We start from the raw sequence: 118,089 nt of genomic DNA on the forward strand, positions 1-118,089 counted from the left end.
GGGATTCGATTGTGGTTTAAGTGTTAGTCGTACTCATGACTTTTATTTTCAAAATCTCTCTCTCTCTCTCTCAAATTATGTGTCCAAAATTATTCTTGGCATTTAAAAATCCCTTGCTAAGAATTCTTACCATGTTGAGGGATTCAACCAGGTTTAAGTGTTAGTCATGCTCATGGCTTTTATTTTAAAAATAAAAATTATATTAAAAGTTCAGTTATGCTTAAAATTATTAATACCTAATAAACAAATTATTAAATTTATTTTGAGTGTTCAACATGAACATTATACAATCTAGTAATTTAAATTAATGAAGTTATGGGTATCCATTCAGACATCATACTAACCTTTTATTTAATTTTTTATAAAAATAAAATTTTTGAGGGCTTGCACGTTAATTTTATAAAAACAAAATTTATTTCATATGCTTATTTTTAACAAGTACTTCAAATATGCATTAATAAATAACTCTTTTTTTTTTTATTATTATTTTAACAATTCAAACATGTCCTAAATGTTCATTATTCCCGTTGAATACCTTAATAACCATGAAAAATATTCACTTTAAAAGGAATTATACTACCACAATATAAAATTTTAAACAAATTGTCTTCAATAATGTCTGGAAATGAAATTTTTGTGATTATTTTCAACCTTATTAGGCATCACATTTTAGTATAGTAGGAGTTTAAGTAGATTATTTTGTTACATTCATCTTAACTTGGAATTTTTTTTAGATTTATGTGTGAAGATTCAAAGTTGTTGCTTGATCAACCGGGATGATATGTGCAACAAATATAGAAAGGCTCAAGAAAAACTAATTGAGTTCAATTATGAGATGAAGTGAACAAAAGATTTTAAATTGAGAATAGATTGTTTTAAAATTGGTTTTTAAAACCCTAATAGCGCTCAAGAGCTATGAGCGGTGCTTGAGTGCTTTTTAGAGTGTTCAAAGCCAACCTTCAAATACTTGTACCAAAATTTCAAAATTATGGAATATTTCTTTTTCTCATATGTTTTTAAATTGATTTTATTTTGGAAAACTCTAGATTCTATCCACTTGATATTTTACCTTATAAATATTATATCAAAAATGATTTTGTTCTTTGATGCAAACTTGAAAAACCTATGTATTAGCCTTCCCACATTTCACACTCAAAAGCTCATAATTTCGTTCCTTGGATTCATGAATAGATTTGGGTCTCTTTAGGCATTGAGATGGTCCATTAAATGCGTCCGTGATATTGTGTTATGGACATGAAGATCAGTATAGATATTAGAGAGTAAGAATTAGAAATAACATTAGTCAAGTGAAAAATGTGTACTTTTTTTTATGGATTTGTGTTTGACGGTCTTTAACCTTGCAATTTTTACATCTACATAACCTTTAAGAGATTATATAGATTGTTTGTCACCTAAAAACTATGGTATTGTGTACAATTATTTTTTCCTTTTTACTTCCTAATGTTAAAAAAGGAACTAAAATAAAATAATTTTGAGTTAAAATAAATAAATACCTGTTCAACCCCATTCAAATGTGATATAATTTGACATCTCTAAACTTTCACACATAATTATGATCTACTTTTCAACAAGTGGTTGGTAATATCCTTAAATATCTTCCCATTTTTAGCTCAAGCAACACTTAACGCGAGAGAATAGTTTGACAAGTCAGAATTAGATGGTTCACATGCCATAACCTGTTTGGATTTTGACATGCTACCAAACAATCAGCTAAACTCCGGGGATAGAAAAGTCTCCATTTTTAATTTTATATATTTTTCTTTAACATTTGAATTTATGGCTCGTGAAAAAAAAACAAGGGAAATTTGTTGTTGACTCTCTTGTTTGATTTTAGAATTTTGTGGAATTATTGTAGAATTATATTTTGTTAAAATTAATTAATTTTAATATTTTTGGTTTTTTTAAGTAAGAATAATAAGAAAATTATAAATTTAATTTCTTTTGAGGATGGGTGAAAAAATGGTTTAAAAATAAATAAAATTTATGTCATTAGCAATTTATGATAAATTCATTTTTCAATTAAATATATGAAATTGAAGTAGTTTGATCCAATTTTGAATCTAAAACTATAATAAATTTTCGAAAGTAAAATTTATTAGATTTATGTCGATCCAACTTAGATACATGCCCGAGAAGTAGAATAAAGTCAGTATTGATCTCTTTTTAAAATTTTAACAAATTTAAATTAAGATGAATGCAAACAATAATTTAAACAATTATTTCACTATCATTATGGCTTTTTTAAGGTAAAACCTTCAAACTCTTATACTTGGATTATGTTTGGCTCTTAAAAAGAACGAAGGAAAAAAAAAAAGTGTTAAAGAAAATTATTTTCTCAATTGTGTCGTGAAAAACAACAAAGAAAATTTAATATAATTTAAATTAGTTAAAAACTTATACATTTTCAAATTATTTATTCTTTATATGAGAGTTAAAATAAGTGAATTATTGACTTCAAATCTTTTTTTTCCTTCATTTTTTTTTCTTTTCTTCTATTTTTTCCCTATTTTCTTTACCTTATATTTTCCCTCAAATTTTTCAGGAACCAAACATAGAGTTGGATTATGGTTCTCAAGAACTCTTTACAATTTCCTTCAAAAGATACTTCACTCTTAAAAATCCCTCGAGTGATATCTCACATTTGAGAATTTCTAAGTAATATCTCACACTTATATTTTTCCTCACAAAGATATCAATTTGTTGACATGAATTCCTAATTTAGGATTTTTCTCTAGGAATACAAATAAAACTAAGATTATAGTACACTGAATGGATATGCAAGTTTATAAGGTGTACTGAAAGACGCTCTTCCAATAAATGTTGGGTTGTTAGAATAACATAAATGAAAGCTAATAGACCTTTATATATGAATTGGATATGAACTAATCCTTACAAATATTTTCTTAAAGCTCCAATTGACCATCTCGCTAGTCATTAATGTTGATACCGGGTCAACTAAGGATGGATTCCTCCCTTAGATGTGGTAATGAAAGTTCTCATTCCAGTACCAGAATCTGGGGTTTCTACTTCCCTGCACAAAGATGTTTGGACGGGTTGTCCGGACACACCCTCCGAAGTCCAAGTCAGACTTTGGGGATGAATAGAAACCCTAAGAGAAAGAAAAAATAAAAGAAAGAAAGTCCGAGAACTCACAGTGTCCCCCTTTTTGTTCTATTTCAATAGGGTTTTTATAGTGTTCAAGGGTGGAGGAAGGCCCAGTAGTGCTAAGTTGTCCTTTGTAGTGATTATTGCGCAGTAGTGACAGGCCAATCATCACATCTGCAGGGCGGTTGGGGTTGTGTCAGATGGTTCCTCATGATACAACTTGTTGTCCTTTCAATCTTGTTGAAGGTTTGGGAGTGTACATGCCAGTCTACTGATGTAGATGTGAGGATGGGAAGAATCCCATCAGTCATTTTGATGTCAACTGGCTATGGTCTTGCATATCAAAAAAGATTTGAGGCTATCAGGGAGATGCGGGCCACTCAGTGTCTAAACAGATTTGAGTGGAACATGTCCGGGTTAAAGGTTGTCCAGTTAATGATGGGAGGAGTGACACGTGGTCCAGCTAGGATGACGCCATCTGGACAGGCAAGTGAGGGTACACGTGGGAGAAAACTCCCACAATGCCCCTCTCAGCACGTGCACTCATGTCTGGATAGGGGTGGACAGGCTGAAATTGTCCCTTGGAGTTCCTCAGTGTGAGTGAGACACGTGGCTGAAAACCGTCCCTTGACATCCCTCCATACAGGTGAAACAAGTGTCAATTGCTAAAAGGGGGGTTACTTCCATCGAGGTGTTTTGTCAGGCGGTGTGTCGTTTTGGGGTGTGTTACTGATGGTTGTCCTTTAGGATCCCTAGGGTTTTGGTCCCCTATAAATAAGGGACCCCAGACCCTTGAGATACATTTAGACGTTTCTTGCCTCCAAAGTCTGCTTTTCTCCTGCAAATCCTCTTTGTTCACAGCATCTTGCAACTACCATTACTACCTTCCTGTCATCACACCGTTCACCTTCTCGATGGATCCTGTATTCTGCCGCACTATGACTCCAACGGCCACCTATCTTTTTGGTGACCCCGCCATTCCTCCTAGTTTTGGCTTAGGAGGGCTTAGTTTCTACCAGCAGTGCTTCCTCTAAATTCTGGTAAGCCTTCATTCCCCACATTGGCATTTTATTTTTATTGCTTGTTTAGTTGTTATTGGGGATTATTTGGAGTTTCTAGCTTTCTGGGATATGATAAGGGTGTTGCGGAGTATAGAATGTAGGATACTTTAGTTCTTTTCTGGGTAAGGGGACCACTGCCTGTGGCGGGTTTTGTAAGGTCTTATCAGGACCAGGACTTTTGTGGTTTGGTTTATGTTAGGGTCAAGACCCATGTGGGGTATGGTTAAGAGGGAGGCCCTTGGTTGGGGTTTACCTTGCAAGTTGGGCCAACGCTCCGCTTAGTTATACTCCTTAAGCCTGTGTAGGCTGGTCCCTACACAGCTAAGATACTGCTTATGAGCAGGAAGGTCAGGTGACTGCTTTCTAATGTTCGATCATTGTGTCGTGCAGGTCTTACTAAGCCCACCACTTCAGCATGTCTGCACGAGGGGGTGTTGTTTCTACCAACGCGGCTAGTAAAGACAAGAAAGGTATCCGACCAAGAGAAAGTGTCGGACGCACGGATGCTATTCGCTTGATGGATGGTGGCCCAATGTCAACGAAAAATGAGCCCTTCAGTGCCACTATTTTTAGTAAGGAGCAATTCAACATTAGGCTCCGATTTCCTATTCCTTCCCTCGTCAAGCAGTTTCTTCACTTTACAAAGATTCTTTTAGCCTTCCTCCATCCGAATGTGGTTATGTTACTAATGGGGTGTAGCATTTTGAATATGCTACATCACTTGGATCTTTCCTTGTTAGAGATCCTGTTTATTTATACTATTAAGATGAGCGAAAAATATATTTTCAGCTTGTCCGCTCATAGTCCATCACTTCAGTTGGTGACCGAACTTCCAGATTCCACCAAGGGCACGACAAAGGGACACGTTGTTGTTTCGGGCCCTTGGTTGGCTCATATGAGCATCCGGTTCAAGAATTTGAACCATGTCGTTTGTTGGGGATTCCAAGTATAGCAAATTGTTGTTCTCTTATTTATAATTACGGGATTACTGTTGATGCACATTACTTGGTGTTTTACAAGGAATAAGAAGTAAGGTCGGTTGGTAGAGTGGGTAGAGAAGGCTTCTTTTGATCGGTTGAACAAGTTATTCGTGATTTATGCTAGTGAGCAGCATCATCAGACCCTGTTGACTTATCATAATTTGCTAGCAGTGGTCTAGGACTCCTAGATGTAAATTATCTCCATTCTTCCTCATCTTGTGCCCAGAGTGTTGGTGCCGATGAACACCACATGTTGAAGGATCTCCCCTTCTACGAGGAAGCCCGGGCTATGGACGCGAAGGCAAGGCAAGACCGGCTCGATCAAAGAGATAAAAAACGTCAGGAGGGGACCTTGAAACAAGCCCTAGCGTAGGTCGTCCGACCACCAGCTCCACCGTTCACCCTCCTACTAAGAAGAGACCCATTCTTTGGCCTACTAAGAGGGCCTTGAACTTATCTTTGTCCCCTTCTTCCCCTTCACTCTCTTCAGAGGTCGGAACCAAATAGGACTCAACTGGCTCGCCTTCCGTGATGGGCAGTCCAAATCGGAAGCTTGATCCAGTTGTGCCTTACATCATTCTTTATCCAGAAGAAGAAGAAGAAGAGATTGCTTCGAACCGAAGGGCTGTTTTCAAGGAGAGGCATTGTAAGCGTCTTTCTGAAGTACTTTCGGCTGCACCTTCACCTACTAAGAAGACTCGCCCGGAGGCTTCTCGCGATGTGCTAGTTCCGGACGCTTTTACGGCACAAGTGCCCCTTTTTGACACTATGAGGTCTAGGCAAGAATTGGTTGCGAGTTCTTCTGTTAAGAAGGACGCTTGCCCAATGAAAAATAGGGACCCCTGCATCCACTCTGGGTGGCAATATTAATGAGAGAGACACTTCAATCAGTTCTCCAAATTGGGAGGAGATAAAGACGTTGCTTAAGAAAGTGTCTTGTTTTACAACACTCGAGCCCCTTGTGCCAGGCCTAGATGCTCTTTTTCCGCTCACCCGTCGTCATTTTATTAACCTGCCTGGTGACTCTCCCATAACTATCGTGCCTCGCCTCCTTCATAGCACTCCAAAGTCTATACTTCGGTGTGTTGATCTGATGTAGCAGTACATTGCCAAGGATACGACGAAAGTGGTAAGATTTGCTTCCTTTTTGCCCAAGTATACTTAATTTCTGGCATCTGACATATGGTTTAATGTTGTTTTAGGGAGTAGGTGTTATCCGCAACTTGATGCAGCAGCAAAGCTCAATCTTCAAATGGTTGGAGGTTGTGGAGATCATGAGGACGTTTCTTACCCAAAAGTTAGACGGCAATGAAGAGCTCTGCACCCAACTTGCGTGAATAGAGAGTGATCTGGCTGCCGCGCAGAAAGCTATCTCAAATGAGAACAGGTTGCTAAATAAAACTGAGGAGTAAAGGGAGACGGCAAAAACTGAGGCTCATTGGATGGGAGAGGAGAAGGGGGTCATCGATGCTAAGTGCAAGGACTTGGAGCAAGAAAAATATCAATTGATGAAAGAGCTTAAGGAGCTCTGGGCGGCTTCTAATGTGCAGAAGAATGAGCTTGAAGAGCTCTGAGTGGGGTTTTCTACCAAGAAGAATGTGTTGACAAAGGATTATCAGAAGTAAGTAGACAATGTTCTTCTTCGGCTACCAGCCCTGCATGAGGAAGAATGGTATTACTCAAGATATCCCCAGTCACCCTTCTGAAAAAGTGGAGGATGCAACAGTCAATGCCCCCGCCCAATGAGACAAAGATCTGGATGTTGTTGGCCCCTCTGATGGGCAGTGATTTGTACTTTTGTACTTTTTCCTTCTTTCATATTGCTTTGTCTGAATGTAATGACACTTTTCAATTATCAATACATACTCGTTTCATTTTACTTGTGCCTTCTAACTGAAGCTTCTTTCTTTTCATTCAATTTGTTGATAGTATTGCTTCAAGTTAGATACATTCCACGGGTGGAGCAGGGGTGTTCCATCTAGTGTTTGCAAGTGGGGAAGCCCCTAAATCTCCAACCTTAGATACAACATAGGGACTTTCCCAATTTGCTTGGAGCTTCTTAGCTCTTATTTTCACTGTATTTTCAAAGACCCTTCTAAGACCAGGTTTCCAACTTTGAACATGTGTGGCCTAGCCTTTTTGTTTTAATGGGCAATGTCTCTCTGTTGGTAAAATGCCATCCAAATGACAGCATTTCCTCTTACTTTGTGCACCTAGTCCAAATGTCTTTCAAGTTCTTGTTTTTCATCTCTATGACCCTGGACGATTGTCCGAACTGTGGGCATGCCTATCTTGGTTGGGATAACTGCATCCATCCCATAGGCGAGAGCAAAGGGAGCAGTCCCTATTGGTCGTCCGGGTGTCGTTCGATAGGCCCATAGGACTCTGGGTAGTTTATCTACCCACTTCTTTTAGTTTTTTCGAGCCTTTTCTTTAGTGCAAAGAGTAGGGTTTTGTTATTTGTCTCTACTTGCCCATTATTTTGAGGGTAACGTGGAGTGGAGTACATATTTTTTATCTTTAGCTTTGAACAAAAGGTTCTAAAGGCAATGTTGTCAAATTGTTGTCCATTATCAGTTACAATCACTTGCGGGATTCCGAACCAACAAATGATGTTCTTCCAAACAAACTTGGAAACGTCTTTGTCTTTGCTGAAGTAGTCGGTGGCTACAAGCAGGAACTTTTTTTGAGTGGCAACGATGGGTAGAGGGCCAACTATGTCCATTCCCCATTGCGCAAATGGTCAAGGGCTTGTGACCGGATTGAGGGCTTCAGAGGACATGCAAGGAATGGGAGCATACCTTTGGCACCGATCACATATTTTGACATAATTCTCGGCGTCTTGTCTCATGGTAGGCCAATAATATCCCTATGAGTGAGCACGATGTGCCAAAGTGTGCCCGCCTATGTGGTTGCCGCATATACCTTCATGGAACTCAGCCAATACGTACTATGCTTCTGAATCGTTTAAGCATCTCAGGTATAACCCCCAAATGACCACCTATAGAGGTTGTCCCTAATCAAAGTGAAGCGAGCGACTTGTATCCAAACCTTGTGAGCTTGTTTGCTTTCTTCAGGCAGGTCTCCTGTCCAAAGGTACATCTCCATCTCGTGCATCCACCCAACGCCTATGTCACTGCTATTGCATATAGGTGTGGTGGCTATTGATGATGCAGCTTGGAGGTATACGAGCAGCAATATTGCTTCCTTTACAAGGAGGGTAGCAACTATTCTAGCTAAGGCGTCAGCTTGTACATTCTCTGTGCGAGGGATTTTCTTGATTGCCCACTTGCTTAATATGTCCAAGGTAGTTTGTACCTTTGAAAGGTACCAAGCCATGCACTCGTCCTTGGCTTCGTATTCCCCTTGAATCTGTTCAACAACTAGTTGGGAATCACTACATATTTCAAGCTTGGAAGCTAACAAAGTGAGAACAAGGTTTAGTCTGGCTAGGATTAACTCATACTCGGCTTCATTATTAGAGGCTAGGAACCTAAGTCGGATAGTCTGTTCCAGGTGCTTTCTGGTTGGTGATTGTAAAAGTAGACCCATTTCGAATCTTGAGACTCGGGAGGCCCCATCGACGTATAGCATCCACCACCCCTTCTTTAGAGAGCCTGTACACTATTGAAGTTTCTGAGGGGTTTCAACTATGAAGTTAGCCATGACCTGCCCCTTCATTGCCAACCTGGACTGATATTTAATCTTGTACTCACTAAGTTCAATGACCCATCTCATCATTCTCCTTGATAGGTCAGGTGTGCAGAATGCTTCTAAGTGGTTGATTCGTGAGTACAGTCACTTGATGGGCTTAAAAATAGGGGCAGAGCTTTCGCGCAATACTTCTTAAGGCTAAGACTATTTGCTCCATCTTTGAGTACTGAGTTTCCACATCAACCATTGCTTTGCTTACATAGTAAACGGGTCTTTGTTCCTTGTCTTTTACGCAGTGAAACAGAACGGCATTGACAACACAATCAGATACTACTAGGTACATGTAGAATTACTCACCAGGTTGAGGGCTGCTCAAGATGGGTGGCTATGTGAGGTAGCGTTTAATCTCATCAAATTCTATCTCGCAATCACTCGTCCACCTTGTCGCGTTAGCCCCTTTCAATGTGAGGAAGTAGGGCCTTAATTTGTCTGTAAATCGGGCTATGAAGCGCTCCGATGCGGCCAGACAGCTTGTGAGGCATTGCAGCTCTTTTTTGCAACTTGGGGCGAACGTTTCTATGACAGCTTTGATCTAATCCGGATTGACTTCTATGCCTCTTTATGTGACCATGAATCCCAAGAATCTGTCTGCACTAACTCCAAATGCACATTTGGCCGAATTAAGCTTCATATTGTATCCTCTTATTAAGTGAAAGATTTCTTCTAAATGCTGGGTATGCTCACTCCTTGTTATGCTCTTCACTACAATGTCATCAATATACATCTTTACTGTGCGTTCGATTAGAGGTTTGAAGATCTTTGTCATCAGCCTTTGGTAAGTGGCTCCGGCGTTCTTGAGTCCAAACAGCATGACTCTGTAGTAATATAGTCATGTGGTGTTACAAAGGTGGTTTTTTCTTCATCTAGTTGGTACATAAGAATTTGGTGGTACCCAAAAAAAAACATCTAGGAAGGAGAGCATTCCATGCCCAGTAGTGGAATCCACTATCTAATCTATCCAAGGTAAGGGAAAACTATCCTTTGGGTAGACATCATTCAAGTTAATGTAATCGACACAGACTTGCCATTTTCCTCCCTTTTTTAGGACCACAACCATGTTTGCCAACCAATCAAGATACTCAACTTCCCTGATAAATCCAGCTGCTAGCAACTTATCTACTTTAACCTAAATGATCTTTTGTCTATCCGGATGGAAGCGTCGGACTTTCTGTCGAATAGGTCGTGATAAGGGCATGACATTAAGCTAATACGAGGCTATGGATGGGTGGATCCCGAGCTTGTCAGAATGGGTCCATGCGAAGGCATCTTTGTTATGCTAAAGTACTCCTTCGAGGGCTTGCAACTCTTCTAGTGTTAGGAGGGAGTTGGCATACTTAAAGTGATCACTTTCTTCGGAGAGATGTAGGGTCTGTAGGGGGTCAACTACCAATGGATCTCTCTCTGTTAGGCTATGTAATCGTTATTGTTCCGACGCGCTCGTTGGTTCCGTGGGCAGTTCATTATCGCTAGTGGATCTGAACTCGCATGCTACCTGATAACATTGGCGTGTTGCCCACTGGCTTCCATAGAGGTTGATTTGTCCATCTTCGGTTAGGTAACTCACCATTTGGTGATATGTAGAAGGGATAACCTTCATGCTATGTAGCCATGTGCGCCCTAGGATGGCATTGAAAGGGGAAAAGTCTTCTACCACCGAAAATTGCACATTCAAGATAACTAGTTCGGCTTGGACAGGAAGCACGACATCTCCTAAATTAGTGGTTGAAACTCCATTAAATCCTAACAGTATCCGCTCGGGATTTTCTAGAGCGGATGGTGGGAACCCCATATATTTGAATGCGAACATTTGTAACAGGTCAGCTGAACTGCCCAGATCAACTAAAGTTTGTCTTACATCAAAATTGTTGATTCCTAGTTTCAAGATGAGGGCGTCTTGATGTGATTGTAACACCAGATTGGGATATACTAGGGGAAATGTGATAACCCCATCTATTTGGGCGCATGCCCCCATCAGCCAATCCGAGTTGGATGGAGTTAACTCGCTCTTGTACGAAGATAGCTTGAAGCAACCTTTGACTTTTCTGTTTAAAGTTGTATTTCTCATCAATGGACTCCCCATGAATGTAGTTGATTACGACTCTAGGAGTCGCTGAAGTTGTAGGGGTCGTGGTCACTGGATTACGGGCTACCTCCTCATGTTTTTCCTTTGAGCGAACGTACTATTTGAGATGCTCAACTCTTATTAACTTTTCCATCAAGTAGTGGAGGCTTCTACATTGCTCCGTGGTGTGACCATGGTCCTTATGATAGGCACACTTTCTGCTTTGGTCCCTCTTAGCCAGATCTGTCTTTATTGGCTCTAGCCATCTGAAATTAGATAGTTCGCTAATTGTTCGCCTTGCCCCCTACCCATCTACCTCCATTGGCTTGTGGTCTTGGAGTTCCTAGCTGAGTCATTTTTGGCAGGTCAAATGGTGACCAGATCCTACTAAGTAGTTGCACGGACGTCATTCTCGAGCATAGAGTATTTGTTTGCTCGCTTGAACAAATCATCCATAGTCGTTGGAAGCTTCTTGGCGAGATATTCAAAGAAGGGTGTACTCGAGCATATATTCCTTTTAAAGATTTGTAGGACGACATTCATGCTGTAAGATTCCACTTGGAGTACAGCTTGCCCGAATCGCTTCACAAATTCCCTCAACAATTCATTTTCTTGCATTTTTATGTTTTGTAGGGTATTTATGTTTTGCTTATGTCGTGTTGAGCACAAATATTGTCCCACAAAGGCCTTTAACAGATCTCGAAAGTTATTCACGAAGTTCATCAGGAGGTGGTGGAACCACGAAAGAGCTTGGCCTTGGAAGCTGGCTGGAAAGACCTTGCATAGTAGAGTGTCATTCCCTATGTCAAGGGTCATGAGACTTGCCTATAGTGCATGATATGGTCAAATGGATCGCTGGTTCCATCATATGTAGAGAATTTCGGGACCATGAACCCTCTTAGGGGATCATAGTTGATGATGTGAGGGTTGAAAGGCGTGGAGAGCATGTTGTCCAGTCGCCTACTGACGGAGCCGGGGGGACCCCTATTGACCAGATCCCCCATTGGTTGTTGTACTGGCGGATGAGGGAGCCAGTCGGTTATGGTCGGTGTAGTTGAGGGACTAGGGCATGCTTCCTGGGCCGTCACTACATGTGGTTTCCCTCCTATGCCAAGCATCTAAGGTCCTAGCCTTACACACATTGCATTCGATAGCTAAGACTTTCTATCACTTCTCATTTTTGCTGAGACACGAGTGGAGTCGAAGCTCTCATCCTACTACACGTGGCAGGCTGGCGAGGATCTTTCCTTAGGCTGCATTTCTTGTTCATTCCAAGGGAGCTCTGCATTCCCAGGATACATAGCCTTCTCGTTTTTCCTAGAGTTCATGCGCTAATTTCTAGGCTATCGGCTATGAGAAGGACCCAATGAGGACACTTGAATACGCAATACTTCGTTCTCCTCTCTGAGTTTCCTTGTTTTGCGAAGTAGGGCTTGCATCTATCTCTCGCTCTCGCGCTGGCGTCTTTCCATACTCTCACTCCAATTGAAGTAGTCTTCACTACCCATGGCCAACGATCAACTTCTAGAAGGTATTGACATCTTTATTAGTTCCCACAAACGGTGTCAATGTTGATACTGAGTCAATTGAGGATGGATTCCTCCCTTAGATGTGGCAGTGAAATTTCCCGTTCCAGTGCCGAAATATGGGGTTTCTACTTTCCTACACAAAAATGTCCGGACGGGTTGTCCAAACACACCCTCTGAAGTCTAAGTTAGACTTTGGGAATGAATAGAAACCTTAAGAGAGAGAAAGAAAGAAGAAAGAGAAAAAGTCTGAAAACTCGTAATGTCCCCCCCTTTTTGTTCTATTTTAGTAGGGTTTTTATAGTGTTCAAGGGTGGAGAAAGGCCCAGTAGTGCTGAGCTGGCCCTTGTAGTGATGATTACGCAGTAGTGACAAGGCAATCATCACATCTGCAAGGCGACTGGGGGTTGTGTCAGACGATGCGTCATGATACAATTTGTCGTCCTTTCAATCTCGTTGAAGGTCTAGGACTAGACATGCCAGTCTACTAATGTAGATGTGAGGATGGGGAGAATCCCATCAGTCATTTTGATGTCAGCTGGCTATGGTCTTGCATATCAGAGAAGATTTGAGGCTATCAAGGATATGCGGGCCGCTCAGTGTCCAAACAGATCCAGGTGGAACGTGTTCGAGTACCTCAAAGGTTGTCCGATCAATGATGGGAAGAGTGACATGTGGTCCATCTAGGATGATGCCATGTGGACAAGCACGTGAGGGTACACATGGGAGAAAGCTCCCACAATTAATGCATTGTTGGTAACGTTGGGGAGTTGAGCACACAATCAGTCAATCGCTCAATCAACCACTCTGTTGAGTTGTTTTAATCACTACAACCCGGTATTTAAGGATCAACTTTGGGAAACACCTAAGGGGCACTTTCAGTTGAGCCACATGGTTTTGATCCTTGCCTCCTTTATTGAGAATTTTTTGTAAACATGCTAAATGTAAGCTTGATAAACCTTCTTGACATAAGTATTAATCTTCTTTAATGTTGATGATTTCCTTTTGATGTATTTTCTTGATTGCCTCTTTGAAGATTCTTCTTACCTAAAACACTCAAATATAACCTTTAGATTTAAACCTAGTCTTATTATCATCAAAACATGGGTTTAACCACAATTTCGTCACTAACAAAATTAATTTTAATTTTTAGTGATGTATTACTTTATTTTCAATCATTCTTCATATTTGTATAATAATTTTTAAAATATCTCAAAAAATAAATGAACATAACTAAAAACAATTGAAATATTTTATAAAAACACAATATTTCAAAAATTAGTTTAAAAAAAACTATTTTCTATTAAAAAATTACCAAACATATTTTAGAGTTTGAATTTAAAAATTAAAAATTATTTCTAAAAACAGTCTCAACAAGCAATAAATATCTCACTTTAGTTAACAAAACTATTATTAAAACTTGAAAACAAATTCTTACATTTAAAGTATTAAACCAAACGGTAATGAAATTAAATGTCAAAATTAAATTAAAATTTATATTTAACTGTTTACCACTTAATTTGATAAAATTTACCACTAATATCATCATAAATTATCTAAAGTAAATTTATAGATCATCGCAAATTAAGTATATATTTTTATTACTCCAAAAAATAAATTAAATTAAATTATAAAAGCTTGTCAAATACTTCATTCATTCGAAGAAATACTTCAAAGTATCAAGAAGCGCTTTTCACTCATTTAAAATCACCCTCGATTGAGCTTTTAATCTATAATGCTTTTATTGATGATAATTTTATCCAAAGTACTTTTATTGAGAGCCGATTACTATTCGAATATAAAAAATATATATATATTTGGAAAGTGTTTTCGTAGCAAAATACGGTTGTTGGAAAAATAAATAAATAAAGCAACTATCAAATATTAATCTAAAACTTAATTTAATATCTTTAAAAGTGATTTTCAAAGCTCCACCACACAAGATTATCATAATTTTTTGTCCACTCTCAAACGCTGATTTTAAGCATGTAGATGTGTTAGGTGTTAGTGGTCCAAAACCCATTGTCGAAAATGACAAAATTGAAAGGACAATTTAAACATTCTTGTGGTTGCAAATAAGCAGAAAATTTCAAGATGGGAGTGCGAAGACTTTTTGGGTGACTTTTCAAGTAGGGGAAAATTCCAACTGATCTCTCTCTCTCTCTCTCTCAATGAAAACCCACTTCATATTTATATATATGAAATGATTTTCACTCATGTTTCATACCACACAGAAAGATGAATGTTAGAGTGACAAGAGCGTCTGCTTCACCCTCTCTTCCCCGCTGCCCTTCCATCATCATCCTCTTCTTGTTGTTGTGGCTATTCTTGTTATTTCAGGAATCAACTGCTCAAAATGCTACCCTGGACCCATCTGAAGGTATCTCGTTTTCTATCTCTCTCTCTCTCTCTCTTTTTTCTTTCTTCTCTGTAGACATGCATCTGTATAGAAAAATTATGACTTGTTTTTTGGGTTTGTGGGTTTGTGGTGGTGTGGGTACTTTTACTTCCAACGGTGGTTTCTTTTAGAGCTTTAGCTAGAAAGAAATTGAAGGGTGTGTTTTTGGAGAGCGTAGGCTTAGAGGGGAAGGAATTGAGCAGCTGTAGTTTGTGTTGCGTGGATGAGGGCCATGAGGCCTGACAGCCTTGCCGCTCAAGAGTCATACCAACTTTTAATTATTTACCCACCTACCTAATTCACTTAATTTTCCACATGGATCAGTTATCAACCTTTAAATATTATCACGGATTTTTTTTTTTTTTTTTTTATCAAGTAACGATTGAAGGAAGAAAAGGGTGAATAAATAAGTAAATAAAATATATTTTCTCCTTTTTTATATTATTAAAGTTAAAAATGGTTATAAAATTTTATATATATATATATATATATATATATATATATAAATTATTTTTTATTTTTTATAATTGATATTATTTAATTAAATCAAGAATAAGTATGGATGTATTAATATTTTAAATTCTATATATATATATATATATATATATATATATATAGATATATATATATATATACTATTTAAATATGAAAATATATATTAAAAATAAAAAGTATTATTTAATTCATAACATCGCTTACTCGGCAATTTTTTTTAAAAATGTATTTTTTAAATTTTTCCTTTTTATCGGTTGCAAGAAAAGTCTATCTTGAGCTCACGAGTCATTTCATCCCTCAATAATGTCTCTTCATCGTACTATCATGTAAATTAATAAAAATAAAATATTATGTAATTTGGTAATAATAATTTTTTTTTTTGAAATAATTATGAAAATATTAAAAAAAAAAGAAAAAAAAAAAAAGGAAACAAATAATATTATGGGTCACAAAATTCATATATGGACTAAAAAAGAGTAATTATTAACAATAAAAAATTATTGACTAGATATATTATATATCTATTTGCGAGCCTAGACATGATGCATAGTCAAAATTGGCATTGATAATTATCTAGAAAATAATTTTTTTAAGTCAAAATTAGAAGGTATTTGATAAAAGCTAATATTTATTATTTAATTATTAGAATTAATTTTTAAATTCAAAAAATTATTAAATTATTTATTTAAAAGTTATTATTTAATTTTTAAATCAAATATTAAGATTGCTTGATAAAATTAATTTAAAATTTATTACAAATCATAAAATTAAGTATATTTATCCTCGCTACTTTTAACATTCATATTTTAAGTATTATAAATATATAAAATAATTATATAAATATTTGCTATAAAAGATAATATGTGAATATAAAGGTATAATTGTAAAATATATTCTCACGAATAATACAGTAAAAGAAATTTAAGTTTAAGAATAAGTAAATTATTTTTTACTTTAAGTTAGAATATTAACTTATATTGCCAAATATCCTTCTTGTGTTGTTTATTTATTTATTTATTAACTTTTTAGCAAATCAACTTACTTTCAAGTTTTAGATTGTTTGTCTTTTTATTTTTATTTTTGTTAACTTTTTATTTATTTTTTAATTGAATAAAAAAAATTAATTAGGTGTTTAAAAAACAAACTTAATAACTTGTGATGACTTAATAACTTAATTTAAGTTATTAAATAAATTAAGTATGTTTAATAAAATAACTTAATGGTATAACTTATGTGTTGTTTATTTGTTTTTTTTTTTAACTTTTTAATAAAATAAACTTACTTTCAAGTTTTAGATTGTTTGTCTTTTTATTTTTTTTGTTAACTTTTTATTTATTTATTTTTATTTTTTAACTAAATAAAAAAAAATTAGTGGATGTTTAATAAACTAGCTTAATAATTTAAGATTATTTAATAATTTTATTTAAGTTATTAAGTAAATTAAGTATGTTTAGTAAAATAACTTAATGGTATAACTTAAAGTAAAAAATAATTTCAAGTAATAAATAAAAATAATTAATTTGTTTTTAAATTCATATCTTTATTCTCCCTTTTTACTTTCATTTATCCTAATTACCTTCAGGATCTCCTTTGCTATTTTATAACCTCCACCGTTACTCAATCTTCTTTACTCTAATTATAATTTATGAAGATAAATATATCAATTCAATAATTTAAAATAAATTTGAAGGTAATTTTATCAAATAATCTTAATATTTAAAACAATAATTAAGTAATAAATTTTAAGTTAACAACTTAAATATAATTTAACTTAAAGTCAATTTGAGTCATTAAGTAATAGATATTAAGTTTTACCAAATAACCCCTAAAATATCTAAATACTAAAAATAACATGTTAATTTTCTTTACTTCTCAATACTTAATAGAAATAAAATATTAAAAAAAATAAACAAGTTAATATTTAATACTATTAAATATTATTTAGTTTTAAATTTTATTTATAATTAAGTAAAAAATAAAAATAAAAATAAAAATCAACTTAATCTACTTAAATGATTAAGTTATATTAAGTCAATAATACTAACAATGTTCCTGAAAAGGAAAAATAATTAAATACAGTTGTATTTAATTTAAATATCTGAAAAGATGGGGATATGAATTTGGTGAGACAGCTGAAGCATTGAGCTCAATATTCCAACAATGGGATACACAGTCGGTGGCATTGTGGAACATCAGTGGGGAGCCATGCACCGGATCAGCCATTAACGGCACAGCATTTGAGAGCGAGGATAATAATCCAGCTATCACGTGTGATTGTTCTTACGACAATGGTACCACCTGCCACATTACTCAGCTGTAAGTAAATAATTTTTTTTTTCTTTCAATTTTTGAAAATTATTATTATTATTATTATTTTAAATTCTACCTCTCATTATTATCTTTTACATCAGCTCAAGAGAAGAATAGGAAATGCTAGAAGGGTTTGACCATTCTCTCTGCTCAAGTATTATAAATAATAATCACTTTCATATAATGTACAAAAATATTTTTAGAGATTTATATTGAAAAAAAGTAAGAATTTTAAAAATTACTTAAAAAACTAAGATATCAAAAAGTTTTATTACTTATAATTTTAAATTTTTATAATTGAAATTTGAAAAAAAAAATGTTTTTGATATTTTGTTTTAATTTCTATTTTAAATATTCGATATCAAAATTAAAAGAAATTTACATATTATATGCTTCTTTTCGGTTAGTCACCTCTTTTCTCTCTCTTGAATTAATGTAGGCATAGAAAAAGCATGAGCAATGCAAAAAAAATTTGAATATGGTGTTTTTAGATTTGTTTTATGTGGAATTTAGGAGAACATGATTTTTATTTATTTTTTTATTTTTTTATTTTTTGAGTTTGATGCATTTTTCACTTTCTTAGGAGTTTGATGATAGGCTCAACGTAAATCTTGTTTAAAACAGGTAATTGATCCAAAAACTCATTGATAACTAAAATCGAATTGTATCTTTTAACTTAAGGGGATTTATGTAAACATGCACCAATTAAAAAATATGGATGACACGAGAACCCAAAAAAGTTATTTTTATGGGGAGTGCATTTTGGGAAAAATAATTCTCGTTTCATGCGCTAGAACAATGTCTACCCTACATTACTCAAAAATGTCCTTATATGTGTACATGGATTGCCATCCATACCAGCCCAACTCACATGAAGATAGTAGATCATCATTCAATCAAGAAAGATACTTTAAGCCCAAAATAGTGTTACTTTAAGATAAAAAAAATATTACTTTAAGACCAAAACACATGTAAAGGCATTTTCGGATAACGTGAGGTAGACACTATTCCAGTGCATGAAATAAGAATTATTTTCCTTAAAATGCATTCCCATGAAAATGACTTTTTTGGATTCTCTTTTCATCCATATTTTGTAAACAGTACATGTATATATACATAATCCCCCCTTTACCTTATCAATCTTCAAAGCTATGTAATTAGTCATATAGAGATTGACATTCAATAAGTTTAAAATAAGGCCATGGATAGGTTGAAAAATCCCATAACATGGCAACAATTGAAGGTAGCCACAAAGTCCTTAATGGAACATCACATCCACGAACCCTCAATGGTAAAAGTTAGCACAAAATTGACGTCCTTAAATTTATACCCTCATAGGTTGATTTCTACATTTGGAAAATGTCTTTTAGCTAGTAGAAGTTTTTTAAGTACATCAATTGCTTGATCATTAATTGATGGAGTATGATTATGTTAGAATACCTTGGAAAAATCTAGTCTAAGCCTAAGATCTCAAACAAATGCATGCATTTAAGATCCTAGGTGTAGCAGAAAACTAGATATGCCTTTAAAACTTTTCTAGGGTAAAGATAACAAGAAATCATTTTGTGGATTTGGATGTTTTCAAATCTTTTTCTAGTCGATGGAGAACATGATCTCAAAGACCTAGAGATCTTCTTCCTATTAACTTTTTCTTGAATCTTAGTAGTGAAGAAGGATGGACTTCTCTCTAGAGGGATGGGGCCTAAGGTTTTTTTTTCTCTCTCTTTGGAAGACAATAATGAATGTGAGCATCTAAACTTAAACCCTAAGAGGGTTTATATAGACCTCCCTATGAGTTTAAATGACCTTAACCCATCTTAAGCTTAGGTCACTTAATATGACCCACTGGGTTTATTTATTAGCTTTATTGAACTCTAATTAATAATTAACCTAATTTAGAAAGATAATTCATAAGCTTTTGTGTAGCCTTATTCTTTTACCAAAACACCCTTATGCACACCTATGAATAAAACCCCAAATATCCTTTAAAAATAATATACAACCAAGGAGTGCAAGCTTGAGTGAGGACCATTAGGACTCATAGGAAAATTCTAGATCCCTTAAATCCTAATTATGAAATTTACTCAACATCCCACTATAGAGAGTCGACTATACTCCAACATCTTATGAAATTAAATCAAGAAATAGATTGATTAAATCTAATTTAATCAATTTCTCAAGTCCATAACCTATTAACCACTGCATGTAAGTTCCCCATGAACTAATGTTTATAATCTAACGAAATGGAAACTATCAACCTCTTAAGATCACCTTTATTATCACTGAGTTTGAAATATATCCTCTTATTTTGTGACCAACTAACATATTCTAACTCATTATAAACATATGTCAAATCCACTAAAAGAATTACCATGACATTGTAGGTTCTATGATCCCAACTCCTTAGGATCACTCAAAGGGACATATTTTCTCAATCTCATGAGATATCATGGTGCCAACCTCATGGATTCCTATTGTCACTTGTCTTAATTAATAATAACCAAATCTATAAAGAATATATGACCACCTCAGGGTCTCACTCATAAGTCAAAGTCACTGAAGACCACAGTATAACTTAATATTCTCTCAAGGTTGAGAACTCATAAAGTAAGTAGCTTAGTGAAATCATGACCACTCGATAACTGATGTCATGATTCACCATATGTCTTATTCAATACATCATAGTGCGCTTACCATGGGAAACTCATCCCAATGACAAAGGCAAGTCATTACTCCAATTAGGAGGTAGTGCACTACAACCTCATATAGGTTGCCTAAGTTCATGAACTAGTTGTGAATAACTCATCAACTTGCAAGGAAGTCATGAATTGAATCTTTTGTGCAATTCTAATACACTCTAGTCATGTATAATAATAGTTATGTAGACCTAAATGCTCAAATCAACCATAATGCATAAACATGATAGTGAAGTGAAATTGAAATCATAACATAAATATTAATGAAATCTTATATTGTTATATTATATCATGTTTTTAAGGGGCCCTATTCTAACAAATTCACTATTAATTGATTTTGTAGCACCTTTTGTTGTACCAAATATAAATCTAGCTCAATATATTTAGTCTTTAAATAAAGGAATGGATTTACAGACAATGCAACTATGCTAAGATTATCACACCACATTATTATAATTCTATGTTACTTCACCTTTAATTCAATAATGACTTAGCCACATTGCATTAGTAGAACTTCTATACCTTATCAATGTGCTTTACTTTTAGAAAGCATGTTGCTTTTCAGAACACTAGAACACCACATTACTCCTAAAATATATGCAAAACCTAGCAGTTAATCATTTTTTATAAGATCATTGCCCCACCTATATATGAGTATCCTATTAATTTTAGTGACTAGACTTCTTCAATGTTCTACAAAAATCAATAGCAACCTTAAGATACCTTAGTATCTTTTTCATAGATTTCCAATGTGTATCAAAGGAGTTTGCATAAATTGGCAAAGCTATTTAGACTATAATCTTTCTAGCTTGGTAATGGTTATATACTAGAGTGTACCACCTACACTCTTGTACTCTTGACTATTCATAACCGGAACACCTTCCTTAAAAGACAATTAGAGTCTACTAATCATTAATGTAAATAGAGGCTTAGCATTAGTCATCTTCATTTTCTATAAAAGGCCAGTGATATATTTCTTCTAAGAGCTTCTATCCTTGAGAAAAAACTCAATTACCCTAAATCTTTTAAGGAAAAAGCTCCATTCAAATGAGAAGTAACAAAAAATATTTAATAACATGCCTAATAAGTATGATATTGTCCACATAGAATAGGATGAACACACATGATTTTGCATGAAATCCAGTCTAATGACTTGCTCCCCCCTTGTGTACATATTGTTCGTTGTGGGCCTAATAGACTCTTATGACTTTAAAATACGTGTACATGGTTAAGAGGAATTCATACATATATGTCAGAAAAAATTTCGTATTCGATGTGAAATATCATAATCACTCACTATGCAGAAACAATGTCCTTATCGTTTCCCACAAAATTAAGAGGCTAAACAAACTCTCACAACATGGTTGAAAATTGGTTTTGATATCATTTGTTACTACCCACTCCCTCTCATGTACATATTGTATGTTTTAGGCTCAAAGAGGCCTCATGACTTTAAAACATATCTACATAGTTAAGAAGAGTCTATACATATATAATGCTAGGAATTTTTTTCCTTTATTCAATATGAGATTTCATAATCACCCCTTAGGCAGATAAGATATTATCATCGTGTACCATATGATTTGGGGTCAAATAGACAAACACTCCTTATGGGCCTAAAAAAAGTCCCACACTGAAGTCGAGGATCAACTATGATACTATCTACAGCAATCCACTTCCTCTCGTGTAGATATTGTTTGCTCACGACTTTGGAACATATCTATGTGATTAAGAGAAACTAATGCATACATAATGTTAAAAACTTTTTCCATTATCTGATGTGAGATATCATATCTAGTGAAAAGACAATGATCTACCTTAAAAAAAGAAAACCCTAAATGTTATAAAAAAATTCTTAGTTTGTTAATCTAGGCCCATGAAACTTGTTTACAAACCAAATTTTATTAGCCATTCCCTTGTTCAAACCCGAGTGGTTGCTTTATATAAACTTCCTCATGAAGAATGCCATTAAGAAAGACATCATTAGTATCAAGTTGTCATCTCTTAACCTCTTGTCAATGTAACTATTAACACAATTCTTATGGAAGTTGGTTTCACTATAGAACATAATGTCTCAATAAAGTCAAGACCCACTATCTGATGGTAGCACTTGGCTACTAATATGGAATTACACCTAAAAATAGACATCTCAAGATTTTTCTTAAGTTTAAACACCTATTTACACTTGGTTGACCTTCTATCTTAAGGTTAAGGCACTAAGGGTTAGGTCTAATTTTCATTAAAGCATTGTATTCATAAGCATTATCTCATGTCACTGATCGTGTAGAAGAGCTTCAGTGACATTAGATGGCTCCTACATGGTGATATCAAATAAAAATATTTTTTGTTTAAAATTACCAACCTTAGATCATGTGACCCTAGGTATGAATTAGCTGTTAAAGGAATAAGAGTACAATATAAAATAATAGAAATTAAGGTAAGAGAGGCATGAGATTGTAAAGAAAGAGAAGTTTGAATCCATAGAGTAAGATTTAATTTTGAAAAGAAAACATTTTCTACAAATAAGTGGTTTATGGAAGAGTGACTTATTGGTGGAATAGTAATAGGTTGGACAGTAGTGTCACCTATCGATTGATGATACATAATAAATGATAATGGAGCTGTATGAGAACAAGCTTGTGAGGGAGGAACAAAGCTAGAATAAAAAAAAAGTGAGGAAATTGTAGAACTTTGTTATTTTTGAGCAAATAGAAAACTATATTCATCAAATATAATATGTTTGGAAACATATACTTTAACATCAATAACAAGAAAATTTGAAAAAGGTATAAGTAAGAGATCTAAATTGATGCCTATGATTGTTATATGGGTGTAAATGAGGAAAACATAAGTAACTAGATATCTTTCTATGATGGAAGTTATATTTTACCTTAAATAATGGCTTTATAGAGTGTTTCTAATGAAAAACTATATTTGGAGGGATGTTGATAAGAAAAACAACACTAGAGAAGCCTCAGACTAAAATTTAAGTGGTAAAGAGGCTTGAGTTAATAAAGTAAGGTCTAATTAAGCAAATCACCTGTGCTTATGCTATATATAGTGTCATTTTGTTCATACATGTGAGAAAAGGAATTGATATGTGTGATGGCATAGGAATCAAGTAAGGATGTAAGTTATCAAAACTTACTTCACCAATCTATTTGAAAAAATTTGAGCTTACAGTTTAATGGCACATCAACTTAAGTTTCAAAATAAATGAAAGATTGATAAACCTCATATTTGGAGTTAAGAAAATTGATCCTTGTAAATCAAAAACATGCACTAATGGTAGAAAAGGTTGGAAAAACTCCATTTCTAACTATTTCCTATTTGGCAATAAGAACAAATGAAAGGAATTTTATTGATTATAAGTTACAACCTTTTGACCTAGATGGTCAATCTCTTATGCCAAATGTTAAGAATTGGACTATTAGAAGAACATGAACCAGTAATAGAAATAGGAAATGCACTCGAATTAGCAATATATCATTGTTGAAACTAGCTAGACCAAGGTTTTACATCAAAAACTTGAAGCATAAGGTTTCAAGGTCAATGTTTAGTATTACTTTGATAATTAAACCTAAATAATCCACTATGTAGAGTTCTTCCCAAAACCATTGTGCTAGTAACATAGTCATTCACAAGACACAAAGTAAGGTAAACTCGAGTAGGGAATCCCTCGGATTACTCCATTCCCTATCCTAAGACTAGATTAGGTGTATGAAATCCTCCTAGGTCTCTAGATCCTAAGCAACAAAAGCAAAAGACAATTTTTTTTAAGAAATAAGATCTAGATTAATACATTAGAAGAGTTTACCAAAGATTTGGATGCTCCCAAATCAAATTTGTGTGGTGAAAAATCAATTCATAGTCATCGGAAGCCTTGTAGACTCATGATCTTTCGTCCATTGACTCTACTTTAACACACAAATGATGGTATGTGTAGGAAAGTAGAGGCTAAAGTTCTCTTCTTTCTTTTTGGGTGGTGGAAGACAACTAAAAAAAATTAGAAACCCTAATCCCTAAGAGAGGTATTTATAAGGTTCCCCATTGAGTTTAAGTGACTTGAGCCCATCAAAGGCTTAGGTTACTTAATTTAGCCCAAAAAATGTCTTAATTGATTAATTAACCCAAAAATGTTATCTAATTAATCAATTATTCAAAGCCAGAGATGTTTTTCATTAACTCATACACAAACTTATAAAATTACCAAAATGCCCTTATACACATAAGTGAACATAGAGCTTATCTACCCCTCATAAATCATGTCATCGTGGTATATGAGCTTGTGTATGGACCATTGAAACCCATAGGACAGTATTGGCTCCCTTAGAATATAAATTTGAAGTTGATTCAAAATCCCACTATAGAAATTCAAAATCCATTAGAATACAAAGATTCTCTATAGTGAGATTTTGAATCAATTACACTTCAGTGCCTTATGTAAATAACAATGAGACACTAAGTGCTTGGGTCTATGACCTGCAATTCGTTGTGTATAGTTTCCCATGGACTAGTGTTCGTAGTTTAATGAGGTGAAATTTATTCATCTCTCAAGACTATCTTTACTATTCTTGAGTTCCAAATCCTCATATTATGTAACTGACATATCTTAGCTTTCTAAGAGCTTATATCAATTTCCACTTAAGGAACTACTATGTTCATAGTTTACATGAACACACCTCCTTAGGAACACACCTTCTTAGGATCACCCAAGAGAACACTCTATCTCAATCCCATGAGATATTATGGTGCTTCTATTGAGAATATGTATTGCTACCAACTTCTATCATTAGTGACCTAATTCATAAGGAACATATGATCACTTTAAGATCTCACCTATAGGTCAAAGTCACTACTAACTTTGACACAAACTCAATATTCTCTCAAGGTTGAGAGACAACACAACGTAGCATCTTAGTAAAGTTATGACTACTCGATGGCCTAACGTCACGATTTACCATAGGTCCAATCTAATGTGTAACCATACAACTAGTGCACTCGCCCTGGGAAACTCATCCCAATGGGTAAGATTAGTCATCACTCCAATTAAGAGGTACTGCACTATAGCCTCTAATGGTTGCCTAGACCCATGAACTAGCTGTGAACAAATCATTTACTTTTAAGGAACCCATGACTTATATCTTCCATGTAATTCCTAATGCACTCAAGTTACATACAATGCAAGAGGTGTAGGTTAAAATTCTTACAAAATATAATGCATGAAATGAGGATAGATAAAAGTGAACATGGATTTTATTAATAAATAATAAACTTCAAAGCTTATTACATCATTTCATACTTTTAAGGGATATATCTTAACAACTTGAAGTACAAATTATTATCCTTGACAAAATGTGAGACACTAGTGATATTTTTATACATTAAAGGAACATAAAGTAAATTATTGAGATATACTCTAGAACTAGAATTAGAAGTAGAATTATTAAACACATGAGATTAACTAGTATTAGTGATTATTAAGCTTGAACCATTTCCCATATGAATGTTGTCATTTTCATGTTACCCTATTTCAAAATATAGGTTGTTACAGATCGTTGGTGACATGGTTAGTATCATAGGCATATGGATACCAATTAAGATCAACAATATTTAGAGGAGTCACCATTACCATCATAGACTTGTTATTGTTTTGATTGTTGCTTCGACCATTGTCTAAAGTTGTTATTAACACTAAGAAATATGACATCAAACCTATAATAACATGTGTATTGTATGCCCTAATTTTCCAAAAAGTTAGCATTATAGGATTTTCTATGTCCTCATCCATAACCACTTAATCCTCAACTAACTTGAAAATTCTAATTTCCTTTAGGTTTTTGTTGTTGACCTTGAAATAAGAGGTTCTTATATATATGTGCATTAGTAAAAATAATTGTGTTATGTTGAATCTTATCCTTTAGAGAAAGTAACAAAGATGATGTTGAAATGCAATCTAGTATCTGTTTGAGCTTTGAGGCACATGCATATAAGATTCTAGGCATAATGGAAGTGATAAAAATTAAAACTTTGCACCCATATGATGTGTTATAAACCATACCTGTAGTTTGAATGTTTCCAAATTTATATCTTCTCGTAATTGAGATCTCGAAATCTCATTATCTTCCACCCAATGAATTTTTTTTATCTATGGCACTTTTGTAGAGTGATTACACACTTAGAGAGGTTCCTATCAAAAAAAAATTACACACTTAGAGAGGAGAGAGAGAAGGGGGCTAGATCTATAGAAGATTAACTGTCTAAAATATTGTAATCTAACCTTAAAACTCATGGTGTTTATATAGACTCCCATATGGGATAAAGTCATTCTTTGATTTGTGGTACTTTTGTAGAGTGACTACACACCTATAGAGGAGAGAGAGGACGAGGCTAGGTCTTTAGAAGACTTATTGTCTAACATATTAGAGTCTAGCCCTAAAACTCGTGGGTTTATATAAACTCTCCTGGGGGTTTAAGTGACTTTAGCCTAACTTGGGTTAGGGTCACTTAGTCTAGCTCATTGGGTCTTAATTAATTAATTAGCCTAAACGAGCTCTTATTTAATTAATTACTCTGGTATAGATAAACAAAACTAAATAAACATAAAATCTTGTGTAACCTTACACTTTTACAAAAACGCCTTTATGTGCATAAATAATTAATTCTCCATAAAGCCTCAAAATAAATAATCATAAGTTCTTATGCAACTTTACGCTTTCACCAAAACACCTTTATGCACATATATGATTAAATCTTCAATTTTTCTCAAACCTTTGTGCTAACAAAGATTATGAGATTGAGTAGGGACCATTAGGACCCATAAGAATATACTATCTTCCTTGGAATCCAATTCTAAAATTAACTCAACACTCCACTAAAGAGATTTTAATTGCACTCTAGTATCCAATATCATTGCATTGAAAAAAGAATTGATTAAATCCAATTTAATCAATTCCTATAATCTATGACCTACTATCTGTTGCATGCAAACTCCTTATGAATTGACATTTGTAATCTAACAAGGTAGATGTTATCGTCCTCTTAAATTTACTTATGCAATCCTTGAGTCTCATATCCTCCTATTATGTGATCAACTAACATATTTTAGTCCACAAATGATATATGGCAAATTTCAATTAAAGAATTACTACAATATCATAGATTTCATAATCATAAGTCCTTAGGATCACTTAAGAGGACACCCTATCTCACACTAATAATGTATCATGGTACTTATTTTGAGAATACTTATTACCACATGTCTTAATCAATAGTGACCTAATTCATAGAGAATATATGACACCTATAGGTCAAAGCCATTGAAGACCTCAACACTAACTCAATAGTCTCTTGATGTTGAGAGTCCACACAATATAGTAACTTAGTGAATCATGACTACCCAATAAGCAATGTCATGATTCACTGTTAAAGCATTACATCATACATACTAGTGCACTCACCATAAGAAACCATCTCGATGACCAAGATAAGTCATCCCTCTAATTAGGAGGTGTACTATAGCCTTAGATAGATTGTGTAAGTTAATAAACCAACAGTGAACAACTCATCAACTTGCAAGGAACCCTTGACTTAGATCTTTTATGTAATTCCTAATGCACCTAAGTCATATACAATACAAGAAATGTAGGCTTGAATGCTCAAATAAACTTTGATACAATTAATGGATAGGAAAATAGAAAGTCAAGTCTAACTTTGATACAAAATGTATTACTTTTAAGGGCTCTATCCTAACAAATGCAATCTTAAGTAAAGAAGGCTCATGACAAGAAGTGATGACATACATAATTGAATCATACACCACCCCTAAGCTTGCTAGAATTGCTAAAATCTAATCTTCATTGAAATTATCATAATATGTATTTGTCTTTATAAAATAATCATTCTCTATGAGTTTACCTTTCTTCTAACTCTAAAGTAGAAAGATATAATGCATCACCTTAGCTCTTGATTGGGAGGCACAATTTTGCTTAATGGTTTCCCAAACATCATGAGCGATGTCACAACCAACCAATTGAGGAAGAATACTTGAGTCGTTAAAGCAAGAAGCCAAGAAACGAGTGGATGATCTTGTCTCTCTTGTGTAATGAAGGAAGGATTCATTGTTCAAGTGTCTCCATCTTGAATCAACTTAAGAGGAACTTCTTGAGTCCTATGAATGAACCCTTTGAGGTTGTAATTTGTTGTTTTCGTAGGAGGTAATTGTTATACTTCAATTTCACTATAGTCAATTGATTTAGAAGGTTAGCCATATGAATCATGGATGCAATCAAGAAGGTTGATAGAGTTGGAGTCAATGAGTTCTTCGGTGTTGTTGCAATTGTTGAATTCATTATTACTCATGGATTCAAGGCATCATAGATTTTTGAAGAGGATGCCATGCGTGAGTAGAGAGATGCTCTAATACCAACACATAAATGCAACATGGAGAGAAAGTAAAACCATATTTTTTTAGAAAGAAATAGCTTAATGATTCTTTTATATGCACATTAAAAATTAGCTAAAACCTAAGTTATTGATTCTCTAGGTAAGACCTTTACTTATGGGTTGTTGATAGTGCATAATAAAACCTAGGTTGTTGGATGAAAGTACCAATAATAATAACAAACTTGGTACAAAAAATTGAGACCAAACTTTGTACAAAGTAATGAGATCAAAATACATACATGATGATATCTAATTGGTTGTATCTTTTGGTATATACCAATTTGGAACAATAGCCAAACCTTAAAATTTTAAAATTGAACAAGGTCAACCAAGGATATATTTATGAAGTGTAATAAGCTATGATATACTACTAGCTTCTTTAAAAAGCTATCAATTAAGTTAAAGCATTGTGCTTAATTGATCTAACATTATAACGATTTAACAAATCAAGTGAGCTATCATCATGTTTGCTCTATAACCAAAATATCGTGATGGCTTTTTATTAGGACATCTCCTACCAATAATTAATTATATTTTAAAAAGAATTTTCTATCCTTATGAAAAGGTTACACTTAGTTAGATTGATGAACCAAAATCAGATGAAAAGAAATTCAAATAAAATTGAGATAGGAAGGAATTCAAATCTAAATAAATAAATAAATCAAATCTACTAAAAGACCAATTTACTATTAAATGGAATGAAAAAACAAGAATTTTATAATTTCTAAAAGTAGACAATAATTGGAATTCTAAAAATACTTTTTATTTATAAAATTGAAATTAGAAATAGGGTAAATTTCATTCATCTCTCCTGAGGTTTGAGTTAAATACACTTAACTATTATGAATTTCAGATTTCATCAAATACCTCCCTTTTTTTAAATCAAAAGGGAGGTGAATGAAAATAGAAAATGAGAAGGGGAAGGGATGATTTGATGAAATTTCAAGCTAATAGTGGCTAACTGTTAGGGAAGATAAATGAAAATAACTTTTAGAGATATCTCACCAATCTATTATATTTTTAAACTTTATCATACACTATAACACCCCAAAATAAACTTTAAGGGCAAAATAGTAAATTACAAATTAATTAATTAATTAATTAAACTCATTAAAGGTAAAAAAAAAAAGTCATTTTACAATTAATAATCCTTTGTATAAATTAAAATTTTCTCTTGTCTTTTTTATTCAAAAAACTCTATTAACCAAAAATCAAATAATTGGAGAACATAAGGTTAAAGGTTTGAAAGTCTAGAGTTTAAAGTTCAGATTTTTTCAAGTAAGATTCTAACCCTAGATTAATATATTATATTCGTTAGTTAGTTTTAAACACATTAAATATTCTTTAGAAAATTTTAATTTAGATTAGGGTTAGTTTAGTTAATTTATTTTAAGATTAAAAAATTGAAATTATGAATATAGGTTGTTTCATTAATGAAAAAAAGAGAAATTCAAATTTTTTTTAGATGAATAGATCTAAACAATGAAATTTTAAAAATTTAAATGAGTAAATAAATATATGATTATATGTGGCTTAAGGGATTGGAAAATAATAAGAAGAAGAATTGTATATTTCTAGATTTTGGATTTAAGGTACTATGTTAGGGTGACAAAGAAAAAAAAAATAATATGTAACTGTGAGAGGCAAAGGATGGTAGTGGAATAAATTAAAATAATAATAATGAGCAGAGTTGGTGGAGTTGTTAAAAGTACATGGGGTATTTTGTTAAGTAAGAGGGGATATTGGGATTAATAAGAATAACGATAATAATGATATTATTATTATTATTATTATTATTATTATTATTATTATAAATGATAATAATAATAATAATAATAATAATAATAATAATAATTGTGTGATTTGGATGCTTGTGAGTGACATATAGTAGGGTTGTTTGGATGTATAAATGGTTAGAATAAGATTTGGAAGAAATATGAGTTTATAAAAAATTTGGAAATTCATTAAATTTTATTATTATTATTATTTAAGAAGTTGAAAATAATATTGGGTAGTAATAATATTAGCATGAGAAATTAATTAGGATCCCTAATACTAAATAAAATATTTTTAAGATTGTTAAATTTTTACCTTTAGATAATTGTATATGATATTATGTTAGGTGAGAAGTAAATTCGTCAAGCTAAATACTTTAAGTTTTTTAGCGCTTCTTCAAGGTAAGGGAAATTAATGCAGACTTTTATAAAAGAAAATAATTTCCTTTTTATATTGTATTTTGAAATGTGTAAAAATATTATTTTTATCTTTTCGCATTGATCAAATATGTGTTTTGTATGGAAAGTACATTTGATAATTTTCTTTAGTTATGAAAAATGAAAATTTGAGGAGATATGATAGTTTGTTTTGTAAGTTTGAATTAATGAAATAAAGTGTTTGACTTTGGTTTCTATGGTCCTAGTCAACAAGTTATAATTATTGACATTTCTATGACCCTAGTCAACAGGTTATAATTGTTGACATATCTAGCCCTAATCAATGAGTTATAATAATTGATATTTTTATGGCGTCAACGGGTTATAATTGTTGACATTCGATTTTGTTTACCTTAACTAAAACAAATTTGAAACTAGCCACTCATTTGTGAAGGCCCACCTAATTGGGCACCATTTGTTATTTGATAACCAGAGTAAAGATATTTTGAATGTATTTGATTTGGTTTTGATGAAAAATTGTTTTGGAATGGATATGAGAGTTTTCTTAGAAAGTTTGATTGTATTAGCATTTTGAACTCAATTTTTTATAAAAATAAGTATATGTTATACCTCATATTTGCAAGCATGATTAAAAATATTTGATCCATGAAACTGTATTAATGTTTCTTATTGGGCTTTGAGCTCATCCTCTTTTATTGATAATCTTTCAGGTAACCTCAGTTCAGGCGAGGAGTGACTGTTAGGAGGCAAATTTGGCTTTATTAGGACATTTGTTTAAACTCTTTTTATTTTGGAGATTGTTTAGATGTTAAAACTTAATTTGTTTGAATTATTTTGAGTTTGGAGTTATTTGGACAATAACATTTTGGTTGATGTAGTAGTTTTTTTAAAGTTGATACTTGGAGATTTTAGATTTTTGTCCCTACTCTGAATAGGAATTTGGTAATTGGTAAATTTTCAGTTACAATACGAATGTTTGTATTGTTTCCACTTTGAGCCTTTGCGCTTGAGGTGTAAAATGACCATCATGCTTTTGGAGTGGGCTTTAGGGTGTGACATACACTACTAGTTTGATGAGCCTTACTAATTATTTTGGAACCAAGTCAGGTCAGGCTTGCCTTAGGAGAAGCTTGAATTGCAAACTTGCACTCTAACCATTTTTTAATTGTGTGTATATTTCAGGAGAGTGTATGCTTTGAACAAAAAAGGAGTAATTCCAGAGGAACTTGCAACTTTGACTTATCTTACCTTTTTGTAAGAATTTTTCCTGTTAGTTTTTTTTTTTTTTTTTTACTTGGTTTTTGGTAATTAAGCTTTATGTCAAAATCCACCCTCAATTTTGTACCATTTTGGATTTTGAGGGAAGATCTCGGTCGATGACATTTAGCTAGGTTGTTTTGGTCATTGAAATTTCTTTTGATCATTTCTCTTTTTTTCCTTTTGCAGGAAGATTGATCAAAATTACTTCACAGGTCCCTTGCCTTCATTTATCGGAAATTTATCTAAATTATCGTTATTGTAAGTACTAGTACTTCATTCCAAATTCTTTTATAGGAATTATTTATAATTGAAAATAATGACACTTTTTTTTTATCTTTATTTGATAAGAATAAATAATGGAACTTTTTCCAAAATACTTTCATAGTATTGGGGTTTCTTATCAAACAACCCAACTTTTACCATAGGAAGCCAATGATTATTTCTAGCAAAGAGTTATCTTCGTTCACTATATCTTTTTTTTTTTTTAGGTTTATTACCTCGTTCTCAAGAAAGCCTTTCTTATATGTAATTTGAGAATGGTTAGGTGAAAATATTGCAATTAATATGAGGATGTTCCCATTGAATTTGTCTCAAGACTCATAGGCTATGTTTGGTTCCTGGAAAATTTGAGGGAAAATGCTAGGGAAATAAAATAAAGAGGAATATGAGAAAACCATTTTCCTTAACACTTTTTTCTTTCCTTAGTACTTTCTAGGAACCAAATATAGCAAAAGGGTTTACAATTTTTCATTGAAATTCCATTATCTCTAATACATTACATTATTTAAAACTCTTTCAAAGGGAATGCCACCTATTTACTCATTGGAATGAATTTGAAATGATCCTAAATATAATATATTTAGATTACTAACATTTAATTTCATAGGTCTTCTCAGTTATGGTTCTTTTAGGGTTGCCATGTTCAATTATTCAAAATACTATAATTGAAAATATATCTCAAGAAACTGAAAAGCTATAAATGAAATATGAGAATACTAGATATACATAGAAACCCTAAGAACATAGACAAGAACTTTGAATTTGGAGCTTGAGTCAAATCCACTACAACTTAATTTGTTTTATATAATTTATAAATTTTTTGAAGAGTCCCTAATCAATTCATCCCAAGCCACCTCAACTGGTAGATCACTCCTCATTTGGACCTTCAAACAAGCCATGCCTCATGTTCAGTGATTTTCAAAAAGCTTTTGAAGATGTTGCAAGAGTATTAGGGCTAAATACACAAGAACAATTATATAAAGACATAACTAAAGGAGAAAAATTAAAAGAAATTTATTATGCCTTCAATCATTCTATTTCAACTATTATGAAACTCCTCATTTACAAATACTCGTACCTAACAAAATAAAAACCCCTAATAACAATGTTGGGAGGATTTTACATAAAACAAGATCAATTAAGCAAACCTAAGATTCATAAAAACACAACCATGCATGTCGGTGGTTTGATGAGGACCACCGACATGCATGAGAAAAGAATCCACAAATGCTTCACTAGTAATCATGGATATATAATCTTCATCTCTCTTTTTTACACAAGAAACAAGCCTTTCCACCCTTTACTAGAAGGCAAACATGAGTACTTCTTAGTTACACTCACTCAAGAATTTCCTTTCTCATTTTGATTCTTTTCGACAATGATCTTTTTCCCAAAATTCTCTCTCTTACAACGAGTAAAACCTACTCATTCATACCTAAGGGATTCTTGAACACAAGTTTGTTATAATTGAACAATGAATCACAATAAACTTTAACTGAAAATACAATCTAATACATGTTGGCAGCTCAATCATGTATGTTTGCCCAAAATGCTATAGAGTTTGCTTAAAAGGACTCGGAGTCTATTGACATGGACGAGTTTGCCTAAAAGGAAAAGGATTCATGTTACTTTAGATAGTCTTGTATTTTCACACCTTGCATTACTCAAGTGCACCCAAATAGACTTATAGTCTACTCAAACGAACACCAAGTATGACTAAATAAACCAATGCTTTTCAAATTGGACTCCTCTTATCTTAATTCTTCAAATGAGCTAATTCAAAGCCACTTCTCAACAATTCTCTACCTTGGTTGTAGAATTCAAATTCTTAGCATCACTTACCTTTGCCACTTTCCCTAGTTAGTAACCCTTCTCCTGAACAAAGTCTAACCAATGCTTTAACTTATTAAGATGTGGGGCCTCTCATATATGTTGGATTCCCAAGAGTGGAGATTTACTCTGTGTATACTATTTCTCCAATGATTATGTCTTAGATAAAATGAAGCCTCACATGAATATTCTTTTCATTCTCATCATAAATTTGATTTTTGGACAAATGAATTGCACTTTGACTATCACAAGACACTATCGCATATCCTTGTTTCATATCAAGCTAACTGACCAGCCCCTGCATCCATAGTTCCTTAACAACTTCATTCATTGCAATATGCTCAACTTTTGTTGTTGAAAGAGCTACCATATGTTGTACTAAAGCCTTCCTGTTAATTATACATCTTCGTATGTGAAAGATATATCATGTTGATAACCTTTTGCCATCCAAGTCTCTTACATAATCAAAGTCCACTTAGGAATTAACATGCTTACTTGTCTTCTCTCCTCTTCCATTGCACAATCTAACATCCTTAATAGAGTTAGTAACATTATATAGTAGCCATATAATCCCTACCCTCCTTAGATTTAGGTGACTAAGCTTCAGACAACTTAAAATTTTATGCAATTGGTGTCCTCTGGCTTTTCCTTAACATACTAAACTTGTTAAAGAACCCTTCTAATAAACCATTGTTGAAATAAGAACAACACTCAAACATCTCAATTTCTAGTAATTTCAATCCTTAGAATCTTCCCGATTGGTCCAAGGTCCTTCATCTTAAAATTACTTTGCAAAAGTGGCATCATCTTATTGATTTCTTCCATTTTCTTACATGCTATGTATAAGTATGTCATCCACATAGAGTAGCAAATAATTGGCACTATCAAATGGGACATTATTGTAGCACACTTTGTCATGTTCACTTCTTTTGAACCTAGATTATAGCATAAATAACCCAACCTTTTGTACCAGTACCTTGGATATTGCTTCAAACCATATAGTCATTTCTTAATTAGCATACCTAGTTGTCCTTCCCTTTTCCAAAAAGCCCCTTTAGTTATTATATCTAGATTTTCTCCCCAAGTTCCCCATCAAGAAATGTTGTTTTAACATTCATTTGTTCCAGCTCTTAGTTCTTTTATACTACAAATGCAAGTGAACTCTAATAGAGCATTGTTTAACCATAGGTGAGAAGATTTCAATGTGGTCCATTCCTTTCCTCTATGCAACCAATTAATCTAGTCTTAAACCTAACTATTTCCACACTCAAAATCCTTTCCTGCTTCTTGAATCTCAATTATTAACCTACCAAATTTTGCTTTTCAGTTTTATCAACTAACATCCAAGTTTCATTTTTATGCAAAGACTTGATCTCATCCTCTATGGCAGTCCTCCATTTATCACTTTCATGGGACTCAACAGCTTCTATGAAAGTTATTAGCTCATCTTCCATGTCTTAGTTACTAACAAGCCATACGAGATCATATCAACATAGCCATACATGCTAGGAGGTTTTGTGCTTCTTCTTTGCCTATCCCTTGCAAAATTGTAAGAGTCTAATGGATCTCCTTCTTCCCAATACCTTGCTTATCTTCGATTGATTTCTCCAGTGGCTCACGTCAAGCTCCACCTTCAGCTCAACCTTTTCATTTTCAGGTCTCCATCCACATCCCTCTTCTTCCTTTTATACATTTCTTGCTCACTGAAAACCATATTCCTACTCACAATGACCTATAGCCTTTTAATCCTTTTAATTCCCTAAGAAGATGCCCGTGCTTCTAATTGTCCTTGGTTTACATGTGCATAACCTACATGATCAATACTTTCAAATTTTCATAGTTGGCATGTTTTTATATAATTTGAACCCCATCTGAAGGGGTGTTTTAAAGCTTATAGTAGGATACCCATTTATCAAAAAACCTATATGCTAGGAGCCTTTAGCACTATCTATATTATAAACTACATTGACTTCTTAAAATAGATGATCCAAGATCATAAAGATCAATAGAGGTGCATCATAATTAATGGTAGTGACATTAGAGAGCAGACAAACTTTAGCAATGAAAACAAAAGAAGATTAAGAAGCTATATGAGCCTTATACTAGGCTCCTTATGAAGCACAATGGTGAGCTTGATTAGAGACATGAATGACTGTCATGTCCACAAACTTTTATCCTCACACTTGATCACTAAGAAGCATATAACATATATTCCTTTTTATAGTTTACCCTAAAAATAATACATTATGAGCATGTCTTTGTTTCTCTTTGCTCATTACCCTTTGGTTAAAGATGACAATTTTGACGTGGCATACTAACATGACTTGAAAATAACATGAATTTTAATGGGTTTGGGTTAAGTATAATTATGTTCATGTCATAATTGTGTTCATTCATATAACCCATTAACTTAATCGTATCAAAATGACTTGTTTAAATTATATAAGTCTATTAATTTTATATATTTAAAAATTAAAAATTTTAAAATATTTTTAATTATAAATATCATATAATTAAAAAATTAATTAACTAACTACATAAAATGTTAAATATGTCATTATAGATATTAAAATATTATATAACTAAAACAATAAATAAATTAACAAACAAGTCCAAAATTAAAATTAAAATTTATTTTATAAAATAAATTATAAACATGTTATAATTAAAATTAAATAGTTAAATTAATTTAAAATTTTTAAAAATAGATTTGAAAATTAAAACAACTAAAAATTATTTTAAAAGAATATATTTATAAATTTTAAGTTTTAAATAAATTAAACATACTATAATCATGTTAATATGTTTAATAAGTTAGAATCATGTTAACGTGTTTAATGGGTTATAATCATGTTAATACTCGTATCAATTCATATACAATCTAACTTAACTCATTCATTAAATAATTAAGTTAAACGAATCATGTCATGTTATCCACGTAATAAATGAGTCATGTTTGTGTTCTCACTATAATATAATTATTAAATAGATTGTAATTGAGTTGAGTAAATTTTCACTATTTTTTATCTCAACATGACATGATGTGACCTATGCCACCCTTATGCCCTATTGTTTGTTTTTGTATTTTTGTATTCTCATTGTTTTTAAAGAGTACAATATTTTATTTTAGAAAGATTTTGGCATTCTAGATAAATTTAGTTTTTTAAAAAAAATATTACATTCAAAATTCGCCTTTATAAGAATTTTCACTAAAAGGAATTTCAAAAAAAGTTAGAAGTGAAACTTTTGGAGATTAGGCCACTTTCTAACACAAAAACGTTGGATTCTAATTTTCCAGTTGATATGACAAAAGTTCTCTTATTTAGTTAATTTCCTTTTATTTTATTTTTACTTGTTAAACATTGCACATTGATTTATACATGTCATGGAGGTAGTTTCAATCAATATTTAGAATCTCTACCTGATATATAATTAGTGCCTTTGTATCTTTAAATGCTAATGGTTGTCGAATTAATTTTTTTTTTAAAAAAATCATATATTTGTTTGTTTTTGGATACCTTATTTATTTATTTATTTATTGGAACAGATCAATTGCCCATAATGCATTTTCTGGGACCATCCCAAAGGAGCTTGGAAATCTTACGGAACTAGAAGTGTTGTAAGTTTCAAAAACCTTTTATTTGAAATGAAATATCTATTACTCCATGTAAACGAAGCAGCTATGATTTGGCCTAGTTGCGTTGTATACGTCGTGTATACTTTCAAGTGTACTTTATGCTTTCTTTATACAATTGTTTTTACTTATAAAAAAAAAAGAGATGTATTTCTTGAAAAATGAACATAAAAATCTTAAATGCTTTGAAGTTCTGATGAGCACTGGTCAAGCAAGATAAGTCCATATATTTATTTGTAATAAAAAAAATATGCTCTGGACATATATTTAGGGGTGGGATAGGGGTGCAAAGAACTCATGGAGAATTAAAAACGAAACTAAGAATATATTTCTAGTTGATTTCAGGTTATGTTATTATCCTTCCAAGTTTTTTTAGGTCAACTCATAAATGATCTACTTTCTAGAGATAGTTCCTTGATATTTCCATTTTTTAGTCTTCTAGATATTTGCTAGCTAGTGTCTAGAAATATTCTTTTTTGGAAGAACTACAGAGAAATCTAGAGAAGTCTGTTGGTACAAAAATCTCAAGACTAGAGGTTCCAGGCTTAATGGAAGAATTGCTCTGGAATTATAGTCACTGTGGTAGTCAGGAAGGGGACTATTAATGCATCATGACAAAGAAGAGCCAATAGGGATGCATGGTTCCATTTCAAGTTGATTTAAGGAAGACCCTGTTTGATTCATAGATATTATTGTCATGATAGTTGTGTCAATTAGGGGAAGAGAATCACTGCGTAGTAATGTAATTTTAGTTTGGTGATGATGGTGTGGTCACAAGTTACTAGGATGAGCTGACAGTGGAAACCAAACAGTACCCCTACTAAGTTTGCGGAGCACTTTTGCAACCAGAGAAAGCTCAGAGACCAACTGAAATAAGAGCTCTGGTTGGTGTATTAGAGCGCATTCTTCAATACTCAAGTCACTGCTTGAAATAGCAAAATAAGAAGAGAAGGAAGAAGAAAGAGGAAAAAGTAAAGGAAAAATATCCCAATTTGGTACACTACTGACAATGCCAAGGCTATTCACTCACCTCATTTTGGTGCTGTAGTTTTCACTTAAAGGATTTTTTGTCCAACTGTGATTAATCATGTCTAAAAATGGTTAGGTTGGATTATCAGTCCCACTTGTAGAGTAGCATGAAATTGTAACGCCAGGAATGGTCACAATGCCCTTCCATACTGAGCTCGGCACTTGAGGGTTTGGCCAGAGTACACGTTTCATGGTTTGGCATGGGCTGAACTTCCTAGTCGATTGGCTATTTGTGAGAGCCCGAGACTCCGTCGCAGCCTGCCGGATGTTCCTGGTTAGGTCTATTTCCTGTAAGCAGTGGCGGAGCCAGCAATTTGACTCGGGGGGCAACTTTAATGCATATATGGACCTTAGCCCAATGGTCAATGCTTGTTATCGTTAGGGGGGGCATTATCAGTCTTGTGTACGAAACCTCCTGCTGCAAGAACTGGATTTTTATTTTTAATTTTTTTTAACATTTTCAGAGGGGGTGGGTGGGGGCTAGGCCCTACCTTGCCTGTAAGTGTGTCACAATGCACTTTGAAGAAGAGCTAAACCCTTCCTCTACTACTTGCTACACCTTAGAAACTAGAGCAAAAAGCAGAGGCTTCAGCGGGCAGTGGGCTTGCTGAGTGGATCTGGATCTAATTTAGCATTATAACTATATTGATATGTGCTGGAATTCAAGAACTTTTCATGTTGCAAACTACTTTAAATTTGATCCTTGCATTGGACTTTATGACTGATTCACCTTCTCAATTCATAAGGAATCCATGCCTTTGGTAGCTATTACGTTTTTTCAGCACTATAGCATCCCTTTGTAGCACTATTTACTTCACTACCATCAGCATGAATCCAAATGATTGACTTGTTAAATAATACTTTTCAACTCATTTTTTTATGAATTACAGGAACATCTACCTCACATTTGTTCAAAACTACATATTGATCCTCATGTTTATGTGGTAATTTTTAAAAATAAAAAAATAAAAAATCCATGCAGGTCTTTGGGTTCAAATAACTTCTCTGGAAACCTTCCTCCAGAATTGGGAAATCTATCCAAACTTCGTGAACTGTGAGTTCTTTCTTTTATTTTTAATTAGTGAACCTCTGTATGTGAGTTAGAAGTACAAATAGTTTAGTCTTTTCTGAGGGATGTAAACAATCAGCAAATTGAAATTTGATTTGTGAATTACAGTTACATAAATAGTTGTGGAGCGGGTGGTGAGATTCCCTCAACATTTGCTGAACTTCTAAATCTGCAAGTCATGTAAGAAAGACCAGTGGTCATGGTACTTTGTATTTATATTAAAGTCTCTATTATTCTTCTTTATAGATGAAGTTTCTCTTTGGATTTCAGGCAAGGTTCAGACAGTCCATTCACAGGAAAAATACCAAATTTCATTGGGAACTTCACAAGACTTACATCTTTGTAAGCTATACAATTAGAATCAAGAAGCGTTATTTTACCTTCAAAGGCACCTAGTGTAAATGAGAATGCTTAGTTTCTTCTAGTTGTCTTTGGAGTTTCGTCTTATTCTCAAACAGACAAAATTTGCTAGTAGGGACATGGTGCTTAGTGTGGAATGTCTGTAATGTTTTTGTAGGAGATTCCAAGGGAACTCTTTTGAAGGTCCAATACCATCCAGCTTCTCTAAATTGATCTCATTGAGCTCACTGTGAGTTTTCCTTATGTAATCATTTCAAAATTCTTTAGTTGGAGCTCTCTCCCTCCAGTCTCTCTATGTATGTGAGTGTGAAATGGAACCGCTTTTATATTTTATTGGTGTCCGTTAATGATTATGCAGGCGAATAAGTGACCTATACAATGTGAGCTCATCTCTTGATTTCATAAGAGATTTGAAGAATTTAACCGACTTGTAAGACAATTCAGATCATTTAGAAGGATTTCTCATTCCTTTTTTTTATTATTAAATTTCTATATCCATTAATTGACTTCTTCTGATCCCTTATTTTTCTTTTCTTTTTTCCATAGAAATCTAAGAAATGCATTGATCTCTGGTAGTATTCCATCTTTCATTGGAGAATTCCAGAAGTTACAAAGACTGTAAGTTCTAATGCACATTTAACCCTCAAATGTCAAAGTCAACAAATTTTTATGTATTTTATCTGATTCCTTTTGTTCTCTTAAATTTACTTTTGCAGGGATTTGAGTTTCAACAACTTAACAGGCGAAGTCCCCAGCTCTCTATTCAACTCGAGTGCTCTTACTGACTTGTAAGATTCAAATAAGCCTGGTTTCTTGAAGATCCTGGTTATTCCGTTCACCTGACATGTCTTTTCTTCTATTCCATTCTGTTTAAATGGCCAGGTTTCTTGGAAACAATAGCCTCTCTGGAAGTCTTCCAGCCCAAAAAAGTGAAGAACTTGAAAATATGTAAGTTTTTGTTCAATAATGATACGGGAGCTAGCTTCATTTATGTACTTTTTGCAACCACTGATATCTCACAATTTCTGAAGTTTAAGATGTATTTTTGTGTTATGTATTCTTGGAATATTCATGTGTGTGAATGTTCATGTGAAATTAAGCAACTACTCTGTCTTCTTTGAAGAGGAAAAACTGAACTGTCATTTCCTTTAATATTCTGATTTTATGGTGTATAACATGCCTATTGATTCCTGATAATATGTTTTTGCATGCAGAGATTTGTCTTATAATCAACTCTCAGGAAGTTTTCCATCATGGGTAACCTCAGCCTCAGGTTTGCAGTTGTAAGTCTCTTTAACTCACAATACATCCATTTTCCATCTTCATTTAACACACAGCCCAGAAGCCTTGGTTGTTGTTTTCATATAGGCTCACATTTCTCTCCATTTTTTTTCCCCAATATGAATTTGACGAGCAAATGTTCGACAAGAAATATCTCGACAAATTTTATCTGTTGATAAATTATTTTAGTTGTTGTGATGTTTATAAAGTCTTAGACAGGAGCATGGCATGCATATTATTTTTTAAAGGTTTTCCTTGTTCTAGCATTTGCTGGATAGACTTTTGACTTTGTATTGATTTGTTCAGAGATGAAGCTCTCTTGTTTCCTTCAATAAAAAGATAAAATGTGACTTCACATTGAGTGAAATTTAGGATGTTGTCCAGTCATTAGGTCATTAAGATCTAATTTACATATCTAGGAATGAAGGTGTCTTGAGATTTCTAAGATCCGTGGGCTCAAAGGCTGTCCATAACAATTACCTTTTCTATGGGACTTCCAAATCATTCATGAATAAACTATTAGTTAGCCTAAAGAGTACTTAAGGTTCTAAAGAATCAATCAACCAACAATGTTTCTGGCTAGTACTTCACCTTTTGTGCATGTCTCATGTGTGGTCACTTATGGGTTCAATAAATGAGGAAGTAGAAAGATGAAGAACTGAAATTCAATACTCTAAAATCAGAGATGTTCAGTTATCTTAAAAGCTCAACTTATAGGGAATATACCAATAATGTTTATCAGGCTGACACTTAGCAATTTTTTGGACCAAATCATATATAATTCAGCTAATGAGGAGACCATGTTTATTTGGAACAAACTGGAGATTTTGTATATGGTGAAGATTTGATGGGAAGCAATTATGCATGCTCAAGGAGGAGGAGGATACTGGTATTTTACAAACCTTAGTATGTTCAGCGTCCTGTTTAATTTGGAGTAAAATTTGATGAAAAAGATAAGGTCCTGCTGTTTGCTTGGCCGACTCTATATTGTGACCACTTAGTTAATTACACCACCATCGCTTGGAATTAGCACATCATGATGTGATCGCCATTCTCTTGATGAACAAAGACAAAACGTGTTTATGGTAACAGAGTTAGATGGTTCTAAGAGAGTGCAGACTAGTTCAGCAAGGATGGAGAAATGATGCCTGAGAATCACTCAATCAAAAGCAGCAAAATCAATTAATGCCAGCATGCTGATGATTGTTGAATTAGCTGCTGCCACTAAAACAACTACTTAATGAAGAATTAGTCTATGCCAAAGCAAATTAGCTAGCTGATATAGCTTGATTTCTACAATTAACCTGAATATATGGTTCATATAAAAGTTCAAAACCTAGAAGTAGAAACTGAAGTATTCCTAAATGGTCCAACCTCATTAAATCAGATCTGAATAAAATAAGATTGTGGTAAAATACAATGGTAATAACTAAATGTACTCTATGCACTAATAATATCTGTTTATGGCAGAGTTACTGGGTACTAGGAAAGTGACAAGAGATGGAAGATGGGGGCAGGTAGAAGGAAGAGGAACCCAAAATATATATATATTTGCAAGAAAGAGGCTGAAAGGTTCAGTCTCAAAGAGTGAGACCACCAGGACTGGATGGGGGAAGGAAGGCAAGAGGCCCCTGTACAGTTGTATGAAGTGGCCAAGAGAAAATCAAGGAACATGAATCAGAAAACCAAGGTGAAGATTATAGCTCTATAGATCTCTTTTTTCTGAAGGCTTAGGGATGTGATGTACCTTTACTTCATCTTCAGGACCTTATATGAGTTCAGGAGTTGGGCCATGGCAGATTTTTTTTAGGATTCTACAAGTATTTTGCCCAGTAGCTCTAGTAGAAAATACTTGTTTGGAGTATAATTAGGGGCAATTAGGAAAGATGCACATTGTTTCAGGGAGTTGAGAGGCTGAATTTTTTACAACCCTACCTTATCTTTTGCAGTTGATTGGATCCTTTCCTTTAATGATAGGAGGGGCACTGCTAAAGTACTATTAATTATGCTTGGCCTAATTAGAACCCGAAAAATAAGAAAAGAGTCTAGGAATAGAATTTATGGGGATCATGTTACTCTTAGAAATGAATAAAATTACAAGGTGAAGTAGCATAAATGAATATTACTGAATTTGCTTTGTTGAAATCTTGGAAGTGTAATTACTGATGGTACTAATGAACTATACTATATGGATATTATGCAGGAATTTAGTGGCAAACAACTTCATATTTGGTAGCTCAAACAGCAGGTGAGTTATTAAAACAGAGTCCTTCACTGGAAATAATCATAAAAGAGAAGCAAACTGGCGGCAAATTAGTTTCCTTGTTTAAATGCTTCCTCTCTTCAATTTCAAATGTTGTTAAGTAATGTTCATTCTCTGTGCTTACAGTTTTTTCCAAGGATTGAACTGTCTCCAGAGAAACTTCCCTTGCAATAGGAATACTCCACTCTGTAAGCCAATTTATTCTATTAGTACTTCCACACGAAGGAAACTTTCCCAAATACATTTTGAATACCAAAGATTGAAGATACTTATGGACAAAACAAAGATGTGTCTAGAGTGCTTAAGAATGAATGAACATGTCTTTCTCTAATAAAACCAATTCCAAATTGAAAATTGAAAAAGTATTGAGGCATGATCTCACATTGATCACTAGTTACATATATGCATGTATTATTACAGATGCCAACTTCTCAGTCAACTGTGGTGGCCAAGAGATGAGAATTGCTGATGGCACAGTGTATGAGGTTGACAACTCCTCTCTTGGTGCAGCATCGTATTATGTAACCAATACAGAGAAATGGGCAGTTAGCAATGTGGGGTTGTTTTCTGATAGTAGTAATCCAGCATATCTGGAGAACAACTTGAAGCAAGTTGCAGACACTAGCACCCCAGAGCTTTTCCAGACTTCAAGAGTATCACCGGGGTCACTTAGATACTATGGCCTGGGTCTGGAAAACGGTAACTACACTGTAAGTTTGGAATTTGCAGAAACAAAATTTGCATCTCGAAGCACAGAAACTTGGGAGAGTCTGGGAAGGCGTGTGTTTGATATTTATATTCAGGTAAGAATTTCAAAAGGACTTTTCTACTTTTACAGTTCCATCTAATTATTTTGACAATAAGGAAGATCCATTTTAATCTCTCTCCATTTGTTCTGCAGGGAAGTCTTCAGTTGAAGGACTTTGACATATCAAAAGAGGCAGGTGGGGTTGACAAGGCTCTTGAGAAAAAATTCACTGCCACGGTGTCAGAGAACTATCTCGAAATTCATCTGTTTTGGGCTGGTAAGGGAACTTGCTGCATACCAGTCCAAGGTTATTACGGGCCATCCATTTCAGCCCTGAGTGTTGTTTCTGGTAATAACTTGAACGATATTCTATGCATTTCATTTAACACAAGTTCTAAATGGTGCTAAGTTTCCAAATCACAGTTGATCACTGATTTACTTTGCTCAGATTTCACACCAAGTGTCAGTGGAATTCCATCAATTCCTCCCTCAGAGAAGAACAATACTGGGTTGATTGTTGGTGTTGTAGTTGCTGTTGGGTCTGTAAGCTTCATACTGATATGTGCTGTTTTTTACATGAAAATGAGAGCATCAAATATCAACGAAGATGAAGGTACAAAATGGCTAAACCCTCTGGACTCTTGTGCGTGCAGCACAGAAGATCAGATATATTTAAGATGCTGCTTTCTAGAAAATTGAATGAACTTGCCAACATTATTCATCTCATATCATGAATGCATTTTGATAATGGTTATCTTACATGAAATTTCAGAGCTTCTTGGAATAGGCCCCAGACCAAACACTTTTACTTATGCAGAGTTGAGAACTGCAACCGAAGACTTCAATCCTACAAATAAGCTTGGGGAGGGTGGATTTGGACCTGTCTACAAGGTAAACTGAGTTTTATGGTACAAAAGCTACATAATGCATGACATAATCTCCTGCATTGAAGTGGTTGGATTGAATAATTCGGATATTTAGATTTGGCAAATATATAATGCAAAATTTTTGTTACTGAACTGTGTTACTCTGCAGGGCAAGCTTAATGATGAGAGGGCAGTAGCTGTGAAGCAACTTTCAGTAGCATCTCACCAAGGAAGGAGTCAGTTTATTACAGAGATTGCTACCATATCTGCAGTGCAACATCGTAACCTAGTGAAGTTGTATGGATGCTGCATTGAAGGAGACAAACGACTTTTGGTTTATGAATATCTTGAAAACAAGAGCCTTGATCAGGCTCTTTTTGGTAGGAATGCATAAAATATTTTGCATCTTGCATTTCACGTTTATTGCTATTTGGTGGTTGAGAATGGAGGAAGAGAAGCAGTTTTTCTCTGAGAAATGCAGAAAAACAGTAGCCTCCTTTTCACTGAATCTAATTTCAAATTTTGGCTTTTTAACCTCTGTTTGCAGGGAAAAATGATTTGCATCTTGATTGGGCGACCCGCTTCAATGTATGCATGGGAACAGCTAGGGGTTTAGCTTATCTTCACGAAGAATCAAGGCCAAGGATCGTACATAGGGATGTTAAGGCTAGTAATATTCTCCTTGATGCAGAACTTTGCCCCAAGATATCAGATTTTGGATTGGCAAAGCTGTATGATGACAAGAAAACACACATTAGCACCCGAGTTGCAGGCACTATGTAAGCTCCTTCATCCATCTCCTCAGATCCATTCTATGGAAACCTAGAGAAAGTATAGTACATAAATATATTTGTTCTGATATGGTGTGAAATTTTATTTCATTTCCTAGTTTTGGAAACTTCTTGGATTTCTTTTAGGCTTGGGATATGCCTTACTCTTGACTTGGTGCCCTTTGTTACAAGCCTGCATTGAATTCACCTCAACTAAGCCTTTTGTCATGTAACCTTGCAGCGGCTACCTAGCCCCAGAGTATGCAATGCGCGGGCATCTAACAGAAAAGGCCGATGTCTTCGGATTTGGGGTTGTTGCTTTAGAGATCCTCAGTGGGAGACCAAACTCTGACAACAGCTTGGAGACAGAAAAGATCTATCTTCTTGAATGGGTAAAGAAAGATGATTTTGCATGTCTTTTTTTCTCTCTCTTCTTTTCCAAGAATTAAATATTGCTAAATAACTTGCTCCTTCTATGGGGTACTTTATCCTACAATGTTTCTAGGCATGGACTCTACATGAAAGTAACCGAGGTTTGGAGTTGGTGGATCCAACATTAACCGCATTTGATGGAGATGAAGCCAACCGAATCATTGGAGTGGCTCTCTTGTGCACCCAGTCGTCACCATTGCTGAGGCCAACCATGTCACGAGCTGTGGCAATGCTTGCAGGAGACATTGAAATAAGCGCAGTTACCGTAAAACCCAGTTATTTAACAGATTGGGATTTCAAAGATATTACTAGTGAGCTTCTGGACGAGGGAGATACTCAAATATCTGTTGCTTCTAAGAATGGCAGTGCCCACGATCATGGAAAGTATTATAATGATGATGCAAGTAAGCTGGCGCCTTCCCCCATAAATTTCACTGAGCCCAAGCTCCATGAGGTTATTGGAGATGGAAGATGATCACTTTGTCACCGGACATAGCCGTGCATTCACTTTCTCGTCAAGTTTTCACCTTCTAAGCCATGAGTGAACTTCTTCTCCCCTCATATTTTTAGTTCTGGCAGCAGTATTATATGTGTATTGCTTGGATACTTTTTTCATACTTCAAACATTCGCAGGATTTTAATGTACTAATAAAAAGGAAATTACATGTACCGAATACCATGTACTTAGACGTTTGTGTACGCCAATGTTAAAGTAGATCAATGATAGATAATAGACAGGGTGGCTCTCATTTTTCTATTTTCTCCGGCACCTTATAATTTTTTAGCATTAATAAAGTTTTCTTATGAAGTTTTGGTAGTAGGGACAAGGGCTCGGAGTAGGGGTGAGCGTTTATCGTCCTCCCTGTGTACTGCACCCCTCCCCAACCATGCAAACTATCCCTTTTGAGTCCTTTAGTCTAAAGGGGAGCTAAGGCGTCCAGAATAAGGCAGTTGGTTTTAAACGTTAATGGCTTGCTCCCAGTGATGGCTTAGCTTGCAGCCTTCGCTGCCACTGCAGTAAACACGTTTCTTTGCAAGTCAACCTCTATACCAAATGAAAGCAACCTAGCTTGCAGCCCTCACTTTTTCCAAATAAAAACTATTTTATCCCCCCTGTCACACATAAATTAATGAAACAAGGACTGAATTCACCCACAGGCATCCAGATTGCCTCTCCTCCTTTCCTCGCAGTACTTTCCAAGATTAAACCTAACATCTTTCTTAGTTTTGAAAACATGGGTGGGAAATTTAAATTGAAGTCAATTCAATTTTCAATTACTACAGAAAAAAAAAAAAAATCCAAAAATACAGATTTCCAGGGTTTTCTTACAAAAGCTTCAAGGTCTTTCAGGAGACTTCAGAAACAAAATTTAACTTTTTTATTCCCTCACTCGCCTCCCTTAATTTCTTTTCTCTCAGGAGATTTCTCCATGAATGTTTTTATTTTCATATGTTAATCAATTTTTATTTTGGAAATTCGAGTTTGACTAATCAAGTATTTGTGTCCTATAAATATCATGCTAAAAGAAGTTCTGAGCTTTTCATGTGAATATTGCAAAAAATTAATTTGTTTTCCCTTTGTCCTCGAAACTTAACACCCTCCTTATATGTAAGTGGACATGTTCCCATATTGCAAATTGGGGGAGAAGAAACAACCATAAACAAAGAATTGCAAATAGGGGAAGGGGAGAAACAAATGGGGAAACAAACATGCAAGCGACCTCATACCTGTACATGGAGAGATACATATATTGTAAATTAGGGGAGGAGAGAAGCAAACAAAGAATAGCAATTTGGGGAATAGAAAAACAAATGGGGGGAAATGAACAAGCAAAAAATTAAGGGAAAGGAGAACCAACTATAGATTAAGAATTACAAATTGGGGGAGGGGAGAAGCAAATGGAGAAAGAATTACAAATTGGGGAAGGAGAGAAACAAATGGGAAAACAACCATGTAAATTACAGAAAATATGAAGAGATGACTTGAATGCATGACCTCTTGTCAAAATAACCTCTTTATACCATGTTGAATTATTAATTTTTTCAAAAATTTAAATTTGTGAGATTTGTATTTGAATTCAATATGCATATCATGCTCCTTAATAAAGGTATGATCCGTTGAGAATAGGCGTCGTGTTGTGTCATAGATACAAAGTTTAATGTAAGCGTTAGGGAGTAAGACTTGGGGATAACTTCCATCAAATAAATTTGTATCTTATTCTTTCGAATGATAGATTTGTGATTGAAGGTCTCTAACCTCGTAATTAAGTTTTTATATTTGCATATCTCTAGAAGATTGTACAAGTGGTTTTTAAAAATCCTTTGTGTCTTAGTCTTTGATTATTCTTTTTCACTTTCCTCTATTAAAGGACAAAATTAATTAAAAATAATTAATTTTTGAGTTTAAAAAATTTGAACACCTATTCACCCCTTTAGGTATTTCATGAGCAAAATCTATGGACTTTGAATATACATATGATTAATTTGTATTTAAAATTGTTATGATTTTATTTACAAATTTATACTATATAAAAAATAATAAATAAATTCCTCGAAAAAGATGATTTGTATGTTTTTCAACAAGTAATATAATGGAATTTGAAAATAAGATAATTATAATTATTTATATATTATTTTTTTGTAGCATAAAAATCTTATTTTTAAAATTTAATTTTCAGGATGGATGTAAAATTATGGCTTTAGGGAAGATAAAATAAGGTTTATATATTTTTTGTGCATCATTAGTATATAAATGAAAACTAACTTAGTGATAAAGCCCTCACGTGCCTCACTTTTAATTTAAATAGCCAATTTTTCTTTTTTTCTATGCTATTAAGGGCATCGCGACATTCCAACTGTCGAACTTTGGTGGTAAGTCAAAATTCAAAATTTCAGCAAGAATATTGGCTAATATTCCCAATTTGAAATTTCTGACTTTGTTAAACCTTGGTGACAACCGTCTACGCTGTCATTTATTTCTCTGAGGTCGGTCGTGAAGCTTTCGATGACCAAATTTAATTGAATCTTGATTTCTTTATTTAAAATATACAAAGAATGGCCAAGAAATGTAGATGAGATATAGACATTGGAGCTTAGAAAAAAATAATTTTTAGAGAAAATTAGGTTGGTTAATTAGGAATAGTGATAGAGTGGATCGATGATGATTCACTTTGTTTCAATCCCATTTTGTTTATTTATATTTATTTTTATTCTTCTAAGAAAATAGATGAGATATTGGTATTTCCCTTTTAATTTTTATTTTTAAATTTTAAATTCTATGAAAAATAAATTATATTTATAAATAAATATTGAAATATATATATATAATTTATTTTTATTGCAAATGTAGAAAAATGAAAAAAAAAAAATACAACTAAAATACATTTTAGTAGGTGGGTGGTATGGGGGTTCCCTCCACGTGTCCCTCTCAAGCCTAAGACCTCTTCGTCGTCTAAGATAGGCATGTAACCTGTCTAAGATCATTCCATTTAGACCAAGATAAGTTCCGTCTTATACAAAAAATGAGAGAGTTTCCTTCTCCTGCAAGGCCAGACGGGATCGATAGCCTAAACTTGTTGGATTCTTAGATGGGAAGATCAGTCCAATCAAGTCCTTAGGATCTCTAGTATGCGTGATAAATCACACCTGACATTTGGGTGGCAAACGGGACCCATTTACACCCACAAGTCAATGTCAATTAATTATTACACACAATTCCAGACATTGGCGGGCCAAATAGACAGTCAACTGCATGGTCTAAGATTCTGACACGCCAATAAATGGCAACAATTAGTCACCCTTATCTGATATGATTCCCTAGCCACCCTATGGGCAATCATCATTACCATAAAGGCTAGAGTGCATCGTCAGCACTATAATAAGAGTGTCATCAATCTTATATAAACCCCTTAAAAAACATGAATAAGGCTCATTTTCTCCTGCAAATAGTTAAAGTTATCCTTGTTTGATTTAAATTTCGGAGGGGTGTGTCTGGATCACCCGTCTGGATATCCTTTTGTGCAGAAAAGAAGTCCGTCTCGTGTCAGACGCCGTTGAATGGACTTTTTAAGAAGCACGAAGAAGGAAAGAAGTTCGCCTACCTCCAATGAAATTGAAAGGACTAGACTCTGGTTGGCATGACACCAACAAGTGGGGTTGGCTTTGTCAGTGTTGAGATGGACATGTAAGTTGCATATATAATTTCAAGGGTTAAAGAAGTGGGACAAAAAAAAAATCTGACACGGATATAAGTGAACAAGATTTATTGTATTTAGCCTGCCTTCTAATTCATTGGGACTCCTCAGTATGTCACAAAGAAATTGAGTATTGGATGAAAATTCATTTTCTTTTAATACCAATTGTTGAGGGGCGGCGCCATAAAGGCAATTTGCTCCCAACTATTTTAGCAAGCAAGTTGGTCAACATTTCTCTCAGTTTCCACTTGTACTGAAGGGTCATTTTCATATATTTCTTTATTTTTTTTCGTTCATTTGTACATGACTCATCCATGTAGTCTTCTCCCTTAAGCTACAACCACATGTTTAAATTGAAAAAAAATAATAATAATAATTTGCGCCAAACCAACCACGAGTAAAATGAATCAAACCGAAAAAGTAGAGGGAAAATACAATCATTTATGTGTCTCAAATATAGGTATTACCTGAAATATTTTTTTGCCTTATTATGATTTTATTTCAATGCTCACTTGACATGGGCTGCATGGACGGATCCATAAAAGTAGTCTACGGCAGGGGTACGGACCCAAGTCTAATATGTAGGTGGTACCGTGGTGGATTGGTGCATACGGAGGGCGGGCGGCCGGGCTCTCTTTTGTGATTCCGGACTCTCTTCCTGAATCACAAACCCGTCAACCACGTGATAGTTATTTAATACTCTGGCTGCGCACCAAAGGTCTAAGTCAACTTAGACCTCAGTCATTTTCTAACGACCTGCGACTTGCCGTTCCCATCTTTTCCTCTTTTCCTTTTTTGTATATTTCTTCTACATTCTGAGATGCGAGGAAGAAGTTGAAGCTGCGGCGGCCCAAATGGCTCTCTCCTCACTCTTCTCTTCTTTCTCCTTCATCCTCCTTCTGCATATCCTTTCATTTCAGAAATCCACCGCCCAGAATGCCACTTTACACCCATCCGAAGGTACGTGCCAATCTTCAATCTCTTTCTCTCTCTCTCTCTCTCCTTCTTTCTTAATTCATTGTTGTAGATCCAAGTAAGTGAAGCTGCATGCCCAGAAATGTATGATTTTATCACTTTGCAAGTGTTCGCTATTACTCTTTCTGGGTCTTTGCTTTCATTCTTCCTTCTTCATCTTCAATTTCTTCTCTGCAACCCCTCAAAACTTAATAGTTTTTATAAATTGTAGGTTGAGAAAATTCATAGAATATTAATTGAAACAGAAGGGTACTCCATTGTAGAAATGAAGTGCTAGCTTTTCAATTTTGAAATAGGGTCGGGTTTGATGCTCTGCAAAAAAGATGTGAATTGGGAAGGGAGAATTATGTTTTGATGGACCAATTTGGGAATAATAACATTTTCGGAACCCAACTTTCCATAATGCAAGATATGTCCACTGTTTGGAAAAATATTAAAGGAAACATGCATTCTGGTCTGAGGTGTTATTTCATACCAAAAATACCCCTCCATTGTTCATCGTCCCTGTGAAAGGTCCCGATACTTCCTACCAGCCCACGCAGGATGCAAAATCTGTCCAATTTTTTTTTTTTTATAAAAAACATAAGATGCTATTTGGTAATCTGATCATGATTTGCAGGCAAAGGTTGGATTTTTCAGCATGGCTCAAATATCGTGGATTTAGGGTTTGTGAAATTTAAATCCAATGGCCCAAAATCAAAGAGACCCCTAGATCAGATCAAGAAAACACATGGAGGAAAAAAAAAAAGCACTTTTTTTTTTGTCTTTCTTAGGGGTTTTGCATGGATTTTGTCGGAAATCAAACGAGGATGGATTTTCTCGGAAATCAAACGAGGATGAATTTTCCCGGAAATCGAATGGGGGATGGATTTTCTTGGGAATCAAACGGGGGTTGCAAAAAAAAAAATAATAACTTGATTAGATTAGTACCTGCGAGGATTGAGAATGGCAGAGGAAAAAATAGGGCTTTTTTTAGGGATTCTCTCGTCTGGAGGCCAACTTCAGAAAAGGGCCTCGGAAATCAAATGAGGATGGATTTTCTCGGAAATCAAACGAGGATGGATTTTCTCGGAAAACAAACGAGGATGAATTTTCCCGAAATCGAATGGGGGTGGATTTTCTTGGGAATCAAACGGGGGTTGCAAAAAAAAAAAAAAAATTTATTAGATTAGTACCTGCGGGGATTGAGAATGGCAGAGGAAAAAATAGGGCTTTTTTAGGGATTCTCTCGTCTGGAGGCCAACTTCAGAAGAGGGCCTCGGAAATCAAACGAGGATGGACTTTCCCGGAAATCGAATGGGGGTGGATTTTCTTGGGAATCAAACGGGGGTTGCAAAAACAATAATAATAACTTGATTAGATTAGTATCTGCGAGGATTGAGAATGGCAGAGGAAAAAATAGGGCTTTTTTAGGGATTCTCTCGTCTGGAGGCCAACTTCAGAAAAGGGCTCCTTGATGCGTGAGAGACGGTGTCGTGAGAGACAGTGGCTGCTGACAGGGACAACTAATGGGCAATTTTGGAATAGCATTTTAAAACAGTAGATAGTGCATGTTTCCTTTAATATTTTTCCAAACAGTGGACATATCTTGGATTATTGAAAGTTTGGGTTTTGAAAATGTTATTATTCCTAAATTGGCCCATCAAAACATAATTCTCCCAATTGGGAAAGTATGATACAGTTAAAACAATAATAATCATAAGGTAATAAATAAAATTGAAAATTTCTAGGTACTCAGGTCATGCTCTCGGTGATGTGGGGTGGTGGGCAGGATAGTTTATTCTAAAAATATTATATATTTATTTATTTTTAATTCATTTTTTGTTTTTTTCCCAAAAGGTGGCAATTATTGCCTTATTAATTGGTAATAAAAATATTGTTTGGCTCGGCAATTTTTCCATTGCATTATTCATTATTCTATATCTCAGTCCAAATACTAAATGTTAAAAAAGGAAAAAGAACAATAGCCTGGCGGTGCTGATATAAATATTTTAAATTTCTAAAAATAGAAAATAATATGTTGTGTTTTCTTAAACTTGGTTTTTAAAGTTGTTTTCAAGGTAGAGAACAAACGGGTCTAGTGGGATGCAGGATACTTCTAGTTGTTTTCTAGAAGGGTGTTTGATAAAATATATAATAAAATCATTGAAATTGTTTTTTTTTTTTTTTTTTTTCTAAAAAAGAATGATATTGTTTTAGTTGATGTTATAGAATATGGATATTAACATTTTAGTAAAGGTGTATTTATATATTTTTAAATAAAAATGAATAATAATATTTTTAAAAATAATGATTATTAATATTTTATTTAAAATGAATTAAAAAAAAAAATATAGAACTCATTTTTTTAAATATACAAATAAACCAAGTTTGGTCCTTATGTGTTCATATTATCAATAAAGTTCTCTAAATCATTTTTTTTTGTTATGGAAGTTCTAATATTAATAGAGTCGGTTTTTGAATACAACTTATTGACAAATTTAAATTATTAAGTCTTACATGATTTTGAATCCATTAGAAAATTTGAAAAAATGAAATTCTGTGTAGAGGGAAAATTGTAGCCATTCTAACCTAGTTTTAGTTCATTATTTATGGTATTTATTGGTTTTATTTTTGGGTTCTAAATTATTTTTTTAAAATTATTATATTCATCAATGAATCCAACGAATTAAGTCTATCTTAATTTGAAATTTATTTTAAAGCTATTTTCCCGGTGAAAAAATTCATAAAAATATAGTTATGTGCAAAGGAGAAACAACAAATTCATTTGAGACTATAGTATGTTAATTTATGGTATTAATTAGATTGGTTTTTTAATTTCAAATTATTTTTTAAAATTAATAAACTTATTAACAAATTCAATGCATTAACTCTCACTTGATTTAGAGTCAGTTTGTCTCGTTGTGTGAAAAAAAAGAAAAAAAAAGAATCATTCTAAACCAATTTTTTTCCATGAATTTTTGGCATTCATTGTATAAGTATTTGAGTTTCAAATTATTTTTAAGAATTATTAGACTCGTTAATGAGTCCAACGCATTAAATCTCTCTTGATTTGAATTTCATTTTCCTAATGAGAAAATCCATAAAATAATAGTCCTGTATAAAGAAGAAACTAACAAAGTCATTCTTGATAAGTTTTAGTTTATAAAATTTTAGTATTGATTAAATTAGTTTGTGAGTTCCAAAATATTTTGAGAGTTAACAAGTCTTGCTTAATTTGGAATTCATTTGCCTATTGAGAAAATTTAGAAGAAATTTAGAGAAGCAAGTCTAATTTTAAAGATTTTAGGTAACAAGTGATGAAGAGAGAATGAAGCAAAAAAGGAGAAGCGCATCTAATTTATTTGCTTTTTATGAAAAAAAAAAAAAGAATGAATTGAGAGATTATATATGCATCCACTTAATATCTCTACAAATCCATTCTACTTCTATTTATACATCCACCTTAAAATATAAATCTTATTATCACATGCACTTAAATATTAGTAATATACCAAAAATACGGTTCTCATTCTTCTCTTTCTTCTTCTCTTATTTTTCTCTTTATTAACAAACTCCTAAGGCAAAATCTTCTTCTCCTAAATTTGTTTATTAACAAACAGGTATTTAAGCTAAGTTCAAATCTAATTCCAACATCATCTATGCATTTTTTTTAATCAAGCTACTTCAAATTTATATTATATGTACTTTCTTCTATTTAAATGCAATTTTAATAATAAAATATTATTCATAATGTATTATAATAAAAAATGAAGTTATTATACCAAAATTTTTATTTGTATGCCCCAATATAAATTCAAATCTTATGAAAAAGAAAATTCAATTATAATTTTGTTTCATTCAAATTAAATTGACTCCATTTCATCCTAATTGGACCAACCTCAAGTGAAAAATGTTTCTATTTTTCAATTTCCTTTTGGTTTGCTTATCATCAACTTGAAAAATAGGGTTTCATGGGAATAATTTTCTTTCATTGAGATTATTCTTTTATATAGTTTACAACATATACAAATCCTTAAAATTAGGAAACTAAATCACTGATTAAAGGGAAAGAATTACTCCTAACAATTACTTTCCTAAAAATACAAAGATTGACAACTAATAGCTAATTTACAGCTTTACAAAGTTATTTCTTTCCATGTCAATTTTGGTTTTCCAACACTCCCCCTCAAGCTGGCTTAAAGGTATCTTCCATAGCCAGCTTGCCAACTAGAAAATCGAATTGTCTCTTGTGTAGTCCTTTGGTGAAGACATCAGTCACTTGTTCCTCGGTAGGGATATAAGTCATACAAACCAATCCGTTATCTATCTTCTCTTTAATGAAATGTTTGTCCACTTCCACATGTTTGGTGCGATAATGGAGAACCGGATTGTGAGCTACTGAAATTGTTGCCTTGTTGTCACAATACAACTTCATAGGAGATGAACCTGTCATCTTTAACTCTTCCAATAATCTTCTTATCCACATAATCTCACAAATACCATGAGCTACAACTCTAAACTCAGCCTCAGCACTGCTTCTAGCAACCACGTTCTGTTTTGTACTTTGCCACATAACCAAGTTGCCACCTACAAATGAACAGTACCTAGAGGTGGACCTTCGATTCACTATGCTTCCAGCCCAATCTGTATTGGTGTAGGCTTCAATTTGTAGGTGTCCTTGTGACTAAAACAGAAGGCCTCTACCTGGTGTCCCATTTAGATACCTTAGAATCCTGTAAACAACTTCAAAATGCTCTGGTCCAGGCGCATGCATAAACTAACTAACCATACTCACTGAGAATGCTATGTCAGGGCGTGTATGGGATAGGTAGATCAATCTCCCAACAAGTCTCTGATAATGATCCCGGTCCTTCACATTCTTGGCTTTTGTAGGTTGCAATTTTACATTCGGCTCTATGGGTGTTTTAGTAGGCTTACATCCTAACATACTTGTCTCATCAAGAAGATCAAGAACATACTTCCGTTGATTTACAAAAATACCTTCTTTGGACCTAGCAAACTCCATCCCAAGAAAGTATTTTAATGCCCCCAAGTCCTTAATTTCAAATTCCTCAGCAAATTTCCCCTTCAGCTTCTCTAGTTCATTGCAATCATCCCCAGTTAACACAATATCATCAACATACACAATTAAGATGACTACTTTACCTTCATTTGAAGGTTTGTAGAACATCGTGACTTTGAGTATATCCATAATGCTTTATTACTTTGCCAAAGTGCTCAAACCAAGCTCTAGGCGATTGCTTAAGTCCGTATAAGGACTTCTTCAATTTGCACACTTTCCCAACTCCAAAACTTTCTTCAAAACCTGGTGGAGGACTCATGAACACTTCCTCCTCTAGGTCTCCATTAAGAAAGGCATTTTTAACATCCAATTGGTGTAAAGGCCAATTGGAATTTACTGCAAGGGACAACAAAACTCTAATCGAGTTTATTTTAGCTACGGGGGCGAAAGTCTCTTGGTAGTCTATCCCATAGGTTTGAGTAAAACCCTTTCCCACAAGTTTGACTTTGTATCTCTTAACACTTCCATCTGCTTTACTCTTTATTGTAAACTCCCATTTGCACCCTACAACTTTTTTTTCCCTTGGTAAATCTACAACCTCCTAAGTGCCATTCTTTTTTAAGGCATTCATTTCCTCAAACACTACCAATTTCCAACTCGGTTCATCTAGTGCTTCTTGAATATTTCTAGGTATTGCAAGTTTTGAAATATTTGTAGTGAATGCTCAATAGTTGTCAAAAAGGTTATTGTAGGAGATATATTTGGAAATGGGATGTTTAGTGCAAGCTTGGGTTCTCTTTCTAAGAGCATAGGGAGATCAAGGTCAAGGTCCTGTGCAGGAACAATTGGGGCTAATCCTAAACCAGGTTCGGGTGCAGATATTTCTAGACTTGTATCAAAGTGTGATGGTAAGCTTAGATCAGTAACAGGAGAAGAAGAAGCATGTATAGGAGTAGGAACAGAAGGAGGGTTACCTGAGGCATTTAGAGAGCCATTGCCCAGGGCTTTCAGTTGACCATGTGCTGGGATGATCGACTGGTCTTTACTTCTTCTAGGGACTTTTTTCCTTGAATAAACCATAGGCTCAAGATTGTTTATATTTTTTTTTATTCGTAGTATTTCTTCTTCTAATAGACCAATTTCAGATTTGGATTCAGTAGGCTTAGTTTCCTTATTTTCTTTTTCAAGAGAGATATCAAGAATTACACTAGGCAAAGGTTCAACAATTTCCCAAAAATTTGGTTCCACTAATTTCTCCCCCTGAAGTAACTTTTTGGTAAAATATGGGACATTTTCCATGAAGGAAACATCCATAGTTGTGTAAAAACGTTTTGTAAGGGGATTAAAACATTTGTAACCCTTTTTATTAGGAGTATATCCTAAAAAAACACATTTTTCTGCTCTTGGGTCTAACTTAGATCTTGACCTTTTTGGAATGTGTACATATGTAGTGCAACTAAATATTTTTAAGGGTAATTCAGAATTAATTCGAGATTCTGGAAATACATTTTTCAAGCACTCCAAAGGAGTAGTATATTGCAAAATTTTTGTAGGCATCCTGTTAATTAGATATGAAGCAGTTAGTATGGCATTCCCCCATAAGTATTTTGGAATATTTATGTAAAACATCATAGCCCGTGCTACTTCTAACAAGTGTTTATTTTTACATTAAGCTATTCCATTATGTTTAGGGGTGTCAAAACACGAGGATTGATGTAAAATTCCTTTCTCGTTTGAAAAGGTTTCCAAAACTTTATTAAAGTACTCAATCCCATTATCAGATCTCAAAATACTGATTTTTGTTTGAAATTGGTTTTCAATCATTCTGTAAAATTCTTTAAAAATCCTTTCGACTTCAGATTTTTCCCTCATTAAATATACCTAACAAAGACGTGTATGGTCGTCTATAAAGGTCACAAACCATTTTTTTCCTGAAATTGTGGTTACTTTTGAAGGTCCCCAAACATCATTGTGAAAAAGATAAAATGGTTTTGATGCATAGTAGGGTTTTGGAATGTAAGTTTTACATTGGCTCTTTGCCAATAAACAACTTTCACATTGAAATGATAAAGGATCAACTTTTTGAAATAACATTGGAAATAAATGTTTTAAATAAGAGAAACTAAGATGACCTAATCTGCAATGCCAAACCATTATTTGATCACAAACAGAAAGAGAACTAATACTACTTAGTCCTTGAGCAATTTTATTACTAGGTAAATTATCCTCGAAATAATAGAGACCATTGATCATCCTAGCACTACCAATTGTCTTCCCTGAGCTTCGGTCTTGAAAAATACAATGAGATTCATAGAAGATAACACAACAATTAGAATCTCTAGATAATTTGCTAACAGACAAGAGATTACAAGTAAGTTTAGGAACATGGAGAACAGATTTAAGATCTATTACCTCAAAAGATTTTTATTAGACCTTTTCCTGTAATAGATGAGAAATTACCATCAGCTATCCCAACCTTTTTATTTCCAAGACACGGTGAATAGGATTCAAACATGTTTGAGGAATTGGTCATGTGGTCGGATGCTCCAGAATCGATTATCCATGGAGTAGATTTAAAATGACAAGATAGAGCATATAATTCATTACCTATGTGTGTCGTAGAAACACTAGGAGTATCGGATGTCGAGTCGGATTTCAGCAGTGCAAGAAGATGCTCCATTTGCTCAGTGGTGAAGGGGCTGGTCTTAGCCTCATTAGCAGTAGGAATAATGGCTTGGTCTAGTTTGTCACCTGTTTTTCTTTTCCAATTCGCAGGTTTCCCATGGATTTTCCAACAGTTCTCACGAGTATGGCAAGGCTTGTTGCAAAAATCACACCAAACCCGTGGTCCTCCATCTGATTTGCGCTGAAACGCAGTGGCTTTATTATAGCCTTCACCTGTGGTAACCTAGGCTGAACCTTCAATAGCAACTCCAGGTCCCTTCTTGCTCACATTCCTCCGACTGTCTTCTCTTCTAACTTCTGAAAAAACTTCACCAATTGAAGGCAGGGGTTGTCTTCCAATGATTCTCCCCCTTACCTCTTCAAACTCGACATTAAGGCCAACCAAGAACTTGAAGATCCGATTGTCTTCCATGGTCTTCTTATGATGACGTCCATTCTCGGCAGATTTCCACTCATAGGTGTTGAAGAGGTCAAAGTCTTGCTAGATCCACTTCAAGGAGTTGAAGTACTTTGTGACGTTGTCCTCCCCTTTTCGTATCTCACCGAGTTTGAGGGTTAATTCAAAGATATGTGATTGGTTCCCTAGATCAGAATACATCTGATTTACATTCTCCCAAAGCTCTTGTGTTGTTAGATAGCACATGTAATTAGAGCTAATGTCCTCTTCCATAGAATTCACAAGTCATGTCATCACCATGGAATTCTCAGCATCCCATATTGCATAGTTCGGATCATTCACTGCAGGAGCCTTTTTTTCACCCATTAGGTAGCTTATCTTTCCACGTCCTCTGATGTACATCCGAATTGATTGAGACCATCTCAGAAAGTTGTCACCATTCAAGTAAATTGTGGTGATTTGGACAGAGTGAATTACATGTGCTATCCAACAACACGAGCTTTAGGAGAATGTAAATCAGATGTATTATGATCTAGGGAATCAATCATAGATCTTTGAATTAACCCTCAAACTCGGTGAGATATGACAAGGGGAGGACAACGTCACAAAGTACTTCAACTCCTTGAAGCGGATTTGGCAAGACCTTGACCTCTTCAACACCTATGAAATCTGCCGAGGTGGTACGATTGATTTTTGAAGAATCAGTGATGATGGGATTGTTAAGAGAAGGTTGAGGAACAGTAGTGGACTAGTTTGAAATATCCGACATGGTTTCAGAGAGAACATGGATTGAAAGAGAGGAAGAAGGAGGGTTTTGGCAAGCAAATTGCTTGCTCTGATACCAACTTGAAAAATAGGGTTTCACGGGAATAATTTTCTTTCATTGAGATTATTCTTTTATAAAGTTTACAACATATACAAATCCTTCAAATCAGGAAACTAAATCACTGATTAAAGGGAAAGAATTACTCCTAATAATTACTTTCCTAAAAATACAAAGATTGACAACTAATAGCTAATTTACAGCTTTACAAAGTTATTTCTTTTCATGTCAGTTTCGGTTTTCCAACACATCAAATTTATTAACATTTTGTATAAATCTTTGATAAAATTTGTTTAGGATGATGTGATTTCGAGTGCATGCATTACTTACTGTTTGGTGTGATTGTTGAGACAGTGAAAGCATTGAACTCTCTATTCCAAAAATGGGACATAGAAGCTGTGCCACTGTGGAACATTAGTGGGGAGCCATGTAGCGGATCTGCCATTAATGGAACTGAATTCGAGAGTGAGGCTAATAATCCTGCTATCAAATGTGACTGCAGTTATGATAGCAACACTACCTGTCACATCACTCAGCTGTATGTGGAAACTTTTCAAGTTGAATGTGTCTACTAGCATGCCATAAAAATTTGATAACCAAAGCATAAGTATATTGGAACAGCACCAAAATCTTTAATTTTATTAAAATTAAGTTTAATTGTGTATGTATAATATTTTCAGGAGAGTACATGCTTTGAACAAAAGGGGAGTAATTGTAGAGGAGTTCAAGGCCTTTACTTATCTCATGGTTTTGTAAGAACTATTCCCTGTGCTTAGGCTATTAAGCTAGATGTGTGAAAATTTCTTGTTAATTAGTTTTTTAAAACTTTGTGCAGGAAGCTCGATAAGAATTACTTCACAGGTCCCCTACCTTCATTTATTGGAAATTTATCTCAATTGATTATATTGTAAGTACTCTGACACAATTGTTGGTCCTCATTTGAATTCCATTTTCTGTAATGGACTCTTAAGTAAACAGGAATTTAGCCACAGGATTCTGAATAAAATTTGGAGGTCATTGTGCAGTTAGGAACAAATGAAGTGGATTGATTAACACGAAAGTGAAACTGCTTGTATTTTTTATTAACATTGTGAAACACATCTAAATAGGTCTTTGCCTTTTCTTCGCATGAGTTGTGTCATGTCTGCTGATATTTTACAAAACCTGTTTATACCTCCTTTCCTATGTTATAATGTATAGCAGCTTGTCTTCAAAATAGCTATATCGGAATTTCCTATTAAGGAACCTTTATATTTGTTGGAGAACATTTTTTTTAGTGCTTCTTCTCACCTCATTTCTTAAGTGGGGGAAAAATGTTCAATGAACTCAGTAAAGTCTTGTGCATAGATATAGAATCTTGTAAACTGGTGAAACAAATTGGACAAGCCCTTTAAGCAGTTAAGATCTTAACTTACCACCTTACTACACAATGAGTAGCACCACTTAATCTAATGTGCATTTGAGGATTCAAGGGCATCTAGTCCAAGTTTATCCTTAAAATAAGGCTTTCGCCGAGGCTCTGTTTAGATCTTGGAAGGTCTGAGGAAAACCAATGGAGTAGAAATCTGGGAGGAAACAAAAGGGAAAGACAATAAAAAATAAATTTGAAGTTAGTAGATTTCTCTCACATACTTTTCGAAATTTATTTCTCTACTTTTCTTTCTTATATAAAGATTAAAGAATTTGAAATGCATGAGTTTCTAACTAATTTTCATCATATTTAATTCTCCTTCATGTTTTCCATGGTAAACCAGATAACAAATTTTGGACTCCTTCCTACTTTTTTCCCTTTTCCTAATACCTTAAGTGATTCAAACAGAACCTAAAGCTTTTAAGAGCTTAGCCAGTGGTCCAAATGCAGCAAGACCATCTTAGTGCTAGGGAAATTCTTGTTATAAGCTTACTGTGTGTTGGACTGCTTTTGCCTACTTCTGTCCTTGGACTTTATCACTAACAAAGCACATAAATTTTTCTTCAACCATGAATAAACGTTCCTATTTATCTTTTAACCAACAAGAAGGAACTGTGGATATATCCTCATTTATTTATAATTGTTTCCCTTCTAGTGAAACACAGATGCAATTCTATAAGTTTTCCGTCCATGTGACAGGAATCATCCTATTTCAGTGTTATTTGTCATGTACATGCTGTACATATTGATACAATGAAATACAAATTTAAGTGCATAGTTTCACTCAGTTGTATCCTTTTCATATACTCTCTACTTGATATGTAGTTGTAGCATTTGTGTTTTTTTTTAATTAAAAAGAAATAAAGCTTCCCAATTAACTTTAAATTGCAATAACTCCTAAGATTCGTTTCTTGATCCTCTCATCTTCTCATGTTGTTGTTGTCTGAATAGGTCAGTCTCGCATAATGCACTCTCTGGAACCATTCCTAAGGAGCTTGGAAATCTGAAGGAACTTCTAATGTTGTAAGTTCTGAGAACATTTTCCTTTTTCAAGGATATTGATTAGTTTTTGTAAATAAAAAAAAAAATATTAGGATTTGTCTCCAAGAAAATGAACATAAAAGACTAAAAGTTAGGGTATTGCCTAGGAGTTCTGAAGGGATCAAGTTGCATCATTCTGAATTCTAGAGTTTTTGGGGTAGGGAAACAAGTGAGAAGCACCGATGAAGAGAAAAAAGAAATGAAAATGAGAATACACTCTCTTAGATATATGGCTTTTTTAGAAACAATTGAAGTCATATAAACTTTTTAACAAACTAAATTATACAACTAGTTGACATTTATTTTCATACCCTATGTTGATTTTGATTATTTTTGTGGTAAATACATTTTTTATTTATGCCATTCAGGTCTATTGGTTCAAATAACTTCTCTGGAACTCTCCCTCCAGAAATTGGAAATCTAGTCAAACTTCAGCAAATGTAAGTTGTTGCTTTTATTTTTGTCTGTGGATTTGTATGTCAGTGTTAAAATAATAGATGATTTAATTAATCTTCTCTGAATAGGTAGAAAGTTAAAGAAATTTTATTTATGAATTGAACAGTTACATTGACAGCAGTGGAGTGAGTGGGGAGATACCCTCTACATTTGCTAAACTTCAAGACATGGTAGTCATGTAAGAAAGATTCAGTGTCGTCACATTTTCTATTTATGTTACGGGGTCTTCATTAATGAATTTTATGTTTCCCCAGCTTAGTATGAGTCATCTATTTTGTTTCAGGTTTGCAACAGATGTTCCTATCACAGGAAAGATACCAGACTTCATCGGGAACTGGACAAAGCTTGAGTCTCTGTAAGCTAAAAGAAAACAATAATAATAATTTTACCTTCAAGACACTTTCTTTTGATGATAAGGCATATTTTTTTATGTAACTCTCTTCAGAGTTTAGTCATATTCTGAGACAAATATGCCTAGTGAGGATATTGTTTTCAGTGGCAAGTTTCTCAAATGGTCTTGCAGGAGATTTCAAGGGAACTCTCTCGAAGGTCCAATACCATCAAGTTTTTCTAAATTGACTTCATTGACCACTTTGTGAGTTTTCACTGTATAATTAGTTCAAAAATTTAACATCTGGATCCCTCTCTCCCATGAAAAAGGATCAGTTCCAGTGACATTCATGAGTAACTTTGTAGGCGAATAAGTGATTTATCCAATGTGAGCTCATCTCTTGATTTCATCAAGGAAATGAAGAATTTAACTGACCTGTAAGATAATCCTTCATTCGTTTCTTTTGTTTCTATTTTTTTCTTCCTCTCTTACCTCCATTAACTGACTTTAACCATCCCTTTTTTTTTTCAGAGTTCTAAGAAACTCATTGATATCTGGTAGTATTCCATTTTATATTGGAGAATTTCAAAGTTTAAAAACACTGTAAGTTATGACATACATTTATTCCTCAAATGACAAAGATATCAGCCAGACTTTGTTTTGTCTATGTATTATTCTTTGTTTTTTTATTTACTCTTGTAGGGATTTGAGTTTCAACAACTTAACAGGTGAAATCCCGGATGCTTTGTTCAACTTGAGTTCTCTCACTTCCCTGTAAGAATCAAATAAGCCCTTTCTTTCTTGGCTTGCAGATCATGCTTTTGATACTTCCCTGACAGTTCTATTTTCTTCAACTGCTGTTTCAATGATCAGATTTCTTGGAACCAATAGACTTTCTGGAACTTTCCCTGCCCAAAAAAGTGAACAACTTCAAACTATGTAAGCCCTTGTTTTTTAGTAATATGTTAAATTGGATCTACAAGCATTTCACAGCCTGTATCTTATAAGGCACTATGTTTGCTTTTTATTAGATAAAAGAAAGAACTTGTTCAAGTGAATGAAAAACAGGAAAATTCCTTTTTTTTTTTAAAATGGTGAATTTGCAGGAACATATAATATATATAACCTGACCTCTGACAATTAGTCCCAAAGACAAAACTATCAATCTTTCATGACCAGTATATTAGTCAGACCAAACTGCCTTTCAATTTTTTAACCCAAGGTGAAGCAAGGATCTCCCCTTCAATAATTAACCTAAAAATGCCCCACTTCAAGAGAGATTAAATAATCCCACCCCTATGATCCTGCATCAGTTTGCTAATATTGATTTGACCCAGAATGTGCGAGGAGCATCTATTGAAATTAAGCTTCAAAATACCACCTGGTGGAGCACACAAACTATGTCCATCACTGTCCTAACTGGGAGGTAAATCAAATTCCAATCCCACAAAAATGATTCTAAAGGGAACACTTGAGAACCCCATGGTAACGAACATCCAAAGAGACATGAAAAAATAGATATCTTTGCCACAATTTAGTCTTTAATCTTTTATCATCCTCAATGATCTTGACACTCTTTTCCAGTCAAATAACATGATGCACAAAGGTCACTAGGGCTGCTTCTCCACCCCCAATCCCAGCACCTACTAAAATTCTAGAAAGGTACAACCTTCATAATAGAAACACCAGTAGAACCTTGCTACTAAAAATGACCTCTGCAACAACTCAAAATCAAGGAGTAATGGAGGAAAGAATGGTTAGCATATGTTCCAATCCCCAAGTACAAAATACAGCAATGAGAGCCAATGGCTATATGAGATCTCCTTAACCAAAACAAATTATTTGAGTACCCAAAATTTTGAAGTGCTTTGGAGTTTTGAGGTAAATTTGTCTAGGGTAAGGAAGAAGGTGAATGTGTGTCTGCACATGCATGTATGCATGTTTTATGTCTATTTTCCCCTTTTTCTTCTTGTCACTACAACATACTGGAGATGATCATTTATTATCAGTCATGCGACTGACTTCTTTTCTTTAATGGGCCAATTCTAGAATTCAACTACTTCTTCCAGAAGATTGAAAAAAAAAAAAAAAAAAAAGACAACTGATGCAGTTACTGTGAATGCTGAAACTCGTCCTCAGGAATTCTGTAGATTGAATTGCTAACCTTCTGGGTTTTTTTGAAAAAATGATCTGATGCTGTTTCTATTTGGACAAGCTTTTTGACTTGTCCTCAGCATGTGACAAACAGACATTTCATATAAGTTATATAATCCTTCTGTAACATTCTTTAATTTTCTAATTTGATAGTGATTTCTATGCATTCTAACTCAGCTAATATGTTTTTGCATGCAGAGATTTGTCATACAATGAGTTATCAGGAAGTTTTCCTTCATGGCTAAAGTCAGGTTTACAATTGTATGTCTCTTTATTTTTCATTTCCTTCAGTTATGATACATGTTCTCTGTTTATTTTTCATCTTGATTTTTTAGGTTATAAAATACTGTCCTGAACAATTCATGTAGAGTTGTTTCTTTCCTCATATATATACTAGTAATATTTGGTTAAGAATATCTCAATCCCATTTTGCATGTAAATGGTTTTTTTTTTTTTTTTTTTTCTTGTCATGTAATGTTTATGAAATATCTGTTTGTACTTGTTTCTATTGTTTTTATTCTCTTATCCGTTGAATAGACTTTTGACATTGTAACAACCTTTATTTTCTGATAGAACCCTGCAACCTTTAGTAGGATTGAAATCTGGCCTTGAAGCTTTTTTTCTTTTTTTTTAATTTATTTAAGGGGGAAGGGGGAAGGGGAAAGGGGGACCACATTTTATGAACTCATCTTTGTCATGAATCCAGGAATAAAATACTCACTAGAGGAATGTTTAGGATAAGACAAATATTGCAGTCTGGGGTGTAGATATTAAGTTGTTTTTGACAAGGCCTCATCTTTTATAGTGAGTTTGTTTTCCTTTTCTTCTATGGATGTTGACATAGTTCCAATTTCCAGACCAGCTGCTTATGTATTCCATTCTGTTACATTGGGTTTAATAACTCTCATGTGAAATAGTGAAGAAACCAGAATAAGTTCAAGGTGGGAAAGTTCATCATGAAGTACAATTTCAGATTGTAGTAAAGAAGAATGAAAAAAGTCTTTGTACAATATGATTTGGAGAAGTTTTTTTTCTAGGAAAACAAACAGACTAGGGAAGATAACCAATCAAGAGTTGGAAGGACTTCTAGCACATTTTCACTTGATTTTATAATGGCATCACTGCTAATTTAATTAATGAGGAGAAAGAAAGGATATATGGAGCAAACTAGAGCTCTTGTTATATGGTGGAGGATTTATGAACAAGTTGCATTCGAGGAAGTAATTTTAGCAAGATGTATATAAAAAGGCAAAATAATAGTAGAATAATATTTATTATATCACTTTAGTATGTTTGTCATCCTGATGAATCTATTGTACTCAATGAATAATAGAAACTAGTTCTTTTGGTGTCACTTCCTCTGTCAAATGACCACTTAGTTCCTTACTCTTTTTTCTGAGAAGATGAAAACTGACTGTTGCTTTATCAGCAAGCAAGGTGCAAAAGAAATCCTTGGGTACCTTGTGGCAATCTCAATTCAGGCATGATAATATTTCAACAGGTCGAAGAGACTTTGACATCAATTAAGATGAATTGGTCAAAATCCCATGCAAGGATGTGTGGGGGTTCTACTGCCACTAGAAAGACCATGACAGGCAAGCTAGGTGCAGTATACTAAAACAATGGCAAGAAGGGGATACAGGCAAACATAAAAAGTCATCAGATATAGTATCTTCACAAAGAATTCATATGACAGCAACTGATGGTTGGTTTTAAACATATGTACCTTGCAATGATGGTCCTAAAGGGTTAAGGTGGTTCTTCTAAGGGCATTGAAATGTCACTGTGAAAAATTAGAATGCCCATTGGCCTTTCTGGTTATTCTAGGTGATGGGGGGTGGTTATGTTGTTTAAGATAAACTTATTATCCTTGGCCATGCTAGACAGTAGTTGCCTCTACATGGAAAAGGGCAAGGCTTTGAAGGGTAGAACAGGTGCTTTGGGGATCAAGAAGGTGAGAATGTTGGAAATCTATCACAGGTTAGGTTGTAGCCTCCCAAGGGGCAAAGTATAGAAGAGATGAGGTTGACTTTTTTGTAGATTGCTAGGAAGTAGGCAAAACATGACACAACTGTACATGTGCAAATTAGAAACCTAAAGCTACTGGGGGTGGTCTCTTCAGATTCTTCAAGGTTGCTTTAAAGAATACTAGCCAAGGTGGAGATTCTTTTGTGGATCTCTTGCTTTATTTGGGCTGAGGGGTTTCTTCTACTAATTGCCTCATCTGTGGGACCTTACAGTTTTCTGCATCATTGGGGTTTGGGTGTTACATCCCTGAGGCAAACTTTCTCTCCTAGTAGTTTATTGGTATTTTTATCATTGATGAATTTTCACTTATCCTCAAAAGTTTTTGGGCTCCTCCGTAGCCAGATTACCCATTAAGGAATGATTGCTCATTCCACAGTACTCTCTCTTTAGGGTTTCTTTCAAACTTCCGAAATAAGATCATTAACAAGTCTGCAGCACCTCTCAATACAACCACACAATCTCAGCTAAAAGAAAATATTTTTTTGCTGAATCTTAGAAGTAAAAGGGCAATGAAGAAACAGAAGATTAGCAATCTCACCAATCTCGAGCAAAAACCAGCAATTTGAGCTGAGAGCCTTACAACACTGGTACTTACTTTCTTATTATCCACCAACTATGTGAAATTTCTGACTTCTAGCCCGCAACGAACATACATTTATGTTTTCTTCTCAGATTTATGTTGTCCAACTAAAATTTCTTTCTTAGCTTCCCTTATTCTTCTTTTTTCCTTTTTTTTGGAGCATTTCCTTTATCTTTCTCACTGCTTGACCATACCTTTTTACTTGGACCAACAAGTTTTCTCAATTCTCTCTCATTAATAAATCCCCAAGTGAAGTGTGAAAATAAATTTTTAAAATTATTTTTCTATTTCTAATAGACAACTTGTTTCAAAACAGATTTGAAATCTCATAGTTAGCAAAAAGGTTTCATCTAACTATTCTTGTTGTTGCATCATTTCAAGAAGGGATTGATGTGGAAAGTTGATCTGTAGATTTTGTAGTTGATGATATGACATTGTTCACCTGTAAGTTTTATGATCTAAGAAGAGCTAAACCCTGTTATTCTTTGTCTAATTTGGAATAGTGAACGTCGAAACATGTCAATATCAACTCATAGAACTAATAGATTTATGAAATTAAAGAGTACAACTATCATTCTTGGAACTTAATTATACTGTTTTTAAGACGAGTACTTACTATTGCTTTTGCGGTGATAACCTATCTAAAACTTTTATCTTACTATTTTTGTTTTTCATTATAGATATATTGACATGTCATACTGCTTCTGTCGAGAAATAGTTTTTGACATTGACACTTGTTTGCCAGTTCATTTTGCTTTATTTGAACCATTTCTTTATATCAAATACTAATTCTCCTTCTCTTTGTCATACATTGACTTCTTATTTTACTACATGAAAATCCAATAAAACATCTACATTCTACACTAAATATTTTAAACTGTAAAGTTAATATATCATATGATCATATATTGTTTAATGTGTAATTGTAAACTAGTTTCTCCAACAAGAGATCAATATTGAGTTTTTCTTGCTTGAATATGATAGAAGTTGTTTCACTACCAATAATAATACTAAGCGACCACTGCATGGAACTTGTGCAGGAACTTAGTGGCCAATAACTTAACATTTGATAGCACAAACCGCAGGTAAGTTGTAGGAGGTTTTATCTATCTAAAGCAAGACATTCATAAAAGATAGCATAGATGAGAAGCAAAATGGTTTGGTTTCTGCAATAGAGTGTACTTATTTCAATTTCCAATATAGATAAGCATTATTATCAATTTGTGCTTGCAGTATTTTTGAAGGATTGGAATGTCTTCAAAGAAACTTTCCTTGCAACAGGGATCCTCCACCCTGTAAGCCACTTTGTTCTATTATATATTTCTTTTTTAGTTATTTATTTCTTTATTTAATGCAAGACTATATTTTCAGTTGCAATCCTGCTACATCAGTTGGACTAAGGAAGCCTGGGAACTTTGAAAGAATAACATTTTCCTAATTTGACAGCAAAATGAATAGTAGAAACACCATTGCCCATATATTGGAAAGTATGCTAAAAATGCGAGTGATAGTCAAGCTTGGGTGGAATATGTTTGTTGCCTCTCCTTGTTAAACAGTTCATATTCTGTGTTTTATGATCTAATTCATCCTTTACCTATAAAAAGCTGCAGCAATTATCTTGAAATTGTTAGACAACCAATTTTCCTCAAAGCTTAAACTAGTAGGATTTGGGCTTATAATGTATATCAATCACTCTAACACCCTCCCTTATGGTAGCCTTCTTTGGGCTTACATGCGGGCTTAATGAATTGGGGAAATAAAGTAGCATTTTTTAGGCTTAATAAATTGAGAAATAAACATATAGTGAGGTTTGAACAATTAACTTCCTGCCAAACAGGCTCTGATGCCATGTTGAATAACCAATTTTTCTAAAAGCTTAAATTTGTAGGATTTTGGCTCACAATGTATATCACACATTCTAACAGAAATTAATAACACATTAACTGTTAATTGTATGTATGATGTCATTGAGCTAACAAAAGTATGCCCCATGAAGACCCTGAAACAAGACTGAATGCTGAGATATGGATTCATACTAATAAAATTGGCTAGTAGACTCACTTGTTTGCATGATGGACTAACTTCTTAACATAATCTTATTTCTCTCTTTCATAATTAATCTAGTAAACTTTCAATGGGAAGTCAAAACATGAAACTATTTAGCCAAGCAGTCAAAGACCATGTAAAAAATTAAGAGCTGATCTCGACAACCTGTAGAATAGAATGCATTTACATAAACACATATTTATTGTAAGTAAAAAGGAGAAGAAAATAACACAGACATAAAACCAATATTAAAATGGTATTTGCCTTTTTTAAGGATTACCCCAATTAAAGAAATTTGTTCAATCTAAAGCATGATCTGAAAATTTTAATATGACACTGATGTTAAATTTTAAACAACCTGGACCGCCATCTCTGTTTTCATGAGAAATTAGATTTCTAAAATCATTCTAGCCAATATTAGTCCTATCTGAATTCACAACGGAAGTTCTCAACCTTATTTGGTGTTCTAAAAATGTTGCCAAGTTAATTTCTATGGTTATGATACAATTGCCATATGCAGAATTACTTTTCTGAATAGAGGTATCAAAACTTATGGGAAAAGTTTTTTTAGCCATGTGGTCCTAATTTTTACAAAAAGAAAAAAAATAAAAAATGAAAGCATCTAAGTAAATCTGTCAAAGAAGGAAATTAATAGTTTAGAAAATGAAATACACTCCTAATTTTTTATATACTCGTATCCTCAAAATCTGCATTTATAGTTAGTTTCAAGTCAAATGTAAAAATTTGATGCATTTCAAGTTGATCTTTGTTATTAACCATGTCAAATTGGAATACCATCAATTAGATTTAATTGGAATACCATCAATTAGGTTTTCACTTTTTAGTAGTTCTTATTATTGTTTTCACTTTACTCAAATGTCTCAAACATCATGACCTACGCTTCCACTTAAACACTTTAGAGCACTTTTGGGAGGCACATATTTAGTTCATTTTATCAATCATAACCACTAAATTGTACTTTTTCCTCACTGGCATGTCAAGTTTGTTACATAGCTTTAGCTAAGAAAGTTACAACTCCTTAATATTTCTTTTGAATTTGAATAAAATAAAAATAAAATCACATTTTTTAAGTAAGTGTTCCGACAATGACTAAGGTTCTCATGTACATATGTATGTATGTATGTATATATTACAGATACCAATGTCTCAATCAAGTGTGGTGGGCCAGAGTGGAGAACACCCGATGGCACTGTATATGAGGCTGATAACTCAATTACCACTGGTACTGCTTCAACATCATATTATGTAAGCAGATCAGAGAATTGGGGAGTTAGCAATGTGGGTTTGTATAGTGATAGAATTGCATATAAGACGGAAGTTAGTGGGACTAACCACCCAGAACTTTTCAAGACTTCAAGGATATCACCAGGCTCACTTAGATACTATGGCCTCGGTCTTGAGAATGGACATTACACTGTAAGTTTGCAATTTGCAGAAATGGAACTTAAAGATCAAAGTGCACAAACTTGGGAAAGTATAGGAAGGCGTGTTTTTGATATCTATATTCAGGTAAGAATTGTAGTACAAACCAAAAATTAAACCATCATGGATTTGAAATCCCATTCTCCACTTGTATGAAATTTCTTTTGTTAAAGTCCTGTTTAAATATTTTTAGAATAAATAAAATCCATTTTGATCTCTTTTCACTTGTACAACAGGGAACTCTTCAATTAAAGGACTTTGACATAACAAAGGAGGCAGGTGGGGTTGAGAGAGCAATAGAGAGAAAATTCAATGCTGTTGTGTCACAGAACTATCTTGAAATTCACCTGTTTTGGGCTGGTAAGGGCACTTGCTGCATACCAGTTGAAGGTTATTATGGACCATCCATTTCAGCCCTCAGTGTTGTTTCAGGTAACACACTTGAGTGATAGTTTCTAATTTTCACCTATATGATATGTTCTACATAGAGTTCCATTTTGCTAATCACAGCTAACAACTGGTTACCGATTTATTTGCTCAGATTTGAAAAGAGTTCCAACAACTACTCCACCAAAGAAGGGCTACACTGGTTTGATTGCTGGAATTGTAGCTGCCATTGGGATTCTGAGTTTTATACTTATTATATGTGCAGTTTTTTATGTGAAATGGAAAGCATCGAATCTCAACGAGGATATAGGTACAATATAATTGCTTCAAAATGTTCGTGTATTTCTAGTGTCTCTCAAAAATGAATTTCAAAGTCCTCTGCACTAAGTAATATACTTCTTGAAAATGAGGGAAAATGGATTTCTTTATTATTTCTAGGATGCTACTTTCCAGTTAGTAGAATGAATATACCAGCCTGATTCATCCCACTGTATGCAAATCCATTGATATTTGTTGTCGTGGTATCCGTATCCCTTCTAGAATTCATAAAATACTGATTATTTTACATGAATTTGCAGTGCTTCTTGGAGTAGGCCCTCGACCAAACACTTTTCGTTATGCTGAGTTGCGAACTGCAACAGAAAATTTTAGTGCCACAAATAAGCTAGGGGAGGGTGGATTTGGATCTGTTTACAAGGTAAAATGAATTTTTCATGTCAATAATATAATGCATGATGCATTTTCTTTTCATGGTAATGAAAAGATTGATTGATCCTAGTTGTTTTATAGGGCACTCTTCCTGATGGGAGGGTTGTAGCTGTAAAGGAACTTACAGTAGCATCTCAACATGGGAAGAGCCAATTTATAACAGAGATTGCTACCATATCTGCAGTGCAACATCGGAACCTTGTGAAATTGTATGGATTTTGCATCGAAGGAAACAGACGTCTCCTGGTTTATGAGTATCTTGAAAACAGGAGCCTTGATCATTCTCTCTTTGGTATGAAGATGTTCAAACTACTTTGCTTCTTGCACATCTATGAACCTTTGGAAAAAATTTTCTTCCTCCTTGAGAAAGTCTCAAATTTAACTGATTCTATTTGCAATTAATGGTGGTTGAGAAAATTCTGGAAACAGAAAAGGTGTTAAAAAAAAAAAATAAATAATTAAGATTTTATGCATCTTATTATTTGAATGGGGAGAAAATAGTAACCTCCACTCCTAAGCCTAATATGACCTCATAAGTTCAAGTGAATGTATGGATTCATGTAAGCAAGTTCATGATAACTTTATTTTACAAAATTTTAAAACTATTCTTTGTTGCTTGATTTTGGTGTTTGAATGTTTGTTATTCATTATAAGCTTTTGACCAAATGGGTACCAATCCTGGCAGGGAAAAACAATTTGCATCTTGATTGGCCAACCCGCTTCAATGTATGCTTGGCAACAGCAAGAGCATTAGCTTATCTTCACGAAGAATCAAGGCCAAGGATAGTACACCGAGATGTCAAGGCTAGTAATATTTTGCTGGATGAAGACCTCTGCCCCAAGATATCTGATTTTGGATTGGCAAAGTTGTATGATGACAAGAAAACCCACATCAGCACCCGAATTGCAGGCACCATGTAAGAAATCTCCTTTAACCATTTCCTGAGTTTGAGCCATTTACCCTTCTATGATAAATGAAAATACTCTTTATCAGTTAATATCTCCAGTTTTTTATTTCTTCATGTTTTATTCTGGTATGGATCAAATCCAATATCATGAGCAAGAGAAAGTACAAGATGAATTGCTTGGTTCAATGTCAGGCAGAGTGACATTCAAATCCCTTTCTTATATTGTTGAACTTGTCAGTGTTACAAAAAAACCTTCGTCTGATTGACCTCAACTAAGTCATTTCATGTAAATTTTCTAGTGGCTATCTAGCACCAGAGTATGCAATGCGTGGGCACCTGACAGAAAAGGCTGATGTCTTCAGTTTTGGAGTCGTTGCTCTAGAGATCCTGAGTGGAAGACCAAATACTGATAATAGCTTGGATGCCAAAATGATATATCTTCTTGAATGGGTATGGAAAAATGTTATGATCTTTTCAAATATTCTCCAAAATAACATTGTTTGATAATTCATTCTTCCTTTGTGGTTAATTATATCTCGATAATGTCTTCAGGCATGGGCTTTACATGAAAACAACCGAAGCTTGGATCTGATTGATCCAAGATTAACTGCATTTGATGAAAATGAAGCCATACGAGTAGTAGGAGTGGCTCTCTTGTGCACCCAAGCATCACCAGTGCTGCGGCCAACCATGTCGAGGGTTGTTGCAATGCTTGCAGGAGACATTGAAGTAAGCACAGTTGCATCAAAACCCAGTTATTTAACAGATTGGGATTTCAATGATACTACGAGTAGCTTTTTGAGCGAAGATGCTCAAACTTCTTTTGCATCTAATAAGAGTGCAAGTAATCCCACATCTTTTGCATCTAATAAGAGTACAAGTAATCCGACATCTTTTGCATCTAATAAGGGTACAAGTAATCCAACGCCTTCTCCTGTAAATATCTCTGAACCAATGCTTCATGGAATTATTGGAGCAGGAAGGTGATGAAACTGTTGTTTCTCCTATAATAATATTGTTATTAAATTCTCTCCCTTTAAGCCTTGAATATTTTCCTGGCTAGTTTTGGTTTTGGCAACATTGTTTAATGTATATAGATGACTCACATACCAGAATATGTGGAAGTTTTAACATTCTCAGACAATTGAAAGATTTTTTTATGGGGAAGGTTGTAGGAAGGGCAATGTTTAGTTGTTGTTGTTGTCAAAGCTCGTCTTTTGGTAGATTGCTCAGCATGACGATGGCGATTTTATTCTATCTAATTCTATACTTGATTGCATGATTTCGAGAATTTTCTTAATATATCTTAATTTCAAATACCGGATTTCAATTTTAAACTTAATACAAATTCTCTTCTTGACATAAGAAGACTATCTCTAAGAAAGAGACATATTATTCCAGAAAAAATATTTTTTCAAGCCTTCGTTATTTGTTAGAGCTAGGCTTGGATGAAAAATGATCCTAAATAAAATCATAGCAAGGTTTGTGTTGTTTCTTGGGTGAAGAGCTTGATAATTGTTCATGGGGCAACTAATATCCTAGTTTGCATTCTTGATTAAGAGTTTGAATCAAATTTGTGCATCATCTTGGGTAATCCCATGTTTAAAATATTAGAAAATAAAAATTTTTGTCTATTAAATTGAATGGGAAAAATGTATTTTCTTGGAAATTTCAAATTTGCATGCTTGTGAAAGCAAAAGGCTTAATGGGGCACTTGGATGGTTCTATTCCAAGACCTTAGGATGATATTGATAAAGTGTGATGCAACCCAAGAAGAAAGGAAAATTGATAGAACATTTTTTTTTTCAAAGTTTAGAAAGAAATACAATAGCTACATGATTTCCCTCCTACTTACAATACCTATTAAATAACAAAAAATATAGCATATCATGCCCATGATCTTAGCAATAAGACATTATTTATTTGCCTAATTGCAACATCCTAAAATTAGGATTGTCAATCAATTCTCAAATCCTTTCCCCTAATCTACTACCTTTAATTTTTAGGAAGGTACATAAGATTCCCTTTCCCTTGGAAGAACATTGTTTTCAAGGTTTGAAGTGAGGAAAGTGGCAGCTGAGTGGTTCCAAATCTTCCCCTATGGCATTCTTTGGAAATGAATCGGACAAGTGAACTAGGACTTGAGTCTTGTGTACTTGTCATGTTTGATAACACGATAATTTAAAATTGCAAGGGGTTCAAACAAGACTTGTCTATTTTCATTAACCAATAGTAGCTTGCGTTTCGCGACTAATTATTGGCTAATCTTCTTCTTTAGGCAAGAAACATGAAAAATAAGGTGAATTTTGCAACGAGGTAGTAATAAACGATAAGCAATAAATCTAACATAGAGTGAGAACTTGAATATGCCCATAAAATCAGGGAGAGAGTTTTTTATTTTTGTAGAATGGAACAAAACATTCTCGATATAGTTGGAGGTGAAGAAACACTATATCCCCCACCTTAAAGGATCTTTTAGAATGATGTTGGTCAACTTATTACTTCTTATGATGTTAAGCTTTCTACAAATTTTCTTTTAGCACCCACATTATGGCATTACAGTCCTTCAACTATTGTTCAACAATTGCTACATTAAAATCATTGGGTATACATTGGAAAAAAGGAAGAGATTGGCCATAAATTATTTCATATGGTGTAAGTTTAGTGGTTGTGTAGAAAGAAGTGTTAAACCACCACTCTACTAGAGCAAGCCAATGCGATCATTTTTTTTTGGAGATCACCTATGATATTATAGAGATAATTTTCCAAGCAACGATTAACAACCTATGTTTATCCATTTGATTGAGGGTGATATGCAAAACTCATGCATAGTTAGTGCCTTATAGCTCAAAAAGAGTATTCTAGAAGGTGCTAGTGAAGACGGGATCTCTATTACTGACAATGGTAGTAGGCATGCCATGTAAATGGAAGACATAGTCCATAAAGAGTTTAGCAATGTCCTTGGCCGAATAGGGATGACTTAATGCGATGAAGTGGTTGTATTTGTTGACAACCACTAACAAATGACATCCTTCCTTGCTAAATGAGGAAGCCCTTCAATGAAGTCCATCTCTCTAATTTCTAGTAGGGACTGGGAGATGTTGAAGCAAGCTTGGAGAAGCTACATTTTCAAATTTATTGCATTGGCAAACATCACATTCAACAACATAGTGTTGGACATCTCCTTTTAATCTTGACCAATAAAACCCTCGCTTGATTCGATGATAAGTTGTATGAACCCCAAAATGTCCACCAATGAGATTGTCATGTTGTTCATGTGTTTTTTTGAGAAAAAAAGTTGTGCCTAAGACAAGGTGACCTTTGTACCTGAGTTGAACATTTATCCAATTATAATTATGCTTGGATTGTGGATTAAGTTTAAGTGCATCGATTAGTGACTATAATTAAGAGTCTTATTGCCACTTTTCTCTCAATATATCAAGCTAAGTAGAGATAAGACTTGACAAAGCCATTAGCTGTGCACCTAAAAGGTTTAAAACATTGTTGGAATTTTCTAGAATGTGGGGAAGTTCATTTGTTGCTTTGTTCTCCTTACCACTATGATAGACAACTTCAAAGTCGTAGCCCATTAATTTAGATAAAAATGTTGTTGTTTTTGGGATTGAGCCTTAGAAAGCATAATATGATGTAATAGATTAAGATTCTGGGAACCCCAAAATATTCCGTTCCCAAGCCTTGGATCTCATAGGGTGCATGCATCTATCCTTAGGGTTCTATAAATCTAACATAGTGGAAAATAATGACTTCAAAAACCATATTATAATACAAATCTAGAGATTAAGAGACTTATACATGGATTTGTATGTTCCTAGATCAAATACATGTGGTGAAGAAGAAGCCTGCAGTCTGCGGAGGCCTTGTACACCCAAAGTCTTTTGCTTGATGACTCTAACAACGACCTTGTCATTCCAAAGGGTGGGATTTGGAAAGGAAGAAACATTTACTCTCTTTTTTTGGAGGTGTAAGACGAATAACTAGAAACCCTAACCCTTAAGGGGTTATTTATAGGGTTCCCTATTGTCTTAAGTGACTCGAGCTCGCTAAGAATCAAGTCACTTAATCTAGCCCAAAAAGGGTCCTAATTAATTAACTAACCTATTAGGACTATCTAATTAATCAATTAGCCTAATCCAAATACCTTGTTCACTATTTCTTGTGCAACTTTGTGTAATTACCAAAATGCTCTTATGCACAAGAGTGAACTTAGAGTTGATCCAATCTTTGTAAATGGTACCATCAAGGTATATGAGCTTAGAGTGGGGACCATTAGGACCTATAGGAATACTAATTCCCTCATAATTCAATTTTAAAGTTGATTCAACATCCCACTTTTGATAATTAACCGCACTCCAGTACCTTTTGTAACTAACAACGAGATGAAACTTGGGTCTATGACCTACTATCCATTGCATGTAAACTCCCCATGAATTAGTGTTCATAATCTAACAAGGTAGTGTTATCACCTATCAAGATTACCTTTCCAATCCTTGAGTTATAGATCCCACGTATTATGTGATTAACTTACATACTCTAGCTCCAAGGAGCATATGTCAAATTCCATTAAATGAATTATTATGGTAATAAATTTCATGATCACATGTCTTTTGGATCATCTAAAAGGGCATGATGTCTCAATCCCAAATGAGATATCATGGTGTCTTTATTGAGAATATCGGTTGCCACCAATCTCCATCAACAATGACCCAATCCATAAGGATATATGACCACTTTATGGTCTTACCCATAAGTCAAAACCTCCTATTGATTTTACCACATGCTCAATATCCTCTCAAGGTTGAGAGTCCATGTAGTATATTAGCTTGGTGAATCATGACAACTGATAACGTTACATCATGAATAATGTACATCCTATCTAGTGTGCATCACATACACTCATCATGGGAAGCCCATCCTAATGGCCAAGACAAGTCATCCCCCCATTTAGGAGGATTGCACTATAGTCTCTACTAGATTGCCTAAATTTATAAATTAATCATGGACAACTTATCTATTTACAAGGAATCCATGACTTGTATCCTTTGTGCAACTCTTAATACGCCTAATTCATGTACAATGTAAGAGATATGAGCTAGATGCTCAAATCAATGTCAATGCATAAAAAAGATGACAACGGGACAATTAAATTTGACTTTGTTACTTCATGTCTTACATTTAGGGGCTTGATCCCAACAAACTTCTATGAACCCCCAAAGTAGAATGGGCATTATAGAAAGAATTTACTCTATAAACACATCATCTCTCTTAACCATCTCATAAAAAGTAGTACTTCCTTTTTATGTGTTTATTTTTTTTGTGGTACTTTGGTTTTTTAGACTGTGTCACTATCTTATTGTTATAAAAAACAAGATCTTAGACGATATAGCCAAAGGAGCTACACTTAAACCAAAATGCTTCCTTTGTTACTTTAGAAGCAACAAAAACCACTTAGAATATACATGTACCTAGAGATAGACTTGCAAGAGTCCTTATTAGACTAAAAATTTAATTCCCCATACCTAAGGAGTACTAACTCAATGCAACGGTAATATGCTTAACATTTGATTAAGGCTTTAATCATGGATTAAACTGAAATCTACTCATCATCACTACAATAAAGAAAGTATCTAGTCTAGCACATAACATTGCATACGTAAGACTACCCACAATAAAAGCTTAAGATACTGCCTTAATAAGATTTCTCTCATATAATGTTTTAGGACATTGATCTTAAGAAAGACAACTCCAAACCTAAAGGGTAGCAAACCTTTCTTGGAGTTCTGCATCATGCACTTGACTAAATGTTTTCTAGTGTAGGTAATATGGTGCAATTTTCCTATTCTTATAGTCTCGAAGGACCTTAAACCCAAGAATATATTGTGCCCCTTCTAGATTTTCATCTAGAACTGAGTAGATAAATAGATCTTAATTGATAATAATATCCCTACATCATTTAAAACGAGTAGATTATCATCTACCTACAAAATCTAAGAGCACTACCATTCTTGTTCATGCATTTTCATACACTCAAGGTTATTTGCTGTGAAAATGTATGGTTGTTGTATCTAAAAAATGAGATGCATCACAATAGATATGATTACTCTAATGGATTTGAGTATGGATATTGTTGAAAAGGTTTTCTATAGTTGAAACAAAATTTCAAACCATAACCTTTAGCTATAGACTAGCCACATAAAACTCAAGCTTTCCATTTACTCAATTGTTTCCTTTGTAGACCAACTTACACCTATGGGTTTTATACCTTTAGGTGCTTCTATAGGAACCCAAACTATGTTAGAATATAAATAGTTTAACTATATCTTAATAGTTCCTTGCCTAAAATGAGCACAAATACTACTCACCTTTTCATCATAACCTATGGGATATAAACTTCCAACTATGATAAGGTATTGGTGTGGATCCACATTTTTCACGTGCGTCCCTACTCAATGGCAAGACTCATTTTTATTGGTAGAAAATTAGTTTTGGAAAAATTGGAGTCGCCACTTATTTTATTTTATTTTAAAAGGGCAAATAAAACAAGAAAGAAATCACTAAAGAAGTGACTCCATAGTTTTGGAAAAGCAAGTCTAGAAAAACCCGAGTCTTGGTCCGAGGATCAGGTTACCTATTGGAAAGGTACCTCTAAGAGGTAGTACCCTTCTAAGTCCTAAAGAGGTCTCTATTGACTAAATCGAGGGAAAAGTGACATACATGTTCATAAAATTCTCGAAATAAGTGAAAGAAAGCATATCTGGATAGCAAGCTAAAACGCCTCTATGGAAAACAAGGTTAGCTCAATAACAGGTGCAAAACAAATCTCATGCATCACAAAGAGGATTAATATCAATCAAATATCAAACAAACACCTTGCTTTAATCAATATTAAAGAAGATGTCATGGATGTTAGGCCTCCCACCAAGACTTAAATTACTTTTGCATGAATTAATTCTATGAGTTCCATTACTTGGAATCATGAAGTTTATTCATGCTTGTTGAAAATTAAGAAAATGGTTGAAAGTCAAAGAAAATAGTGAAAATGCATGCCAAAAGGAAAAACGACAACAAAAGATTATTGAAATCTGGATTTTATTGCTTAAAGAAGGTCTGAAGATGATTCTCTAAAATCAGAGTTATTTGGATGAAGATGATTTTGAAAACATAATTCAAAACATGTAAAATCACGAGGAAAACAAAAAGGGTGCAAAAGGAAAAAGGTAGTGTGCATCAGAGTGGCCATGTTGGAGTGAGGCTTGAGGGTTTAGCTATGACTGCATTGCTGATGATTTTGCGAAGAGTTCTTTGTACATTGCTGGCATGATTGGAGGAGACCGATTTTATTCACTTCAGAGTTCATGCTCACTCTGTTTGAGTATATAATTTTATCAATAAAGGCATTCCAACCTAACTTTGGCTTCTCAGAATCACAGCTTGCATTGCTAGTAGGAACTTGTGGTGAAGTGATTAAAGTCTAGTTCCAGATCCGATTCCCTTGCTGCCACTCATTCTTTAGTTTCAAGTCTTTGCTAAGATTTTTTTTGGTTTTTGACATTGTAACTGAAGAAACGTCAGTTCATTTTTCAAATATGTTTTCATCATTCGAATGCACTGATATTTCTGGGTTTTCATTAAGAAGTTCATCTGATTCATCAGTTTTCTCACAATTCATTGCTAGATTTTTCTGTAGCTTAGTTTCTCTGTTTTCTTACTCATCATGAACTCCATCTTTTACCTCTTTAGTAGTCTTAACCGGTTATCTGCAACCTACATGAGTAAGATCTCTAGAAAAAATTCAGGCTCCTGTAATTATCTACTTTTTCTAATCTTCAAACAACCACAAAATTGATTCTTCTACTTTGCCTTCATTTAATATAAAAGCCACTGTATCATGTTCTGAAGTTTTATCCACTACCACAAGCTGTTGAGTAAGTGTTTTCAATTTTGTACAAACCTGTAGGCTTCCATCTTCACACCCAATAGCTCAAGAATTTGCATTTCTAGCCAAATCAATGACTTTCTAGATATTCTATCAGACCAGAAGATTTCAACTCTCCTTCAACAAAGGACTTAACTATAGGGTAAAAACTAAGACAGATAGGATTGCTTCCAACGCAACAAGAAACCTCTTAGGAGTCGTAAAAAATGAAAAAATATAGTGATTTGTATTTCAATTGATTCAACTTTTGTTAAATGGGCTTGGGTCGGACTTTTCTAGTAAGTGATGGATCTTAGTAGCCAGAAAAACTGGAATGGAGGACTTTAATGCGCTCGAGCTATTAACTGCAACTTGTGGGGCATAACCGATCATAGATTTTTGTTTGGAAGTGCTTGTATCTAAACCATATAGATTAATTTTTCCTTTTAGATCTCTTTATTCTGTTGAATGAGAAACTTGCAAACTAGAGTCATGCTATTCCACAAACATCGGGTTCCTCACAGAGAACAACACATAATACTTTCTCCAGATCCATAGTCGGAAGTGGCACATTCCACCAAAAGAAACTGGTGTTTATCTCATAAATGACCAGCACAAACCACAATTTCCCTGGTCCTTTTTAGATATGAATGGGTTTGACATCACTACGTCCGAAACTTGTAGAGCATACAAGACACTTTCGGTTTCGAGCTTTAATAATTCTTTGTGCATAGGGATTGCAGAATAAAAGGTAGCATTTTACGATGACAACATCTTTTAGCCTTTCGTGGCATATGCTGCAATTAACAAGATTTTAACTAGCGTGTCACTGAACTGATCCAAAATCAGTATTAGGATGAGGGACCCTATCTTAAGTAGAGATCATGAGTGTTGGGAATGCGAGTAGAAAAATGCCTCAATCTCTTGGTAGCCCATTGAGCCTCATGTGGTATGCTATAGCATTTTCTTTCCTATAGCCCTACTTATCATTTCTACACCTGGGTTGGGGCCCTTTGATGTATAGTTGTTCTTTGCTAGGAAAGTCTCATAAGCTTTGGACTTATAGGCTTATCTTCTCATCCTTGCTATTATCACCTCATCACCTTGTTTATTACATTCCATTATTTTCACTTTTTCATCTCAATCCTTGTTTTTATCATTGGTTGCTACATTTCATATTTCCTTCAATTGGAATGACGATTCTTCACATATTGATGCATAGAGGGCAGTAATATCACTCCCTTCATTTTGGCATTGATTCAGAGATTTTAGCTTGAGAGGTTGTTTCATAGGATGGGATTTCATGTGTCTATCAGTGATTTGAGAGAATTAGTTCATTCCTTGTAGTTTCTCATTGGAGTATGATTTATTGATGACTAGGGTATGTGCATTCATGAAAAAAAAAAAACAATGATATGTTCTTATATGGTGTCCTACTCCATTGAACTTTTGCTGCTACTTGAGGGTTATTCACTGGGTTCATTTGATGTCAAGGGTTTATGTGAGTTTTCTGTGAGAGTTTTTCACTCATTGAGTCACTTTTGCTTTACACTTGGAGGGATGGGAACTTTTTGTGAGAGCTTTGAGTTTTATGAGATCTTTTGTTTCTTGGATTAGGGTTGGCATACATTGCAAGTATGAGAGTTGAGTAACCTTACATTAAGGTCTCCGAATTAGTGCCTTCTCCATCATTCCATCATGGGTGATATGATTTTCCTTTGTTGCATTGACAAACGTTGATCATAATTCTTTTCACTTTCTCACTGCCTTCATTTGATTCCCCATAATTTCTTTCCTACTATTTATTTATTCTTTCATCCCATTCAAACACCCATACATCTTCCTGATTTGACATTTTTCTTCACATCGTTTACATGATCCATTGATGGCTTGACCATTTTTTTCTCTTTTTTGCATTTCACCATCGATATTATTGTTGACTCCTCTTAAGTTCACATGCTCATGAGATTCTCCTATGTGTTGTACACTATACACGAGGGTATGGATTTGATCACCTATGTTACGTCCCTTGTCTTAAGACCACCTTAAGGCCATGAGATAAAACGTTATCTTTGACAATCTTTACTTCGATAGACTTTTGTAGATTGATTAAAGTGTAGTCATTACTATGTTTTCTCTTATGGAAGATACTTTTAGAAGCATTTGGTTTCTCTCTCTTGCTTGGCATATTGATGTTTGATGGATTTTTGAGTTTAGAGACAGTTCATTGATGATATCGGATTCATCCTTTTGATTGTGCATCAAATATTCACACTGGGGCATATTTTCCCATTTCTCCGAGGTTCCTAGTTGTTGTTGGGTGGTATGGATATCTCTATTCATGGTTATAGAGATGTTTGATGGATTTTGATAGATTCTTTATTGTATATCAGATATCCATACTAGGGCGTAGTCACCTCTCCTTGATGAGATTGTGTTTAGGTAGCAGTACATAGATGGATGATAATTGTTTATTGTTTACCTCATGACTTTGACATCAAATCTCATACTGGGACATATTTCCCCATTTTCTTTGAGTACCCTTGAGATTGAGACAACGATTAGCTTGGTTTTAGATTGAGTACTAATATGGGGCTTCCGACGATTGACTGTATCAAGACCTCTCTACATGGATTTTTTGAGATAGAGATGAATCACATCAGGTTTCACTCGAGTAGCATGGGTGGATCCTTTAGCCAGACGCTCATGAGATAGATTGTTTTTGCCATTGTTACCTTTCAAATTGGATTATCCGGATGAGTAGTATTTTGTACACTTTGAGATTTGCTTTTAGATGAGTCACGATGTACACACTTCGAGATTTACGTTTTGAGATTTGTTGACAGAACAACTTTTGGAACACAAAGAGTTCTTTTAGTTTAGATTTTTCAAAGGTTTGTCATGATGCATCAATTTTTGACCTATTGTTTTCAGTGGATGATTGATTTACTGGTTGTTTCAACACTATGAGCACCTTGGATACTGGCGCATATTTCCCTTTCTAAGCTCAGTAATCCAACCCCTGGCATTTTGAGTATATGGATTTAGGCCCATTGGCTTCCTATCCATTTTCAAGTTGGTCTTCTTTATCTATTCCTTCTAGTACCTAAGTCTCATAACCTTGAGCTATCCCTCTCCTCTTAGGCCCTGAGCTATCCATTCCTTTTAGACCCTGAGTCTCATAGCCTTGAGCTATCCATTCCTTCTAGGCTCTAAGCCTCGTAACCTTGAGCTATCTTAATTCCCTTAGGCCTTGAGTCTTATAGCCTTGAGCTATCCTTCTTTTTTTTCGGCCTTGAGCCTGATAGCCATGAGCTATCATTCCCTAAAGGCCCGAAGCCTTTCTAGCCTTGAGTTGAGCCTTCATCATTTGGTCGCCCTTGAGTGGTTTGACCTGGAGTTTGCGTATCGCACTCTTTTTCCAACTGATCAGTCATAGAGCCTAGAGCTCATAGCCCTGAGCTGTTCATATAGCCTTGAGCTATTCATCGTAACCTTGAGTTACTCATTGCCTCATGACCTAGAGTCATTCATGCCATCCATGGCCTTGAACTATTCATCGTGACCCAGAGTTACTCATTTCATCCATGACCTAGAGTCATTCATGGCATTCCAAGCCCTGAGCTCATGACTCGGAGTTGTTCATATCCTTCACATCCTTGAGATGTTTCGTTTTCATCATTTTAGCCACTTGCGAGTGGCCTCGACCCAACACCAGAAGTCGAAAAGCATCTTGATTAGCTATCCATTTAAAGCCCTGAGCTCACGACCCTAAGTCGTTATTCTTATTTATGACCCATAGTCATTCTTAGCATTTAAAGCCCTGAGCTTCCGACCTCAAGTCATCCATAGCATTTAAAGCCCTGAGCTTCTGACCTAGAGTCATCCATATCATTTAAAGCCCTGAGCTTTCTACCCAGAGTCATTCATAGCACCTAGAGCCCAGAATTCCTAGCTTGGAGTCATTTATCTCATCCATGACCTTGAGTCATTATTGTCACCCCTTCCATCTTTGTCTAACTCGTCACATACATTTCTCTCTTCATTGTCATTCCCCCTAAATAGATTTGTCCCATTCTTGTCATTGCAAACCTGTGTTCTAAGCTTACCCTAGTCATGTGCTAGGACAAAATCTCTGATCCTTCTTTCGTTCTTTAGTATAGTTCACTTCCTTATGCCCATTATTCATATTTCTACTCATGTTCCCTATACTCGTGATCTCTACCGAAGAAGGACATATTTGTAGACCTTCCATTTTGCTATCCTAGCATATATCCTATTAGGTTTTTCGTTTGGTACTTTACAACAATTCCCTGATGGCCTATTACTACTCATGTAGCTTATCTTTTTTGAGCCACCTTGGAGACTTTGGTTGAGAGGTTTATCCGGCTCCTCATTATGACCTTGGTTGTCCTTCAAGTTTAGATTAGGCTTCACTTATGTGCACTTTAGGTTAGACTCGGTTAGGCCCACCTAGACTCACCCTAGGCCCACTTAGTGCACTCAACCCATTAGGCATCATCTTAGTCCTATCTAGGTTCACTTAGGTCCATTTAGGTACACTTAGCCCATTAGGCATTCTTAGTGTGACTTGTATGGTTGCATGACTTGCATGGCTCATTTATCTCATTTACTTATTTTATTTTATTTTATTTTATTTTATTTTTATTATTATCAATCACCTATTTTTATATTTACTAATTTATTTGTTTATTATATTGCTATTTACTCATTTATTTATTATTATTATCTTATCATTTAAAAAAAAATATTTATCCATTTATTTGATTTAATAATTTGATGCTCCTTAGGTGATATGCATGGGTTGATTTTTGAAAATTCAAAAATGATTTTTCTGGTGGATGAGACATAGAATTTGGAGAGAGGAGGACTCCTCAGGTGGGACGGCTGCCAATTGCTATAAAAAACACAGACCGGTGGTTTTGAGGGGACAGAAAAAGAGGTTTTCAAAAGGAGACTTTCAGAAGCATTGAGAGGAGTACGAAGAGAGGGACGAGACCAGAAGACGAAGCCGGAAGAGAGGAAGGAAAAAAGAAATTGATCGGCCTGGTTTCTCTTGGGAGGTAAGTTTTTCACTATAAAACCCATGTTCTTTCATTTTCTTCTTTTGTCTCTTTCTACCAGGATTTGTTTTGATGATTGGATGTAGCTTTCAGAGGCCATATGGCTGCTATTAATTTTGAATCGTTATTGGATTTCTCATAGTTTGTGGTTCTTTTATTGCTTTTTATTTATATTAGAGAATGATCTGACTCTGTTAATTTCATTTTAATATCTAGAAATTCTTCTTCTTCCTTCCATATTCAAGCCTGTTGAAAGTGCATGAATGATACGTGGCTTTGAATAATTGCCTAATCTATGTGTTTCACTTTCTTCAGGCCTTCCTTGTGCCCTATTTTGTTTCTTTTGTTCATGGCCTGTGGGTCAGGTTGCACGAGTGTCCTATTGTTCCCAATAACCAGTGCTTGAACCATAACACCCTTTAGCTGACCGGTGTCATTGGGGAGTTTCTGGAAGTGAGACAACAACTCTCGGTATAATAGGTAGTATGCTAGTATTTGCGGGAATCAAAAGCTGCCACTGCCCTCGTAATGGTGGGTGCGCATTGCACCACCTTCTCCTTCTTCACTCCTGCTATCACCACCGTTGGCGCCACCACAACCATCATTCAAAAGAAAGCAATAATCTTATTTTCTACTTCCAAGTCATTTTCGTTAAAACCCAGAAAGAGAAAGAACTATTTACACCCTAAATTGTTAGAAACCTTAACAATACCCTACCCCAACACGACTCTTCTCCCCCAAGAATCTCCACTTTCCATTGAATCCCATGAAATCCTTCAGGAGATTTCCTTCGATCAAACTTTCAGCGAATCTTTCACTATCGTTGTCGGAGACGACGATGAAATTGTGCATCAGAATGAGATTGAATCGCGTTAATTTCTTCTCTTCTCGACCCCCAGCCCTGCCAAGGTCAAGAATGGAGAAGTTGGCAATTTTTCTACAGGTTCACTCCTAAAATTAGGCTTGTACTTGGTTGGGATTTTTGTGTTTTAGACAATTTGTGCTGTTTGGGTGTTAGGATCTGCGGATTCTGATCAGGAACATGAAATTTCAGATAGTGAAGCTAAGGGTTCGCAATTGGGTGCCAATGAAAGAAATAAAGGAAATTTTTTTTGAATGTCGGTGGCAAATTCTTTGGCGAAAAGATTGGTAATAAATCGAGCTATGCTGTTTCTCTGAATGAGTTTGAATTGGAAGAGAAAATAGTAGAAATTAGGGCAATGGCAAAGGAAGCCCGTGAGAGTGAGGGAAAGAAGCTGAAAAACAATGGTATGAATTCATATTTGGAAAAAGCTGGGGGAGGTGATGCTGATGAAGATGCCAATTCTAGTATAAGAAGTGGAATCCAAGAAGAGGTTGATGCACGGTTGCTTAAGTTGCAGAAGAGGTTGAATGCTACACGGGAGAAGTCCCCTTTACCGTTAGTTAGTCATTTGAACAAGTTTTTCAAGATTGAAAACAGGGTGAATGGGAATCATTCAGATGTAGCAGAGTTAAATAGAACATTGATGTTTAAGAAAAAGAAGAAATTTCGAAATGCTCCCTCTATGCCAAGAAATGATCCAAAATGGTTTCAGCCTTTAGAAAATAGTGATATATCCAAGGAGAAAAAAAGTATTTCATCCATTGTAGATAGGATAGTGGACCTGCCTGCTGGCAATTCACAACAAAATGATTCCTCATCTTTGGAGGAGGATTGTGGAAGAAATGCACTTAGTAAAGAATCAAGCTTATTACAAAATCATGGAAAGAAGTTGGAGAAAGGAATAGAGGGAAAGAAAATTGGAGGCATTGTGAATCTTGAGTTTGGGACTGGTAATGTTCCTAACACACATTATATTGCATGATTTCTTGGTAGCCTTGTTCAAGTATTTGTCATCTATTCAAATTTATATCTGGTTCCACAATTTTCATTATGTTTCATCAGAGGTGAAAGAGTTATCGTCTAGTTTTCCTGGTTCTCTTACTATCGAGCCAATACTTAAGGTTTGTTACAGTGAGATTCTCTTATATGATTACTGGTGGTTAACAATTTTGATTAAAATTCTAAAGTTTTATTAAAATTCTTTTGCCTTACTGGAAGCTTGATGGAATGGCTTAGCAAATACTATAGTGTATGTTTCTGTAACCAATGAAATGTGAGTGAAAAGACGATCAAGTTAAAGGGGAAACAAAAAATTCTCAAAGCTTCACAAAAGAAAACCAGAACACTGTCACAAAACCCACTGCCGTTTTGAGTAGAAATGGCTATTCAAATTGCAGAAAAGTTGGAAGCAAACCAATAGCTAAAGGATCCAGGGATAAGTCATCAGACATTAAGGTGGATTTGTGGTGCATTTTCTTTATGTAATACTTGTTCTTATACAGAGAGGTTCTAACCATGAAGGACAAAGTGGACTATACACCTTAAAGACCAGTTCTCATGAATCAGACCCAATTGACTCATCTTGCCCTGTTGCTTTTGAGGACCGTGGTGATGCCACTAATTTCTGTTATCTACTGGAATATTTTTTTTAAGAACTAGGCAATTTCAGTGCTAACATTGTTCCTTTGTTAATAAAAGAACTTCATGAGGCAGTGGATCCAACGTTTTTCAGCTTTTTGCTTCAGCCTTCGAGTGCTGATTTAGATCCACAGTACACTGGAATTCATCATCTTTTTCTCTACCGGAAGGCCAAGTCTGGTGTTCATCGCTGGAAGGATTGGAGATGCAATGGAAAAGGCTATGTTGCTTATTGGAATTACATTCGCAGGCCAAGGAATTGGGAAAGTTTGCATGCACCAAGCCACTCAAGCATTCTTGGTCAAAGGGTAATTTACTAGTTGATGCATCAGTGGGCGATGGATTCCGTCTCCAACTCCACTCTCCCTTTTGTTTGAGGTGGATAACTAGAGTTCCAGTAGGGACCTACGAAGTGGCTATCAAGCTTCAAGTCACGGGATCAGTTTCAGCTCAAGTGCAAGTGACAACGATCTCCCAAGTCGAAAGGTTGAACCTGCATATTCCTTTGTAGAAATGCATTGCATCTTTGACCAATGCAAAGCTTCAGTTATAGTTTTGAAGTTTGGGAACAAGAGTTCTAGTCTACTAGCATATGGAACAGCAGATGGAAACCCTACATAAGAATTTTTTTTTTCAAAACTCTTCCTTGCTGCCGGTTTTCACTCAACCACTAACCCTTTATTTTTAAAATTCATGTCAACAACTTCAGACTATTTTTAAAAAATTTACAAAAATTGTATGATTTTCCTCACTTCTTGAACTTGAATTTAGAATTTTGTTTGAGTTAGAAAGCAATTATAGAATAGAAGATATGAATGAGTTTTCAGGAGGGCTCTGTTTTCACCCAATTCTGGACACCCAAAATCTTTTTCTAAAAATAAAATAACAGATGTCTTTTATTTGATTAGATATTTTTCCTTAATTATAAATTCTTGAAATTGATTTTAGAGATATAAAATATTAAAAAAATATGCATTTTTGAGGGAGATATGATTTTTCAAAATTGTACCTATAGTACATGATGGAATCTAGACATTTGATTAGATGGAGTGTTTTAAAAATATTTTTGAGTACTACCTGACCTTGGATATATTGTTTATGTGATATAGAACTTTGAAAGATGTGTGTGATTTTTTGTAGGATTTTATGTGATCTTGTATTATTTTAAAAAAAATTCATTTATGCATGCCACTTTTTTTCACCTAACCTGGACTTTGTAGAACTTTTGAGTTGTCTTTGTTGCAATCTATCCTTTGAATGAGTGTTTGGCTTTCGGTATGTTGATCTAGATGTGTAGGAGTTGTTTCTTGAATTTTTTTGTAACTAAATTCCACTCCAAGGCATTTTTTAGAAATTGTTTTGTGATGCTCCCTTTTCTAATTGCATGTGGATGATCTTGTACTTTGCTTGAAATTGTTATTATTTTTGGAGTCATTTGACTTAACTTGGCTCAAATTTGGCTTTGGTACCTGTATATTAGACGTACTAAAGATGTTATATACTTGTCCTATCCACTCTAGCATTTTTGGAGGAATCTTATAAATTATGCATGCTATCTAGGTATGCTCTCTATCCCTTACTTTTCGGAATTTTATGAACATGTATGTTGTTGTGAGCCTTATCTATGTTTGATTCCATCCTTAGGTGCTTAGATGTCTGTTCGATTTGCTTTGATTAAATACATGTCGTGTAATATATTTTTGTGCTAACTTTAATGTCTTATGATGGCACTTGAGAGACAATCGAGGTACACATCCTAACCTTCCTTTGCGATTGTGATTTGATATATTTTTTGGCATGCTAGTTTTGAAATCACCTTAGCCTAACTAGGTACCTTCAATCAATGGATTAATTGCCACTTTTTCCCTCAACTTAGTCATTAGAGATCTCTTTAGGGTTTAGAGGGGTGCTACCTCTTAGAGGTATCTTCCCAATAGGTAACCTGATCCCCAGACCAAGACTCGGGTTTTTCAAGACTTCTTTTTCCAAAACTATGGAGTCACTTCTTTAGGGTTTTCTTTCTTGTTTTGTTTTCCTTTTTAAAGTAAAATAAAATAAGTAGCAACTCCAACTTTTCCAAAACTAATTTTTCACCAATAAAAATGAGTCAGGCCATTGAGTGGGGACACAAGTGAAAAATGTGGGTCCCAGTGGAGTCGCCAATTTGTGGTCCCGCATTTTTCACTTGCATCCCCACTCGAAGGCAAGACTCATTTTTATTGGTGAAAAATTAGTTTTGGAAAAATAGGAGTCGCCACTTATTTTATTTTATTTTAAAAGGGAAAATAAAACAATAAAGAAAACCCTAAAGAAGTGACTCCATAGTTTTGAAAAAGCAAGTCTTGAAAAACCTGAGTCTTGGTTCGGGGATCAGGTTACCTATTGGGAAGGTACCTTTAAGAGGTAGCACCCCTCTAACCCCTAAAGAGGTCTTTATTGGCTAAGTCGAGGGAAAAATGGCGATTAATCGATTGATTGAAGGTACCTAGGTAGGCTAAGGTGATTTCAAAACTAGCATGCCAAAAAAGAAACCAAATCACAATTGCAAAGAAAGCTTTGGATGTGTACTTGGACTGCTTCTCAAGCGCTATCATAAGTCATTAAAGTTAGCATAGAAATATAGCACATGACATGTATTTTATCAAAGCAAATTGAACAGACATCTAGGCACTCAATGATGGAATCAAACATAGATATGACTCATAACAACATGCATGTTTATAAAATTCCGAAAAGTAAGTAATTTATAAAATTCCGAAAAGTAAGTAATAGAGAATGTATCTGGATAGCATGCATAATATATAAGATTCCTTCAAAAATGTTAGAGTGGTTAGGAAAAGTATAAATTATATAACATCTTTATTATGTCTAATATATAGTACCAAAACCAAAATTGAGCCAAGGTAAGTCAAATGACTTAAAAAATAATAACAATTTCAAGCAAAGTACAAGATCATCAACATACAATTAGAAAAAAAAGCATCACAAAACAATTTCTAAAAAAAATATCTTGGAGTGGAATTTAATTACAAAAAAAATTAGGAAACAACTCCTACACATCTAGAACAACATTCCAAAAACCAGACACTCATTTAAATGACAAATTGTAGCATAAACACACAAAAGTTCTAGAAGGTCGAGATTAGGTATAAAATAGTGACATGAATAAATGATTTTTTTTTTTAAAAATAAGGGATCACATTAAACTGTACAAAAAATAATACATATTGATCAAAGTGTCTATATCACAGAAAAAATGAATCTAGGTCTGGTAGTACCCAAAAATATTTTTAAGACACTCTAGCTACTCAGATGTTTAGATTCCATCATGTACTGTAGGTACGAATTTGAAAAATCATATCTCCCTCAAAAATGCATATTTTTTAATGTTTATATGTCTAAGATCAATTTCAAGAATTTAGAATTAAGGAAAAATATTGAATCAAATTTAAAAAGTCATTTGTTATTTTATTTTTAGAACAAGATTTCGGGTATCCAGAACTAGATGAAAACATAGTCCTCCTAAAAACTCATTTATATCTTCTATTCCAAAATTGCTTTCTAACTTAAACGAAATTTTGAATTCAAGTTCAAGAAGTGAGGAAAATCATACAAGTTTTGGAAATTTTTTAAAAATATTCTAAAGTCGTTGAAATTAATTTTAAAGTTAAAGGGATCAGCGGTTGAGTGAAAACTGGCAACAAGGAAGAGTTTTGAAAAAATTTCTTATGTAGGGGTTTCATCAAGTCCCCATTCAATTTCTGTAAGTTTTACCTATGTATCCCCATTAGTTTGGGAGTACAAGTCCAAACCTATGTGAATAAAAACCAAATTTTTGAAAAGCTAACAAAGGAGAAATGCAACTTAAATGAAATGAGTTGCATAATTTTAATAGAAACTATGTTCTTTGCCTAAAGCTAGAATGAATGTTTTTCTAAAACCTTTTATTGGCGATTTAAATGCTTTTGAAAATGACTTTAAGGGAAGTAAAAAAGGACCCAATGATTTGTTAAATCCCAATCAATAGACACAACATAGAGGTTTTTGATTTCTAACTTAAAAAGGGTTTTGAAAATAAGAGAAAAGCTAAATTGGATGTCCTTTTTGACTACCTTTCATTTGGGATCAAGGAGCCAAAATTATGATGAAAAAATTCATTTTTGAAAAAGAAATTTTGACTCAACTCAAAATATCAATTTAACAAAAAAAACTTTTCTAAAGAAAGTTCAAACTTAAGAATTCCCTAAGGTTTCTATAAAATAAGTATCAAAGATAAATAGAACTAACAATTTAGTCACATATAACATCCTATATAATGCTCAATGATTTTTTTAAGAGGTATCTACGACGTGAATTTAATCAAACTAAAACTCAGTAAATTTTTAAGAGTCATCTTGCATGTGAATTTAAACAAATGGATATTCAATAAGTTTTTAAAAGACATCAAACATGTAAACTTAAAGAAACTAATACTCAATGAAAATTTTAAAACTCAAACTCAAACTAACCTCATTATTTATCAAAAACTAAAATCCAAAATAACATCAATAGTTATTCGAAAACTAAAGTCCATTATTCATCAAAACCAATACAGCAAACTACATCCGTACTTATTGAAACTAAAATCCAATCATCAAAGCTAATGTAGTGAATACATTCGTACTTATCAAAACTAAAATCCAAACTAACTAAAATGGATGAAAGCAGGTTTAAAAAATAAAAAACTTTAGCAAAAAAGCAATTTTACTAATGGATTGAAATAACAAGAAAAAAATCTAAATCGAAGGGATAAATTTAAACTAAAATGAAATGAGTTTAAGAATGTGAACTTAAGGTCAATGCATGAGGCTGCATGGTGGAGGGCCTATTTTTGTTTAATGAATGGTGTTGCCCTTGTTTGGAATAGTGTGCACTATATGTAGTCATGTTGGTTGTGTGGATCATGCACCAAATTCCTATGGAATGCGTGTAGTCCTTTTCATGGCCTATAGATGGATCCTTCCAATGCGTGGCCTGTATGCTATGAAATGGTGGCTGTGTGGATGTTTAAAGGTTGCAGTTCGTCCTCCTAAAATACGGATTATGAAGGCCATTCCCCCGGACTGTGCGTGTATTCTTTATGATAGCCCGCTTATGGATTTTTACATATAGAAAGTGGTGCGATTGTGTTGTCTTTGTGTGAAATCTAGAGGCAGCCCGTGGAGAGCCCTCAAGGATTCAATGCATGTTCCTCAAAGATGAGGGCTGGGCATACCCAATTTCTCCATAGATCTCCAAATCCCCCACGTGGACATTTTTTTTTTTATTTTTAAAAAAGCAGCGTGATCTCCCCTTTTAATCTATTCTGTGATGCCTAAAAGTGGCAGTGAGGTTTTTTTCCTTCAAGGGGTGAGCGGCTGATTATGAACTCTAATTGTGTACTGTCAACGAATGATGTGTCAATGGGATGGGTATGCTGCAGAATGGTGCGTCAGTGGAGGGACGTTTTTGATCAGCATGCGCACCTGTACCCTTGGAGATGCAAGAGGTGATTTTCCCTTCAAGTTGTGGTGCTATTGATCATGCACCAATCTAGACTCTGTTGATGATGCGACCCTCTGAATGACACCCATGCTGGTGAGTCAAAGAAGTTGATGTAAATTTATGATGTGCCAATGAAGTGGAGGAGATAATGGCGTGTTCTTGGAGTCGGGATGCTGATGGTGGCTTCTCATAGTGGCCCTTGATGGTGCGTCCTCCAATCAATTAAAAAAAATAAAAATAAAAAATCCACCCATGCTTAGTGAACTACCCAAAAAATTAATCTCATTCAGCGTGTAAGTTTGTGCATGGTGATGTCCAAAGTCCTAATGGATGCAATCCTGTCCAAAAATCTGGTGATAATCTACTTTCAAAAGCCGTCCCAAGTGCGATTCCCCTTTAAAAGAATGTTAGCCAGTCATTTTTGTTTGAGATGGTGTTATGTGGGTGATTTTTCCTAAAAACCATTATTGCGTTTGCTGTGTAGAATGGAGAATCATGGTCTCCCCAATATGGCAACGTGTTATTATTTATTTATTTATTTATTTTTGGAAACTTGTATTTTGATTTTTATATACAAAGTCGTTTTTCTTTTGTAACGAAAAATGGTGTTTTATTGGACAGTGGTATTTTAATTTTCATGGAAAGTGGTTTTCTATTTTATATACAATACAATTAAAAAAAAAATAAAAAAAAAATCAACAAACTTTAAGATAATAATAATAAGATAATTGATCACATGCTGTGGGCCAAGTCTGCCTAAGTGGACCTAAGTGACCTAGGTGGGCCTAATGTGGTGCCTAATGAGCCAAAAGTGTTTAAGTGGGCCCAAGTGAACCTAGATGGGCCTAAGGTGGTGCCTAATGGGCTAAGTGTGCTTAAGTGGGCTTAAGTAACTTAGGTGGGCCTAATGTGGTGCCTAATGAGCCAAAAGTGCCTAAGTGGGCCTAAGTAACCTAGGTGGGCTTAAGATGGTGACTAATAAGTCAAGAGTGCCTAAGTGGGCCTAAGTGAACCTAGATGGGCCTAAGGTAGTGTCTAATGGGCCAAGTGTGCCTAAATGGGCTTAGGGCGAATTAAGTGGAGTCTAACCTAAAGTGTACCTAAGTGAAAAAAAATGAACTAAATTGGGAGGCTGCCAAAGTCACAATGAGGGGTCAAATAAATCCCTCAACTAAAGTCTTCGAGGTGGCTCAAAAAGGGTAAGTTGTATGAGTAGCCATGGGCCACCAAGGGATTACTAGGAAGTATTAAAAGAACACTTAAAGACATGCTAAAGGGACAAAATGGAGGGTCTACACCCTCACACTTCTCCAACTTATTGTAACCATGGATATAATGTCGCTTTTGAACATTAACCATTGATAATCCAAATTTGTGATCACCGGGAGCTTTTCTTCGCATTCATTCTAGTACAACTCAGACTCTTTGCTCCTTGAAGTTAACTTTTTCATTAGCTGTTGTATCCTGGCTCTGTCAATATTCACACAAGATCATTCATATTGCTCTCAGTCTCAATGAATTCTATCTTGTCCATACCTTCACTTATGTACCAGTCTGAAGAAGCCTTCCTTCTAAAGTTATCATTTTTCTGGAGTATACTTTCCATTAGGTTGAATAGATTATAGGGCAGTTAGTTTTTTCACATCATGCCAAAGGAGAGTATAGTCAAACAGTCAATTTGGAAGCAAATTCCCATGCATTCGTTTCTTCTGTTTCATCAAACTCCCTCACAGATTTTCCTTTTCCTCTGCTTACATTGTAGATTCCAACTTTCCTAGGCATTCCCTTGTTTAGAGCCTTCACAAGAGCATAAACCAGATCGGTAACATCAAAGTAATCACTTATTGTATTGTGGAAATGCTGGAATGTCTTAATAATCAATAGATCACGCTCAAAATCCAACATTACTATGAAAGACCTGACCTTTGCAACAGTTTTGAGAATGGAGATCATGTTATGATTAGCTGGATCTGTCATATAATTTTTCAAATAGTGATATAGTTAGTTGAAAAATCTCCTTCATTTGGTCATCATCATATGGGACACCTGGTGCAGTAATTCTTATAACTTCACTGATACAAGCTGCAACTGTCTCTACAGGTCAATTTGTTCACTGTCCCTAGACCGAACTTCGTCTAACACAGTGTTCACTTGGCTGAGTCAAGGTGGAGCCAACTCTCATAGCTGATGAATGATGTGAGACATTCGGGAATGCAAAGATAGGACATGTTGTGTGTAAGCACATACAAAGTTCACTATCTTCTGAATAACACCAACTTCTCATCCTGATAGAGTGCATTGTTCAGCATCTTAGCTCTCTCCATGTCAAACATGTTGGCCAACTTTCTATAAAGTTCTCTACATGATCCATATATTGACAAATCAAGAGTCCGACCCACATCTTCTGACTTCATGAGCGACTTGCAGTGACCAATCTTCAGACTAAGATCAACTTCTTTGGTGATCTTTGAACCAAGTGAGGAACCCTTTGTAGGAAGAGTGTAAATAATATTTATTTTATTTTATTTTATTAGTCTTTTATTTTTGGGAAGAATCCTATTAGGATTGTGTTAGTGGAGTCCCGTTCCACCTATAAGTAGAATCCCCATCCACTTTGAGTCATGTTCTGATTACAAGTAGAGTCCCATTAGGATTGTGTTAGTAGCCTATAAAAGCAGGTCACTTTTCACTCTCTTAATACCAATTTTTCAGAGAATTTTTCAGAGAATTTTTTAGAGAATCTTTCAAAGAATTTTTCAAGGAATTTTTCAAAGAGTTTTTCAGAGAGTCTTTCATACATCTATCTAGATGAATTTTTTCAAAACGTAAGTTATACACATCTCGCTTATAGAGTGCACCTAAGGCAAGATCTGGTTTTTGAATTCTGGAGGTAGACCATTGGTACCTTAGTGCACTGAGTTCGTCTTCGAGGAGGGTGGATCTATTTCAAGGATAGTGTTTTTCACGCCTCAACCGATAAGTTTTTCTTCTTATTTATTTTGTTATTTGTTTGTGTCTTTTGGGCTAATATTTTGTTTCCATATCCTTAACACCAACAATCTTCAAATATATCCAAATGGAAGCTTCCCTAGTTCACACCCATCCTGACACCTCTAAAATTAATCCCTTCAACGGGACATTCTTTAAGAGATGGCAGGAAAGGGTTTTCTCTGCAATTGATGTAGTGAACTAATGACACATTTTGACTTACCTAAAACCAAAAGATGGTTCTCATTTGTTACCAACCTGGGAAACTAGAAATAAACAAGTCAGGCATGCTATTCTGAGTACCCTTTTTAATGAACTTTTTTATATTTATTGTCAATTTAAAGTTACAAAAGAAATTTGGGATGCAATGAATAAAAATATATATTTTGGAAGATGTAGGAACTCAGAAATATGTCATAGGGAATTTTAAAAATTTCCAAATGACCAAGGATAAAGATGTATTATCTCAAATCCATGACTACCACTTGTTGATTAATGACTTAGCTATCGAAGACATTAAATTACCTTAACCTTTTGTGGCTGGTTATTTAGTAAAGACTTTTCCAAAGTCTTGGAAAGACTATAAAAATAAAATGAAACATAAAAGGAAATAGATGTCCGTAGAGGATGTCATTATCTATATTAGGATTGAGGAACAAAACCAAAATAGGGACAATGTTGAGAAAGCTAAGGAATTTTCTTCTAAGGCTAAGGAGTAGAAGAAACACCTAAACCCGAAAACAATAGGTCTAGGAAACAAAACTTTAGGACCAAGCCCAATGCATCAAACAAGGTCCAAAACTCAACTATTAAAAAATAGGGTAATTGCTTTGTTTGTGGCAAGTCTGGAGCCACAGGAAGAGAACCAAGAAGTCCAATTCAAAAGCAAATCTAGCAGAGGCAGAGGTGATCACAACAGTAATCTCCTCTGAGGTGAGCATGGTCACCAATATGAAGGACTGGGTGGTAGACTCTGGGGCTACTAGACACATCTGTGGGAATAGAAGTGCATTTACTTCCTATACCATTGTAAAGGAAGGAGAGGAACAAGTGTTCTTGGGTGATTCTAAATCTACTCTAGTGATTGGCGAAGGAAAAGTTCTCCTCAAGCTAACCTCTGGAAAAGTGCTTGCTCTCAGTGATGTTCTTCATGTGCTAGATATCTGTTAGAACTTGGTGTCAGTATCTCTGCTTGGGAAAGTAGGAGTGAGGATCTTGTTTGACTCTGATAAAATAGTTTTAACCGAGAATGATGCATTTGTGGGGAAGGGCTATTGTAATAAGGGTTTATTTATGTCGAATGTTTATGATATTATCAACAATAATGCATCTTTTTCTTCTGCTTACATAGTTGATTCTTGCGATATTTGGTATGGTAGATTAGGACATGTGAACTTTTCATATATAAAGAAAATGGTTGAATTGAGTTTAATCCCTAAACTGTCCTTAGAAAACCATGAAAAATGTGAATCTTGTGTAGAATCTAAAACCACAAAGAAATCTTGCAAATCAGTTGAAAGAAAATAAGATCTACTAAGTTGAATACACAGTGACTTAGGAGACCTAAAAAATACAATGACTAGAGGTGGTAAACAATTTTACATAACTTTCATAGATGACTACTCAAGGTATACAATGATATATCTTTAGAGAAACAAAGATGAAGCAAAAGATGCTTTCATTAAGTACAAAAATGAAGTGGAAAATCAACTAAGTAAGAAAATTAAAAGACTTAGAACTGATAGGGGAGGAGAGTATGAGTCCAACCCCTTTAATTCTTTATGTGAAGATCATGGGATCATTCATGAAACTACTCTTCATTATTCCCCTGAGCCTAATGGAGTAGCGGAAAGAAAAAATAGGACCTTAAAAGAAATGATGAATGCAATGTTGGTAAGTTCAGGAACACCCTTGAACTTGTTGGGGGGGGGGGGGGGGGGGAAGCTATCCTATCCACATGTCATATTCAAAATAGAATACCTTACAAGAAAACTGATAAAACTCCTTATGAGTAGTGGAAGGGTTATGCACCTAATATAGCATACCTAAAAGTGTAGGGGTTTTTAGCTAAAATTCTTTTCTCTAAACCTAAAAAATGAAAACTAGGTCCTAAAACCTTTGATGCAATGTTCATTGACTATGCTGAGAATAGCGCGACATATAGGTTTCTTGTTACTAAGTCAGAAAATAGTCTTGTAGATGTCAATACTATAATAGAAACAAAGAATGCAGATTTCTTTGAAAACATCTTTCCTATGAAACTAAATGGTGAACAACAAGTTCGGAAAACAAGTAGAGATAAGTCTATTGAACCTTTTGAATTTGAACCTAGAAGGATTAAAAAAGATAGGAAAGAAACAAACCTTGGAGATGGTTTCTACACCTTCCTAATAGATAAGGACCCTAGATCCTACAAAGAAGCTATAACTTCTCCTAATGCACCATTTTGGAAGGAGGCCATTAACAGTGAAATCGAATCAGTCATGTATAACCATACATGGGAGTTGGTAGATTTACCTCCTGGTGCAAAGACTATTGGTTGTAAGTGGATCTTTAAAAGAAAGTTAAAACAAGATGGGTCCATAGAGAAGTATAAAGCCCGTTTAGTTACCAAAGGCTTTGAACAAAGGAATGATGTAGATTACTTTGACACCTTTGCCCCTGTGATTAGAATAACATCAATTAGAGTATTGATTGCTCTAGTTTCCATTCATAATTTGGTGATACACCAAATGGATGTCAAGACTGCATTCTTGAATGAGGATTTTGAAGAGGAAATTTATATGGATCAACCTGAGGGTTGTGTAGTTTCAGGGAATGAGAAAAAGGTATGTAAGTTGGTTAAATCACTATATGGTTTAAAATAAGCTCCTAAACAGTGGTACAACAAGTTTGATCATATGTTAGTAACTAATGGATATTCCATTAATGATGTTGATAAGTGTATCTACAGCAAGTACGAGGATAACACATGTGTAGTCATCTACCTTTATGTTGATGACATATTGATCTTTGGAACTAGCCTAGAAGTTGTGTGTGAGACCAAGAAATTCCTAGGTTCTAAGCTTGATATGAAAGACATAGGAGAGGTAGAGGTGATTCTAGGAATTATAATAACTAGAACACCTAATGGGCTTAAACTTTCTCAAGAGCACTATGTTGAAAAGATCCTAAGGAAGTTTGAACACTTTGATTGTAAACCAGTGTCAACTCCTTATGATCCCAGCTCACAACTGAAGAAAAATAGAGAACATAGTGTTACCCAAATAGAGTATGCTTAGATCATAGGGAGCCTAATGTACTTAATGAAATGTACCAGACTTGACATTGCTTATGCAGTAGGTAGATTGAGTCGGTACACCCAAAGTCCTATTCAAGACCATTGGACTATTGTTCGTAGAGTCCTTAAGTATTTGAGAGGCATCATTAACTATGGTTTGTGCTTTAGTGGATTTCCAAGTGTCCTTGAAGGATATAGTGATGCAAATTAGATCTCAGATTCAGATGAGATGAAATCCACTAGTGGATATGTTTTCATTCTTGGTGGAAGTACAGTTTCTTGGAAGTCTGCCAAGCAAATTTGCATTACTCGGTCTACTATGGAGGCTAAGTTTATTGCCTTAGAAAAGACAAGTTCTGAGGTTGAGTGGCTTAGAAACCTCTTAGCAGATATCCCTTTATGGATGACACCAACCTCATCTATGTCTATGTGTTGTGATAGCCAAGCTGCAATTTCTAAGGCTAAGAGTAAAATATTTAATGGAAAGAACATGCATATACACCTAAGGCACAATATTGTGTGGCAACTACTTGAAGTAGGGGTTATATCCCTAGAATTTGTGAGGTTAGAGTTGAATTTGGCCGATCCTTTGACCAAACCACTAAATAAGAAACTAGTAGAAGAAACATCGAGGGGTATGGGGCTTATGCCTATTACAAAAGTCAAGAGTGGTGGTATCCCAACCTATTAGAATGAAAATTCCATGAAGTAGGTTCATATGGGTAATAACAAATCACTTGTTGGCTTGAGGTGCTCTATCAACTCTAATTGTATGGGAGTCTATTCCTATGGTGTAGATAGAGCGTATTCTGCATTGATTAAGGTTGAGTGTTTACTCTTAATGAATACTATATTCCTTATGGATAGTATGTTTATGTAGAACATACTTGATGGATTCACCTATATGAGAGTGGAGGTGGGGGCCGCTTCCTATGAGAACTTAAGCAGATTCTTTGGAGCTCTCATGAATATCCAGGCAAGACACATGGCCTATTTGTGCTAACCCATTTTGTATAACTCGTAGTGAAGTTAAGAAAACCAATGTGGATAAAAAGTCCATTAAGTTACATCAAGAAACACTGGTTCATAGAAATTTATTTTCACCGTATTTTGTGATTCAATACTTATTTGTCCTAAGACTGGTTCATAGCCTTTGGGCACCAGTACTGATGCATTGGATTTTTTTTTTGCTCAAAAAAAAAAAAAGAAAAAAAGAAAAAAAAGAAATCACGTTTCCATTGTGGGGGATTGTAGGAAGAGTATAAATAATTTTATTTTATTTTATTATATTAGTCTTTTATTTTTGGGAAGAGTCCTATTGGGATTGTGCTAGTGGAGTCTCGCTCCACTTATAAGTAGAATCCCCTTCCACTTTGAATCATGTTCTGATTACAAGTAGAGTCTCATTAGGATTGTTACCTTACACAATTCTATGTACAATCCTATGTACAGGAATATACAAGAGATTCCTAAAATTCTCTAGAAAGCCTTGGACTTCTCTTATGCATTTCACCATAGTGTAGAGATGTGTGGACATCTTTAGGCATTTCTAGAACCTTCCACACTCTTCCCACCAATGGCTTAGTGTAGATGGCTCTAGGAGTCTCCAGAAGCTTCATAGGCTCTATATAAGCCCATGGGGAGGGTCATTTGAAGCATCCTGTGACACTTTCCCCCACCTATGCCATCGACGTCCCAGTTGTTGCCTCTTCTTGAAACCTCTTGATGTGTTTCCAAAATCTTCTCAAGGAATCCGCATGTTCCCAGCTTACCTGCCTCTTAGGTAGTCATTTCCATCGGACTAGATACTCTATCAAAGGAGGGACCCCTTGTCTCCTAGTAACCCGTTCAACTAGGATATTTTTCACCTCCTTTTCCTGTGAGGCCTTGGATGGATATAGACCCTTGCACTTTCGATGCTTGGAGTGCTGCTTTCTCTTGCCCATCGAGTTCACCTTTCCCTTAGTGACCTTGTCCATGTGTGTGTGGGCTACCTTAGCTACCTCCCCTTTTGCCTCTTTTACTTGCACCCCTGATGGTAAGGAGGTCTTAGGCGTACGTACTAGGCTTTAGGTTGACTTAGAGGGCACCTAGCAACTACATCGAACTCATATGTGCTTCGCACTCTTATTCCCTCTCCTCGATCATGGCACTGAGCACCTTCCTTTTTGGACAATCCCGTGCCCAATGTGGACCGTCACACAAGAAGCATTTGATTTTAGGTGTAAACTCCTTTTCTAAAACTTCTGAGTCACGAGCGTCTTAGCCTAGCAAGCTAAGCATTGGGAGTAAGGCTGACTTAGCAAAATCAAGCGTCTTGACTTGTCTAAGTGTTGCACGAGCTTAGGAAAAGACTACGTCCGTGACACTAAGGTGCCTAAGTGGGCCTATGGTGCCTAAATGGGCCTATGATGCCTAAATGAGCCTAAGGTGCATAAGTAGGCCTAAGGTGCCTAAGTGGGCCTATGGTCTAAATAAGGCTGCCAAGAGTCACAATGAGGTTAGGTAAATCCCTCAACCAAAGTCCCCAAGGTGGCTTAAAAAAGATAGACTATACGAGTAGTAATGGGCCACCAGGGAATTGCTATAAAGTATTGAACAAATACCTAATAAGACATGTGCTAGGAGGACAAAATGAAGGGTCTACAATGAGCATCATATTGATATGTGCAGTTCTTTACATAAAAAGGAAAGCTTCCTATGTCAATGAGGATGAAGGTACTTCTGCTCTACTTTGGAATTTGAAAACCCTCAGAAGTCTGGTGCTTGCTTGCAGCACAGAAGATTAGACACAACCTTTTCTATCATATGAAGGACATCACTTTCTACAAAATGAAATGCACATTATCTAAAATTGTACAGATATTTCGATAACATTTGTCTTCCATGAATTTGCAGAGTTTCTTGGAATAGGCCCTAGACCAAACACTTTCAGTTCTTCAGAGTTACAAACCGCAACAGAAGACTTCAATCCTGCAAATAAGCTAGGGGAGGGTGGATTTTGGCCTGTGTACAAGGTAAACTTAATTTTACTTACCAATAATGTATTGCATTTCATAACCTTTTCTCATTGTAATGAGAGCATTAAACAATTCCAAAAGTATTATGTTGCTGAATTTTAGTGTTTTACAGGGCGCTCTTAATGATTGGAGGGTAGTAGCTGTAAAGCAACTTTCAGTAGCATCTCAACAAGGGAAGAGTCAATTTGTGGCAGCGATTGCTGCCATATCTGCAGTGCAGCACCGCAACCTTGTGAAGTTGTATGGGTGCTATATTGAAGGAAATAGACGGCTCCTTGTTTACGAACATCTTGAAAACAAGAGCTTAGATCAGGCTCTCTTTGGTATGGATGTTTAGAATACTTTTCATCTTGCATTTCTATGAACCTTTGGGGAGGAAAAAAAAATCTTTGTACTCTTGAGCACTCCCCAGTTTTTTTTTTTTTGTTTAAGTTCAAGTTATTCTTTGCTGTAACTTAATCTAGAATGACTACAACTGTCTGAAAATTTTCATCGTTTCTGCTAGTTTAATTTGTTTTTAATCAAATGGGTGCCACTGCTTGTAGGCAAAAATGATTTGTATCTTGATTGGTCAATCCGCTTCAATATATGCTTAGGAACAGCTAGAGGGTTGGCTTATCTTCATGAAGACTCAAGGCCAAGGACTGTACACAGGGATGTTAAGGCTAGTAACATTCTCCTTGATGCAAAGCTCTGCCCAAAAATATCAGATTTTGGACTGGCAAAGCTGTATGATGACAAGAAAACACACATCAGCAGCCGAGTTGCAGGCACAATGTGAGCTCCTTCAACTGTTTCCACGGAACCATTCTATTGCTACTTCTGTATTCTGCTATGGTCTATATCTAAGTGAAACTATATACAGAGCCTTCATACATGCCTCGAAAAAAAGACACTTTCTATGGCTTATTTTTATATTGAATAGATTGGTTCTGATACCTGCTGTTACCAAATTCAAATTCAATGCAAATTCATTCCTCTTTTAGGAAATCTCCTGGACTTTTTAGATTTGGAATAAGGCTTTTTATTTAAATTCATAGGCCTCATTACAAGCCTTCATTGAATTAACCTCAAAGAAGCTATTTTGATGTAATCTTGAAGTGGCTACCTAGCACCAGCGTATGCAATGCGAGGGCATCTGACAGAAAAAGCTGATGCCTTTGGATTCGGTGTTGTTGCTCTAGAGATCCTCAGTGGGAGGCCAAACTCTGATAACAGCTTGGATACTGAAAAAATATATGGAATGGGTATAGCAAAATAACTTCTCATTTTCGTCTCTCTTTCCCAATATAATATTAGTAAAATAGCTTATTCCTTGTTCATGGTCATTTCTATATGTTTCCAGGCATGGACTCTACATGAAAATAACCGAAGCTTGGAGCTGGATCCAACATTGACAGCATTTGATGAAACCGAAGCCAGTCGAATCATAGGAGTGGCTCTCTTGTGCACCCAGGCATCACCAATGCTGCGGCCAACAATGTCACGTGTTGCAGCAATGATTGCAGGAGACATTGATGTAGGCATAGTTACAGCAAAACCCAGTTACATAACAAACAGATTTTTGAACGAAGATAGTGAGGCATCCATAGCATCTAAGAGCCAGAAGCATGATAATACAACTGATCAGATTCCTTCCCCTGTTAATCCCAATGAATCAATGCTCCATGAGATCACTGGAGAAGGAAGGTGATTTGGTTCCGCCACTGCGGTAACATTGTACCACTGTCATTGCAGCTCCATTAATCTTCTTATAAGGTTCCTTTCTTCTATCAGTACTTGGTACTTCTTGTTTTGCAGACAGTGACATGTACATAGAGTGAGATACCAGAGAGAGTGTTGGACGCATTTTCCAGTTCCTGACAACTGCAGGATTTTAATGTTCGAACACCATCATACTTGAATGTATTATATGCCAATTTCATATTAGAATCGTGGACAACATTTGCACAGGTACTCAACCCTTGAATTGGAGCTTCACCAACTCAAGTTGAGAATTCCTGCAAGCACAGGCAGCTTCTTGAAAAGATAACGAGAAGGTAAGTATTACTTATGATAATAAAAAGATTATACTTAATTACATTTGTGGCCTAATTAGTGCCATAACTCGGAAGGTTTACATCGGGTTATATACCTGCATAAGCCTAACCTTAATGGTTGGATAGGTTAGCTGAGGTTCAGTCGAAGCTTGCTAAGTGTTATGAAGTCTGATGTTGGTATTTCAATTGTTTGGATTCTATGAAGATCTTGTGTGCACAAAAGATATTAATAGGTGTGAAATGGGATCATCTCCTTTAGGTTACCTCCCCATCATCTTCAGGAGGCCAAACACAATGATTCATAAAGATTGAAGAACTAGAAATTTTTGTTATAGGTTAGCAACTTCTATTGCATTAATTACAGTAGTAGAAATAGAGAATAATGTTTAAGACAATACATATAGCAGAAAGTTCGCATTAATGCAAATAAAAAATTCCATCAATCTAATGCTTCTTCTGCGTAGTATCACTGAGCATGTGATTGATTATAAGGAATGGGAATTAAGAGCAGATCTTGTTTTCTGCGGACTGCTAGACTGAATGCTTCAGTCATGTCTAGATCCTCTGCCTTCATTTCATTTGGGAGTTTCCAGTCAAAATGGTAGAGCAAATGGGCCAGTGACAGTTCAATGCTAGGCATAGAAAATAATATGCCAGGACACATCCTTCTTCCAGCACCAAATGGGATATATCCAAAATCAGTACCCTTGTAATCAATTGAACTATCAAGGAATCTCTCTGGGTAAAATCTCTCAGCTTCAACCCAATAATCGGAATCTCGGCCAATGGCCCATGCATTAACAATGATTGAAGTTTTCTTGGGTATCTCATATCCATTAATCTCACACATCTCCCTACATTCCCTTGGAACTAGTAGAGGAAGAGGAGGGTGTAGCCTCAAGGTTTCTTTCACTACTGCTTTTAAGAATTTTAATTCGTCAAGGCCAGTTTCATCCACATTCCCTTTTCCATCAAACACCCGCCTCACCTCAGCCTGTGCCTTCTCCATCACTCTTGGGTTTTTCAGCATTTCTGACATTGCCCAGTCCAAAGAAGTGGATGTTGTCTCGCCTCCACCACTGAAAATGTCCTGGAAGAGGATAGATCAAAGTGATGAGCAAAAACCATTGGTATAATATCTCACTGGGTATATGCAATACTCAAAGGAACCACAAACATTTACAGTATGAGACTTTAGCTCACGATTGTTGATTGTGGATTGTTGATTGTTGATTGTTGATTGTTGAAAATATTAATCACACCTAACTTTTCCATTTAATGTTGTGGGGGAAAAAACCTAAATTTTGGCAAAATTGAATTTAAAGGTAGGGTAACTAACCAGTATGACTGCTTTGATGTTGTTGTCAGTTAAGGGAAATTCAAGATCACCATGTTGTTGAAGCTCTAAAAGAACATCAACTAGATCTCCCTCCCCTTGTAGCTTGCCTGCTTGTGTTTTCAATTTCTCTCTATGCTGATCAACAATGTTTTGGAGCATCCTATCAGTCCTCTGAAATACCTTGTCAAGTTTATATCTCATTCCACTGATCAGGTCAAGCCATTTGACAGAAGGATACATATCAGCAACACAGACACCAGAAAGCAGCTACACGATTTCCTTCATAACTGATAAGAATGCATCTTGGCCTTCGAATTTTTCACCAATAGCTGCTCTTGCTATAATAGAAAAAGTGCTAGAGAAAATATTTTCAGTAAGATTAATGGGCAATCTTGAACAAGAAACGACCGCTGTAATGAGATTTGAAAGCTCCTCTTCCCTAACCAATTGGAAGGATTTGACACGCTTGGCAGTTAGAAGTTCAACTACACAAATTTTGCGCAATTGTCTCCAATAGTCGCCATACGGAGAAAAAACAATGTCCATAGAATCATAAGATAAAATCTTGGAAGCTAAAAGAGGAGGCCTTTGGGCAAAATTGATGTCATGGGTTTTCATAACTTGTTTGGCCATGTCTGGTGATGAAATAATGAGCGTGGAAACTTCACCAAGTTGTAGGCTCATGAGAGGCCCGTATTGCTTGGCCAAGCGACTTAGGGATTGGTGAGGAAGAGAGCCAACAAGCTGATGCATGTTTCCAATTAGAGGTAGTTTCCATGGCCCTGGGGGCAGCTTTTGAGTTGAGATGCTGGCTTTGGATCTCTCCCCCATTTTGTACAGCATGTACAGAAAGAGAAGAAAGGCAAAGAGGATAGAAGAGAATTGGAAGTCCATGAGCAGAAAGAGAAAGAGAAAGAAAGTAGCTGTGAAGATTAAATGTGATGGGTTTCTTAGTAGAGATGCCTTCAATTTATGCCCGTTGGCAACTTGCAAAAATAAGTGATTGTGGCTGCCAACTACTCTTTGGTTGTCTTCTTATGGATGAAGATGAGGCTCATGTCTATGCATGATGTTACACACGAGTGAGGTGATTGATGGGGATTGCCCATTGTTCAATTCATGAATAGTTTTTGGGTTAATTTCATTTATTTTTTCTAAGATTTTTACTAAATATACATAATCCTCGTTGATTTGAAATTTGGTCAAATACTTTCCTTATTATTTTCATTTGTTATTTTCACTTGTTATTTTCACTTATTTCCATTTTAACTCTAAATAAAAAAGATATTTGATGAAATTTCAAATCGACTAAGGTAAGGTGTAAGAGGAGGTGAGTGAAATTAACTTTTATCTCAAATATGTGCTAAAAAACTGATCACTGACTTTTATGAAGAAAATATGCACACTTTAACAAATAATTATGAAAAATATAATGGGCTCATGCATGTTAACAATTAGAGGTAGTTTCCCTAGCGTTTAAGGGAACTTTGGATCTATTCCCTATTTTTACAAAAAAGAGAAGAAAGGCAAAGAGGCCAAAAGAAGAGGGAACTCCATGGGAAAAGAGAGGAAAGTACCAATGAAGATAAATGTCATGGGTTTCTATGACTCTCCAAATCCCAAACCTCGAGTCAAGGGTATCATCATCATTTTACATGTCAAATATGAGAACCAAACACATGAATGACCTTAACTAAATAATCCAACATGTAGCTATCCAACAACTAACTCAAATTGATTCAAAACAATAAGTAGAGCATAATTGAAAAGTCATAAATTTCTAATCCAAGACTAATTAACTCAACAATAAAATCAACAATTTTCCCAAAATAGTTAAATAAAAATACTAGCTAGAAATCATAACCGAATGTAGTCGTAAATCAATAATCCTCAATAATCAATTCTAAATTTGTTTATAATAGAAACACCCTTTTTATCTCAGTTTCTCCTCATTGATATCATTTGAACTTGAAAAGTTGAATAATAAAGAAGAGTGAGATTGATAATTTAGTAAGAAAAAATAGTTCAATAACAAGGACTAAGTATAGTACAAAATTAAATCCCAAAAGAAATCATATATATATATATATATATATATATATATATATATATATATATATATATATATATATATATATATTTATAGATGTCAATTAGCATTCATTTAATTCAATAATTGAATTCACTTTCTTTGAAGAATTAAACACTTTAATTTAAAAATAAAATAGCATAATGCCGAAATCAATTTATATTTAAAAGAACTTCATAAATAAGCATTTTATTATGATCAACTGATAATAACATTAGGTTAAAGTAGTGAGACTTAAATTAGGTAAGTAGCCCGAAGTTGTTCCACATTTATGGTGATGGAATGATTTCCGATAAATGGTACCAAAGGCTAATAACACCCTTATTGGTTGGGGTTACATTGTGTCACTACACCATCAAGGGTAACAAAGGCTGATTACTTATCCCCTTTCTACTAAGGCTATTAAACAAAGTTTTTTAAATCATTACAATAAATTAAAAGACAAAATTTACTTGTAGAATAATTATACAAATCATAAGATATTGTCAATTTATTTTCTAATTAAAGAAAAAAAATTAGAATATATTTTAAAAAAATATTACTTGATTCACTTTAGAAAATTTAAATATTTTTATACTTTAAAAATAGACAAAAATAAATATAAAATTATAAAATTACTGATTACACTATTAACCTTTAACTCAAAAAAATCAATCAAATTTCTCAAGGACTTCATCAACTTCTAGCATAAACACAAACATAAATAATGATTGTTATTGACTAATTATCTCAAATTAGTAATTACTATCTTTTAAGAATCTATTTTACCTTCTCATAATTATATCCAGTGATGAAAATATCGGTAATCATAGATATATTGATACTTCAATTTTATAGATATATTAGATATATTGAAGATATATTAGTGGATATTTTGGAAAAAAATTTTGGTAGACCTAAAATTGATAAAAAAAAAATCATGGAAATGTAAGAAAAACCTCATAGCAACATAATTAGAAGCATAATAGACATTTTAAAGTTGTTTTGTTGAAGAATTTGATATATGTATGATATGATTTGCGATATTAAATGTAATTATATCATGTCAGCCGATAAGAAAAGTGAATTTTGTAATTGTACACTCATTATAAAGATACATGAAAGACTTAATTTCATTAAATATCAATAATTTGTACATATTACATTGCAATGACCCTTTAGTACCAAAATGAGGACTGATATGGTTTAATGAAATTGGTAGATGAAGGAACATCATCTTGCTGTTGGAGACAATATTGGTACCAACTCATTAAACCTCAATAATATTGGTTAAAAATTCTAACATGCCATGCATATATCTCTTGAGTCCTTCCCACTGCCTCTACATGGATAGGATACTCAAGGTTGACCTATGTATTCATGTCAAATCCTCCTTGCATTTGATATGGAACTTGGTATGACATTTGTGCATAAGGAGAGTAGCTTTACATACCATACTTTTCATCGGTTAAACTTGAAGGTTGACCATAACTCATCACATAAGGAGGTTAGACGTCAGCCTCATTCAAGGAGTCACTAAATTGAGTCTTTATATTCATAGATTCAAAACTCCTTGAAAGTAACTCCTCATTATATGGTGCCATCGTCCGTTCTCTTCCTTTTTAGGGCTTCCCAATAGCTCCTATGCCTCGACCAACTCTTCTAAAGCCATGGTCTTCATCCTGTGTGTAGTGTGTGAAATCATTTTCATAGGTAAATTGGCTCATTGGATATTGACTTTGTTGGTGTTCCCCAACATCTCCTCCCATATTATCACCTCTATCATCAGTTCCACCTCTTGAACCATGGCAACCAGAAGCAAAAGTACTAGTAGCGTTAAGTCTACTACTTTGGCTAGCACTTGTGAAGTCAATCTCTTAGTGGGAATTCAATGCTATGTAAAATGAATCCTCAGTATCTTTGCTAAAACTTTAAGAGTGAACTTCTTTGGACAACACGCATTCAACATTAACTCCAAATTCTTGAGTATGAGTGGCAATTTGTGGATTAGGATTTCAAACTTCATCATCCAAGTGTATAGGCCTGAGTTGGAACAACTGATTATTTTTTTATTTACCCACCTTGGTTGAAATGTCAAGAAGATCAAGGTAATCTTTCTTAACAACTCAATCATTTTGTCTCCATATTGTGTAACTTTAACTTCATATTATAGTAACAAAAAACTAATTGCTCCAGTTGGGGTAAAGCCAAATGATTTCGTTGCTTTGTGTGGATGAGAGTGAACGTGCTCCAATTTTTCTCACAAGTAGAAAATGACGCAATTTATGAGAGAACTTTGATGACCAACTTCCTCAATGTAGGTGTTTGATTCCCATACATGAGCCACCATTTAGTTGTAACCAAATTAATAATTATATAAATACTTATGTGGTGAATTTACAATAATGATAATCAAAGTTTTATCTATTAAGAAATAGTACTCACTGGGCACCATGGTTGACTTTGTTGCAATCGTCGCTTGATCACCGAATCCTCTCTTTGCATCTCGAAAAAGCACAAGTGATACATTCAACATTTAATTTGTTAATATCATATTTGTTATTAAACGTTCAAATAAATTGATGAATGAAATTATTGTTTTATTAAATTGAGTAAAATAACAGTTTTTTTATTTACTTAATTTCCAAATTAACCAAGTGATTCAATAGTTGGGTCTAATTTAGTAAAAATATCATAAATCGCTTGAAATAGTTCTGGATCACTACCAACTCCACACCTATATTGAAACCTTGGATTCAAGAAATATGCTACAATAAAATTAAATAGATTTAGTATTTTGTAAGAGCAAATTAAATAAATTAAGAGTAAGAACTTATAAAGATAGATGGTACTTAAGTACATGCTGCATGAAGTGGATGTCTCAGTGTTTTCTCTCAATAATCTTTTATTATTTTGAAGATCCAATCTCCAACTCCTTGATGAATGAGGTTCTCTTTCATCATGTGCATAAGCTCGTACACAAACAACATTGTGGAAACAACTTCAAAATCCATGAGTCGAAGCACCACGTATAGTGGCTCAAATAATGAAACTACATTTGTCACTCTATCCCAATACGAATGGTAAAACATTAATTGCTCCAAATCTTGGCCAAAGTTTGTTCGATTGAGCTTGTGTTGTGCCCATTCATCACCCATAAACAATTTTTTCAAATCAACCATTTTTTTAAGAAGGCTATTAAGAGCAATATAATTGGTAGCAAACCTTGTAGCTCCCAGTCACATAATATCTCCACCACAATACTTTCCATTTGTGCAAGTAACCAACCATGGTTGTAAATTAAGTTGGTTATCTTGCGAGCATTGCTTATCATATCTGCAACATTGGGTCTTTTGTCAATGTCTTCAAAGATTAAGTCAATGTAGTGCGTCGCACACAAAGTCCAATATAAGTTAAACTTCTTCATCAATAGCTTCTCTGCTTCACAAACACCGAACTGTTATCCATGATAATTTAGACCACATTTTCTTGCCTGATTTCTTTGATAACACTCTTCAATAGCTTGTATATATACTTGTGGTCTTTGATATTGTTTGATGCATCGACTGACTTAAGGAACACCGTGGTCCCTTTTAAATAGACCATGAAATTAATAATACTTAATTTTGTGGGCCCTGTCCATCCATCTGACACTATCATGCACCCATATGTCTTCCACTTTTCTCTATGCTAGTTCACATAAGCTTCCATTTCTTTGTACCCCATTTCCAAGTACTTGTTCTTTATTTCATATGGAGATGGAGGTTCAATTCTCATTCTTACAATTCATATATAAGAAATATTTAAAACATGTCACAAAAGACTATATGAACCAAAAGTCTAAAACGATATAACAAATAAAAAATTAGTAATTACTTGCTTGTTGTGTGCACAATAATCATATTCTTGAAGTGATGAGAGTTTGCTTTTTGGGGTGCGATGCTCTTAAAAATGAAGAATTTTCTTACTAAGCGTCTTGTCGTTTTTTTAATTGAACCACCCTTGAATATATCTTTGATATTTTTTTTGTCTTGCTGCAGAAGACTTGTAGAGTGAGGGGGAATAAGTAGTGATTGGTCCAAATGTCGCATACTTTGTGATTTTCACATCATTGTCAGTGTACCATTAGGACGTGAAAACTCCCTTGTTTTACGTTTGCTTCCTACAATGTTCTCATATTGTTGTCGCTCCCATTCTGTTGCTTTCAAGGCATGAACTGCAAATCAATATGCATCCCGCTCATCTAGGTGCATATTTGTTGGATACATATACACATCTTCATCATCATCATCCTCATCTATGAGGTGCATGATTGGCCCCCATTATGCCATTTAATTGAGCATGAATCTCTTGAATATTTGCAACTTTACTTGCTTTTGCTTTAGTTTTTTCAAGCACCATCTCTCGTATCTCTTATTTTAGTTCAAGAGGCACTCTAGGACACTTTTTGGTGTTGTTATGCAGGTCTTTATAAGCTAAATGAAACTTTATTCGCGTGTTGCCTCCACTTTTCATCAACAGTCCACAATAATTACAAATTGTCCCATTCTGTTCCCTTCTACTAGTGATCAATGCTTTCAAGCTAGATCTCGCCGTGACATGGGGTCCCACTACCTCCACTTCCACTATCCATTCTAAATCTATTACAAAAAAATACAATTGAATGTGATTTGAATGTAAAAATAAAATTAAGTAATCATTTAAAATTAACATATTGCAATTGAATGTGAAATAAAATTAACTAATCATGTAGAATGAACATATTCCAAATATAGTAATTTATGTTAATTAAATTAATTAAATAATTTAGCTACTAAATTTAAATCTAAATCTATGGAAATTTTTCTAAATAATTTAGCTAAGTTTATTTACTAGATCTAACTCTACAGGAAATCTACAAAATATACTAATTAACTATAATTTAATGTGAAAATAAAATTAAATAATCATTTAAAATGAACATATTCCAAATATATTAATTTATGTTAATTAAATAATTTAGCTAAGTTAATTTACTAAATCTAAATCTATGGAAAAATCTACGAAATATACTAATTAACTATAATTGAATGTGAAATTAAAATTAAATAATCATCTAAAATGAACACATTCATCTAAAATTTAATAATCAAATTAAACTAAGTTAATTCATTGGAAATATACAAATGAATTACAATTGAACATAAAAATAACATTAAATCATCCATATTGCAAATATACTAATTAATAGAAAATACATTAATTAATTACAATTGAAAACAAAATTAATTAAAATTTAAAACAAACATACTTTAGAATAATTGAATAAATGAGTAACCTTAAAAATTTCCCAAATTTATAATAATTTGAGAATAATAATAAAAAAAATTATGAGCAATGAGAGATCAAATGAAGAATACAATGAAATATGGATCAAATGAATGCAAAATGAGTTATTTATTAGAAAAATTTGGGCCAAAATAGTTATTGAAATATCATTTTACTGTTGAAAAACATTTCTGGCCGTTGGATCAAAATTTGGGCAAAATCTAACTGTTGGATCATCAAATAGCCGTTGGAATGTGATCCTAACCGTTGGATCAAACACAATTCAATTCGGGCGGTTAGATGGATAGGGCATATGACCATTGCACTTGGGTGTGATATGGGCTGTTAGATCATGCTTATACGTGGATGGCGATTTTTCTGAAAAAATCAGTGATTTATCACCAAAATATTAGCGATTTTCTACCGCCTTAGCCAATTAATTGAAAATTTTGTCGATTTATCGCCACCAACAGATATATCGGTGATATTTTGGTGATTTTCAGTGATTTTTCTCCTTGATATATTAGCTTGTAATATCTTGTCGAAGGCTTCTGATACATGATATATCGACGATATATCTCGATATTTTCATCCTTGATTACATTTAATAAATTATTATTATTATTATTATTTATTTTCATTTGTGACACCATGATCTTAGCCACAAGTTATTCATTTGATTAATTGTTAGGGAGAATTACGCTTTGAGGTGAGATGGGCCTAAAAATTAACCTAATCTCATATCACCCATAATTGATAGTAAGGATATGAAATAATAATGGACAAAAATACCCATTAGACCTACCACATTAGATATTATAAACATTGTCCCAAATTAACAACTTATGTTGTTTGTGGAACCCATTATTTATGAAACTCTTTTGTCTTTATTGCACCACTCTTCACATGTTAGCTCCAACACAATTCTCCCTTATTTTAATCATTATTTGTATTTTTCATTACTTTTTAAATCTCTTTTATAAATAATTGAAAATCTGCATTATTTTCAATTTTTAAATTATAAATAAACAAATTACATTAATGATTCAAAAACTATTTTGAAAAATAATTTCTAAAAAAATATGTTAATTTAAATGAATAAAAATTATCTTTTACAATTTAGAAGTAAATAATTTAATGAGTAAAACACTATTTAAAATCAACATATTCACTGTTTTCTTTTCTTTTATACTAAAAAACATTTTAAAGTTTTTTTATTTTTTTATTTTTACTATTCCTAAAATAAAAAGTTTAATTTCTTTTAATCTTTGTCATTCCTTGTTTTAATAACTTTTTGAACAAGATTTCTAGTGATAAGTTATATGAAATGTTGCAAATTTGTCTACTAAGGATTTTTTTTTAATTATTTGAATTAATTGAAAATTTATCACAATAAGAAAAAGAAAAAGGATGGATAGAGAGTTTTACTTTAAATATCCAATTAACATGATGTGTATGGAATTTGTGCCACTATACAAGGGTGTTATACTAATTATACAAGGGGTGTACAAGGTTACCCTTTTGTGAAGGATTTCCATCGATTTTAAATCATTATAAGATGTAATGGATAAGGTGGTGAGAGAAAGAAAAAAAAAGGAAGGGTGGTAGTTGACATGGAAGAATATAAGTGTGGTAGTTGACATGGGAGAACATAAGGAAGGGTGGTAGTTAACATGGGAGAATGTAAGGGTGGTTGTTAACATGGGAGAATGTAAGGGTGGTAATTGACACCAGAGAATTAACGTGTGAGAGAATTGATGTAAAAGAAAAAAAAGGGTGATAGGTGGTAGGTTGTTATACGAAGGTTTGAGGGTAATTTTGGAATTAATTAAAAAATGTTGTATGAATGAATATTTTTTAATGTTTTTAATGTTTGAACAGTTATAAGACATTTAATCTGAAAGAATATAGGAGAAGGTAAATATTTCTTATGACAATAAAAAATGCTGCTTAATTACGTTTGTGGCCTAATTAGTGCCATAACTTGGAAGGGTTAGGGCTATATTCCTGCATAAGCCTAACCTTAAGGGTTGGATAGGCTGCCTGAGGTTCATTCAATCCAAGCTTGCTGAGTTGGTTTCTCTATAGGGCATCTCAAGTGATGTGAGGTTAAATGGCTTAGGTTGTGTAAATTGTTGGGATTTTATGATGATCATGTGTGCACAAAACAAAAAATTAAGGCATTTGATGTATGAAATAGGATCATCTCCTTTGTGGTACCTCAATGTCATCTTCAATTGGGTCAAACACAATGAGTCATAAAAGTTGAAGAACTAGAAATTTTGGTTGTTAGCACGAATTGTATGGTTTAGATATTTGGAAGCAAAGAATCTTGAATCAAGGCAACTTCCAAACTTCATATTGAAAACCTCGACATTGACTCGTTGGTTCACTGGTGTAACAGTGTACCACTACCATTGCAACTTCATTAATCTTCTTATAAGATTCCTTTCTTCTATCAACACTTGGTACTTCTACTTCTGGAGACAGTGATATGTAAATAGAGTGAGATATCAGAGAGGGTGTTGGAAGGATTTTCTAGTTCCTGACAACTGCAGGATTTTCACTTGAATGTATCATATGCTAATTTTATAGTAGACTCATGGACAACAATTGTACTAGGTAC

The 118,089-nt window shown here is 34.4% G+C and overlaps 3 protein-coding genes and 1 pseudogene across 7 annotated transcripts; 3 read left to right on the forward strand and 1 right to left on the reverse strand.

Annotated features, from left to right (window-relative positions):
* Positions 1 to 14,633: 14,633 nt before the first annotated feature.
* On the forward strand, positions 14,634 to 47,568 carry LOC117923303 (probable LRR receptor-like serine/threonine-protein kinase At1g56140). The gene is made up of 24 exons (XM_034841529.1): positions 14,634 to 14,849; positions 17,495 to 17,678; positions 32,170 to 32,241; positions 32,434 to 32,505; positions 37,904 to 37,975; positions 40,002 to 40,073; positions 40,197 to 40,268; positions 40,359 to 40,430; positions 40,606 to 40,677; positions 40,807 to 40,878; positions 40,995 to 41,066; positions 41,165 to 41,236; positions 41,331 to 41,396; positions 41,663 to 41,731; positions 43,933 to 43,977; positions 44,119 to 44,180; positions 44,413 to 44,795; positions 44,894 to 45,089; positions 45,189 to 45,353; positions 45,513 to 45,631; positions 45,776 to 45,986; positions 46,154 to 46,385; positions 46,618 to 46,768; positions 46,882 to 47,568. The coding sequence occupies exons 1-24, from the start codon at positions 14,708 to 14,710 to the stop codon at positions 47,281 to 47,283; spliced, it is 3,147 nt and encodes a 1,048-aa protein (XP_034697420.1). The 5' UTR covers positions 14,634 to 14,707; the 3' UTR covers positions 47,284 to 47,568.
* Positions 14,788 to 75,587, forward strand: LOC117923304 (probable LRR receptor-like serine/threonine-protein kinase At1g56140). 5 transcript variants are annotated; one of them, XM_034841530.1, is made up of 24 exons: positions 51,738 to 51,961; positions 61,241 to 61,424; positions 61,567 to 61,638; positions 61,722 to 61,793; positions 63,249 to 63,320; positions 63,707 to 63,778; positions 63,901 to 63,972; positions 64,078 to 64,149; positions 64,318 to 64,389; positions 64,491 to 64,562; positions 64,657 to 64,728; positions 64,828 to 64,899; positions 64,999 to 65,064; positions 66,478 to 66,540; positions 69,928 to 69,972; positions 70,121 to 70,182; positions 72,090 to 72,463; positions 72,613 to 72,808; positions 72,918 to 73,073; positions 73,342 to 73,460; positions 73,553 to 73,763; positions 74,157 to 74,388; positions 74,679 to 74,829; positions 74,932 to 75,587. In XM_034841530.1, exons 1-24 carry the CDS (start codon positions 51,856 to 51,858, stop codon positions 75,364 to 75,366), a joined length of 3,120 nt encoding a protein of 1,039 aa, XP_034697421.1. In that variant the 5' UTR covers positions 51,738 to 51,855; the 3' UTR covers positions 75,367 to 75,587. The 5 variants fall into 5 exon arrangements, with proteins under 5 accessions (XP_034697424.1, XP_034697422.1, XP_034697421.1 ...); XM_034841533.1 differs by lacking the exons at positions 51,738 to 51,961; positions 61,241 to 61,424 and adding an exon at positions 14,788 to 14,849; XM_034841531.1 differs by lacking the exon at positions 66,478 to 66,540 and having other exon boundaries at positions 51,737 to 51,961.
* A 13,029-nt stretch (positions 75,588 to 88,616) lies between these two features.
* On the forward strand, positions 88,617 to 106,639 carry LOC117923050 (MAP kinase kinase kinase mkh1-like). The gene is made up of 9 exons (XM_034841306.1): positions 88,617 to 89,211; positions 89,324 to 89,382; positions 89,764 to 89,869; positions 89,960 to 90,166; positions 104,589 to 104,707; positions 104,823 to 105,033; positions 105,256 to 105,487; positions 105,812 to 105,957; positions 106,056 to 106,639. Exons 1-9 carry the CDS (start codon positions 88,617 to 88,619, stop codon positions 106,070 to 106,072), a joined length of 1,692 nt encoding a protein of 563 aa, XP_034697197.1. The 3' UTR covers positions 106,073 to 106,639.
* Positions 106,640 to 107,118: 479 nt separating this feature from the next.
* LOC117923307 lies at positions 107,119 to 108,990 on the reverse strand (annotated as a pseudogene).
* Between the last annotated feature and the right edge of the window lie 9,099 nt (positions 108,991 to 118,089).

The sequence above is a fragment of the Vitis riparia genome, chromosome 10, assembly GCF_004353265.1.
Source record: "Vitis riparia cultivar Riparia Gloire de Montpellier isolate 1030 chromosome 10, EGFV_Vit.rip_1.0, whole genome shotgun sequence".
NCBI lineage: Eukaryota > Viridiplantae > Streptophyta > Magnoliopsida > Vitales > Vitaceae > Vitis > Vitis riparia.

Excerpts from the sequence above, each read along its gene's own strand:
- LOC117923304 (XM_034841530.1), top strand. The coding sequence starts at position 51,856 with ATGGCTCTCTCCTCACTCTTCTCTTCTTTCTCCTTCATCCTCCTTCTG. Across the intron at positions 61,639-61,721 it reads TTTACTTATCTCATGGTTTT|GAAGCTCGATAAGAATTACT; the intron begins GTAAGAACTATT and ends AACTTTGTGCAG. Across the intron at positions 73,074-73,341 it reads GAATCTCAACGAGGATATAG|TGCTTCTTGGAGTAGGCCCT; the intron begins GTACAATATAAT and ends ATGAATTTGCAG.
- LOC117923303 (XM_034841529.1), top strand. The coding sequence starts at position 14,708 with ATGAATGTTAGAGTGACAAGAGCGTCTGCTTCACCCTCTCTTCCCCGC. Across the intron at positions 37,976-40,001 it reads CTTACGGAACTAGAAGTGTT|GTCTTTGGGTTCAAATAACT; the intron begins GTAAGTTTCAAA and ends AAATCCATGCAG. Across the intron at positions 46,769-46,881 it reads AGATCTATCTTCTTGAATGG|GCATGGACTCTACATGAAAG; the intron begins GTAAAGAAAGAT and ends CAATGTTTCTAG.
- LOC117923050 (XM_034841306.1), top strand. The coding sequence starts at position 88,617 with ATGGCAAAGGAAGCCCGTGAGAGTGAGGGAAAGAAGCTGAAAAACAAT. Across the intron at positions 89,870-89,959 it reads TGTTGCTTTTGAGGACCGTG|AACTTCATGAGGCAGTGGAT; the intron begins GTGATGCCACTA and ends TGTTAATAAAAG. Across the intron at positions 105,488-105,811 it reads AGCCGAGTTGCAGGCACAAT|TGGCTACCTAGCACCAGCGT; the intron begins GTGAGCTCCTTC and ends GTAATCTTGAAG.